Source organism: Salminus brasiliensis, chromosome 5 (assembly GCF_030463535.1).
Source record: "Salminus brasiliensis chromosome 5, fSalBra1.hap2, whole genome shotgun sequence".
Lineage (NCBI taxonomy): Eukaryota > Metazoa > Chordata > Actinopteri > Characiformes > Bryconidae > Salminus > Salminus brasiliensis.
Genome location: NC_132882.1, coordinates 40,506,994 through 40,651,172, shown reverse-complemented (window position 1 = coordinate 40,651,172; position 144,179 = coordinate 40,506,994). Strand labels below are relative to the sequence as shown.

At 42.1% G+C, this 144,179-nt stretch overlaps 5 protein-coding genes across 5 annotated transcripts; 2 read left to right on the top strand and 3 right to left on the bottom strand.

Moving 5' to 3' along the window:
- Positions 1–14,784: 14,784 nt before the first annotated feature.
- Positions 14,785–26,753, bottom strand: negaly6 (neuromast-expressed gpi-anchored lymphocyte antigen 6). Its single transcript, XM_072680719.1, has 6 exons — positions 26,747–26,753; positions 25,262–25,375; positions 25,025–25,171; positions 23,759–23,869; positions 23,462–23,652; positions 14,785–14,928 (listed from the first exon to the last, which is right to left on the bottom strand). The coding sequence occupies exons 1-6, from the start codon at positions 26,751–26,753 to the stop codon at positions 14,785–14,787; spliced, it is 714 nt and encodes a 237-aa protein (XP_072536820.1).
- A 2,412-nt stretch (positions 26,754–29,165) lies between these two features.
- Positions 29,166–36,385, top strand: smg9 (SMG9 nonsense mediated mRNA decay factor). Its single transcript, XM_072680407.1, has 13 exons — positions 29,166–29,667; positions 29,941–30,015; positions 30,709–30,934; positions 31,202–31,299; positions 31,897–32,009; positions 32,107–32,218; positions 32,432–32,527; positions 33,184–33,269; positions 33,859–33,965; positions 34,108–34,215; positions 35,063–35,188; positions 35,328–35,472; positions 35,855–36,385. The coding sequence occupies exons 1-13, from the start codon at positions 29,524–29,526 to the stop codon at positions 35,931–35,933; spliced, it is 1,515 nt and encodes a 504-aa protein (XP_072536508.1). The 5' UTR covers positions 29,166–29,523; the 3' UTR covers positions 35,934–36,385.
- A 6,595-nt stretch (positions 36,386–42,980) lies between these two features.
- LOC140555718 (uncharacterized) lies at positions 42,981–50,827 on the top strand. The gene is made up of 3 exons (XM_072679022.1): positions 42,981–43,622; positions 43,730–43,843; positions 46,983–50,827. Exons 2-3 carry the CDS (start codon positions 43,754–43,756, stop codon positions 50,652–50,654), a joined length of 3,762 nt encoding a protein of 1,253 aa, XP_072535123.1. The 5' UTR covers positions 42,981–43,622; positions 43,730–43,753; the 3' UTR covers positions 50,655–50,827.
- Positions 50,828–54,269: 3,442 nt separating this feature from the next.
- kcnn4 (potassium intermediate/small conductance calcium-activated channel, subfamily N, member 4) lies at positions 54,270–107,735 on the bottom strand. Its single transcript, XM_072680400.1, has 9 exons — positions 107,104–107,735; positions 89,534–89,629; positions 85,624–86,078; positions 80,669–80,804; positions 69,949–70,059; positions 63,543–63,664; positions 58,950–59,019; positions 57,907–58,073; positions 54,270–56,928 (listed from the first exon to the last, which is right to left on the bottom strand). The coding sequence occupies exons 1-9, from the start codon at positions 107,395–107,397 to the stop codon at positions 56,925–56,927; spliced, it is 1,455 nt and encodes a 484-aa protein (XP_072536501.1). The 5' UTR covers positions 107,398–107,735; the 3' UTR covers positions 54,270–56,924.
- A 2,512-nt stretch (positions 107,736–110,247) lies between these two features.
- LOC140555717 (maternal B9.15 protein) lies at positions 110,248–122,976 on the bottom strand. The gene is made up of 5 exons (XM_072679021.1): positions 122,829–122,976; positions 115,097–115,275; positions 114,866–115,003; positions 113,645–113,951; positions 110,248–112,807 (listed from the first exon to the last, which is right to left on the bottom strand). Exons 2-5 carry the CDS (start codon positions 115,267–115,269, stop codon positions 112,613–112,615), a joined length of 813 nt encoding a protein of 270 aa, XP_072535122.1. The 5' UTR covers positions 115,270–115,275; positions 122,829–122,976; the 3' UTR covers positions 110,248–112,612.
- Between the last annotated feature and the right edge of the window lie 21,203 nt (positions 122,977–144,179).

Below are 144,179 nucleotides of genomic sequence, written 5' to 3'. Positions count from 1 at the left end.
CACATCCTCACCCTCTTCCTCCTCCTTTTCCTCGCCCTCATCCTCTTCCTCGTCCTACAACACTGTCTCCCGCGTGTGTGAGAGACCCAGGTAATTTAGGAGATGACATTAAGCCACATTAAATTTAATCATATCTGCAGTGATATGATTACTATAATATTTATTTATTTATTTATTAGTTCCTCTGGATCAGATAATGACACGCCACCATCTCAGAGCAACACCAGGCCAAGGACAGCTCCAGGTCTGATTCAGCAGAGTTTATGGGTGGTGATACTGTTTATTCCCTCAGTGTGTGTAGATTCCAGACTATTGACTCCATTGTATTGTGTTCTATACAGGAGCTGCTGGTGACTTGCGTCTGTCCTCCGTCCCTCTGGAGAGGTGAGTACATTTACACAGGCTCCATCTAGTGGCTGAGAAAAGTACAGTCTAATATCTGCCCATTTAAACACAGTCATTAAAGCTTCTGCCTGCTGTAAACCAGAGGTGTGCTTCATCTTCCCAATCCCATCACTGGAGTCCTACCTGCACTCCTCCTCCTCCTTAGTTTTCCCAACAACAGAGTGGAGACCCTTTATTAAATGTTACTAGATTTATAAAGCTGGTGTAACTTAGTGCAGTCTGAAGTAGTGGGTTTAATATGACTAGCAGACCCAATCACTGTTAGCAAGCCTAGTCCAGCCCAAATAACCAGTAAACATGAGTTTACAACAGAACCTGCCTAGATGTTCTCCATTTAACATCCACATTCATCCCTCCCTTCATCTCTCAGACCACTGACCGTTCAGGTCCAGTCCGACCCTCACGTTCAGAGGCAGGGTGCGTTTGGTCGGCTGCTGTCCGTCTTCAGGAGAAGCTCGGTTCAACAGCTCGGGTAAAGACTCTCTCTTTTTTTCCCTTTTATTCTGCTGTCAGTATTTATTTCTCTCTCTTTCTCCTTTGAACTTGTGGGTGAAGAACTGGAGATAATGAAGGACTGTCCTCTGTGAAGGTTTATAGAGGTTCATAATGAAAGTGAGGAACATCAGTTATTATGTGAACCTAATCCTCTTTTTCTCTGGTGTCCTCAAGGTTTCCCAACATTGGAAACACCTGCTTTATGAACGCTACCCTGCAGTGCCTGCTGAGTCTTCCCTGCTTCTCCACCCCCATCATAGATCAGGCCAGCTGGACAGACACCTCCAGCTCTCAGATGCTCAGGTACCTCCCAGAGACTTCACCCGTGTCTGGATGAGCTGTTTAATCTGCTGAACTCCATGATAGTCTTTTACCTCTTAGAAATGATTTGATTTCCATTAGGATTAGATGTGTTTACTGAGGGTCAGTCCAGTGCTGTAATTCTCAGAGATCTGATCAACGTCCTGTCGCTCCATGTAGGTGTTTAGCAGAGCTGCAGCAGGCCAGGCTCAGCAGCAGCGGCACCAGCATGCAGAAGAGGCACCTTCTGAGAGCTGTGAAGCGATGCCTCTCTACTGCATGCCCTGATTTTGGGTATTACGCTCAACAGGTAAAGCAACAAGTGAAGCTGGATCCTTCTGAGAACAGTTGTCGACTTTACCCACAGTTCAGTGTTTTATACAGAGTGAGGAGGAACTGAAATAGATATCATGAGCAAAGCCCAGTCTAACACCTCCTCTTGTGCTGTCCTCCACAGGATGCCCACGAGTTCCTGATGCTCTGTCTGCTCCAGCTGAAGGAGGAGGGAGAGGCTCTCAGGGCATCCAGCCTTCCCTACATTTGCCCTGTGGCAAATTTTGAGTTCCAGCTGAGATCTGTGCGCACCTGCACCAGGTAACAGTGCTCCTCCTTCTCCAACACATGGTATTTGTGAATCGGCAGGTGTTGTTCTGTTGTAAAGCTCCTGTTCTTTGTTTTGTGAAAGCTGTGGACTGCAGAGATCCAGAGTGGAGGAGTTCAACCACCTCTCCATTAACCTGAGCTCTACTCTGATGCACAGCCTGCACAGCTACTTCCAGGTCTGTTTGTGCACAAATATAATCTGTCCCAATACTTTTGTCCATATATTGTATTATGAAAGTTAGCGAGTTCGCTTTGACACATAGATTCTTTATTTTCTATATTCATATATAGCTGTCTGTTTTTATAAATCCCATCAGAATAAGCCTTTTATTTTCTTCATGTCTCAAAATCCTCAGTTTAAATCAAGCTCAGCATTTAGAAACTGTGTAGAATAATAAAGGAGAATAATGATGTTTATTGATATGGAAAAGTTTATTCTAGCTCAATTTTTACTGTTTGTCTCAATTCCAGCAAACAGAGTTGGAGCTCTCCTGCCAGTGTGGAAAAGGCTGTCAGGCATGTGAAGTGCAGGAGTTCTCCATCCTCCCACGGTGAGTTTATCTGTTACACACTACCAGAAACAATGAGTTCCAAACCAATGTGTTAACCGTGCTCCCTCCAAAACACCTCCACCCCTAAAATCCCTCTCCTCCTCTGAGCAGGGTCCTGATTCTACACGTGAAGAGGTTCAGCATGCTGGGAGATGGCAGAAAGCTGAAGGATGTGATGGACATCCCTGCCCAGCTGGACCTCTCTCACTTTCCAGGAGTGGCTTCTCTTGGACAGTCTGGGTGAGCTTGCACCATCATTCCAAACAGATCAACCGTTGTCTCTGTCCTCCATCCCTCAGTTTAAACCATAACTAGGTTTTTCTGTCTTCAGTGGATCAGCGTCCTCCCAGTCTTTTGGGCATCTTGGGACTGAGAAGCCGGAGGCTAATCCTCTGGACCTCTCCAGCTTCAGGCCAGGTCAAGTTTTATTGACTTCTTCTTCTTGTGAGTGATTTTACACTGTAATTACATCATGAACGTGTTCAAGTACCTGCCATAATGACTCACTTCCTTCAATCTGTTAGCTGTAGAGAGTGGAGAAGGACAGGGCAAGAGAGGACAGCTCAGGAGTTCTTTGGTGAGGAGAGAGAGATAGAGAGAGTATAAATCAGGAAGACAGACAGTCAGGCCTAGAGAGACTGAGATCAGAAATACAGAGATGGAGGGGGAACGTTCTCTAGTGCAGTTTCATTTAATCTCAGTAAAAAACAAATGTGTTTGATTGCAGGAGCGTCCACCAACAGGCCTCTACAGACTCCATGGTGTCGTCTCCCATTTGGGCAGCAGTGTGAACAGTGGTGAGGAACTGTACTAAACTGTGACGCACACACACACACACACACACACGTTTGTAGAATCCACTGAATAACACACTGCTGTCCTGACAGGCCACTACATCAGTGATGTTACTGAGGGGGCAGGAGATAGCTGGCTCTCGTTCAATGATTTGAAAGTGTCCTGTCAGACAGAGGCAGCTGTACTGAGTTCCAGGGCAACAACAGCGTACCTGCTCTTCTATGTGCACAGGTAGAACTTCACCTTCCAGCTCAAACACGTTCACTGAAGCTTGGTAAAAATACTGGACTAAATGAACTCCAGTTATATCTCTCTTCTTGTTCTTCTCAGTGGCACTGGAGAGCGGAGCTGTCACTAATGCTGAAAAGGCTGGAACATCCCCCCCAAGCACAACAACCTTGGGGTGTGGAACCAACAAAAGCAGGTTCCATGAAATTTCATCTTAAACACAGTCAGGACTGGGGACAAAAAACATTCCTGGGGACAACAAGACAGGGCTGGGGGACACAAGTCCTGGACAATGGCAACAGGGCCTCAAAAGCAGGCACCAATGGCATGGGGGCTGTAGTGGCAAAAGATGGGCTGCTAGAGCAGCTAAAGAAGATGTCACAAGGAGTGCTGGTACAGGAGCTGGACAGTTTGGACCATCAGCATGATTCTTGGTCTTGATCAGCTGGGACCACTGGAGAGGGGGGTTGACAGCGTTGATCTTCGGAGCATTACTTGCAGGGACCGTTGGCACAGGCCCTTAAGCAGCAAGGTCAGGGTATGGAATCTACTGGGAAGGAGACTGGGCTGGCACTGGGACTGGAGTGGCTGTCAAGAGGATAGGATTGGCTGCCACAGCTTTAGCTGATAAATCACTAGAGGTACTTACAGGTACTGGGTGGCACTCAATCAGGGGGCACTGGATCTGTGGCATCTCTGTGAGCAAGTGATGCTGGGACAACTGGTACGGGACCTTGAGCAGCTAGAACTGTTTTTTCTTAAGTAGTGCAGGGAACATTGGCACAGGGGCTTAAGTGGCTAGGACAGCATCTGCGACTATGGGGACTGGAGGTACTGGAACAGCTGGCACAGGGACTGGGCTAGCACTGCTGGCACAAGGAATGGAGGCTTACAGGATGAATTGTAAGCTGGGTGGCACTCAATCGGGGGCTCTGGACGGGTAATGTCTCCGTGTGCAAGTGATGCTGGGGCCACTGGTACGGGACCTTAAGCAGCAGGGGATTTTTTGGCCAAGACGGCATCACTCTCCATCTCTTTCACATTTTCTCACACTAAGTCTATCTCTGTATAAGCAGTGTGTCTGTCAGCCACCACGAGCACTCTCATTCATTCTGCACTTGCAGCAGCATTTTCTCCCCTTAGGCTGACTAGAGGAGATAGAGCTTTGATAGAGCCTCGTTCTCCTTGATGTGGCATTTTTCTTGCGTAGGACATTTAGTGGCTGGTCCTACACAGGAGCATGAGCACACACTAGATCTAGTATGAAATGATCTTCCTGTTTTTTACATTGAGGTTTGTGATGCAGTTTTTCTGACCACATGCCTGTTTTATCTGAGATTTCTCTTCCATATATTACTAAACCCTGTGCTCTGGGTCGTCTCCATAGTATTTTAACCTTTCCACTGCTGTACGGTTTTCTACTGCTTTTAAAATAGGAGACTAACTTAGGGTCCCTCCCTTGTTTTAATATGTTTAATATGGAGGTATGACATGAATTGTGGGAGAAGGACGATGCTCTGAACTCCTCCTCCTGGTCTTAAAGCCCTTATATAACCTCGCTTCTCAGTCCAACACTTGTGAGACGTGAGCTTCTTTTTTTTTTCAAACGGCTCCCTACTTCTGCCTGTTCTCCATGCAAGCTCTGCTGCTCGCTCCTGGATGCTTCTCTGTGGAAGACTGACTTCTAACCCTACACGCCTTCTCTTCTTCTACTGCTGCCCTCCTTGGATCACCCTCTTCATCTGTTGTCCATCGCTCTTCCTCACATGGACTCCTGCTCGCTCTGCGTTGTCTGTTTTTGAAGCAGGGTATGTTTCTCCAGTCTGGTCGATGGCTGCCCTGTTGCTGCCTGTCTTGGTCTACCAGACCACTCTTCTGCTGATCTCTGCATCTCTGGATTTTCTCCTTTAAAGCATCAGGATTGTTCTGGTTTGTTCTGCTTCTTGAAAGTCGTTGGATGTAAATAATCTCCTGCCATTTCCCCGCCTGGTTGGTGGGCAGTTTTCCTGTCAACGCAGTCAACGTAATGTCGTTTCCTCCTATGTCTCGAGCAGCATGGGGCATTCTGTCAGGGGTCTCCTGCTTTTTTGCTCCCTGCGCTCCTCTGCCTCACTTCCTCCCCTCATTTCTAAGGAACTCTGCTCTCCTCAGTTTAGCTCCTCTGCTGACACAGCTACTGTAGCAGCTGACACAGCCGTAGCAGGAGGTACCTTGAGCACTAGACAGTGCTGAATCAGGGTGTCCACGTTCACTGGTGCTCTCCTGTGCACTGGTCAGTGCAGAATCAGAGGGAGTTGGATCACTGGCGTCTCCAGTACTAAGTGGTGCTGGATTGCACCGTGGCAATGTCTAATGTGTCTAATGGTTAATGGCCAACTAAGCTGCCACAGTGGCAGGATCCTCAGCATCCAACGCACACACCTCCACCCCATCTCCTCCCGCACCTCTCTCATGTAAGGTTCCCCAAGGTTCCACTTTTGGGCCAATTTTATTTTCTCTGTATACACTCCTCTTAGGAAATGCTGTATTTCCTTTCATTGCTCTGCAGATGATACCCAAATCTACTTGCCCTTAAATTAGAGAGATACAAACTCCATTTATACAAAATCATTGCTAGACTGTCTTGAGGTCTTCAAGCCTGGATGGCCCTACATTCTTTAAACTTCAGTGAAAATGAAACTGAAGTTCAGATTTTTGGACACAGCAGTGTTTCTGATGCCCCTTATAGGGACTCATCTTCAGAAGCCCTTCTTTATATAAGACCTGAGAAGAACTGAGGCAGTTACTCAAGGTCAAGCCCTTTTTATCTTTTGCTGAATTTGAAAGGGTTATACATGCTTTTATCTCGTCTAGACTTGACTACTGTAATACCCTTTGTGTTGGTGTTGTTCAGGGCTCCTTCTCTCAGTTGCTTTTCATCCAGCTTGTCTTTTAACAAGAAAAACAAGTGGGAACATACTGGCCCATACTGGTTTCCCTTCACTGGCTTCCTTTAGGTTTTAGAACTGATGTGAAGATTTTGCTGTTTGTTCAGAAGTCTATGAATAGGCTGACTCCTCTCTGTCTCTCTGAACTTACAATCATATGCTCCTTCAAGGTCACTCAGATCCACTGACCAGCTCCTTCTGGAGGTCATTAAATCTAGGTTAAAGCACAGGGGAGATTGTGCTTTTGCTGCCACAGCCCCTAAATGATGGAAAGAGTAGCTGCTGAATGTTTGGCTGACTCCCACACTGCCTGTTCTTAAATCCTGTCTTAAATCTCATCTTTATTCTTTGGCTTTTAATTCTGTTTAAGAGCTGCTATTATTGTTGATCTATCTAAATTGTCATGTTATTTCTACTGGGCTTTTATATATCTTCCCTCTTGGCCTTTGCTATATTCACTGGACAGCACTGTGGTCAATATTTGTTGTTTTTAAATAAATTTGACATTGACATCAATAAAGAGACTAATAATAATGATAATCTTGACTATAAGGAGAGACTACTGTCTTTTTTATATTTTCTTTAAAGGGGGCACATAACCTAAGTACAGCTGTACAGCTGGATGTGGGCAGATTCATGCTTACTGACATTTTGGTCTGACTATAACAGCCTAATTAAAAGGAGAGAACCAGAAGGTAACACAGACACAGGTGCACCCTGAAAATGTCTGCATCTAACTGCTCCAGCATCCACAAACCGGAGTGATCGCAGGTAAGCAGCGAGATGACAGCTCCAGCATCTCAGTGTACTACACTTCCCTGTGTCTGCAAACCCCTGGACCTGCAACCTTTATCTAAGAAACATTAATTACCAAAAGCTAAACTAAACAGATGAGTTTTCAGCTTAGATGTTTCTGAGTCCCGATCATTATCTGGAAGGTTATTCCAGAGTTGGGGGGGTTTATAAGAAAAGGCTCTTCCCCCTGCTGAGGTTTTCTGAATTTTGGGAACAAGTAAGAGTCCAGCACCCTGAGAATACTACGTAGTCTTGATGGTTCATAATATGTAATAAGATCCCGCAGGTACTCAGGAGCGAGGCCATGTAGGGCTTTATATGTTAACAGAAGAATTTTGTAATCAATACGGGATTTAACTGGGAGCCAATGAAGTGCTGATAGTGTCGTCTCGGTTCGTCTTCCTCCGGAGATGGACTTGTTATTCAAAAAGGAGAGTCTGTAGCCACCGTCTTTAGTTGTAACAATAATATATTTTATTGCAATCGAAAGAACAGTGTGGAGAGAGTCTGCCAATTCTGGGTGCCCTTCGGTCTCTCTCTCCCCGACTTAGGAATACCTTGAGTTTTTATACCTTATTTCACGCCACATTCTGTTGGAATGTTGCCATATATGGAATGTTTACATTTCATCCATAGGGAACAGCCATTAGCTCCCCCATTACCTAAGTGGTCCATGGCCACATCTGGACAGCGTTTAAATCACTGACACGTCTGCCCAAAGGGATGTCCAAATCTAAACAGCATCTTATGTCTGTTCAATTTGTGTAGATTTGGTCAAGAAACGGGGCCCCCTTTCTTTTCTACATCTGCAAAGCCAATGAATATACCACAATAGAAATAGGAACCCAATGCCTTTCCACTGCACCACCACAGCTGTGAGAGGTGGCAGTATTAAAACTGTTTAAAAGCTATATGGAAAAAGGGCAGGAAAACTAACAAAGGAAACATCAGGAGTGGTGTGTACTCAAACAAAGGACAAGCTAAGCCTTTTCCAACTCATACTAAAACTTTTTTTTAGTTTTCCTTTTTACCACCGATTACAACAAACTCTCTTCTCAGCTGTTGACATCTTAAACTCTTTCTTTTCAACTTCAGCTTCAGCTTTTCTTCACTCTTCACATCTTAGAACCACTGTTACCATTCACCCCTCTACAAATGTGTGATGAGGAATTGTGTTTGGCTGGGTGTATTTGTACTGTGCCACACAGGTGGGCCTGATCAGCATTGATTATCGCTTGGACTTCTGGGACTTCTGGGGCTTGGAGTTCTTTGCTCCAGCTCCACCAGCTTTCCTACTGTGCTGGCCAGGCCCCCTGCTGGTGGCTGATGGTACACGCCGCCTGCTTACACTTAGTAGATCCCAAAATTCTGAAAACCTCAGCAGGGGGAAGAGCCTTTTCTTATAAAGCCCTCCAACTCTGGACTAACCATCCAGATAATGTTCAGGACTCTTTAAATCTATGTATGTTTAAATCTGTTTAGTTTAGCTTTTGGTAATGAATACTTCCCCGTAGATAAAGGTTGTAGGTCCAGGGGTTCACAGACACAAAGAATTGTAGTAGACTGAGATGCTGGAGCTGTCGTTTAGCTGCTGTTTTCACCCAGATTTGTGGACGGTGGAACAGATGGACGCTAGCATTTCAGAGTGCTCCCGTGTCTGTGTTACCTTCTGGCTCTCTCCTTTTAACTAGGTTGTTATAGTCAGACCTGCCGGAGTCGTCAGACACACTCTGATACTGCTCAGCATTCTCTGCTCTCTATAAATCCATTCAGAATTGGGCTCCATTACTATATAAAGTTATACTACAACATGATTAATATATTATGATTAGGAAAATGTATTCCACCAGTACAGTATGTGTACACCAGTACACCAGTGTAGGTGGTTTGGTAACTGTGATCAATCATTTATAAATAGTTCTGACCAGAGGAGAATAGGTCCCCCTTGTAAGTCATGGCTCCTCCTAAGGTTTCTTCCTCCAGCTCTGAGGGAGTTTTTCCTTGTGACTGTCGCCGTTGGTTTGCTCACTGAGGGTCTTAAATTTTTCATGTCTTTATATGTTATTAATTTTTTTTCTGTCTTTTACTAATTACTGATTATGTAAAGCTGCTTTGTGACAACAACAGTTGTAAAAAGCTATACAAATAAATTTGACTTGACGTGCTAACTGCAGCACTACCGGCAGGGCAAAGGAAAAGCTGGCAGGTAAGGCAGGTAAACTCGCTGACCTTCAGGTAGTCTTGTCAGAACTCAAGTGGAGACCTCAGCACAGGTAGGAGGAACTAACAGAAGGTAAATATCCTTTCTTTCTTTTACTTTCTTTTTGAGAAAGAGAGAGGTAGTCAAATAACTCATAGAAACAGAGGAGAAACAAAGACCCCAGAGGATCCTGGTTCCCTATAAGGCCGAGTCCAAAGACACTGGGGGGAAAGAAAAGTAATAAAAGGACTCCTTCAAGAAGAAATACTGGTTACCAGCAAGGTCTTGTTTTCTAAGGGGCAAAGCACAAGACTATGATAAGTGAGCTGTGTGAAGCCCCTAAAAAGTGCAGTGCCCAGCTGACATCCATTAGGTTGATTGTTGCTGGGACTTGAACATGGTTTCCCTCTGGATGGCAGAAAGATGGCATTGCACGCGACTCCTTACACGTCAACATTACATATAAAACTCAGAAGACTCTTGAAGGTTCACTGGTGATTTTGGATAATGAATGAAATAACTATATTTGGTTTATAGACATCATTACCCCTGGATCCCATCACCATTACTGTAAATTTAAATGATAAATGATGTAATTTTAGTAATAACTGATCTACCTGATGATTCTGACTTGCTGTTACTTTAATATTCTGCAGTTCATATTTGGTACTTTGTACTTGCTGCTGGCGGCATGTTACTGGCAGTAAGTGTCAGAAAGCAGAGCTGAAGGATTATTCGTGCTGGACGTTACAGACAATACCACACACTTCCACTACATCCTTATATAAAACTCTAATAAAAAATTGTGAATGAAGTTTATTTATTGTATATTTAATATACATGTATTTAGTGCTCTACTGGCACTCGAGTAGTCTTTGTTGACGTCACTGAAAGGGAGGAAACTGGCATTAACTCAGCAGGGTCTGAAAAATGCACACGTGTTCAGTAATGTTGAGCTTGGTTTAGTTAGCGTAAGAAGTAAAGGACCTGAAAGACGCACTACATCAGTGCATCATGAGGAGTATATTCTGTGATGCTGTATGACAACAGCTAAGGGTGCACTTCAGGGTTTCTGGCCCCCGGTGAGCAAGCCAAAGACGACAGTGGCAAGGAAATACTCCCTCAGAGCTTTGCGAGGAACCAAGACTCACAGGGGGGATCCATCCTCCTCTGATCAGAACTATTCATACATAATTGATTAAAGTCACCATACCACCAGGACTGCTCAGGTGGGCTGAAATAATCATAATATAATATTAATAAACTAATACAATCATAGTAGAGATGGTAAAAGTAATGAGAGTAATGGTAATTAGTGGTAGTGGAGATCATTAGAGTCCATGTAAATTTCAGCATAGACGAAACTGGAGGAGTAGGGTGGCCAGCTGGTCTAACACGGGTGGCGGAGAAGCTCCAAAGGACTCCATAGAACAAAGGACTGAATTTCAGAAACATCCTGACTGTGAAATCTTACTGGTTCAGTCGCCGTGGCAACTTTAGTTCATCCAGTATCCTACATTATCTCCAGATAAGAAATTAGGCTTTCGGAAGAATTTGTCCGAGCCTCTCTGTTAAGCTTACAAAGGGTTACAAGGGTTCTCCTGTGGCGCTAGAGTCTAAAGCCAGGCTCACACCAGACTTCTGCTGGTGACCTTTTACAGGAGAAATGATGACCATTGTACTTGGACTTGCGGTGCTGAGCGTTTTGGCTTTAGTGTCTTTAGGATTGAATGAATATCAGTGTTACTGAATTTTGACACACAAATTCAGACAGAGCCAGACCCTCATTTCAAGCGTATCTCACACCGCCATCACTGAGCTTGCAGTGCAGAAGCAGAGCAGATATTCTCCAGTCTCCAGATATACTCCAGAATTCTCTCCAGTCGTAAGTGTAATCCCATCTTATGATATAAGAGAATAAGGATTTAAAGACAGATTTCTGGGGGGAAATAAAAATGAGCCAATGCTAGAACAGGGAAACAGGATTTAGAGGTTTAGAGGAGGAAATTGAGATGGAATATATGGGGATGGCCGGAGCTACACATCATACTCCAACTGCCAGTAGAGGTGTTAGACCTATGGTTGCTTCACTTTTCAGAGACATTGCACTGTCCATGTTTTCTACAGTCACTTGTCATAACCAAGTTTGCTAGCATGCTATTAGCTTAAATATGCCCACCACGACCAGGCAATTACTCTGAATGATCTGCTGTTTTAAAGTCAAATATAAATGTTGGTTGTCCAGCTTAGCTGTTCACCAGCATAATGTTTTTATTCAGTTTGATGGTTCAGCTGGTCTACCAACACGACCAACTTGATCAAGCTGGTTGACCAATTTGTTCAAGCTAGTCATACTGGTGGATCATTATGGTCATGCTGGTCATGTTGGACTAGCTGGGTAACTAGTTTGGTCAGTCTGTTAATGCAGGTAGACCAGCCAAACCACCAAACTCTAATGAAATAATACCCTTTGCTGGTAGAGTTAAACTTATCAACCAGCTTAATCAACTTGACAATCTTGAGCTGGCCAGGCTGTTTTGTTCAGCAGGGTATTTGACTTGCAGATTCTGCTCCATTCAGCACACCTCACAGACGTACAGAAGAAGGTCTGGAACAGCTGACATGATACAGACCTCATCTGTAGGTCTTTCAGGTGGTGCTCTGATATAGGACTTTATTTCAGATACAGTCAAATTTTGTTTCGTAATAGATAAAGATGAGGTAAAGATGTTGTGTTACAAAATGACAGGAATAGTTTTTTAGTACTATGGCTTTGCACTGGGATTGGCTTTGCACAGTGTCCCCTTCAGCTTTAGTTTTGGGGGACAATGACCCAATGACCCTCTGAAGCATTGAAAAACAGGGTGAAAGGAAACTAACAAAGTAAGCAGAGAAACTATCTGTCTGTAATTATAGAACTACAAAGTACTTCTTTGTAATAAATGGGGCAGATATAATGGACAGGGAGTGTAGAAACATGGAACTGTACGTCATAGCTAGAGACACATATATAGCTAGAGACGTTAACCAGAGCTCTATGTAAAGGGTTCTGATGTTAGCCTAGAGGTTGACTCCTCCTGAACAACATTCTTATATCCATGCTTATGTAGCTACCTACAAGCTACCTACGTGTAAACTGACAGAGCTTGAGCAGTTTTACACAGAGGACTGGAGTAAAATTGCAGTGTCCAGATGTGCAAGCCTGATTGAGACCTACCCACACAGATGCAGTGCTGTGATTGAGGCCGAGGGCGCATTTAATTAATATTGAGTTGAAGGTGGTGAATTTATTGATCTATTTTCCATTCTATAATTTATTTAATTGGCATTACTTTGTAGAAATCTGTTTTCAATTTGAAATGAAAGAGTTTTGTTTAATTTCTTGTGAAAAAAACAAAACAAAAACTTATTTTGACTGTGATTTCATTCATGAAAGCAATAAAAGAGGAAAACATCCATAGGGGTGAATACTTTAACATGCACTGTTAAATCCAGGGTTTGGAGTGAGAAAGGAAGCCCTCCAGTGTGTATTTCAGTGTAGGTGATGCTCCTCCAGCTGCAGGTTCACTCTGCTGCAGGGGGCTCTATTATGAAGTCAGAACCTGATGATGCTATAATGGCATTCCAGAAAGAGCTCAGATCAGGTTCAGCTTTCAGAGAGAGTTCACCTGAAAATGGGTTGTTTCAGCTGGTGTAAGAAGGTATTTGTGCTTATTCCTCTTTTTGGGGGGTGGAAGGTATATTTGGGGGACTGTAGAGAGGTGGTGGTCTCAGCTGTGTGGTAATATTTAAATTATTTCTTCAACTTCAACAATATGAGCAGTCAGTTTAAAGAGCTTAATCACAGCATGAACTTTTCCACAGAAAAAGAAGCGCAAAGAAGTTGGGAGTGATCTGGATGAGGAGAGAAAAGAGAGCAAGGAGAAGAAAAAGGAGAGGAGATGGTGGCAGCGTGGCTTCTTGAGGAGGTTCTCCTTTTTATCGTCCTCCTCTGCATCCTCCTCTTCATCCTCCTCCTCTTCTTCTACCTCCTCCTCGTCCTCCTCTTCCACCCCCAGCATCCCCACCCTCCGTCTGGGTCCTGGGAGGTTCGCCTTGCCTCGGAGATGCTACTCATCCCCCTTGATCAGCTTCTCCTTCCCTCCTCCACTATTCCGCTCCTCAAGTGCTCCTTCAATTGTCTCTCACCTTGCTCCCACATCCTCACCCTCTTCCTCCTCCTTTTCCTCGCCCTCATCCTCTTTTTCGTCCTACAACACTGTCTCCTGCGTGTGTGAGAGACCCAGGTAATTTAGAAGATGACTTTAAGCCACATTAAATTTAATCATATCTGCAGTGATATGATTACTATAATATTTATTTATTTATTTATTTATTTATTTATTAGTTCCTCTGGATCAGAGAAGGACACGCCACCATCTCAAAGCAGCACCAGGCCAGGAGCTGCTGGTGACTTGCCTCTGTCCTCCATCCCTTTGGAGAGGTGAGTACAGTGATACTTGCTCCATCTAGTGGCTGAGAAAAGTACACTCTAATATCTGCCCATTTAAACACAGTCATTATAGCTTCTGCCTGCTGTAAACCAGAGGTGTGCTTCATCTTCCCAATCCCATCACTGGAGTCCTACCTGCACTCCTCCTCCTCCTTAGTTTTCCCAATAACAGAGTGGAGACCCTTTATTAAATGTTCTGGGTACTAGATTTATAAAGCTGCTGTAATTTAGTGCAGTCTGAAGTAGTGGGTTTAATATGACTAGCAGACCCAATCACTGTTAGCAAGCCTAGTCCAGCCCAAATAACCAGTAAACATGAGTTTACAACAGAACCTACCTAGATGTTCTCCATTTAACATCCACATTCACCTTCATCTCCCAGACCACTGACCGTTCAGGTCCAGTCCGACCCTCACGTTCAGAGGCAGGGTGCGTTTGGTCGGCTGCTGTCCGTCTTCAGGAGAAGCTCGGTTCAACAGCTCGGGTAAAGACTCTCTCTTTTCTCCCTTTTATTCAGCTGTCAGTATTTATTTCTCTCTCTTTCTCCTTTGAACTTGTGGGTGAAGAACTGGAGAGAATGAAGGACTGTCCTCTGTGAAGGTTTATAGAGGTTCATAATGAAAGTGAGGAACATCAGTTATTATGTGAACCTAATCCTCTTCTTCTCTGGTGTCTTCAAGGTTTCCCAACATTGGAAACACCTGCTTCATGAATGCTACCCTGCAGTGCCTGCTGAGTCTTCCCTGCTTCTCCACCCCCATCATAGATCAGCAGGTCAGCTGGACGGACACCTCCAGCTCTCAGATGCTCAGGTACCTCCCAGGGACTTCACCTGTGTCTGGATGAGCTGTTCAATCTGCTGAACTCCATTATAGTCTTTTACCTCTTAGAAATGATTTGATTTCCATTAGGATTAGATGTGTTTACTGAGTGTCAGTCCAGTGCTGTAATTCTCAGAGATCTGATCAACGTCCTGTCGCTCCATGTAGGTGTTTAGCAGAGCTGCAGCAGGCCAGGCTCAGCAGCAGCAGCACCAGCATGCAGAAGAGGCACCTTCTGAGAGCTGTGAAGCGTTGCCTCTCTACTCGCTGCCCTGATTTTGGGTATTACGCTCAACAGGTACAGCAACAAGTGAAGCTTTATCCTTCTGAGAAAAGAACCAAAGGCTGCAGTTGTCGACTTTACCCACATTTCAGTGTTTTATACAGAGTTAGGAGGAACTGAAATAGATATCATGAGCAAAGCTCAGTCTAACACCTCCTCTTGTGCTGTCCTCCACAGGATGCCCACGAGTTCCTGATGCTCTGTCTGCTCCAGCTGAAGGAGGAGGGAGAGGCTCTCAGGGCATCCAGCCTTCCCTACATTTGCCCTGTGGCGAATTTTGAGTTTCAGCTGAGATCTGTGCGCACCTGCACCAGGTAACAGTGCTCCTCCTTCTCCAACACATGGTATTTGTGAATCAGCAGGTGTTGTTCTGTTGTAACGCTGCTGTTCTCCGTTTTGTGAAAGCTGTGGACTGCAGAGATCCAGAGTGGAGGATTTCAACCACCTCTCCATTAACCTGAGCTCTACTCTGACGCACAGCCTGCACAGCTACTTCCAGGTCTGTTTGTACACAAATATAATCTATCCCCAAACTTTTGTCCATATATTGTATTATGAAAGTTAGCGAGTTTGCTTTGACACATAGATTCTTTATTTTCTATATTCATATATAGCTGTCTGTTTTTATAAATCCCATCAGAATAAGCCTTTTATTCTCTTCATGACTCAAAATCCTCAGTTTAAATCAAGCTCAGCATTTAGAAACTGTGTAGAATAATAAAGGAGAATAATGATGTTTAATGATATGGAAAAGTTTATTCTAGCTCTATTTTTACTGTTTGCGTCAATTCCAGCAAACAGAGTTGGAGCTCTCCTGCCAGTGTGGAAAAGGCCGTCAGGCATGTGAAGTGCAGGAGTTCTCCATCCTCCCACGGTGAGTTTATCTGTTACACACTACCAGAAACAATGAGTTCCAAACCAGTGTGTTAACCGTGCTCCCTCCAAAACACCTCCACCCCTAAAATCACTCTCCTCCTCTGAGCAGCGTCCTGATTCTACACGTGAAGAGATTTAGCATGCTGGGAGATGGAAAAAAGCTAAAGGATGTGATGGACATCCCTGCCCAGCTGGACCTCTCTCACTTTCCAGGAGTGTCTTCTCTTGGACAGTCTAATCCTCTGGACCTCTCCAGCTTCAGGCCAGGTAGAGTTTTATTGACTCTTCTTCTTATGAGTGATTTTACACTGTAATCACATCATGAACGTGTTCAAGTACCTGCCATAATGACTCACTTCCTTCAATCTGTTAGCTGTAGAGAGTGGAGAAGGACAGGGCGAGAGAGGACAGCTCAGGAGTTCTTTGGTGAGGAGAGAGAGAGATAGAGAGAGTATGAATCAGGAAGACAGACAGTCAGGCCTAGAAAGACTGAGATCAGAAATACAGAGATGGAGGGGGAACGTTCTCTAGTGCAGTTTCATTTAATCTCAGTAAAAAACAAATGTGTTTGATTGCAGGAGAGTCCACCAACAGGCCTCTACAGACTCCATGGTGTTGTCTCCCATTTGGGCAGCAGCGTGAACAGTGGTGAGGAACTGGACTGAACTGTGACACTTGTGCACACACATGCTGTATAATCTATTGAATGACTAATAACACACTGCTGTCCTGACAGGCCACTACATCAGTGATGTTACTGAGGGGGCAGGAGATAGCTGGCTCTCGTTCAACGATTTGAAAGTGTCCCATGAGACAGGGGCGGCTATACTTAAACGCAGGGCAACAACAGCGTACCTGCTTTTTTATGTGCACAGGTAGAGCTTCTCATTCTAGCACTTCAAACACTTTCACTGAAGCTCAGAAGACACACTGGACTGAATAAACTTCAGCTATATCTTATTTCATGTTTTTTTCCAGTAATGCTGGAGAGACAACCCTTCACAAATATGAAGAGGCTGGAGAGTCCCTCCTTAACTAACCACCTCCAGCCAAACACAACGGGACACGAGACTGGGCTGGGGGCAACAAAGAAACAGGCAGGCACTGAGACATAATGAATCAAAATTGACCAAAGTAACAGAGCGAAAAAACAGACCATATAACCACAAGTGAAATCAAGACTGAGGACACAATAAGGACCAGACTTAACAACAGACAGGTCATCATAAATGAAACAAGACTGAGGAACAGACAAGAGACAGAACAGAGGACTACCCACCCTAGAAGTAGGCAGCTTAAGGGCCTACACAGCAAGGGGCTGGGAGGGCACCGGATAAGGGGTCTGCAAGACTTTAGGTGATGGCAGAGGGCAAGCATTGGGTGATGGCACCGTGGCCTCAGGGGGACGTCATGCTTGGTCGGGTTTCAGGTTGGGCAGTCATGGGGGGCAGAGACATCAGTGGGATAAGGAGGCTGAGAAGCCACTGGATACCAGGTCTACAGGACTTTAGCTGATGGCACCAGGGTCTCCACACAAGAACCACTAGCACAGCAGCTGCAACCATTGGTACAGGGCATGAGCGGCTGGGAACACTACTTTGCAGACAGCAGCAGCATGCTTGGTCGGGTTTCAGGTTGGGCAGTCACAGGGTGTGAGCAGACCAGCATAGACGTCTGCAGGGTATGGAGGAACGGCAAGGGCAAGCTGAGCTGCTAGCAGGCTCACACAAGAAGTAGGCAACTTGATGGCCTACACAGGAGCAAAGGGCTGGGAGGCCACTGGATACCGGGTCTCCAGGACTTTAGCCGATGGCACCAGGGTCTCCACAACAAGAACCACTAGCACAGCAGCTGCAGCAGCTGCAACCGATGGTACAGGGCATGAACGGCTGGGAACACTGTTTTGCAGACAGCAGCAGCATGCTTGGTCGGGTTTCAGGTTGGGCAGTCACAGGGTGTGAGCAGACCAGCATAGACGTCTGCAGGGTATGGAGGATCGGCCGGGGTCAAGCTGAGCTGCTAGCGGGCTCACGCAAGAAGTAGGCAACTTGATGGCCTACACAGGAGGATCGGCAGGGGTACGGAGGGTACGGAGGATCGGCAAGGGCAAGCTGAGCTGCTAGTGGGCTCACACAAGAAGTAGGCAACTTGATGGCCTACACAGGAGCAAAGGGCTGGGAGGCCACTGGATACTGGGTCTACAGGACTTTAGCCGATGGCACCAGGGTCTCCACAGCAAGAACCACTAGCACAGCAGCTGCAGCAGCTGCAACCATTGGTACAGGGCATGAGCGGCTGGGAACACTGCTTTGCAGACAGCAGCAGCATGCTTGGTCGGGTTTCAGGTTGGGCAGTCACAGGGTGTGAGCAGACCAGCATAGACGTCTGCAGGGTACTGTGGATCGGCAGGGGCAAGCTGAGCTGCTAGTGGGCTCACACAAGAAGTAGGCAACTTGATGGCCTACAGAGGAGTAAAGGGCTGGAAGGCCACTGGATAACGGGTCTGCAGGACTTTAGATGATGGCACCAGGGCCACACCAGCAAAGACAACGAGCACAGCAGCTGCAGCAGCTGCAACCGATAGTACAGGGCATGAGCGGCTGGGAACACTGCTTTGCAGACAGCAGCAGCATGCTTAGTTGGGTTTCAGGTTGGGCAGTCACAGGGTGTGAGCAGACCAGCATAGATGTCTGCAGGGTATGGAGGAACGGCAGGGGCAAGCTGAGCTGCTAGCGGGCTCACACAAGAAGTAGGCAACTTGATGGCCTACACAGGAGCAAAGGGCTGGGAGGCCACTGGATACTGGGTCTACAGGACTTTAGCCGATGGCACCAGGGTCTCCACAGCAAGAACCACTAGCACAGCAGCTGCAGCAGCTGCAACCGATGGTACAGGGCATGAACGGCTGGGAACACTGCTTTGCAGACAGCAGCAGCATGCTTGGTCGGGTTTCAGGTTGGGCAGTCACAGGGTGTGAGCAGACCAGCATAGATGTCTGCAGGGTATGGAGGATCGGCCGGGGTCAAGCTGAGCTGCTAGCGGGCTCACGCAAGAAGTAGGCAACTTGATGGCCTACACAGGAGGATCAGCAGGAGTATGGAGGGTACGGAGGATCGGTAAGGGCAAGCTGAGCTGCTAGTGGGCTCACACAAGAAGTAGGCAACTTGATGGCCTACACAGGAACAAAGGGCTGGGAGGCCACTGGATACTGGGTCTACAGGACTTTAGCCGATGGCACCAGGGTCTCCACAGCAAGAACCACTAGCACAGCAGCTGCAGCAGCTGCAACCATTGGTACAGGGCATGAGCGGCTGGGAACACTGCTTTGCAGACAGCAGCAGCATGCTTGGTCGGGTTTTTAGGTTGGGCAGTCACAGGGTGTGAGCAGACCAGCATAGACGTCTGCAGGGTACTAAGGATCGGCAGGGGCAAGCTGAGCTGCTAGTGAGGCCATACAAGAAGTAGGCAACTTGATGGCCTACACAGGAGTTAAGGGCTGGAAGGCCACTGGATACTGGGTCTGCAGGACTTTAGATGATGGCACCAGGGCCACACCAGCAAAGACAATTAGCACAGCAGCTGGAGCAGCTGCAACCATTGGTACAGGGAATGAGTGGCTGGGAACACTGCTTTGCAGACAGCAGCAGCATGCTTGGTCGGGTTTTTAGGTTGGGCAGTCACAGGGTGTGAGCAGACCAGCATAGATGTCTGCAGGGTACGGAGGATTGGCAGGGGCAAGCTGAGCTGCTAGTGAGGCCATACAAGAAGTAGGCAACTTGATGGCCTACACAGGAGCAAAGGGCTGGAAGGCCACTGGATACTGGGTCTTGCAGGACTTTAGGTGATTGCACCAGGGTCTCCACGGCAAGAACCACTAATACAGCAGCTGCAGCAGCTGCAACCATTGGTACAGGGCATGAGCGGCTGGGAACACTGCTTTGCAGACAGCAGCAGCATGCTTGGTCGGGTTTCAGGTTGGGCAGTCACAGGGTGTGAGCAGACCAGCAGAGACGTCTGCAGGGTACGGAGGATCGGCAAGGGCAAGCTGAGCTGCTAGCGGGCTCACACAAGAAGTAGGCAACTTGATGGCCTACACAGGAGCAAAGGGCTGGGAGGCCACTGGATACTGGGTCTGCAGGACTTTAGCCGACTGCACCAGGGTCTCCACAGCAAGAACCACTAGCGCAGCAGCTGCAACCTTTGGTACAGGACATGAGCGGCTAGGAACACTGTAGACAGCAGCAGCATGCTTTGGCTTTCATGTTGGGCAGTAATGGGGGGGCAGACAAGCAGAAATGTCAGCTGGATAAGGAGTATCAGTGAGGACAAACGGAGCTGCTAGCAGGCCCTCACAAGAAGTAGGCAACCTGATGGCCTACACAGGAGCAAGGGACTGGAAGGCCATCGTATAGTGGGTCTGCAGGACTTATAGTGGGTATAGTCGTATAGTGGGTATATCGTATAGTGGGTCTGCAGAGCTGCTAGCAGGCCCACACAGGAAGTAGGCAACCTAATGGCCCACACAGGAGGAAGGGACTGGGAGACCATAGTGGGTCTGCAGAACTTTAGGCGATGGGACTGGACGAGCACTGGGTGATGGCAGCAGGGCCTCAGTAGCATGAACCACTGGCACAGCAACTGCTGAGAAGCTGTGACCACTGTCACAGGAGTGGGAGTGGATAGGATTATGGGGGATGTCAGTATCAGTATGTTATGGGGATGTCACATCAGTTGTTTTAGGCTGGGCGGTCATTGAGTGTGAGCAGACGAGCAGTCGTCAGTAGGGTTAGACAACCTGATGATAGCCTGCAAAGGAGCAAGGGGCTGGGGGGGGGTTCCACTGGAGAAGAGGCCTGTAGAACTTTGGGTGACAGCACCGGGTACCTTGGCAATCTCCTCAGCAGCAAGAACCACTGGATGGCAGCTAGAGGGGCCGTGACCACTAGAGCACTGAGCAGCGCTAAATCAGTGCAGTCTTTTGGTGTGGGCAGACCATTGCAAGTGTATCTGTGAGGACACGTTGAACTGCTGGCGGCCTCATCTTCAAACTGCTGTGTCTCCAGGAGCGGGTGGTGCCTGATTGCACCATTGCCACATCTGCTAAATAAACAGACATCTTGAAAAAGATCATTTTGCTTTTTTGTTTAGTTTTTCAAACATAAAGTTTGGAGGAATCGGTGGAATTCACTGTTAAGAAAAGCCAATAGGGACAAAAACGATCAAAGGCAGAGTTACAGCTAGGTTTTAAATGCTAGCATTGTTCTGTTAGTCAGGAATATCATTAACAAGCTTGCTGCTCCAGTAAAGCCAGAAACTCATATTTTTTTAAAAACATCAGTATTCAGTGTCAGAAACTACAATAGCAAGTCTATGCAAGTTTATTTAACAATTTAAAGTGGTGTGTGATCATTAAAACATGCATTTAGGACAATGCTAGTTAATGGTTGAGCCTAATCTTGTATTAACTGTTAGCTATGTTAGCATCTGGAAGTCAAGTGGGATACAACAGCCAAGGTCTTTAAGAGATCATTAGACTAGTGATTGTTTCCAGCTATGCAGCAAGTGAAGATTTAGCACAAAGCTACCCCCAAGAAAGCTACAGAAGAACAGAGTAAACTGCCCTGTGGGGGTCATATCACTTTCTCTTGCTCTAGAAACACTACACCTTGTCCAATATGGGCCATTTGGGATTGGGACAGGTGTAACCAACCTTTTTTCTGTCCAGTACATTCCTCTGAAGCCCAAGGCATGAGGTATTTGCAGGACAATGGGGCAAAAGAGCATCCTGAAACTGTATCTTAGTCTGGAAACTGAAATTCCCGTTCTGAAAAGGAAATCTCAGTTAACATATTTACACTGTTACACACTGGTTTCGGGAGAGGAATCCTAGTAAACCTGAGAACTCATAGCCTATATTTGGCATGTCATGTTTTCTCTAAAACCCACTGTTATATAATATAAATAAAAATATAATATATATACAAATAATAATGCATAATTCATTACTTAATTCTTGCATAAATTAACCACCCTGCTTTTGTTACTGAGACGAATGATGACCACCTTTCTCACCTTTCTCACTATACTAATACTGGGTGGAGGTGGAGACCCCCATGGATTCCACAAACCAGAAACATGTTGGATGTTGTATCTAAAAGGATGATGGAAACATTCCATTCTGACCCTACTATGGTGAGTCTGTGCACACTGCAGCCCCTCAACCAGTCTGACCATTCTCCGTTGAGTCTGACCTCTCTCATCAACAAGGCATTTCTGTTAAGGCATCCCTTTTTTCTCTATTACACCATTCTGAAAAAACTCTAGAGACGGTTGTGCTGAAAATCTCAGGAGATCAGCAGTCTGTCTGGCATCAGCAATCTTGCCATGCTCAAAATCAGTGCCCTCATTCTGATGGTTAATGTGAACATTACCTGAAGCCACACAATTGGCTTTTTAGATAATACCATGAAAAGCAGTGAGTGTATGTAAATGAGCTCTGTTTGATGGGCTGCACTACATCGTTCAATAGCAGACCAACACCAGTGGATTTCAGCATGAATAGGAAGGGCTAAACAGCTGAAGGCCGAATAGACAGATGTATGTCAATGTGTTTTGTGTATGTGCCCTCACAAAATCAATAAGTTTAAAACAGGTGGTTATGATACAGATCTTTAAGGACTGCTTATGTATCGTTTAGTTCATATTTATTTGATACATACAATACAGTGCATGCTGCCATAAACAGTGGGCTTTCTGGACTACGATACAATTATCCCAAACCAAAGAAAACATTGAGATCTTGTTTTGCATACATTGTATATCCTAGTAGTTCACTGGACTTTCTGCCCATCAACTATCCATTTTACCCACTAACTATTTACAGTTATTGGATATTGTAGAATGGGGTTAATGCATCGCCTCTTGGTTATTCATCTTTTTCTATTACAATAATATTGATTATATATGTTTAATCAATGTTTAAAACCACTGAACTGTTACAAATGTACCCTGGGTTGCCAGTTTATGAGGTCTAGCAGTGTGTTGTACCTCCTTTGGCCAGAATGGCCAAATCCAGAGCATGGATTTGAGATTTGAGAAAAAGATGATGGTGTTATGCAGTGCTGAGTGTTGACAACTCACTGTCATGTTCCTGGAACCATGAGCTGTGCCACATGGTGCATTTGCATGCAGGGTGCCATGAAGAGATCCACTTAAAGGTTCTTCAATGAGGTCCTTCAATGGTGTCCAATTAGGGTTAACAATTGTCGTAGCCATTTTGAGCCAAAGTTCGAAATGTGATGCTTTCTGGGGTAACATCATGTACAGCAGTGTATCTGAACTCCTTGACCTTCACCATTTCAACTATTCCCTGCTCCCATTAACTATCAAGACCTTCATCAGCTGAATTTTATGAGATACAGAGATACCAGCAATGCCAAGTTAGGCTATGATGCCCATACGTATGACCATTGTGGTGCAAAAATCGAGGGTATACCAAATAAACTGGCAGCACAGGTAGTATGTATTACTGAAAGAACACACAAGTCCACTGCCTTCTGTGAGGAAGTTTCACATCCAAAGAATTCCAACTCCCCAAACATTTGTAAGTGGCTCTGGAGCTTCAGAACTTCGTACAATGATACAATGGTAACATTGGAAAGCAGCAAAGGTTCAGATTTCAGTGGAGGGCAATGGATCCAAGCAGAAGCCCCAGAAGAAGGAGGTTCTGTGTAAAGCTCTTGGCACCATTACACAAGTTTTCCTTACAACAGGTCAAGCCAACCACCGTATTTGTTTGGACCAGCTGAGCAGACAAATCACCCATGCAGAAACTCTTAGTGGCACATCCTTTCATCATCAAGCTCTGTCCGTCCACACCAACTGCAAGCAGCAAAAGAGCAGAACTTCAAAAAGAGAGCCTTTATACCTACTGATCCCATTCTTGGAATGGTTTTGCCTTCTAACACAATTTGGATAATTCTCCTACCTGCCGACTTGATGCAGTGGTCTTCATCATCAACACAGTCCAGGGTTGACGAGCAGTCCTCTCCATTGCAAGTGTAGCACTGAAAGCCGTTTGGCGTGTTGCTCATTACATCTATGAAATCAATGATCTTGCTGTTGAACTGCTCCAAGCAGGACGTTACAATAAACATGAAACCAATCAGCCATAACATTAAAAACACTGGCCTATTATTGTGCAGGTCTCACTCAGAGGCATGGACTCCACAAGACGTAGCCAGTATCAACTTTTTCAACAGTTTCAACATTCAGTAGTTCTTCTGTGGGATTGGGCTCAGGGACAACTCTGGCATCAACTCTGCCAAAATACTCATTTAATAAATGTTTAGGGCCCCAGTCAGTCTCTGGCCCTTAGAATCAGAACTTTCCCTCCATACGGTGCCCCTGATAGCTTTTGCACCTTCTCCTAACAACATCCCATAAGACCTGCCTGATGTTTGGGGGAAGCCATCACCCAGTCGTCCAGCCATCACAGTTTGTCCCTTGTCAAAGTGTCACATATCCTTACACTTGGCCATTCTCCCAGTTTTCCTCATACCAACACATCTACTTCAGGAACTGACTGCTCACTTACTGCCTAATATGTAGATCCCACCCCTTGACAGGGGCCATTGTAACCACATAATCTATATTATTAATTTCACCTGTCAGTGGTTTTATTTATTATACTTTCATTTGTGCCCTTAACTTACTAAGATATGGAAATGACATAACTAATCTGTCATAATTAACCTGTGGCTACTAATTAGTAAGGCAGGAGACGACGAATAATGAGCAATTGCATTCCCACGCCTTAGTAAACTGTGGGCATGTATTTTTTAACTTGGTTGTCACCAGCGGGGCTCCATATCAATTCCTTGCCCTCAGCAGGTAATTATACACTGGCAGTCACAAAGAAATTGCTCACATGAACATGTATTTGTCCTGCTTGTTAATTTCCTTTTGGCTGCCAGTCTACTTTATACCATGGCACGCGAAAGTTTGAGCACCCCTGGGCAAAAGATCTGTTACTGTACTAGCTAAGCACAAATAAGATGACCTGATTTCCAAGAGGCCTAAAGTTAAAGATTATATTTTTCTTTAATATTTTAAACAAGGTCACTTTTTTAATTCACTTTTCTTACCGTTTCTAAGATTTGGGCACCCTGCCTGGTCAGTGCTATGCAGTAACACCTACTTTGGCAAGTATCACAGCTTGTAATCACTGGCATTGTATTTAAGGAGTGTGTACCTGGCTTCCTCTGGGAGTTGCAGAGGTCTGTGCTGCAGCACTGATTGCTAATTACCGTCTTGGTGATCCCAAAGTTCACGGATGCCGTCACACACTGCTGAGCAAAAGAGCAGTTCTTCATCACCATATTGACCAGCACGGTGCTGCCTACAGGCAACAAATATGGGAGAAAAAAAGGGTTACCACATCATTCAGTAGACGAAGAGTATTTCTAAGGAGCACACTGTCCAGCCCTACCCATATAGGCTGTGGTTTTCATGTTGCCACATTGACCAGCTGGACACTCCACTTTTTGTTCGGTACACTGAACTGAGGTCTCCGGAATACATTGGTAGCAGGTCAGGGAAAGCACTGAAATCAAAAAATGCCCCCCAAAAACACAGTTAATGCAACAGTTTTACAGGGGAAAGTGAGGAAAGTTAGCTGGTAATACCATTATCTCATCTCTTATGGATTTTTTTATGAGTTTTTTTCCCCCCTAAATTTAGACTTATTTTCACATGTGCATCATTTCTCAATTTACACTAAATACTAAATATTTAAAACTTATTTTTTCATAGTTTTGACTATGAGACTCTAAATTGTAACTTTTGCTTAAATAATAATATACTCATTTTGAACTTTAATGAATAGTTTTATTAAATATTATTTAATAATTTTATAATGTTTAAATAATATTGAAGTATTAATATTTATAAAAATAGAAATATTACCATGAAGAGTAATTTTCTTTATATCATAATTTGAGGAAAAATATAACAACACTTTCAATATGCCTGTGTCGTAGTTTCCTCCAAAACATCTACTCACATCACCTTAGATAGGACCCTTGTAAGATTACAGTAGGCTGTAACAATGGGGCCCATTCAGGAAGCCCGACTGGGTCCCAGTAACAACACATGTACAAACCCACTCAGAGCCCATGCCCACCTGGAACCCAACTAATCCATGCTCCACCCATGTGAGCCTCACATGTTGGCTGGGCAGTATTTCTTTCAGATTTGCTTCTCCCCTACTGTCCTGCCCACTCGCTAAGGTCTTCTGCTACTGGTCTCCTGAAGGTTCCACCCTATACCTTTGTGGGCAGGTATTTCAGTATTATGGCTACCACGTTATGAAATGCTCTTTGACTCGGCTCCTCCTTTCCTTCTAGTCTAGCTGAGAACCTTCCTTTCCTCACAATACCTTCGTCTTCCTCCCTGTCCCCCTGCCCATGTTTTGTGCTTTATGTTTTATCTCCCTGCTGGTTGCAGATGGTCTAAGATGGTATGGTTGATTAATGTGTTTACAAAGCTGAATATCTTGGTGAGCTGGCAAACAAGCTGGTGTATACATGTGAGTATGTTGGGACTAGCTGGTCTGCCAGCATCAACAGCTTGATCAAGGTGTTTGTTGGTCACAGTCATATACTGACGGACTAGTTTGCGCAAGATGGTCAAAGTGGTGGACCAGCTAGACCATCAAACTTAAATGAAAACCTTATGCAGCTTTTTTAAATCAGTGTTTTATTCTTTTTGTTTCAATTTAATTCATTTGTCTATTTATTTATTTACCCTCTGATATCTAACTTTTTATTTTGGTGTGTTTGTACAATTATGTTGTATTTGACCTCTAGAAAGTATCCTTGGATATGAGAAAGACGCTGTACAAATTAAACTTATCAGACATTTTAATTATTTATCAATTTAATATTTATTATTTATTAATTTTAGGCGTTTTTACCTGACATTATGAGAAATCAAGTTAATTGTTTGGAATTTTGGAACCTTTTTATGTCTACATTGTGAGAAAATGATAAATCATTATTTCAACATTGTAATATATGCATTTTGTTTGTTTTATAGACATATATAACATTATTATAAACTATTTTATATATTACAAATTCCAAGGCAATAAGTCTTGTTTTAATAATAAAAACTTTTTGACCTACTTCTCTTCTTCTGTACAATTCCCAATTTAATACTACTTTAATACTACTACTATACCTTGAAACTACTTAATTTATATAGCCCTTCTTATACAAATGCCATATAAAATAAAACTAAATAACACTGCCTAGTTCTTATTTAATATAAATATAGAAATAATGTAATATATACATTTATTTTCTATATTAAAATTCATATGCTAGGTCATTTTTTTTCTATACAATTCCCAGTTTTCTTTTGTAATTTAATAATACTAGCAGTGCTACTACTGGCTTAACAAATAATATAGCCCCCTTTATACAACTGCTCTTAATGGTGTATAAAAAAAACTAAACTAAATAACTAACTAATTAAAGTTCTTATTTAATAAACCAAAATTAATTCAATTCCATTAAAAAACAATGACTCACAAAAAGCAGCAAATACTTAAACTATTAATAAAATGAAATGTACAATTACTTAGAATTATATATATATATATAATGTTATATATAATAATTATATAACAAGAATAGTGCTGATAAAACACAATTGTGATCATTATTACTGTTACTACTGTTGCCAAGATCATTTTCTTAATTACTTTAACACTGGTTATAATACCTTATTGGAAAAAAAAAGAACTATAAATACCTTTGCAGAAAAGTGCACTAATGAGGATGAGGAGGGTTGCCTGGATCATCTTGATTTCAGCTCAGAATGAGGAGAGCTGGGAGGGTAAAGAGAGTGAAGGTGATGAAAATGATACAGAGAAATATACACCTAAAACAGGTGACGCCAGCACTGGCTTGTTTGGTTATGTTAGCCAGTGGCTTTGTCCTCCCACCCCTCTTGATGTCACACTCCTCTATATGCTGCTCTATAGGGTAAATTGAAGAAGACGCTGCCACCTCCCCCTTTCCTTAGGAACAATGTATATTGTTACTGCTCGATTTTACCACACCAAAAAGAGCAGGTGTGAAAACGCCCCAGATTATACCATGTTCCAAACTGCCCGGTTTATTAACTACCAGGAAGATGTAGCAGACTCTGGAGTGGTGGTGCACTGTTCTACTGTGCAGAGATTTCCTCCATAAATATGACAGTGATATGAACAGTCTATCTGGTACCATCAATCAAAGTTTAGCTGAACTAGGGATAGCTGTATGATTCTGTATGATTCTCTGGCAGCTGCGACCACTTTTATTTTTGTCATGATTTTGTTTTTACATTTTACATCATTTCCCACCTGGTCAGAAGTAAAATACAGTCAATCCAGTGACGTGTGTTGTAACATCAGAATATCTGATCTCGTAGGGTTTGATTTCTAAAGGCAGGGGAATTAGAGAATTGGCTCTTTTTGGAATCGACACTCCTATTGCACTGTCCCCTATCATGTGAGTGATAACTCTGGCCTACTGTGTAGTGTTTTTTTTTTTTTTTTAAGTTATAGTTGGTTTATCAAACAAATACGGTTTAATGAATCATATATGAACCAAATCATTCTTGTTTAATTGTGTTTTGGGTTATTGATCTAAAAAGCTAAATAAATATATATTCAACATACCAATTCCACCATCAGCAAAACTCTAGCCCTAGAGCACCATGCTGTAGCCACCATACTTAACAGTTAGTACAGTGTCCTTGGGGCTGAATGCCTCATTTTCAAATCAAATCAAATCAAAATCAAATCAAATCAAATTTTATTTGTCACATACATAGTCATACACAGTATAACTTGCAGTGAAATGCTTTTTTGACAGTCTGCTCACATCAAGCTATACAATAAAAAATCTACATTTAAACTTAACTAAACCTTAACTTAATGTAAAGTAAAGTGCAAAAGTGCAAAATAAAAATAAAATAAAAATGAAGAAAATAAAAATAGAATAAGTTACATTTAAGTTAAGAATAGAATATAAAAATGAAAATATAGAAATATAAGCAAAGAAAAGTACAGAATACAAATATACAAATATATATACAGAGATGAAATAGTCTAGAAGCATGGTATCGACTTTTGAGTATTTGAGGTTTTAAACCTCAAATAATGTCTCTGGTCATTGTGGCCAAACAGCTCAATCTTGGTCAGAGCTGTAAAACTTTACTCTTTTTCTTTACTTTTTTTTTTTTTATCAAATGAATCACATACGACCTAAATGCTTCTCGTTTAACTGTGACTGGTTGTGGGAACCAAAAATCCTCCTTCGTGTTCTGCCCGGATCAGGGACATGTAGCTAGGCAACGTTAGCACGGCGGAGCTAGCTAAGTGTGCTAATCAACATTATCGACACTTGGCGTTGTTTAACGTGTTTTTACAACGTTTCTGTTTTGTTTTTACATCGTTTCAGAGTGTGTCAGAATGCAGACCGCGATTCATGACTTGTCGGTAGTCGTGGTTTGATATTGGTCTGTAATCGTGACTCGAACAGAGCATCGAAGTGAATAGCTAGCTATAGCTAGTTAGCTAGATAGCTAACTCGTAGCTAAGCTAGTGCTAGCTACAAGTGTTTAAATCTGCAATTGGGTTTTGGTATTCCGAGTCCTAGACAGTTTATAACAACAGCTAGAACAGTTTATTAGGCAGGTATGTCAGAGTCTGGACACAGTCAGCCCGGGATGTACGGACAGGGCCGGAGAAGAAGGCGGAGGAGGGACAGAGAGCCCGGGCCGCCTGGTCAGAACCTCTCTGGTCCGAGCCGAGACAGGGATTTTGGTCCCCGGGAGCGGAGGGTGAGCCTGTCCACTCTAACTACCTGTCGTTCGACCTGTCACCATTAAAGCTGACCACCATATATTCAGCTAGCTAGGTTCACAAGTGGTGTTGGGACACTGCTGCCTTATCATTTCTGCAGTTATTGCAACTATTGTTTGAAATGCTCTATAATTTCTGGAACAGCTATCTAGCTAGCTACCCTTCTCACAGAATATGAAGGATATAATAATAATATAATATAATAATGATATTAACTGGACATCATTGACATTTCTGTCTCCTGTTTTCAGGATGGAAGTGAAGAACCCCCTGGACCACTCCTACAGAAAACCCCTATCATTCTAGCCAAGCCTCCTGGAGACAGGGTGAGCCTGCATAAGTGGTGTTCATGCTTTAAAAATTAGGCAGGGATGCAAAGCAGAAGGCCCTGATGGGTTGCTGGTGGCTTTTGGTATTAATCAACAAGCTTCTTGCAGAATTATGACTATTTTTGACTTGGAATGATTACTGTGTACTATTGCACAACCACCTTCGATGTGTGTTTGGGATCGTTGTTCTGTCAACCATCTGATGCTGATGGTTTAAGGTTATGATGAAGATTTCTGATAATTCATAATTCCATAATTCAATGTGCAATGTGCAATGTACCAGTGCCACTGGAAGCAAAACAGCCTCAGACTATGATGTTACCGCCACCATACTGGTACAGTTGGTACAGTGTTCTTAGGGGTTGAATCTTAGCTTCACCAAATAACTCAGTCTTTGTTCCAGCTGTCCATAAAACATTCCTTCTGAAGGTTTTTCACTTCACTGCTCAGCTGCAAACCTCAGCCAACCCAACCCAGCTTAAAGGCATCGATTTTGGAAAAATGATAAGCAGGACTAGGTGATCTTAGTTTGACAGTGGCCATCTGGTCATGAATCAACACGTTTTCCACATGTTCTCCAATGTATGACCTTTACATTGAGTGTTGTGGGGGACACCTTGCAGGCATTGTTTGGGTCCACTTGGAAGGGTGACTCAAAATCAATTAATGAAATGTCTTCTGCTTTTTCAGTCGAAGCCAAATGCACCGGTTGGTGGCACCCCTTTGGAAAAGCCTATCATGCTTATGAAACCCAGAGAGGAAGGAGGGAAATCTGCTGCTGCCTCTGATGCTGCACCTCCAGCATCTGGCCCTGGAGTTGCAAAGCTGGAGAGGGAAGGCCAGCGTCCAACTCAGCCTGTGTACCAAATCCAGAACCGTGGCATGGGCTCGGCTGCATCTGCTGGGGCAGTTGACCGTGAGTCGTTGTCAGTTAATGACCTTTTGTATCTGCTGCAAACAGACAGTCCACTCATCATTGGAACCACGATGGCTGCCTTAATCTTCCATTGTTACAAGTCAGAGAACCTCTTTTCAATATTATCTAGAACCCTGTTTTGCTTTTGTAGGTATTTGCGTCCTTTACTGAGGAACTTCTGCACATTTTCCATGGCTTTTTTTTGTGTGTCAAACCACATTTAATGCATTTTTTAAATGCAAATATCGTTATACCTTATGTCTGCAGCTGTGATTGGCCAGACTAAGCTTCTGCCTCCCGAGAAGATGAAGCACAGTATCAAGCTGGTGGATGAACAAATGAACTGGTGTGACAGTGCTATGGAGGTAAGTGCTATGCTATGGAATGCTTTGCTATGCTGTGCAGATTCTGTGTGAGCCATCATGGTGCCTCACTGCAATCAGTCTGTAGCACAGGTCATCAAATTGCTCATTAGCCTTGAATGTTCAATTCGGAGGTAAAGTAACAGGGTGGTAAATAAGCTTGTAAAATCATGTCTGAGCATTTTTAACCCCATCCAAGATCCCATACTAAGAACAACTTAGTCAATACATGCTTTCAATGGCACCCAAAAAGTACACCATAAGAAACCTCTGTGGCCTGATTTTAACAGGGGTAACTGCTGTGGAATTATTTACTTCATCTGCTAAATTCAGGGCAGGTCTTAAACTTATTAATAAAATGGCCAGAAGTATTTAAATTCTACTAAGGCTGGGCGATACAACCTCGAATCAACATCACGTTTGATTGAACATTTGGCCTTGATAACAGTGTGAAATTCGTAGGTAAACGTGCATGTGTAAAAGGGGATTCTGCCACATATAGTTGCTTGGCTATTCCTATTATTAAGTATTATTATTTTGTTCTGTGACTAGCTCATATAGTGTCATTGCAAGGTGTATGTTTTTATCTCTTTATTTCAGTACCTGCGTGACCAGACGGACATGCTGGTTGTAGGAGTCATTGGGCTGCAGGGGACAGGAAAGTCCACAATCATGTCTTTCCTCTCAGCTAACACACCTGAAGAGGACCAGAGGTATCCCTTATATTTATATCTGTAAATGAAACCCATGTAGCAGACTTAGTTAGCTGGACCTTTTGTCTTCTGCAATCATTCCATTTGCATTGCGCAGGTCATATGTGTTCAGAGCCCAAACACAGGAGATCAAGGAGCGAGGAGGGAACCAGAGCAGTGGGATTGACTTCTACATCACACAGGAGAGAGTCATCTTCTTGGACACGCAGGTTAGACTTGGGTTGGGTTTGCAGAGTCCATCCGTGAATTTCGCCGCATCCAGATTGTATCACACATCCTCATGAATGATATTTACATGCAGTCAGTCTTAGAAGCTGGACCAAACCAAGATGTTTATTCAAAGCCTTAAAATACAGTAGTCCTGTTCTGTCAATATTCCTGTTATTAAAAATGGTATGCTTTGCTGCTGTGTTTGTTGTCAGCCCATTCTGAGCCCATCCATCTTGGATCATCTCATCAACAATGACCGCAAGCTGCCCCCTGAATATAACCTTCCTCACACATATGTCGAGATGCAGGTGAGTGTGTAATAGTTAAAGTCATTTTGCAAAGGGAGTGCCTGAAATTCTTTATACTCGCCAGTATTTTTTTACAACTTTGAGCCTTCATTGTCACACTGCCACTGTTCATCCCCCAAAGCAGTTACAGTTAAATTGCTTATATTTTTACAGATAATTACAGATCCAGATACAGGTCTTTGTGTTTGTATAAGTAATACAGCCAAACCGTTTAAGAAGTGGTGCTAATAAATGCTGGGGTAAAATTCCTTTATTTTTACTAGCAGTTCCTATAATGAGACATTCTGCACTGATTGATTTAGTTTACTAGAGACATTTTTCTTAAATTACTGTTTTATAGTGTGTTTAATATCTTATGTCTGTATACTGATGTCAAATAACTGATTTATAGTGGGTGAATGTGCTGTAATTTGCATGTAGCATGTGTGTATTAGCATTAGCGTTAGCTAATAATGTAAATGGTGCGCTGGACAATGTGTTAAAACAAAGAACTGGATTGAGATTAAAATAGCCAATACCTGATCCATTAAAACATGCTTGGGTCAGGACATCCTTAAAATGAATATTTGATTGATATGACATTTTATTAATTCCTCTTTGAGCCATGTTGATTTTAACTTGCATTGTCTTCTTTTGTTTCCTTTTGTTTCCTTTAGTCCCTGCAGATAGCTGCCTTTCTCTTCACGGTGTGCCATGTTGTAATCGTGGTTCAAGACTGGTTCACAGATATTAACTTGTACAGGTTGGACCATGTTCTAAAAAACTTTAAAAACTGTTATAATACTCAAATGCTACAGTAAAAATGTTTGAACCAGGGTTGCAGCGGTATATTGGTTTTTAGGTATACCATGACATGAAAATCCTATTATTGTATTTTATAATGGTTATTATATCATGTACCAGTGTAATGTACAAATCAACAAAGACACACACCAGACTCTCCTCCTGATTTCGTTTCGTTAAGGGTCATTGTATGATTGTATGATGATGATGATAATAAGTAAAACTGTAAAATACCATATACTGTTATACCATAAAGCCATGATCTTTTATGAGGTGGTTATCATACCATAGTTTCAGCCCTCTTTTACAGTTTGTAGGTACTTTTGAAATGACCCACACTACTATTTAAATGTCAAAAGTCTAAGTTTTTTTAATAATATTAAAACCAGTTGGTTGCATAACTTCATAAACTATACAAAAGTTATATATTTTTTTTATAAAAAAAATAAAATAATAAAAGTTTTGAAATATGTGAGAGTTGTCACTTCACAGTTTTCCAATAATTAAGAAGCTAGAAAGCTAAACTGTGGCTTTATTGTGTTTGTCAGGTTTCTTCAAACTGCTGAGATGCTGAAGCCCTCAACTCCATCTGCTAGTCACGACAGCACTGGATCCTCAGGGCCAGATGATGGATCTGAGTACTATCCTCACATCAGTAAGCTTATCACCCGCTCCTCCTAGTTCTGCTGACCTCATTCTGGACTCTCCTTGCATCTCAAACCTGTAGTTAACAATGTGAATCAACTTTCAGATAAAGAAATGTGCTAATATTTTTAATATTTAATTTTTTTATTTAGTCTTTTTGCAGAACAAAGCAAGGAGGGAGGAGTTCTGTCCTCGAAACCTGAAGAATATGCACATGGTGGTGGAGAAGCTGATGGTTCATTCTCACCTGAAATATAAAGGTTGGCCCAAGCAACACTTATCTAGTATAAAAACTATCCAAAATAATAAGTACAGTGATTTCGGTGTTTAAAGCTTTTGCATACTTTGCTTTATTTAAAGCCATTCAACAGGATTTTGCTGTCTTTGCAATGAAAGTGTTGTTTAGTAGTGTAGATGTACTGACCAAATTCACAATATGCTCAGACGTGTATATGAGACATGTATGATGACATAATTTATTAAAGTATTGTTATAATGTCCATCTTTACCACTACTGGTTTGAGCCACTGTCATCAGTGTCTGAGAACACTTTAACCTGTATTTTCTAAATATGACAAAAATAACAAAAATAGCTAATAATAATAAACAGGGTTTCACTGGGTTTCACAACAGAGCTGTGATTTCATTTCAGAAAGTTTTTGTTTAACAATCTGGAAAGTGTTTAATATCCTCCAAGAAGGGCACTGATACATGCACGCAAAGACTAGCCACCAAAATTTTATTTATTTATTTTTATTATTTATATATAGTTTTTTAAACAATATGAGGTGATATCTTCCTGGGAAGACTAAAATGATTAGACAACCACTAAATTCAGTGGAAAACGCTTAATCGGTCAATAAATACACAAAGGAGCCCCCATGAAAGACCTTTAAATGTCATCCAGTCCACATAGGGTTTTATATTAGATTTTTGAAATGTATATGTATATTAAACTGATTCAGAGTAGACCACCTCTAGAGGAAAGGCTAAATTACGGCAGGACTAAAAAAGGCCTACACACTGAAAAGACGAATATCATGCATATATCTCGAATTGTGCAGCAACCCTGACTAAATACATTGGTGTCATGTTATGCTTTTCCAGGCACATTGTCCATGCTGGACTGTAATATATTCCCTGGACTAGAGCGAGACTATCTTGGAACGGAAGTTAACCTCTTCCTTTTGCCATTGCTGGAGAACGATGGTGACGAAGCCTTGACACGAGCAGGTCAGTGAAGAATCACTGAAGCCTTTTTGGTAGAAAGATATTCACTATAAATATATGCATAATGTGTGTGTGTGTATATTTGGGTTTTATACCATGCAATAAAATTAAAACAAGTAACTGTTCCTGTCCTTTACTACAGGGTCTGGATCTACACCGCTTTTCTCTCTGCTGCCTGGCTATAGAGGCCACCCCAGCTTCTCTGCACTTGTGTCCAAACTCCGCAGCCAAGTCCTAGCCATGTCCCGCAACCAGCTGTCGCACACCATCCTCACAGAAAAAAACTGGTATGGTAAATCCAGGGCAACAAAACCATCCACTTTTGTGGATTCACCAGCAGGTGTCTGTTCCTCATCCATATAACATATTAATATAACTCATTTTGGGTTCTTGTCCATGCATTTTTTTCTTTCTTTATTTATTTATTTTTGCATCATACCAGAAATCATTGAAAGAACAAAGAGGACTGTTTATCTGATCTGATTGCAATTTGCATCATCAATGAATCATTTTAGTGATTCATTTGAGCAATTTGAATAATAAATTGTCTTGTTATGAAATTAAATCTGTTATGAACCAGTGTCCAGCAGTTTGATGATGATATGACTGTGATGGTGTGCTGAATGCTCCAGTTGTACTTCTTCATTTGTATGTTCTGTGTTTGCACAGGTTTCACTATGCTGCCAGAATTTGGGATGGTGTGAAGAAATCCTCTGCCTTGTCCGAATATAGCCGCTTACTGTCATAAATCCAGACATGCCTAAAACCAAGAAATGGAAAAGGTCTCTCCTTTCTATGCTCCGAGGCTCGACCAGAGAGCACCGCATGCACCACGAGAGCGGGGCACTGTTGACTAACATGTTCGACCAGAATGGGGCCAGCTGTCGTGATTAGAGCAGTGGATGCATTAAAAGGACGACAGTGGTGGGTTGCACTTGCTGCTGAGTTGTTGTATTTTGAAATGGGAAATACAGCAAATGTGTGTTTGCTCACCGCGTTGAATCTTGCACCAACCAACTGAACCAGGTGGTAAAATCATCTCCACTGTTTACAAATGAGCTGCAATTGATGGCTCAGGGAGCAACATTAGGACTGTAGAGCAAGATCAGAATGATTGCACAGTGTAAAGATCCTTCAGACAACTGTATTTTTTTCTTTGTAATATTTATTTGACATTAAAAAACAGCAGTTCTTCTGTCATGTTTGATTCATATTCTTATTTTTAATCTTTATTTTTCATCATTGTGCACATATTGAAGTTCTCAGTCCAAAAGAACTATCAGTATATAGTTCTGATAACAGAAATATCTGAAGGCTTACATGTGAACAATTGTTGTGTATATTGTACTGTCAATTAAATTCAGATCCACACCTAGTTGGTGTGCCACCAAGTGGTTGAAAATTCAGTTCTGCTGCACCTATAACTCCGCCTCAGTTGATGAGGAAGTTAATGAGGATTTGAACCACTATTACTTAGCAGGAGATATTAAAGGGACTTGGTTTTTCCTGGGGGTGGCAGTGGCTCAAAGCCTCACATCAAGAAGCGTACCATGCTCTGATTCAGTCCTGGATGAGCACTACAGATGTTGATCTGGAATTTGGGGGAGACCCATCTAAATCATTATTTTTTTAAGCCCTTCAATCAATCCCTGCTTAGCAAATGTTACCTTAAAGCTTTTCCTTGTCTTTAGCAGTGGTGGTACTTTCTATGAATAATTATAAAACGTAAAGCTCCATATATGGTTAGAATGGGTCTGTGGGATGCTTGATAGCCAGATGGACTAAAGGATGTTAATTACTACCCATTTCCAAAGCCAAACACAAAAGCTTGGATTTGTCTGTGAGGTAACTCTGGACACTGAACCCACTTCTAATTAAGAGACACACACAAAATATAATTAAAATATTTCCATGTTGTAGAAACTGCAGCTTCATCCACCTTAAGAAATGCTTTATGGTGTGTCTCTTTCTGTAGACATTAAAGAGAAGAAGATGAGAAACTGAATGTGAGACAAGGCGGCGTTGTATAGGTTACTGAAACATATAAGTCAGGGGATGGACACAAAAAAAATTCAAAGTCACTGCAGTTGAGTTTAATTGATCAGTAAGAAATGTATGGCACATGTGCAAATCCGACTAGAGCAGGCAATCCTTACATACTGAGTGACCGGGCAAGAAGGAGACCAGTGAGGGAAGGCCACGAAGACACCCATGACTGCCAACCAGCGCCTAGTCTGATGGCCGGCCTCATCAGACCAAAGAACCTTCTTCCAGTTGACCTTGAAGTCTCTGAACTGTAGAGGTTCAATTCTCCTTGCTGCGCTCCCATAAACCTCTGACTAGTAAAGAACCCAGACAGCAGTTCTCGTATGTAGAATCTCTCCCCTCTCAGTTCCTGAAATCTACTGATTTACAGGGGACTAATACACTACTATGCTTTAATACACGTGATAATTGGATTGGTGTGCTTATAATATTCAAACCGATTCTTTAAACTCATAAACGGTAGTTCAAAAATCCGATTCGGAAATGAATCGATTCATTTAAAGTGCAGTGTTTCTGCACACTGCTTCGAAGACTGTATATGCTCTTTATAAAACAACTTTTTTTACTTTTAGGTGTTTTTATACCCCCAACATGGTTTTCTAATATTCCTGGAGGCTTGTCTGGCCTTTTAACTGTAAGACACACAGTGATGCAGCAGGTACTGCGTGTGCTGCACAGCTCCAGCGGCCTGAGGTGGGAGATTCTATCCTTATTCTGTTTGCTCCCAAAAACACACATAGGTGTAAGTGTGTGAGTGAATTTGTATGTGATTGACTGGTGCCCTGCCTAGGAAGTATCCCTGGCTAATGATTCCAGTTAGTGACCTTGGTATGGAAGACATAGGGGAGAAGATGGAGTGATGGAATTATTAGACATATCATTCAGTAACTAACCTGAAACTAACAGCTATGTAGCTTGTGCCTCTAGTATTTTGCTGTTGTGTTTTGGATGAATTGGGAAGATTTAGGGCATTTACATCACATTAATGATATTTGGCTGATGCTCTGATCCAGAGTGACTTGCATTTAAGTCATGTTACACTGGTAGGGGAGTGTAGTGCGGTGTTCTTGCCCCTATGTGTCTGAGTGAATGGGTGGAAGTGGTACCCTGTGATGTACTAGAATCACCCCAACCTTGATCCGTAAGTCGCAGTCGCAGATTTTGTAAATCCAACCCCAGAATTTTGCAAAGTAGGGAAAGGAGAGGGAAAAAAGTGACGTTGGCTAAGAGAGGAGCCGATAGCTGAGGGTCCAGACTTTACACAGCTCAGCTTTTGACTATCTTTTGGCATTAAGGATGCTCTGTGATATAGGACCATGTCGGTAACCTTTACTGACCTTACTTAAAATGAGAGTTAACCTTATAGGGCAGGTGTTTAAACTTGATGGATCTTTCAAACTGATATTTGATGTTCTTGCACTCCAGAAGAGCCGAATGTCTAGATGACTCCAAAATGACTGCGTTTTATCTGTTGTCTGTATTAGCAGCCATATAGAAATACGTAGTATTTCCTTGTGACGTTAATCTTCTTAGTTCATCTCTGGTTATTGACAATTTGACAGCCATTACTGATATTTATTAATCTGTCTGTTTGTCTGTTGATCAGATATGATCGAGTTGGTGAACTACTGTCTGTTTAGCGTGTTTACGTATTTGATGCTGAAGTGTATCTTGCGCATCAACGTTGCTTAGATTTTGACACACATTAGTATCATTGCTAGGTTGAAAGTGGTCCATTGTCCAAAATGTTTTTCCAGGTATGTTTTGTTGTTGTTGTTGTTGTTGTTTGTTTGTTTTTAGCAAGAAAACTTGCTAGAAGATGTTGGCTGTAAGGCTGTAATTTAGAGGGTATGTTTAGTTATCATTTAGTTTAGGTATGTTTTGCTAGAGGTTTAATTTGTCACCTGATCATATGTTCAAAAACTACCGTTCCTGGTTGATTGATTTGTAATTTTGGGATTTTCTTGTTTTAGGGAAGCCCTCCATGGATTGTTTCAGAGCTTTGCAGTCTTCAAAAGGGTTCCAGTGAGGAGGAGGAGGGTCTCTTCTCTGGACAAGGGCGTGATGGAGGCTATAGAGACTGTGTGTGTGGCAAAATCTTCACTTTCCTCAACAACCTAATTCAGCTTTTTAACCTGCACGAGGACGAAGTGCGCTGCCACTTGTGTCAAGTGACTTTCTCCCGTGCGATCTCCCTGGCCTTGCACCTGGAAAATGCCCATCCCAACTACCGTCTCTTCTGTGATAGCTGCAAAGTTATGTTTTGGAATACGTGGCATATGAACCAACACATGGGCCAACATTTTGTGGGGAAAGTTGAGCCACCCGATGAGGCTGTCAAGCTACCTCAATCAGAAACAGCTAAACAGCTGTCTCAGCTAAGGTGGAGCCAGTGCAGCTGGAGCTTAGAAGTGTCAAAGTGGAGGACGATAGTGAGGACATCTTCTGGGAGCGTGCACCTATTGAGGAGGATCTAGAAGAGGTTAAAGATGAGATCAAGGAGGAAAGTGACTCCACACAAGACAATTCATTATGCTCCCCTATGGAGGAGCCGAGCACAGAAAGAGATACAGCCTCTGATGTTTCCAGAGACTACAACAGTGCCACCCCAGAGAAAGGTTCCTTAAGATTACTTTGGTCCAGGACCGTCAAAAAGAGACCTATTTGAACACTAATGAGAAGTCAAAGTTACAATTAATCCTGTAAAAGCCAGTGCAGGTCCAGAATCCAGCTCATCTAATTCTGTAAAAGCCAGTGCCATGCCAGCAAAGACCACAGATCATAATTACTGTTGCATTAAAACCCTCAGTGTCTCAAATCGAACCTGCCTATAACACACGCAGTTCCTCCAGGGAAAAAAGCGAGATTGTTGATCTCAATGGTGAACCAAACACTAAAGACTCAGAGTCTGAGGGTGACCAGAAAGAGAAGGTTGAAGTTGTGGTGCTTCATACCGAGTTGGAGGCAGTGCAGCTGGAACTCCAAAGTCAAAGTGGAGGACAACGCTGAGGACAGCTTATGGGAGCGTGCTCCAGTTGAGGAGGATATAGAGGTAAAAGACGAGGACAACTTCAACACATCAAGGAGGAAAGTGATTCTTCACTAGACGACTTATTCTATTCCCCTATGGAGGATCTGAGCTCAGAATCTGATACAGCCTCTGACGTGCCCAGAGACTACAACAGTGACACTCCAGAGGAAGGTTCCATAAGAAGACTTTGGTCTAGGACCGTCCAAAAGAGACAGATTTGTACAAACACTAATGTTAAGTCAGCTTTTTAATGATGGAATCATCTCCACAGTTTCCAAATGAGCTGGAATTGATGCCTCAGGGAGCAACCTTCAGGGAGTTCAGGGAGTTCCTTCAATGTTGTATTTTCTTGTTTTCTTTGTAAGAATAGATGTTTGGGATTAAAAAAAAACATCAGTTATTCTGTTATGATTGATTCATATGCCTTGTTTTCATTTTTCTCTGATTTTGAAGTTCTCAGTCCAAAATAACCTTTTAGCAGGCTTACATTCAGTCAATTTAATTCAGTTTCTGTAGAATAAAGACACACATTTTCACATACATCATCCCTACTTTCCAACAAAAGTCTTTATGCCTAGAAATCACACTTTTGTTGTTCCAGACAAGGCTGGTGTGCCCCCAAGTGGTCGAAAATAACTTGTGTGTCTAGAACTCTGCCAGGGGCGTTTCTGGACTACTTGCTGAATTTGAAGGGGTGCAGGTATGTGGAGGGGACAGTGTTCGGTAACTACACAGTGGGGATGCTGCTGGGTAATGCATGTATAAGGAGAGGACAATGTTAGGTCACTAAAAATAGCTTCTAGCTGATAGATGCACTCTCTGATTGATTGACACACTCCCACCATGGACAGTCCAAGGGGCGTTTCTGGACTACTTGCTGAATTTGAAGGGGTGCAGCTGTACCCTTCTGGTTGCCTGTTAATGTTGAAAATTAGTCATGATTAACAATAATAATAAAAAAGGAATAATAGGTTTAAGTATTTAAGAGTAATATTACTTATTATTGTTATCATTATTATTGTCACTATCGTGAATTATTTAATTTGTGGTCTAAAACATGTAAAGCATGTCATTTAGATTTCTGTTATATTGGCCATATCATGACACTCATTTTGCAGGCTTGTGTCATTAATGCCTTCTATTACTAGTTAGCATAAATAATGCCTATGCTAACAGAACTGTGGTCTGATATGTAACTAACTCCACCTAAATTGATGAACTAGTGAGGGGTTGTACCACTACAGTCTGGTGGTAGGCCGCGACCCTCCGAATGTTGACACCCTGGTTTGTGGCCCCAGTGACAGAAAGCAAAAAACCTTTTCGCACATACAAGGAGATTAACTTGGTGTGAGCAACTCAAGTATGACATGTAACAGAAAAAGCAAACACTATAAGAGAAAAATACACTAAACAATAAATAGAATAAAGAATAATAAGTTGTAATAGAGTAATAGAGAGCTGTAAAACCCCCAAAACGTACCGATATAATTATATACACATTTACAGATATTTACGCACTACTGCATTAATTTTTTTTTTAATGTTGAGCGGATGGGACACCAGTAGATATTAAGGGTAGATATACAAGTGCAACCACATCACATCAAGACATCATACCATGCCCTGGCTCACTCCTGGATGGGCACTGCAGCTGTTGATGTGAGCTATAGGGTCCCTTCCTGTCATCCGCATAAGTAAGACCCCACAGATTAGAGAGCACAGGAGTGGGGACAGTAGAATGGATGACAACATGTATCATTCTAAAGCATATATAGCATTTTTGGCCCTTCAATCACTGCTCAGCAAGTGTTCACCTTAAAGCTTTTTCTTGTCTTTAGCAGTGGTGGTGCTTTCTGTGGATAAATATAGAAAGTAAAGCTCCAGATCTGGTTAGAATGGGCCTGGGGGACACTTGATAGCCGGACAGACAGAAGGAGTTCATTTCTACCCATTTCTAAAGCAAAATGAATAAATTGTAGAAACTGCAGCAATAAAGAGCAGCAGATGGGAAATGATTTGTTATTATTATTTATCATCAATTATTTGTTAGACATTGCAGTGTTGGGTGACGTTGGATGGGATGTAGACGGGGTAGTATGGGGTAAGGATGGTGTTAAGTAATGCATGTGTTGGGGCATCATGCAGTGTTAGTAATGTGGACATAGGGACTGGGCAGTTTCAATGACAACCTGGGTATGAGGAATGGACCACGTTCCAAAATGCAGGTATTGTGAAGAGACGATGTTAGGTAATGTAGGTATGAGCAGAGGACAATGTTAGGGAGTGCAGGTATGTGGAGGGGACAGTGTTCGGTAACTACACAGTGGGGATGCTGCTGGGTAATGCATGTATAAGGAGGGGACAATGTTAGGTCACTAGGTGCACTCTCTGATTTACTGACACACTCCCACCATGGACAGTCAGTGTCCCACTAGCAAAGTGTTAATGACGTCACGGATGACGTTACTGCTCACCAGCCAATCAGCACTCAGAAGCGTCCTGCTGTTCAAAATCAGTTTGCTTTGGAAAAAAATGATCATTATTATTATTATTAATAATAATTAATTAATTAATTAATTAATCATTAATAAGTCACAGCGGGAAATCGAGAAATCCACATGCGGAGGCGGGGCTTACTGAGGAGGCGGGGCGGGTAGCAGCGGTATGCGTTGTTGTCACACCAAGCGCCATGGTTCCTCCTCATGGCTCTGACGACACTCTGAGGAACTTAGAGGTCTATGGTGGCAAGAAAGAAGCTCCACCCCCAGAAGATGTACTAGCAAACTTCATAGCTCCTAAATGTTAATCCTAAAATGGAGTGGGAACACTTTATTATTGCTACTCCTGACAATCGCTTGTAATAGAAGTCGGTTTACGCTGAATATGTGTCCGGACGGAACTGACGACAGACCTGTTGTGAAAACAAGACTGAATTAACAGACGGACTCACGCGTGCGCAATAGTTACTGGCGAAATAGCTCGCATGCGCAGGAAACGAGAGGGAATGGTCTCTTGAAAAAAAAAGAACATTTATGGCAAAAATAGGAAAAGGACATAAACTGTGTGTGGAACTGGAGATAACTGCGCTGACAGGCGCTTTAATGGCCGAGGTTCGACAGTGTTTCACTGAATGTATCATCAGGTAGCTGGGAAACAGTGAGACAACATTTTGGTTCCGTGTGCTGATAAACTTTAAAACATGTGGTGGACGACCCCCTCACCCCCCCCTCTTAAACCCCCACATTTCTGACTGAAGAAGAGCACCTTAATACGAGACCCTAAAACGACTTCGCACAAACTTCCGAGTTTGTTTTGTTTGGCTAAACAGACGAGAGAGAGAGAGAGAGAGAGAGACATGCTGTAAGTGCCCACTTTCCCCTCTTCGCTTGTTTTCCAGTCACGTGCGTTTTCCTGCTTCACGCGGAGTCTCTCCTCCTCATTTCAACTCTGTATATCGGGTGTTTCAGCTGCAGTGTGTGAGCGAGGTTGCCATGGAAATGGCCTGTGAGAAGACCGCACACGAGCTCGGGACTGAGCAGGACCTGCAGCAAGACGTCAACATCATGACACAGCAGGCTGAAGTGAGTGGTCTTTAGTCAGGAGGGGAAAAAGTCCTACATGGTGTGTAAACGTGTAAAGAACTTTATAAACATCTGCTCTACCTTGTGCTTTCACTCTCTGAGCACGTCTTGAGGTCCACCTGTCTTGTAGATGGTCTCAGGATGTGGATTACAGGCTAGAAGGGTGACACCCAGGGGTGTCATGCATTTCTTTCCCCAACAGGGGCTGGCTTGGAGCAAACACATGATGCCTGGTCACCCTTTGCCAAATTGCAGTTCATTAATGATTCAAAATATGATGTAACATATTTACTAATCTGCTGAACTTTGCTGCGGCAAGACCAGGTTTTGTGATTTTCGTGTATGATGAATATTTATTGCAACATTTGAAATGTTCCCCTCCCTCCCATTCAATGCTTTAAATATTCTAAAGGCTGCAGGCTTATTGTTTTGTGTATTATTATTATTATTATTATTATTATTATTATAAGAGAGGCATAGTGGTGCAGCGGGAGGTCTGAGGTGGTAGAGCTTAGATCGGCCCCCATAAATACAGCCAGACCCTACCCGTCCCATAAACTCATGAGACATTATGAGCCCGATTTGAACAAGACATTTCTTTAGTAAGTAATACTGACCTTTTTAACTACAATTCCTTGTTGTTTGAATGAGCGAAATCTTCGTAATGATGTTAATGGACAGTGCGACACAGAAGAAAGCGAACAATGATCCGCGGGCCTAAACATCGGCCAAATAGGCTGCCAGAAAGATGTCTGAATGACTGTCCTCTACTCTAATATTATTGAACAAGGTTTAAGAACATGAAATACTTTCTGAACAAGCAAACATTTTTATTTTAAGCATATAGCCTAAGTGCAAACATGCAAAAAAACCCCAGCAAAAACATAATTACATGCAAAATAAACCAAGACAAAATTGGATATTCTTTAAATAATAAAAGCCTATTATAGCCTATCAAACTAAATGTAGTCTTATCAAAACAAAATTAAATAGGCTATAGGCTACAGGCCACTTGTGCAGATTTTTCTTCGCTCACAGTGTGATTTGTAACTTTTTTGTAATATTGTAATTATTACGCCATAGCTGTATATTCAACGTAAAAAATTGCATTAAAAATGTAGGCCTACATCTAGAGCTGAGCAATATGACGATTTTTTATCGCATCATGATACATTTTGTTATGGTGATAACAATATGCTATAATTTTTTATAATCAATTTTATAATAAATATTGAGGATACTGTTGGTGCTTAATAAACACTGATCAGCTGCAGGTTTCCTTACAAACAGTTTAATTAGTCTGGTTTAAGATGAAGAGCAGCAGATGTTGAATAGAAATCACTGTACTCAGTACGGGAGAGTATCTCAATAGTAGTTTATAAGAATCTGTCACTAGTTATGTTTTTTAGTGTGTGATTACATGTGTTATGGTAAAAATACTATATCACAATATTTAAAGCCTTTTTTCGCGAAACACAATATTTATCACATCGCCCAGCCCTACCTACATCACAGACTATTTTATTGATCCCGACCCGACGGGACCAGAGCAAATGGTGGGTTCATAATCTTGGGCTTGGGCTCGGGCAGAGAATCTAAACTCTAGTCTAAGGTTGTAGGTTTGATCCTCGCTTGTGAGTTTGGTGTGTTCTCCCTGTGTCTGTGTGAACTTTTTTTCAGGTACCTCCGTTTGCTCCCGAAAAACACACATGGTAGGTTAATTGGCCCTAGTAGGTGAAATCTGCACCTAGGTGTAAGTGTTTGAGCGAATGTATCCAGAGGGTATTCCTGGCCAATTATTCCAAGTAGGCCAGAATCACATTGACCTTGACCAGGAAGCTGCAGATAAGATGATGGCTGGAATTATAAGGCATATAATGCCGTAACTTCCCTGAAATGAATGTGTTGCTTGTGTCGCTTGTGTTTTGCAGTCGTGTTTGTGATTAATTGGGAGCAATTGCGAAAATTACATTGCGTTACTGGCATCACAGAATGTAGCTTTAGGAGTCTTGCCGAAGGACTCTTGGATTTAGTATGGTGTTATGGCCCCAGGTGTCTGAGTGAATTTGTGTAAGTGGTACCCTGCAGTGTTATGGTGCGTCAGTGTTTTTAGCCCGAGACGAAATGTCTTTCAGAAAATGCCTGAATTTGGCTAACTCTAGGCCATCTGTTGCCATTAGGGATGCTCTGTGGAATAGGATCACGGTGATATCGGCAGATACTTATTAAAATTAGAGTTAACCTTATGGCCCAGATGTTTAAATTTGACTGATCTTTCAAACTGATATTTGATGTTTTTGCACTCAAGAAGAGCCAAATGTCTAGATGACTGCAGTGTATCGGTTGTCCTGCATTAGTAACCATATAGCAATACATTTTTTGATGTTTTTTTTTTTTTTGGTGCTGTTCTGGGTGTTCACAGCTATTACTGATGTTTTCATTTCATTCTCTGTCTGTTTTTTCTGTTGATCAGATATGATCTGAGTTTGTGAACCGCTGTCAGTTCAGCAGTAACACCGATGTGTTTACATGTTTGATGCGGATATAAGTGTATCTTGCACATCAGCATTGCTGGGGTTTTGACACACATCAGTATCATTGCTAGGTTGCGATTGGTATATTTTCCACAATATCTTTCCAGGGGTGTATTCAACTATATAAAATTAGTGGTTAGATAAATAGAAGCTTAATAGATCTATGCAGAAGTGAAGACTGTCCAGTAGAAATCTCACTTACAAACTCCTATTGGACTGGCTATCTGGCTAACTGAAAAATATCTCTTAAATATCCAGATGAATTGTTCTGTGGTCAAAAACTGAAACATTCTAAAGGGCTAAAGGACATCTAGGACATAACCATTACAACAGTTGGGCTATAATCTGTGGTTAAAAGATAACAAGGTGGACCTACAGTTAACATAGACCTTATATGGCACTGAGCAGATAGTTTATGATGCAGACAGTTGAGCCATTCTGATCTAAAATAGAGGTAAACTGGGCCTCCCACAGAGGACAGTGGAATGTTAATTGCTTAACTGTACTGTGCAGGAAGTTTTCCAGTTAATTTATCACCTGACACATTGCTCAAGAACTGCGGTTGATTGATTCTGATTTGTTTCTTTGTGAATTTCTTGTTTTAGGGAAGCCTTCCGTGGATCGTTCCCAAGCATTACAGTCTTCATGAGGATTCCAGTGAGGAGGACGATCTTGTCCCAGGACAGGGGCTCAATGGAGGCTATGGAGACTGCGTGTGCTGCGTGTGTGGAGAAACCTTCACTTTTCTCAACAACCTAATTCAGCATTTTAACGTGCACAAGGACGAAGTGCGCTGCCACTTGTGTCAAGTGACTTTCTCCCGTGCGATCTCCCTGGCCTTGCACCTGGAAAATGCCCATCCCAACTACCGTCTCTTCTGTGATAGCTGCAAAGTTATGTTTTGGAATACGTGGCATATGAACCAACACATGGGCCAACATTTTGTGGGGAAAGTTGAGCCACCTGATGAGGCTTTCAAGCTACCTCAATCAGAAACACAGAAGCCTCTGTGGCTGGACGTGGAGGAGATCATCATCAAGACTGAGGAGGTGGAGGTAAAGTGTGTGAAGGATGAGGAGGAAGAGGTTCCACTGAGAGACATGCAGGAGACAAGAGAGAGCAGCATCACAAGGACCACAAAGGAGGATCATCTCGGCGATCACAATTACTGTAGCACAGAAAGCCCCAGAGATTCCAGTGCCTCAAATCAAGCACCTGCATACAACACACGCAGTTCCACCAGGGAACAAAAACAGAATGTGAAAACTATCAATAGTGAACCTGCACATGTGTATAATACTAGACCAAACACTAAAGACTCTGAGGGTGACTGGAAACTGCTTAGCTGCTTGCCTCAGACAGGAGTAGAGGCTGATACGTATGGAGTCGTACTGCAGGCAACATGCAAAGCAGCAAGTACAACTCAAATACTGGGGGAGAAGCACCATGAAACAGAAGACCAAGAAACCGCTCACAAGCCTTCACTGTCTGTCTCAGCTAAGGTGGAGCCAGTGCAGCTGGAACTTAGTGTCAAAGTGGAGGATGATTGTGAAGACAACTTATGGGAGTGTGCGCCCATTGAGGAGGACATAGAAGAGGTAGAAAATGAGGAAAACCTTGACATTAAGGAGGAAAGTGACTCCACACTAGACAATTCATTGTACTCCCCTATGGAGGAGCCGAGCTCAGAAACAGATACAGCCTCTGATGTTTCCAGAGACTACAACAGTGCCACCCCAGAGGAAGGTTCCATAAGATTACTTCAGTCCAGGACCGTCAAAAAGAGGCAGATTTATAGGAACACTAACGGCAAGTCAGTTAATCCTGTAAAGCCCAGTCCAACTCCAGCAAAGTCTGCTTACAAAGAGAGCAGCAACACAAGCTCCACAGTACAGGATAATTGCACTGATCATAATTACTGTAGCATTAAAACCCTCAGTGTCTCAAATCAAGAACCTGCCTATAACACACGCAGTTCCTCCAGGGAACAAAGCGAGAATGTTGATCTCAATGGTGAACCAAACACTAGAGACACAGAGTCTGAGGGTGACCAGAAAGAGAAGGTTGAAGTTGTGGTGCTTCGCTCTTTGCCTCAAAGTGGAAGAGTGACTGATTCGTGCAGGGTCGTACTGCAGGCAGCTTACGAAACGGTAATTAAAACACAGGTACCCGGAGGTAAGCCTCATGAACCAGAAGAACAAGACACCACTCACAAATCCTCACTGTCTCCCTCTGTCTCAGCTAAGGTGGAGCCAGAGCAGCTGGAGCTTGATGTCAAAGTGGAGGACGATAGTGAGGACAACTTATGGGAGCGTGCACCTATTGAGGAGGATCTAGAAGAGGTTAAAGATGAGATCAAGGAGGAAAGTGACTCCACACAAGATAATTCATTATGCTCCCCTATGGAGGAGCCGAGCACAGAAAGAGATACAGGGTTTAATGGCAACAGTGCCACCCCAGAGGAAGGTTCCGTAAGATTACTTCGGTCCAGGACCGTCCGAAAGAGACAGATTTGTATAAACACTAACAAGAAGTCAGTTAATTCTGTAAAGATTGGTGCACGTCCTGAATCCAGCTCACCTAATGAGAAACCACTCAGTCCTGTAGAAGTAACTGTACATCCCAAACCCAGCTCATCTAATAAGGGGTCTCTCAATTCTGTAAAACCCAATGTAGCTCCTGAATCCAGCCCATCTAAAGACCTTCAAATTTGTAGTTCCTGTGGTCTTAGCAAAGTTCCAAGAATGGGAAAGCCAACGGAGCGCTGCAGGTGCATGCCAAAGTCCACCTGCTACATATGTGGTGCAGTGTGTGGGAGCGACCAGTTGCTGCTGAAACATCAGGCTGAGACGCACCCCTTAACCAAATACATCTGCTCGTCGTGCCTCCAGGTGTTTCCCAACCATAGCAGTTTTGTAGTGCATTCTTGTTGCAAAACCAAGGTGCCCGTTGTAACTCCAGCAAAGACTGCAAGCAATGTCCAAAACCCAGCTACAATGATTCTGAAATTTGTACCATCACCTGCTGTTGGGGGTTCTTCAAAGCAACCGATCAACAATGGCGGCAGCCTGACTGTTCCCTCCTCCCTGAACATGCTTTTCAGCAACAATGTCATTAGTATTGTTGACGCATCTCAGGAACTTGGCGGTGTGGCCAATTCCACGTTACCTGTGAGTGTCCCTGTTACACCAAATGGCGACCAGAAGGTGGCTTGTATAACCTTAAACGGAGGGCAGGACACAGTGACACCGGTGTTTATGGCTACTCGGGCAAACACAGGACAGATGCAGGTAGTAATCCCATCCTCCTCTCCAGCCAACACAAAACCAACAGAAATGGTTTTCCAAGGCGGCGTCCTGCCTCAGCATCACCAGGTTCTTGACGCCAGTCCTCTCGTCTCTACTTCTACATCCTTGCCCATGTCTCTGTCCAGCACCTCGGCCCCAGTGTGTAATCAGTCCAAAGTCACTCTTCGTATCCCCACTTATCCCTCAACTTCCAATAAAGTTAGTGTATCGTTCTCACCTACACCCGTCCAGTTTCCCAAATCCACTCTCGTTTCAGCCAGTAGTATGAAGACACTACCTTCCACGAGCCAGAGTTTCCCAGGCAATGTCAGACCAGTTATAATCCCTGTACCTGCTCCTGCTCCTATCTCTAGTTCAGCAGCCACCCTAACCCATAGTACAACCGCTGTTCAATCCAGCATTAGCCATCTGGATTCCTGCATTTCCTCTTTCCCAGACCAGGTTCCCCCTCCTTCCCAGGACCCCCTGAGGATAGTCACCATGTTCGTAAATCAAAGCCAGGAGCTGGCCCTTCAGAAGCGCCTGCGGCAGAGCTGGCGCTCCAAGACTGTATTCCCATGCCGGCACTGCGGCGCCATTGCCAGGCAGCCCGCGCTAGGTGTCCGGCACAGATATCAGCATCGCGGCCCACGTCTGCACAGATGCCAGTGCGGCAGGACCTTCCAGCAACGGCTGCATTTACTGCGCCATCAGGTGCAGCACGCTGAGGCCATGCGGTACGTGTGCGCCGCTTGTGGACAGACGTTCCAGGGGACCCATCAGTTGGCCTGCCACAAGCAGAGGGTGCTCTTCAGGGTCATGCCATCGAACACCAAAAAGCTTGTGCGACGTGACTGCAGGAACGTGTTTCACTGCAACTGTGGGCAGGGTTTCACCAGATCGTCGGCTTTGCTGTGGCATATGCTTAAAAATTCCAAATCCTGCAAACGCTTCAAAAAAGCTTCTCTATCTTCAGACTTAGCCACGTAGCTAACATGGGACAGAGCTTGTGTGGGGGTCGGTGGACGGGAAAAGTAGGTTAGCTTAGCGAAAGGTTACAAGAGGTTCTCAACTGGATTTTTTTGTCATCATATTGGTGGTGGGTCTAGTTGCTGTATTACTCCTAACATTAAAAGCAGTTTTTTAAACTTGAATGTTTTGTATTTGGGCAAGTACTTCTGTTTCTAAGACTGTCCGCAGAGTCTCAACATACCTGGCTAATTATTTGGACAAACACAGTCCTAGTACAGGCTAATGTCCAAGTCTCTGCATATGTAATGTCTAGCCTGTGGTTTTAGGATTGGAGATAATGCATGGCATCTGCTAGCTGTTTGGCACATTGATGAGATATGTGGTAAATCTGGATTTAATCAAGAGATCTTGCTTAGTCAGCGCGCCCAAAAAGCAAAAAAAGCTTCTAGTGCAGCCTTCCAAATCATGGGACATTTCTATATTGATAACTAATCATTTTGATCTCCCCTCTCCAGTCTTTGCACAGGTTCAGAAACTGATTGACGTCCAATATTGGTCAATATTTCTGCTGGTGCTTCAGCATTGAGGGCTTCAGATATAGACATATCTAGTTCTTACTCATAAAAACCTTTTTTAATACAAAAGCAAGGATAACACCTGTTTTCCTCAGAAAATGCTAAGATATTTAGCAGGGTACTGTACATATTTACCCACTTGAGGGCGATATTCCCAAACGAGAACAGTTGGCTTCTACCATAAAGAACACCATGACCATCGAAGAATCCTTTTTGTACTGAGGTGCCTTTGCGAATCACAGCCCTGTTTGGTCATTTTTTTTGGGCCACTTGTCTGCATTAGCTGTTTAGAGAACAAAACTCAACTTTAGGTGGTTCTTTAGTAAAGGCAGTGGCTATTTGTAGAACCCTGAACATTTAGAAACATGGATAAACCTGTTGTATATGATTCTTTAAAGAATCTTTTTAAAAGTGATTCTATATAACACCAAATGGGGGTCTGCTGCTCCTAGGAGTCAAAAAAACCTGTCTGGCACTCAGTAGAACCCTTTTCTATGGGTTTTAGGGGTTATTCCTAAAACACAGCTAAACAGAAGGGTCTCCAGGTCTTCACATAGCCTAATACAGTGATTCCCAGCTCTGGTCCTTCAAGAGTTGGAAGTGTGTCTGTAGGAGCAGGGCAGCAGTTAAAGAAGCAGGCCAGGGGTTACTCCAGGACCAGGGTTGGGAACCTGTGATGCAATGCAAAGGCTCTATACCAATTTAAGGATATCTAGAATATTGACATTATATAGATGTTCTTTAGACTGTTGACTCTCACTGTTCATTCTCGCTCTCAGTCTCGTTTACAAAGAATAGTTCTTTAAGGAACCATCCAACCATCTGTCTTACCGGAAATATGATGCCCTCATTCAAAAATTGGTCCCCAGAATATCTTGTCCACCCCTGGTTTGGAATGGACTCACTATTACTTCGACTTCCCATATAAGACTGTGTAGTTCTATAATTCCAGACTGATTCCATCTGTTTCTCTGCATACTTTGTAATCAGTCTCCTTTCACCCTGTTCTTTAATGGTCAGGACCCCACAGGACTGACCACCACAGAGCAGGTAGTATTTGGATGGTGGGTCATTCTCAGCACTGACACATGTATGACATGTTGGTGGTAGTGTGTTAGTGTGTGTGTGTGTGTGTGTGTGTTGCGCTGCTGGCACAATTAATACCCAATTAATACCTGCTGTGTGGTGGTTGTGTGGGGTCCTGACCATTGAAGTATGCAGAGGAATAAATGCACCACAGTCTGGACTTACAGAACTACACAAGTGCTCCTATATGGCCAGTGGAGCTGACATAAAGGGCCGAGTTTATTCCATAATATTCTCATATGACTTTGTATATTATTTTTCAATTAGCTATTTTTTTTAACAGTACACTTAAAGGAATTGTAGGAGTTTTAGTTGAGCAGGGTATTTGGGTGAACTTGGGTGTGTGGATTTGCAAAGTAAACGTGTGAAAGGTTGCTTGAGGTTTTGACTGAGCTTTCAAAGTGTGAAGAGAGCTTTTACCGTCTGGGAGGTTTGTTTACGGAATTGAATAAAAGCTGTAATATCTGTACAAGCTGTTGCTCAGCCAAGGTGCCATTAGTTAAGGTTTCAGTTCAGGGTTGCGTTTTTAGTGTATCTGTTGTTGCCAGACGTACTTTCTGTGGTGGAGTATGTCATAGTGTAAAAGCGTAGACGTCGGAAACGTGTAGACGAAGGAAATGAGAGTGTGTTGCCACTTTTTTGCTCTCATAGAAAGTGAGAGAGGTCCAGATGAGGCTGCGGGTCCTCAAGAAGCTCTATTAGTAGATTATGGGGACTTCAGAGAAGCTGATGGTACGAAATGTACGACATGCATGAAAGTAAAGAGGAAAACATCCCTGCTGAAAAAGCCAACTCTAGACCAGCTTATTCTGGTAGCTGGTCTTTGATATTAAGCTAGCGCTTGACCAGCAAAGTGTGTGCTGCTTTTGATTTTGGTCATGCTTTTGATTTTGGTCACTTTACCTGTTACACCTGCAAGAGTACACTGGTCGACCAGCTTGGACATGCTCGTCATTTTGGTCGACTAGTGTAGTCTTGCAGGTGTTACAGGTTAAGTTGGTCATTTATCTTGGCCATGCTGGTTGATCACCATGATCGAGCTCAGTCAAGCTGGTTGTCTAGTGACCAACTTGACCTGTAATGCCTACAAGACTACGATGGTCGACCAAAATTATGAGCATGTCCAAGCTGGTCGACCAGTGTACTCTTGCAGGTGTAACAGGTAAAGTTGGTCACTTATCTTGGCCATGCTGGTTGACCACCATGATCGAGCTCGGTTGAACTGGTTGTAAACTTGTCTAGTTTGATTAGGTTAAATCAGCGTACACTCCCCTGTCTACTCATGGCGGCTGCCGTAAAGCCATTCGCACTCACTGACGTCATCAAACCTTGACAAAAAATGATGTCTGCGATCCTCAGACAACTGAAAGTTCTGTGTTGAGGTAACGGGGACTTTTTTCAGTACTCTTCTGTGTAGAATTAGTACAGTTTAATTAAATGGTGGTTTCCTGGCGTGGACCTGACCTGACCTGACGTTTAGGCACACTGAGACTTACCCGTCCATCTCCTCGTCTCTGGTCACTTGTTTGTCATGAATTTGGACAGAATTGCTTTTCACGAACTGCCACCATGAAGCCGACACGCTCATGAGGAAAGAGCCAGGTCCTTGTTACCACACCAGCTAACATCACTTAAGAGTGATGAAGGGAGAGAGCATGGCCAGTTGTGCTCATATTGACTCGGGCTGCTGATGACAAAGGCCTGATTGCTGGTTTAACTGATGTGCACTGAGTAGTTTACTCAGATGATGGTCATTAATGATTATAGCAGCTGCACACCCAGCCTGTCAGTCAATCCAAGAAAAGGGGGTCCAATGATTCAGTATTTTTATGTCAGAACTGAATTTGAAAGGATTTGAATGAAGAAAAAGACAGATGACTGTCTGGTTATTGCATAATCCACCTATATGACTACAGCTGGGAGGTCGGAGTAGTGTGGTGCATGACAAAAGGAGGTATGTGAGGTCAAAGCGCAGAATTTCAGCTGTACATTTATTTACACCCAAGTCTGGTAAACTGTGTCAATCTCAGTAATGGGGCTTAAAAGTAATTGGGCAAACTAACATTCATACATTAAATTGTCAATTTAAATAAACAGTCAATCACTGCTAATATCCCTGCTCTAAAACACTTGCTAAACCTGGAGATTAACAGATGAGATGAATCAGGTGTGCTTGAGCAGGAAAACCACAAAACTGTGCAGAAAGCTGGCACTTTAGACTGGAAATGAATCCGCCCCTGCCATAGACCCATAAACATCACTAGGTGCTTTTAACTGCAGCGGTCTTCAGTTCCTGCGTGTTCTGGACATGCTTTATGTTTAGCTTCGTCTTTAGTAAGTGAAATATATGCTTGGTTGAGGTCGGGTGTTGCTTTTGGTTATTATTGTTCTTAAACGCCAGGAGTGGACAACAGGGGCCGGAGTCCAGCACAAATATGCCTACTAAATTTGCAGGAATCCAGCCTGCCAGGACCCGAAATTGCCCATCCCTGCTGTCCGGTGAGTTTTGAAGCATTTGGCTGAATGTGAGCAGATGGTATCACAGCCCTATACGGTTTAGTCAGAATTCATTCAGCTGCTACTGCCCCCAATGCTGTAACAGTACCTACACCATGTTTGCCAGATGAGATGTTAGTTCCCTCCTTTCTCCATACTCGCTTTCCATTATTCTTGGACAAAATGATGTTTGTATCAGCTGTCAATTTAATGATGTTGTGGAACTCTGTAAACTTAATTAGATTTTTTTTTGGAGAGTGACAGTAGACTTGGAAGATTACCAGTAGTTCACAACTTAGTAGTGTAAACTCTTTTTACAGAGAGTTGATGCATCCTCTTTAATGGTTTAGGACTAAAGAGGATTAAAGAGTTCCATAGTCCGCCACAGAGTTCCACAGGGTTCAGTGCTGGAGCCACTCCTGTTCAATATGTACCTCCTTCCATCTCCTTATGGTATCCGTTTTCACTGTTGCGCTGATGATATACAGCATTATGTGACTCCCATCTACTTTGCCTCTGTCTACTCAGGTTAAGGGCCTTGGTGTTACTTTGGGTAATACTCTCTTAGTTAATCATACAAATAAAGCCTGTAGGATTGCTTTGTGTCACCTTTGAAACATCTCTAGATGACGGCCTGTTTTGTCACAACATTCGTCTGATGTTTTAGTCCATACATTGGTTACATCACGTGTTGACTATCCACTCCGATCGCATTCCTAACAAAGGTCTAATCTCTTTCCTGCCCATCTTACAGGCCTTCTTCAGATCCATACACTATCACATCGATCTCTCAGACCCTTTGCGGTCTTCATTGGCAGGTTTTTTTTCTTTAAGCACGAACAACCATTAATCTTTGGACAGTCTTTTCCTATGCTGCACCCTCACCCTGGCACACGTCCCCCTCATTTATTATTCACTTGAATTGCTTTTAATTTGGGAAATATTAAATGTTCTGATTTGTTTATTGTATGTGTTTTTAACTTTGGGATGTAAGGCGACCTTGAGTGTCAGGAAAGGTGCCAGTAAACAAAATCTGATATTATTAATATTCATGTTTGGGTTTGACACAGCTATGCCTACCTCCTGGAGAATTAGATTTTGATCTGTTCTGTTGAGAATTGAGAGTTAGAGTTATTTTCTTTATTTAAGAAAATCATCTCTTATCCATCACAGTTTAGAGTAAATCGGCCGAACGATCGCCAACTGTCCCATTACTTTCAAGCCCCTAAAAAGGTTGGGCTATATGTGAAACTGGTTGTAATTTCTACACTAAATACCCCTTCAAATTGAACCTGAATGTCTGCACTATACTCACTATACTCTAAATTAAACTCATGTTTAATTTCAACACCAAAATGCTGAGGGTTTCCAAATATTTATGGCCAGGACTTTACGTCATGTTACAGTTACACTTAATGTTTTACACTTTTATCCAGTAAAGTATTGTGTTCGTCTCTGAGATAGCTCTGTGTTGACCGTACAGAAAAAAAAAGCATGTGAAAAGTGAAAGTGTTGACACCCTGGCCAGTGAGGACACTTCTCCTATGCTAAGAAAGTGACAACAAAGATGAACCCGACCCCAGTTTCGTTAAGCGTGTTTTAGCAACCGAGAACAACTGTAACATATACATATCAGCCTGACTGGACTGTATCACTACTTAAATGGACGAGAAATTCCATCGGTATCAACATGGAACAACATGGAAACTTACGATTGTCCTTCAAAGCAATACTGCAAAACTGCATCCTAAACACAGTGCCACTGTCCTCATTAAGCCCAGAGGATTTCATACCTTTAAAGCAAACGACATTGAAGCACTTCTCCGTTTTCCTTGTTTTGTTTTTTTTCAGTGTCGCAAATAAACATAAATATCGTCATAAATACAACATCTGATTTGTCCTCATCCCGTACCCCGGTGCAGCACAGGGATGTTTGTTAATCTTTCTTTTTCGCAGAAAGTCATTGCAGCTCTTGAGGTCCGTGGAAAAAGAAAGGTGCGCGGATCATGGAGGTCTTCCATTTAGGCCGCGCTGTAAGTGGCTTGTGCAGTTGTGATCGGACAGCCGCCTGAGGACAGGGAGAGGGCGACGGCCTCCGCCGTGGCGTCTCGGGAGAGAAGCCCGTCCCAGGTCACCTGTTTGGAAAAAGAGAGTCGAGTAAGACGCGACCTCACCAATTACCTTTCCCCTTCTGCTTACATCAAACCTAAATAGAATGGTGCGCAGTAAACAGTTTATCTCTGTGGGGAATCTGAACCCGACTGTCATGGCTGCCACACTGACCACTACAGCACTGTAAGACTAAGGCATATGCGCATATGCATAAGGTGCTGTGCAATACAGGGGAAATTGTTTTGTACTGTATGTAGAACATCCACTGTAAAAGGGAACCAATCACTACAGACTCCCAACTCCTTATTTACCTTCTGAGAGCGTCCGCACTGCTGCCGGCCGGGCAGCAACGTCTGTTAATGGTGCCTTCAGGACACTCAGACCACCGTGGTTAAAGCAACGACTCTGAACGGGGTTGGGATTAAAATACGCCTAGATCGGCCTTGGTCCCGGTCCACTGGACCAATGAGTAATACTCAAGACAACTCTTTACACTTTATCAAAGGACAATGGAAACTGGAGCTGAATACAATAGAGAATGATTGAGTGTGGGAAAATATATGTTCCACATGTGTTCATCTGAAATTCGTTATGTTGGTCTATGTTAATTCTGGCCACATCTGCTGCTTGTGGCCCACCATAAAATGCTGTTACATGTTATAGCCGACGGTGATGTCAGTATTGCAGAGACTAGTGCTATAAAATCCATTATAAACCATTAACAAATGACTTCTTGTGCAGACACTTTGAGTTGTGCCCTCACGGAGGGCTGGAATTGGGCCCAGAACCACGGGAGCGAGGAATGCCCTCTCAATTGCAATGCTGAAATCCTGAGCCTATGGAATATAGCTACTAAGGGTGTGACAATAGAGCATACTGTATTGCATTGCTGAAGTAGGACAAAAAAAAAAAATCTATAATTCTTAAATTTTAGGACCGCTAGTCATTTTTTTCCCTCCTTTCCTAACACACCGCGCTGCCAGAAATTTCTCAAAGGGTACCTATGGTCGAGGCGGCGGCGATGCAGGGCCTGGCTCAGCAGCTGGGAGGTGCTTTGGAAAGACTGGCCCAGCTCGTCCAGTTTCTGCTCCATGGAGATGATCCGCTGCTCCAGCTCGCGGTAAGAATTGTTCCAGTTGGCGCTCAGGTCACACATGATCATCTGCATCTGTTGGTGCAGAGACAGATATAGACCCCCAAAACTATTATTATTATTGCTCATGCTTTTTCTTGCCTGGTTGTTGGTAAATGTTTTTTTTTTTTTTCTTGCCAAAAAGAGTGAAACTAATGTTCCACTCTGACACCGTCATTTCCATGCACTCAACAAAGGCCATTAACTGGATGCAAATGCCACCATAATACTAGTGCAGTGTAGCCAGATTAAGGAGTTTTGCTGTATTGTGACTACTAAGTCAGCTTGTGGCTGGGGAGTTAGCCTGTGGTTAGAACATTACATAAGAACATCCACAAGCAGATCTTTGTTTTTAAATATTGTAATTTTCTAATGTTAAATGCACTAATAAATAAAAAAAGGAAACTAGGGATGCACTGATAATAATTAAATCAAACTGATCAAATTATTAAAATGCATTTTTACAGTCCCAGTCACTAGAGGATGTAGATGTCATGGCTAGGGCTTTCAAGTAGGCCCAAGTCGTAGGTTAAACTGAAAGGAGGTTATATGGTCATATAGGCTATTTACTGGTCAGCGATAGGCAGAAGACCAGTTTGAGTGTCCATTGGTCAGTTTCACACAAAACCATCAATTACAGATGAGAGGCTGATGACGGACACCAGAATCCACCAGTTAGACGCGGTGAGAGGCAGAGACCAGTATATAGATTTCATAGCCTCGTAACTCCAGATGTGGCTCGGGTTTGATAGTCCTACAACTCAACTAAATGTCTGTTCGATGTCGATCATTTTTTGGAAAAAGAGTAATTACCTGTATATTGTAATGAATCTGACATTGCCATAATAATTGAAATATTCATAATGGGACATACTCAGTCACTCTTTATTTCTGCTCAGTGTATATATCTACCTTAGAGAGGTCCACCATCTCACTGGTATAGTCCCTCAGTTTCCTCTGCTTCAGCCGCAGGTGACGAAATCTGGGCAAAATAGGGGTCATTTAGCACCGTACCCAACAGACAATGAACAGCAAATTTACTCATGTTTTAAAAGACCTGTGACATTTGTCATGATCCATTTCTTGCTTAGTCAGTTTCTTGCAGCTTCAGGCTTACTTCAATTTTTTGTCTTGCAACAGAGGCTCACTTTCTACTGGGATGCATACTTTTCAGGGCAACTTATGCTGCTCACCTAACCTACCCTGGAGAAGGTTAGGCTTGTCCTGGTTGTTCTAACAGTCTGTCACCATCAAAAGGGTGTCCCTGACTGGTCAGATGTTTGCCCTGATTGTTCCCTGAGCAGTTTATGACCTAAAATCCCACACTGAACTCGCCCCAGATTAGGTTTGGCATGCAGCATGTCATGGTCAACGTCTGCTTGCCAACTTCAACCCACCCAACGGACATGTGTCACACACAGAATGTCAATATGCAAATGCTGGCATGAAATCTATGCAAAATCCCTGTTTTATGTTTTAGGCAGCCCAAAAAAAGGACATTCATAACATTTCTGGGTCACAATGATTTCCAGGAACAATCTGCTGCTGCTGCTGCCAAAGCCAGATCAGGTTTTAAACATCTAAACATATTATTAGAACCATTTCGATGATCAAGAACGATTGTGCTTGTAGAAACTCCAGATGCAGGTAAACATAAATACAGTAAAAAGTAACAAGAATTTTCCATCTTCCATCCCCATGTAAAACTAATCTCGTCTGAATAGAGCTTAAGCAAGACATCCCCGCTTAGTGAGACAGGCCTCAGCTGCCCTTTACATTGTATTTTGTACAGGACTAAATCAAAAGGTCCAAAATGACTCCTGTCTTGTTTTCTTTCTTATACAAGGTTACTGTTGCTTTAGATGCCACAGAAGAACCGCTTTTGGTTCCCTAAAGAACCCTGTTTGTTGAATATACATGTAAGTGTAAAGAATCCTTTCAATTGGTTTCAATCAGTTCATCAAGTTCTTTAGGCTGTGATCTCAGCCCGGGGATTGACTCAGTCCTGGAAGCACACACACACAAACAGACCACAATGCAAAGCCACCAAGAGTGCCTATATTTACACACCGTGCACCAAACAAAACCCAGACATAGACCATATACAGCCCACTGGCTCAAAGAGGCTCACAGTAGCCAGAGAGTCCTTGGGCTTTCTTAGCCCCAGCATCTCCTTCCCAGTTCGTTGCAGTGCCCAGTACATCACAGAAGGCCATTCAGAAGGTGAAGGCTCTTCAGATACAGCCCAGAAATGCAGCCTTGGGGCAATTTGGAGGACATAACTGAAGGATCCTTCCTGGCCATCATTTCTTTGTGGCACAGTTCTCTGTGCACAATGCGGGGCAAAAGAGAAAAAGGCTGCTCCAAGAAAATGGAGAAAAATAATTTTTAAAATTAATTTCCATGAAGGAATAAAAAAACAACAACACACATTTCACAAGTTGGACCATTTCAGGCGAGGTCACCACACAGTGCACTCTGTGTGACCAATAGGCCACTATGAAGGAGTTCATAGGACAGTCCTGGCTGGGCTTTTAAAGACACTGGGAGCTCTCACCTGATAACAGGCAGGTGCAACTGATTAGGGAGGAACGCCCAGCCCCATTTAAAAGCCCAGCTTTTGAGCTTGGCTGATGGGTGGGAAACATGGCAGGTTTGCCATTTGTGCTACTACAAAGCCCTTAAGAGTTCCTTCACCCTCACACACAAACAAAAAGTGGTTCTTCTGTGGCACCACGCGACGAACCCATTTTAGCACCTTGATTTTTAAGAGTGAATGAAGTTTTCTTGTGACCGTTCTAAAACCGGCACCCAGCATTGCAGACGCTCCAAGTTCCATGATGCTCAGATATATAAATACTGTTCCTGCAGGGCTTTTGAAAGGAGCTGGTAAGGTTAGGTATTACAGTCGATCTATTGCTCAGCGTTGATGGACGTGGTGGCTTTGAGGCCGGCCTAACTTTAGACGAAAATTTGCTGCTTCAAAAAAGCAGAACGGAAACCAATATTGCAGGGGAAGCGGCGGCAGTTACTGCTGAAGCTTGCAGAAATGGACAGTGTCTGTGTGTCACTGTGTGAAACAGGAGCTTACAGCTGAAGGAATTTTTTTTTTAGAAGGAATACAACATGAAAGTGAAGGAGAATCGGCCACCAGAATGGGATCTGGGGCTCTCAGGCTCGGAAATCTGGGATCTGCACCACTAAATAATAGCCAGAAACTTTGAATTCTTCAAAACTGGAGTGTTTAATTGCCCTTCTGACCAATAAAAATAAATAAATTAAATAACACTTTGTTACCATCCAAGTGATTTCCACTTTATTCACTTAAAACAATTAAAAATGAAACAGCTGGTTGTGCTCTTTTATTTAAAATAAATGAAGACTACATAAAGCAGTCATTATCAAGCGATACAGGGGGCCTAGATCTCTTAGATATGAAGTAAATGTGTGCTTATAAGTGCTTATTTGTGTTATATAGTGGATTAGGTGTGTGATAATATCTATATGACTAGATATTGAAGCATCCCAGTCAAAATGTCTAAAAAATGTCTTTAAAGAAATTAGCTCTTTATACTGTAATAACCCAGTTACCGTCAATACAGGAAGAGCGTAGAGAATAGTATGAAATATTAAACAGAGAAGTAGACTGACCTCTATTTTTACCAGGTATTTTGGACTTGGGGATTTAAACACTGGGACTTTAAGGGTCTGTCTTCCTGTGGTGATGCTGTTATATTGACATTTAATCAAGTAATGGAGAGATTTTACTGTCTCACTTATTGAAAAGCAATTGTTTCCATGCCATCCTAACATCTTACTTTTGTATTGGTACTGAGGGACTGATACTGATATGGGAGAGGGAGCTGGGGATAGAATTTACAGAAAAGATCTGGGAAAACATATGGGATAATGCAAAGAACATTGCAAGAGCTTTACAACATCTAAATTCAAATATAAGATGTCCCCTTTATGTTCTAAATGCAAAAAAAGGATATTGGAAGTAATATTCATTGTTTTTGGTTATGCCCCAAATTGCAGAAATACTGGAAAGCTATCTTACAGGAATTAGAGAAAATACTAAGGGAAAATTGACTGGATCCACTCCTTCTTGTCATGGGTCTCCCCAGTAATTACATTAGGCTCCTACAATTTCAGCCTGGCATAGAATAATCCTGGAATACGTTCCTTTGGACTGCTAGTCTGTTACATGAGAAGACAGATGCCTTTTATAAAATATGGAAGCCTTTCTTGGAGTTTGCTGATGTAAATATATCTGCCATATTAATCTAGAACCACACAATACTGTCTTAATGCATTATTTATTTGATAGCTAGAAATTCCACTTCTCGCATAATGTTGCTTTAAAGCCACAAATAAATCACATGTACTTTGTTTATGCATTAAAAGTACTGTGAGTTAATGGAGGCTGGTGTCCCAGCTGTCTTTCCAGAATATTTTTAGTGGTCTCACTAACTGTAAAACAGGAAGGCCAAAATCCCTCCACCCTCATGGATGCCTTTGGACACACGCTCATTCTGTTGCAGCTTGAACACACATACACACACGCCATGAATCACTGTGAAGGCCAGACGCCTGCACAAATGCTGTTAAACGCTCACACAGAACTTCACACATTTGAACTTCCTGTGCTTAGAGTGTGGGAGTGAGGCCGGCCAACTGCACACCTCCTCTCCCAATCATCTCCTTATCTGCAGGAAGGTGCTAGTGCAGGCTGTAAACAACAGGTCATGGACAACAACAATCGACAGAGAGAAGGCCAAACCAGTGGGCTTGCAAGTATATGCTGGTGGGACATTCTCAGCACTGCAGTGATACTGACATGGTGGTGTGGTAGTAGTGTGTGTTGATTTGGTACGAGTGGATCTCAGACAGCAGTGCTGCTGGAGTTTTTAAACACTGTGTCTACTCACTGTCCCCTCTATGAGCCACCTCCACCTATCTGGTCCACCTTGCAGATGTAAAGCCAGAGAAGCTCATCTGTGCTGCACAGTTTGTGATCTTCTTGTGTCATCTTCTAGTCCTTTTTCAGTGTTCACAGGATGCTGCCCACATTTTGGGCAGCTGTTGGCTGGACATTTCTGGTTGCTGGACTGTTCTCAGTTGGAGTGTTTAAAAACACCAGCAACACTGCTGTGTCTGATCCACTCGTACCAGCGCAACATACACTACTAACACACCACCACCATGTCAGTGTCACTGCACTGCAGAGAATGACCTGCCACCCAAATACCTATCTGCTCTGTGGTGGACTACCCAATCAGTGGACTGTGTATATACAGTATGTTACAGTACACTATTTGAGCACCTGTGCACATCACATCCAACAATAACGATAGGCGTCCCAGATATACTTTTGGGAGAACGTAAACAGATAGTAAAGCTAATGCCGATATGACCTCCTGCTTGTATTGAACGCATAATGACTATAGCTGATATGACACATGGATTGCACACATTTCACCCAGGTGGAGGCTGGTTACTTACACACGGATGGCTTCCAGCAGACATCTCTGGTGGTGCCGATGCTCACCATTGTTGTTCTTGGCCTGGGTGGTCCGATGTAGCAGCCAGCATTCTCTCAGCACGTTAGCAGCAGCGTTACGGATCTGTGGCACAGAGATCATTCAGGCACTTCAGTACAGTTAGCTTTCAAAAGAGATAACGGGCCAAATTTCTACAACATACCAGCAGATAAAACACAGTAATATGCTGATTCATACATGAGGATTTACCGGCCTGTTCTGTTTGAGTGACGTGTGATGCTACTACACTTTCCCATTCATAACACAACGCGCAAAAAAATCCCACTTGGATGAACCTGACCAGTACATTTCTTGGTAAGAAGCAGATAGGGAGATCTTGTCTGTGATACATCCACAAATAAAATAATTAGTGGTACCAGTCACTGTGTTTGCCATGTAACCAACCCACTTAGAGGAAAGCACTGGGTCCCCAACTCCGCCACACCAGCTAACAGACGCCAGTGCCAGCCACTGCACCAGCTTAAGAGTGATCAGGGGAGAAAGCGCCATCTACCTGCCCAGAGAGAGCACGGTCAACTGCGCTCTTGCGGATTGCAGCTACTGATGGCAAAGTGGCATGGCTTGGGATTTCAACTCGTGATCCCCACCCAGCATGGTCATCATTTCAGCTTTGCTCAATCCAGCTTCCAGAACCTCAATTTCTCTTATACAAATAGTATCATATGCTTAGTTAGAGGGCGTCGTAATAATTGGAAGAAGATAATTTAGCTTGAGCAACAGAGTTACAGACACAACACAAAAAGATTGGAGTGTTGTATACTGTTAAAAGTATAAGATCCTTGAGGAACTTTTGGAGGAACCTCAATTTGAAACTTATAAGCTTTAAGGAACCCTAAAGAAACCTTTTCAATTCTTGAAGGCTCCCCACAGTCAGTTTTAAATTGAAGAACCTCCAAAAGGTCCTCAAGGATCTTGTACTTTTAACAGTGGACACCATACAGAGCTAACTATCTGGCTTTCAAAGAAAAGGACATGCGTCTATGGTTGAAGGCCCTATATTAAAAACATCCACCCAAGCGTCTGTATGTCTGCTTTTACCATTTTGTGGAGGGGAACCCAACACCTGCACATCTTTACCCAGAGAAATGACTAGTTTATGAAGCACCGGTGAAGCAGATGTACCGGGTGCTTGATAGACTCTTAGCTTAGCTCTTAGGCTAATGACTAAAGTACCCAACGCGTTCGCGAGTTTCCCAGATGTATGGATGTTTGAATAGGTGAATACATTCAGAGACAGGAATATACAGTGTGTCCAAAGAGTAAAAATGGTCCAGTGTTGTTGTGTTTACCTACTTAACTGCTAGAGGATTAGTCTTGAATCCTGACTAATGCTTTATGGTTTTTGGTTTTTATGAGGCTGCATTTCTCAAAACGTACGATTTGCTGTATCTGTTAAAAAATATAAACATTACTTCTGTGACCTCGTGTGAATGAGAAGTGTGAATAATGTTGAAGGGTATATGGCTCACAGGCTTTCCTGGCATTCCTTTATTTATATCGTTTCTGGTGTCTTTGATTCTATTCTTGTCTCCGTCATCCTGCTGACAGCACCGTTCTAACCCAGGTCCGCTGTGATGATGTAACACCCTCCCTGGCATTGCTGTGTGAGGGTGGTTATTATTAGAGTGTCCGTAAAGGGGTTGTGTCCAGATGTTTTCCTTTAAATCAGTCAGAGTGGGTCACTGAGAATAACTGCTTGCCCCTTAACCTTAATGATCCATCCTTAGTTTACCTACCTACCTATATACCTAGCAGGCATATAACGCGGTCATGCTGACATCAGCATTTCAGTGTTGTTCTGACATTAGGTTGTCAACTTGTCTCCGGTGTTGGTATGCCAACATAAATACAACGCTGCTAGTGGCGTCCTACGCGCCCAAAGAGATCCTATGGACCTAGACGGAGGACCGTTTTCAAAGGATTCTTTACAGTAGAATCATGTTGTAGCTCGAGTTTTAGGATGATATCATTACCAAGTACTGCACTGCCAAATGCATTTATTGAGTTATTTAAGTTGTGTGATATATAAATAGTAAGTATGTGACTTTGTTTGGGGTGAAAATAAGATTTTTGAAGCCTATTTACCAACCTGTGATTTTTACACGCATTTATTCATGAAAAAACAACTTTATTATTATTCCCAAGTTATTCCAGACAGTGTTGCTGCATTCTCTGTGTCCTCTTGGCTAAGAGATTGTAGTACGGTCTGGTAGAGTTAGCTTTCTGCCTAGCACATGGCTAGCATCCAGCTTGTGCCACTGGCTTCCCTTCCCTGTGATGCTTGCCTCTTCCAAGCAGTGATTCACTAATTACGCTAACATTAGCTTTTAGCCTTTCATCCACATTAAGTAGCTGTTGTATTAAGTCACTTGTGGACTGGGTGTGTGTAAATTATGTGGGGCTTAAACGTCAGATTGTAGTGTAATATTTTTAGGGTTTTGGAATTGGTCCATTTTGCCTTTACAGGTGGACACAACAGTGTTTGAGGTTTGTGGGAGCAGCCATGGCCTTTGGACCAGAAGGTCGGTGGTTCAATCTCTAGGACTGGCATGCATGGTTAAGGTGGCCTTGGGCAAGGCTGTCCACTCCTGGGTGCCGGGAGGGATGTGTGCCCTAATCACTAGTGTGAGTGTGGGTGCTCACTGCTACAGATGGGTTAAATACAGAGGCTGACTTCCATTGTACTGCATGTCATTTCATCTAGGATACCTTTAAAGAGTTAAGCTCCACCAGGCATGTACAGGCCAGGCTCGTATGGCAGCAGACGTGAGGATGCGCCCTGTAACAGGATGTGGCAAAAGCACAGTGCTTGCTCTCAGGCCTACAGTGACATCCGAGGACGTTGGCAGTGGGAAACTGTCTTATGCAACCCCCCTTCAAAACCTGTGTGCAGGGAACACCTGACCACCAACAACAGATGCCCACTCAAAGCACAAACCCCCTCCCCACAACACACACTTCCCCCCTTTTTTATCTCTCCGTTTTCATCTATGGAAACTCTTCTAGCATCTTCCGCCGAGCGCGTTTATTTTCGGGCTTCTCCTTCCCCCTGATAAGCAAACAGATGGATCCTGTTAGAGGGGTTTAACTGGCTGCCAAACGCTCCCATCCTTTTAGCATCCACACACGCCACCCCACCCCCCAAAAAAAACCCTACAGTCCGCTGTTCTAACACACACTCCCGGGACGCGCACATCAGCGTGCATGCTGTTTCCTGTCCGTGCCCAAGCAAAAGCATTCTTGGACTGACACAAGTCCTTTTCCTGACAGGGACCTGATTGTTTCCTCCCTTTGACGCCTTTTGGAGACCATTAAGACATCGGCGGCCTTTTTTTCCCTCCGCCTGCCCACCCCTCTGCCCTTTTTTTCCCACACTATGCTGCCCTTTGGAATGCCTTATTTAAGGAAAAAATAACATTATAAAAAGCCCCAGAAACCATAACACACGCGGCGTGCAGCGTGGAAAATAACGCCACCTCCACCCGTGCTGCTTCGTCTCTTTGGGCCAGCGTGTGTTTTTTTGAGAATGCTTGCTAACATTTTGGTTTGTAGTTCCTACTTAAGATTTTTTTAATCATATCTAATATATCATCATATATCAGCCACACAAATACCCTTTATCTCCAAAATGATCTCAACTTTCAATGGAAGTCTATGTAAAAACATGTATTTCATTCTAGTCATTTTGGAGCATTTCTACTGGTCCAATCATCATGAGTTTTTGACACAATGTAAAGAACTATTCAATTTAAACAGTCTCAAAAAGTAAAAAACACCAAAAATGGACATGGAAAAGGTTTTTGTGTGATGATGATGACGACATACACAGCTTAATTAGCCACACATAGGCACTTAGAAATGCTTATAATGGACAGAAAGTGAAGACGACCGTAGTGCGAGTCCCAAAAAGAGCCCATAACCATCATTACTTTGCCTGATTTAACATATTGGAACAAAATACAATAAAATATAGCACACTGTTGCTCATTTTACACTTTGACATATTTTGAATCTGGCAATTGTCTCTTTATATTGTGTGGATAAACCATGAGGAATGGATGAATAGAAATGCAGCAAAATTACTTGGATTAAAATATTTTACATTGTCTTTCTTTTTTATTATTATAGCCATTGTTTGCATGTTTTCGTGGTGACACTTCATGTCTCATGTCTTTACTGGATCAGACTGATGTAAAATGGTTTAACATACAACAATGAACAAGTATGCCATGCTCAGCAGAGCTGAAATTCCACCTTAAGGTGGATTGAAAAATTCCAGTAAGCAGCTGGAGATCAACTCCAGCTTTGTAGATGCAGACGTGTTTGTTTATATAAATCACCAGGCTCTGAATTTGAAGGTAGAAATGTGATACTGAGGTTATGATAGAAAATGGTAACATTTCCAGAAGCATGGCCGACAAAGCAGATCATTTCCATGCTGTTTCAGCGAGTAACGAGCGAAAGACATCACAGGATTATATGCTGAGCATGGAGCTTCAATTAGCACTTGGAGCTGAAACTAGCACAATGTTTAAAATCGCTCGTGGAGCTTACATCAGCCAGCGTGTGGCTGGTATGACTGGCAGACTTACGTTGATTAGCACAAGTGACGCAAAAAAGACCAACATCACCGTTTTCTCTGACAGCTGATAGTAAATTAAAATAATTAGCAGACGGGGGCTTTAAGAAGGTAAAATTTGCAGTTTAGGGAAGACGACTGTGTGACAGTGACGATATACAAGCATGTTACGGCAAGTTATGGCCATTTTTTCCTCTTGATATGATAAACTGAGAGACTGAACAGAAACTGATCTCTATTTATTTATTACAAACGATATCATTTCACCAGGGGTGTCCAAACTTTTGCACACAGCTTTACAGCTGCCCCAAACTCATAACAGTAAATATGTCCAATTCAGTGTCCTTGCTTAAAGCCACCCAAACATAACATGTTAATGAGCTGATCCATATCTACTCTTGACCAGATTAGATTTGTTTTTTTTTTTTGTTTTTTTTTAGATTTTTACAAGATTTAACAGAAACCAGATTATCTGCCAATCTCTGCTTTTTACTGTATCAGTGTATATTTTAGCCTGACCTTATGAGAATACTTCTTGAAATATTACCTTAAAAAGGCCAATAGCAGCCATTCTGACTCTTTTATATTAAAAGCTGACAATACCTGGGGTACAAAACTGGCCAACAGCTGCAGATTTACAGCTCCATCAGAGTAAAACAGCATGATCAGAATAAGCTACACGAGACCAGAGAGGATAGGGTGAGGTCAATGCGCAGCAACTTGTCTAATTAGTGAGAGAAAAGGGGGAAAATTGTGTGAAAGCAAAGCGTCGGTTGTCCCACATTTTGTTTGTAGTTATTAGAAATAAATAACTAAAATGACCAACGATCCAAATTCTTTTTTTCTAACAGGGTGACGGCATGTGACGACAAATATTACTAGTAGTATTGTTTGGAAATTGTTATGGTGACACAGGCCTCTGGGTTACTCATACCACAGACGCCTGCAATATGCAAATATTCTGGTTAAATTAATGTAGGTCAATCTTTAACTGCAACACGTTAATGATTGACCAGTGCTATTTCAGTATACTCAAATATGTAATGTAATCACAATATGTGGCAACAGTGGGGACCTTCTAAAGTTTCAGAGAAGGCCTTATGATTTTTTTGGGAAGTACAAAATTGTGATTGTAATTTTTAGTTACTAGTATTAGAACACTAGACTCTGCAGGCACTGCAGTAATGCACTCCTGGACACTACTGACACTTTACTTTACTTTACTTTAATACCAATATATGTACATATTTACTCAGAATTGTCTTCTATCTGCTTCATTCCTTATTCTTTATAACTGCACTGCCTTTCATCTCTGCTTTCAAATGGCAATTTTTTTACATTTGATTCTATTTATTGTTGTTGTTGTTATTATTGTATTGTATTACTGTGCTGTATTGTGCAATTGTTTGTATTGTGCAAAATGTTCAATAAATGGATTCAATGGATCAATAAAGTATCTGTCTGTGTATCTATCTATCTATCTATCTATCTAATGCTCTTATTTCATTGTTTTGATTGGACACAAAAGCTACCAATGGAAAACTATCCAATCAGCATTTTTTCCCTGTAAAAGGTTAAAAGCTTCTTCTCAATCACAAGCATGATACAAGTGTGGTTCTTCTACGGCATCCCTCTCAAAGAACCCTTTGTGGCACCTTTATTTTTAACAGTATACTTTAATATGGTGCATACTTCACACCAGCAGTCAAGGTTCTCCATGGTGTGGCAAGTGCTTCGGGATTAATATATGCCATCTTATGCTCCTCACCTCTTTGGAAATCTGGATATCCATCATGAAGAAGTGCACATGCTTCTCTCCTTTGTTCAGAGCCAGCTTCTTCGTCACAACTGCAACCAACATAGCAGTGCACGCCACGCCCTGCCAAACACACACAAATAGGTCACCATCTCTCCCACCAGACTTAGACTCAGGCCAACCAACATCGGCTTAAACAATGACGGTTCACAACATGCAAGTGTCTATAAACAGTTCCGGCAAGTGTGATAAGATCATGATTATGACTGTCCTGTTTACTTACTGAAGCAGGAGCATGTACATCTGGAACAGTAGTAAGGGAAGGAAGAAATGTCCTTCAAAGCAATGAGATTTGAAATACATTGACAAAAGTATTGGAACACCTGCTCATTCATGGTTTCTTCCGAAGTCAAGGGTATAAAAAAACCTTGCTTTTGTTGGAGTAACTCTCTCTAGTCTCTACTGTCCAGGCAAGGCTTTCTAATAGAGTGTGGAGCACTGCTGGGAGGATTTGATTGCATTCAGCGACAAGAGGGGTCTCGAGAGGTCAGGATGTTGGATGATCGCTACCCCACCTCCACAACTCCTCCCTAACTCCACAACTCAACCCAAACATCTTGGATGAAGCACCATCCATAACTCCAAAGAACACAGTTCCACTGCTCCACAGCTCAATGCGGAGGGGATTTCTACCCTTCTAGCCCACGCCTGGCATTAGGCATGGTGCCATGTTTATCTGCTCCAGACAGTCTGATTCTGTTTGCAGTACTTCTCTACAGGGACTAGACAAGCTGTATGTGTGTGTGTGTGTGTGTTTTTGCACATCTATGTCAGCAACGAGTGCATCTTAAAGTATCTGAATGCATTCGTTAAAAGGGGTGTCTACAAACATTTGGACAAATAGTGTAAGTCATGTTGGGACAACATCTACTGGACAGGTTATGATCATATGTAAAGGGAGGCTGGTGGAAAATGGTGTATTTCTAGGTATGCTCCTCAAATAGCAGATAGTTCTGGCCCAGTTTGGTTCAGTTATGGCAATGACAAGCAAACTGTGAGCCAAATCTGGTCCAGTGGTAGGGTTTGTCATTCATGGCATTTGACCTCTAGGCCACATGTGGTCCACATGCAACCTACCATATGAGATGATCCTACCACATTTCTATTTTGGCCCAAAACTGGCCAAACTGTAGCCAGCTGTGGCTGTATTCTGGCAACCAGATTCAAACGAAATCATCATTGTTATTCCACAGTGGTAAGTGGGCCGGACGACAGAAGTAAGCATGGACCAGAACACACTCAGGGTGGGGTCACCATTTGATATTCTCACAACATACATAAGTTATGGAAACAGACAAGCCATGAAAGGTCACGAAATGACATCATGCACACTCTTTTCATAATCTTTACCTGTTCTCCTCGATGGCTTGCGTTAGTGAAAGAAGGGGAAAGAAGCATTGAGTTAGTGTTAGTGAATCAGAATTAGCAGGCAGTTCTTTTGAAGAATGGAATTAAAGGAGTAGTTAATTAAAACTGTCAAACATAGCTTGAAAAGCAGCAGCATTAAGTCTCATGTACATTTGTCCATTTTGGTATAACAAGCCTTTTTTGTGCTATACAGAACCACCTTAATCCCATGGCCTGCAAGCAGGATGGACGTGTTCTTACAAACCTCCCAGTAGTCCCTGTTAAGGGGTACAGTAGGGCTACAAGATATAAACAAAACTGACATTGGGGCCCCGAGTGGGTTATTGGATTAAGGCGCTGTCCCCATGATCAGAGGATCGCTGGTTAGAACCCTGGTCATGCTGCTACCCATCAGCAGCCGAGGCCCAGAGAGAGCACAATTGGCCTTGCTCTCTCCAGGGTGGGTAGATGGCGGTTTCTCCCCACATTGCCTTGCTGCAGTGCTGGCATGTTGAAGCCGGGTATGCAGCGCTTTCATCCAGGCGCGTTGGTTGCCCGGAGGGGCGTATGTTGGTCTGGCCTCACCAGTGTTGAGGGCATGTGTTGGGGTGGTGTGCATACGGGTTGGGTAATTGGCAGTCCAAATTGGGGAGAAAATGGGTGGAAAAATCGAATAATAAAAAAAACCCACTAACATTGCTATTTTTTTTTCTATGATTTATAGTGCAATTTAAAAAAATACAGGGGTTTTCACCAGACCTCACCAGAATTCAGTGATCCCATATGTGATGCTATCAATAATGCACTCTGTGTATCCGTTATTGTAGTACATTAAGCAACACTGGGCAGATATAATTAGCCTCTGGTAGGCATGTCATGGAAAAACCATCTCCAAACCACTAATCCATTCTCCATTGCAACGGTCAATGAATATCATGAAGATCAGATTGATCTTGAAATCTTGTGACAAGTTTAACCCGTACAGTTTGGTGCATTCCAAAACTGTAACACAGGGGGTAACTGCTGCTTTAGTATTTCATTCATTGTATAGTGTCTTACTAAACGAGAATCTCTTTAGGCTCCCTTTTCACATTGTTATCTGCAAGTTGGGTGAATAATCAGGGTTGGATGAGTAAGGACTGCAAACTGCTGTTGTGCTATGCTAAGTTTTCATGTATAATTAGCCTAGCATCAAATCAATCTCAAGCCTCCAAATCCACACAGTTTACTATGTCAATATTCGCCAGGCCTAAACAAAAGCTGGCAGAGCTATAGTCATGAAAACTCTTTTAGAATGGTCCCGTGCCTCATACAGTAGTTTCCTAAACACCCTGCTCTGCCGCTCACAGGTTAAGAGGTGCCGGCCAGCGTGGATTCCTCCGAATTAGAAACCAGCCCAGGAGGAAGCACATCCTTCCTGGGATCTGTCCACGCCCCACCGAGAGGATATGAGTTGTGTGAACACCTCCCCAAAACAGATGGCACATGCGAGAAAGAAAATAGATCGCACATGCTCTTGTTCTTTGACACTGACCGGCAACAGGGGTGTTGCAGAGCCTATTTCGATTTTGGGTCTTAGGTCTGTTTCACTTAGACCAGTGGTTCCCAACACTGGTCCAGGAGGATCCCTTGCTCTGCACATTTTAGTGGTTTCCAGCTCTAACACACCACTTTCAACTGGATCAGGTGTGCTGGGAACAGGGTAAACACTCAAATGTTCAGGGCGGGGGGCCCTTCAGGACCAGGGCTGGAACCCAGTCTGGCTGGTGTCTGACTAAGTGAGTGAGACATGAGCAACACAGCGGTGTGACTGCTACACGTCAATACTGCTGTTCATTCAGTGTATGGCCCGTTCTAGAATTGCAAGTACATCGACATATGGAAAGATCAGTGAACTCCAATGGTTGTACTGTTCAAACCATTTAAACCATTAACAAAGTTGACAGTAACAGTGGTGACACCATTTTGTGCCTTAGCCAACCTCATTTTGTGCTTCCTGATGGTTGGTTAGTGGATGGTTAGTTCTGGATCACAGCAGTCACTCTAACTTCTCCCAAAAGGTATCTTATGAAGCTCCACAGAATCTCAATCTAGATATCAAATGGCACGTCTAAAAATCTGAATTTTATGCATTTACGAAAAACTGAATGGAGGAAATACTTAAGATACTGTTGATTTCTAAATTCTGGAAAAGTACTAGTACAAGGTTTTGAGAAAGAGAGTCAAAAGTTTGAATTATTATTAAAATCTTAACAACTAATAATAAAATGAAAAGTCATAATACAGGCCTATTGCTTTCAGAAAGGGGGAAAAAAGGGGGACAAAATGACCTGAGGAATACAGACCTATTATCAGGAGATCGCTAGTCCAATGCCACATCCATTCGTTTTTAAGCTTATAACTAAAGGTAAAGGTAAAGGTGCACGTATTTGTCACTGTACAGTGAAATGTGTCCTCCGCATTTAACCCATCTGGTAGTGAACACACACTCACACACACACACATGTGTTAGGGGCAGTGAGTACACCCACACCCAGAGCGGTGGGCAGCCAACTCCAGCGCCCGGGGAGCAAAGAGGGTAAAGGGCCTAACTAGCATAACTAGCCCTGCTCTCTCTGGGTAGCTCTCCCGCTCATCACTCAATTAGTAACTATATTAGCATTTAGACAAAATTGGAGGGAAGGTTTTTTAAATGATTGATTTATTGTTGTAAATATGAAACCACTGACAGATGAAGTGAATAACATTGATTGGAGGCAGGTAGTGGCTGGTGTGGCGCAACAGTTAACACCACTACCTGCCAGTGAGCTACCTCCCCACATGGAAGACTGGGGTTCGATTCCTGGTCTGGGTGACTATGCTGCGCTACACCAATAAGAGTCCTTGGGCAAGACTCCTAACACGACATTAGCCCACTTATTTAATATGAGTAACCTTGTAAGTCGCTTTGGATAAGAGCATCAGCTAAATGCTGTAAAAAAAAATCTAAAATTCGTCAAAATCAGAGATACTTTGACAAGATTTTCAGGCGACTAGTTTAGAGCAGGTCTTAAGAGGTGTTCCCAGTATGCAGTGGTCAGTATCTACCAAAAGTGCTCCAAGGAAGGACCCCCGGTGAGCCGGTGACAGGGTCATGGCCACCCAAGGCTTACTGATAGATCCATAGAGACTTCACCTCACAACTTAAAGGAGCTAGTGTGCCAGATCCCACAAGTGTTGTGGAGTACATGCCTCGATGGATCAGAGCTATTTTGGCAGCACTAGCTTACCTAGCTTATGGTCAAAAGCCGATCGGTACCAAGAACCCTCGAGCTTCAAGTATGGCTCGGCTTGACCCGGCATCCTTTAAGATCCACGGAAGACAAACGTCCAGACTTTTTTCTGTCCTGGCTCTGAAGTGGTGGAACGAACTTCCCCTGGGTGTCTGAACGGCAGAGTCGCTCGCTGTCTTCAAACAGACTGAAGACCCTCCTCTTCCAAGAGTCCTTAGGCAGAGTGTAGATGCATGTGGAGGACTGTGTCTCCACACTGACTTCTGTATTTAGTAGTATCTCAGCTTAGACGTATCTTCTGGATCCTAGCTGATACCCACTAGCTAAGGGTTTTTTCTGAGTAAACAGTGAAGCACTGGAAAAGAGCATCTGCTAAATGCCTTAAATGTAAATGTATCACTGAACAGGTTTGAGCTTCTCTCATCAGCTGCCTGACAAAAAAAAAACCCACAGCACTGCTTGAATCTTAGTGGCAGCCCTACATTATCTTGTAGAATATAATCACAACATGGAGCAATTATACCTGTAACGTGTGAGGAGGCAAGGAGGCAGGATGCGAGAGTTGATTTTATTAGATTCTGAGTCAACAGGGTCAATGAGTTCAGCAGTGGAAGTCAGCAGAGGGGAGAGATCCAATTCATGAGGATACAGGAAAATGAAAACCAAACGACTAGGGCAAACAAAACACCTGGAAACCTAGAAACTGAGAGAATCTACTAAATAAACTAAGAACATACAAGAAGACCCTAGAGCTGAGACAAGACCATCAGAACAAACACTGGTAACCACAATGAAAGCAAAATGCCCAACAGGGGGATTCGTTCTTATGCACAACAGGAGGGTGTGCTCTTAAAGCAATGGGCTATTCAAGAGCTCTTTTGGTAAAAGCAGTGCTTTTATACAGAACCTTTTATACAGACAAACATCTGGACGCTACATTGTTTGTCTGGTTAAATGGTTCCTTAAAACGCTTTGTACAAAGCCCCTAATAAGTTCCCACTATTGTCCCACTAGTCTAAGAACCCTCTTTCTGTGCTATATAGAACCGTGTTGTTTGCTGGGAGCGTGGGGAGGAAACTGAAGCTGCTTTTGACTTGGCTTGGAAGTGGGAAGCCGGAGCTCGGAATAACGTCATTTTCAACCTTTGCACATGCGAGCTACAAAGTGGGAAAACATGACCGCCCCCATTGGAAGCCTCTGTTGTGTTTGTGCTGCTGGTGTTGTTTTTGACTATTACTACAACTGCTACTATAATCTGGGTTAAAAGCAGAGAAGTGCTACTTTACTACTGTTAGCAGTGTGAGCAGCCATGTAGATCTGACATCATACGCCGACTTTGGATCTGAAAACACTATCCCGACTTTCCGAGATGGAATACCCGGTTAAGAGGCAGGGCTTTTCTAGGGCTTTTCTATGTTGGAGGTTGGAAATTGTCCAGGGTATAAGCGAACGGAGTGAAATGCAGAAAAAGGCAAAGAAACCAGGACTTGCATTTACATTTAAGGCATTTAGCAGACGCTCTTATCCAGACGCAGACGCTCTTATCCAAGTGCTTTACTATTTACTCAAGAAAAACCTCAGCTAGTTTGAATAGGCTAAAAGTTTAGGCACTACTAAATCAATAAGTCAATACGGTGACCACTCTACTATTCGCCCAAGTATTCTTGGGCCTCCTGAAGAGGACAGTGTTCAGTCTGCCTTTGAAGACAGACTCTCAGAGGAAGCTTGTTCCACCACTTTGGTACCAGTACAGAAAAAAGCCTGGACGCTTGTCTTCCGTGGATTTTGAGGGATGGCGGGTCGAGCCGAGCCGTACTTGAAGCTTGAAAGGCTCTTGGTGCAGATCGGCTTTTGACCATTGCCATCAAGTATGGACTTCAGCATACAGCAACAGAGGAGAGGTTTGTTTTTGTGTTTCGGATTCAGACGCCATATTCTGAGGGCAGCCAACCATGTCGGAAACCGACAGGAGTAGCTGAAAGATCTAGTCAGTGGTCGTGGATAAGAAGGGCAGTGTGTGACTGAAGGTGTAGTATGATGGGAGATACAGGCTGCTTGGTGCGTATGCTTTTGGTATAGTGGTACTGAGCTTGTGAGGAAAATCCTGTGAAATCCAATGAAGTGAGCTTGGAGAGGAGTGGGACTGGGATGCCAGACTTTACTGTTGGGCATTTTGCAGGTGTTGTGGGGTTAATTCCGCAAAACACTCACGAAGGGAGGTGTATGGGTGAAGGTAGGGTTATGTACAACCTTAACTGTTAGGTTGTAGGTGTAGGATCTTGTCATCTTCCTTGTCCCAATAGAAGTGTTGCTAATCATAAACGGATCATAAACGACCACAGCAACATGAGAAGGGAGACGACTACCTGATAGAGCTTGCGATATTATGTTACTACAGACTATGTAAATAAAGACTTGGAGACAAGCAGGCTTAAATGTTTGGGGGCTGGAACGGGCCTGAGGTAAATGTGGCAGGGCGTATGTAGGATGATGGCTGAAGCTGAACAGTGTGATTTTGTTACAGGTGAGAGGGCTATCCCACATGTCTATAACTAGCCCAGTGTATTGTTCCAACTGGATTAGGAAACTTTTTTTTTTTTCCTTTGGTTTTCCAAGACTCGGTAGGCAGGTTGGCACACCCTCCGGATTCTCCGGTGCCAAATGCTATAAACCACCTAAAAATGGCAATGCTGGAAAGTGGTGGAGAAAAAAAAGCGGAAAGCTTATAAAAACAGTACGAGGGAGAGTGAGAGGAGTGAAAGATTATTTTCCACTGTGTCAGTGTCAGGGAGGTGTCTGCGCCTGGCTCAGGTCCGCACTCCTGTCGTTTATCGGCTATGATCACAAACCTCAAGAGCAACAGGGCTGGTAGTTCAGTGCATGCACACACACACTTAACTGTACAGACTAAAGGCAAATGTATGGCAAGCCATTTTAGCCACCAGTATTATGAGCTGTTTTTTTTTTTATTTTTACAAATAATACAAGATTCTGACATATTGTCATATTGTCAGGATGACTTATCCTAACTGTAATTTTGATTACCACTGATTTACATGGAATCGTATTCTCTCTATATCTATACAAACTGTAAGATGCCAGATACTTACACTGTAATTCTGACTAGTATATGACTGGCCAACAGTCCATATACATATTAGGAAATGTGCAGTTTCAGATCTCTGAAACATAGTTTTAGATATCTACAATTTGTTGACTGGTTTTGACCAGTAAGGTATATTATTATTATTATAATTATTTTATAATACTACAAATGTTACTAGTAGGAATTAGTGTAGATTTATACTAGAAATAATACCTTTAATTGGACTTTTAAAATGTACAATATTTAAAAAAAAAATGAAATTAATTATGAATATAAGGGGAAATAAATGTTGTCTTAAAAACATTTGATCAAAATGCTAGGGTGACCACATTTCTGTTTTTAAAAAAGAGAACCCTGGGAAGGCATGGGTAGTTAGGACGTCTTGCCTAGAGGGTTTCAAGTAGGCAAAAGTTGTACGTTGAACTGAAAGGAGGTGATCTGGTCATATAGGCTATTAAGGCTATTCATTGGTCTTGCTAAATGAGCAAATGTGTATAAATGTGCATTAACATATTCAACACATTAGCTGCATAGTTTGAGAGTTATTTCCACGTTCACCTTTCCACACACACACACACTGCAACTTAGGCCTACTTGAAACTCCCCAGCCACAAATACAGAAATCATTCACCCTCCCATTTGGAACAAATGTTTTTAGGATGATGATCAGCATGCATTCAACCAGGTGTGCCCAAACTCTTTGACTGGTACTGCTAGTCGGCTTGTTAACAAAACTTTCCTGAGTTGAATGTCACTAACATTTGGTGTTCAGTTAGGGAACCACTGAGTGAACGGTACAACTCTCTCTTTGGCTGAACTCTGAAAGCCCCCATAGATGTGGACATTATATTTGGAGTAAGAAGCCATTTGACTCTGTCTCTCGCCCAACTAAACACTCCTTCATATCAGTATCAGTATCTTCCATTGTAAGACTTCTATGCTCTCTCTCAGTCTCTCTCACTTTCTTTATCTTGTGCATTATCTGTATCCTCCTCCCTTTCTGTTCTCTTTCTTATGAATTTACTTTTTGTTGTTACTTTCAGAATAACTCTGAAATGAGTTCAATAACAGATAAAAACAGCCCATCGATCTACTGTGTTAAATCTGACATTTTTAAGAGCAAGAAATTGGAGCGAATGACTTTTGAACTGGGTGGCAGCAAGTCACCCTTTGACTTTGTGATTGGAGATCTCTAAAACCCCCGTTTTCCCTGGAAAACTGTACGGAATTCTATATGGGTGTAACCAAAGTCTAGTAAAAGTATCCAGGCAAAACAACACTGATACATTCTCATCCAAATCTCATTCCCTCCATATTATTAGTTCATTAGTACTGATAATCTCACGGAACTAAGCCATATGTTTGCAGTTATAAGCATGTTTTCAGCCACAACTGTTGAACACTGCACTTATTACTCTACATTGCTAATGTTTATAAGCCAACAGTATTAATATCTATGTAATACCAAGGTAAAAAGTCATGGTGTAAAATAAAACTTTGCGTAAAGTCCATTACCTCTGGCTTAGTGATGGTTAAACGGCTGTAGCTTACTAGGCTCACCAGTCCAGTTACCTTATACAATAGCGTGCAAAAGTTTAGGCATCTCTAGAAAAAATATCTGTTGAAGGAAAAGAACACCCCTATGTCTCAGACTTTAATTTGGTTATGCCATGGTTTGCTTACAATCATTGTTAGAAAAGGCCAGGTGATGCAAATTTCAAAACTTTATAAATACTCCGACTCCTCAAACCCTGTCCCAGCAGTCATGAGCTTCTCAAAGAAGCTACCTAGCACTTTTACGTATTACATTAGCATTTTTTCTCAGCTCATAATGCAATTAAAAGATGAAGGAAAGAACAGATTCAACTAAACACCAGCAGATTCTGGGAGAACCATCTATAAAAAGCTGAAAATTAATGCACCTCTAAACAAGACACAGGCCGAATGTTTTGCCATGGCCCTTACAGTGCTCCGACCTACAAATCTATGGATCAACCTCAAAAGAGCAGTGGAGCAAGACAGGCCAAGAATCCTCACAGAACTGGAAGCCTTTTGCCAGGAAGAACAGTAAAAAATCCCCCTAAACAAGAACTGAAAGGCTCGGCTACATAAAAAGTGTTTACAAGCTGTGATGCTCGTCAAAGTGGGAGTTAAAACTTTTGCTTCAGGGTCTTGGAACTGTAAAATATTAAATTCTGGAGATCAGATCATCTATTCGCTTAGCTATTCACAGTAACAGGCATTTCGACCAGGGGTGCCCAAACTTTTGCATGCCACTGTAACTTACGATTTCCCTAATTGCAAATATATATTGATTTTGATATCAGCAGCCACTAATTCCAAAGCAATGTGAGTTGCCTTCTAAAACTCCCACAGTGCATCCAACAATAAAGGTAGTATGGAGCTTAATTTATACTGATAGAAAACACTGAAGCCCACAGATATCTCTGATTCCATTTTACAACGGTGTGGACATGCAGCACAGCAACTACTCTGGGGGCAGATTTCTAATATGTTAAATTAGAGAGGCAAATGCAAACACCCTGAATGTAAAATGATGCCATAATGGAATGCAAATGGACATCCAAAGCAGCTAGTTGTTACTATGCAGTTTACGGAGTCACTGTATGCCACTTGTTGTTCTTTAGAGCTTCTTTATAAGATAGATACATGATACAGAGTCATGTAGTGTTCTAACATTAATAATAATAATAACTGATAATGACCCTGATTTACTCAGCATACAACAAAGCACACTGAGGTCTAATTTAGGAGGATAATTTCATATATTGCTCATTTGTAGTTCAGGTGATTTGTCGTACAGCTCTAGGGAAAAAGGTGTGAAAAGTGCTTCATGGCTGTCTCAAACACACACAGACCGCTATTCATCACAGCAAACATTCACAGTGCTCAGTAGTGCAAAGGGCCATGGCCGTATCATATTTACCATGACGCCTGTAAAAAGACAGACCACTTTCCCGCAGCTGGTGTAGGGGGACACGTCTCCATAGCCCACAGTCAGGAAGGTGATGGCGATGAGCCAAAGCGCTGTTCCCATGTCTCCCGTCAGCACTTCTGCCTGCCTACAGAGGGAGACACACAGCCGAGGGGTCTGAGTTTAGCCAAGGGGTCCAAGGAGTTTAACTGGTGTACGCAATAGGGTTTCCGGGGTCCTAAATATTTTGGTAACTGTGAATAGTTAAGGAAGAAGTGAGTCCAACAGGCATAAAATCCCCAGGAGATTTAAGCTCTCTGATAAAAAGCTCTCTAAACACTTGCACTGGCATCTTATTTGGCTACAAAATGCATTTACAAGCTGTGATACTAGACATAGGGTGTGTTAACTACGTGCTGACCATGATTATTGCTTAAACCTTTGTAGAACCACTGGCCATTTCCTTTTTTTAAATATAAAAGATGGTAAAACATAAAAAAAAACAAACACCAATCAACCATGATATTAAAACCAGTTAGCTGGACACCTTCTTCACCTACTGACCACTGCATACCGGGGACATCTCACAAGAGTTCTGATCAAAGTGGCTCAGATTCTTATGCCTGCTTCCAATACATCAACTTGCTGTCTAATATGGAGATTCCACCCCTTGGCAGGTACCTTTGGAACCAGATAATCAATGCCATTCACCTGAATTCACTTCACAGTAGTGGTTTTAATACTACGGCTGATTGATGCATATATTGGAAAAATCAAGAAATACCATGTGATAATACAATCTATCAGCAATTTTCTGCTTACTGCTTTGATTTGATTTGATTAGTCGTTTTCAGAGATAATCAGAGACAGATTTCTTTCTTCATTCTCTACATCTTACTGTGTGGTTTTAGATTACAGCTAATTATTCTGGATATGTCTTGAAACTTTATTTATTTGTATGAAATGTTAAATGCTTTCAAATCTTTGTGGCTTTCTAGTGTTACTTGAAAACTGTTAAGTTGTACAGTATAGGCATTTACATTACATTTATATTTACAACAGATTATTTTATTTACGTCCACAAAAACAACTCAGCAAAGGCTACCTTGGGAAAATATGGCTCCATAGGCAAAAAAAAAAAAGACAAAGTTAATGCTAGACCGACTGGAGAAGGGTGAATGGTGGACTAGCACTGCTGTTGTTATCCGATGTGGAGCTACAGAAATGGCTTAAAAGGTAATGTTGTGAGACCGAAGCAAGTGTTCCTGCGGTTCTCCAGCATCTGGACTGGCTGAAAAGGTTAAGGGAGTAGGGAGAATGACAATCTGAAGCAATTGCTGCTGCGGTTATCCACACCGGAGGGCTACATCATGCCATGTAAGCTTCTGGAGAAGGCTAAGAGCTAACTGAATCCACTGTGGCTGTTACCTGGGACACTAAAGCCTCTGAAGTAACGAGAAAAAGATCAAATCTAAGGCCAGGCCCACCAAGCACTGCAGTTGCAGTTATCTGGCACACAGAAGAGCTGGAAAGGCTAAAAGCTAAGGCTTGTCTGACTGGAATAAGCAACGCTGTGGTTATTTGACACGCGAAAGCCTCTCGAGTGGCTGAAAAGGCTAAAAGCTAACTGTGGCGAAAAGTACATATCCAGTGAGCATGGTGCTCCATGCATTAGTGTCATATGTAAAGAACACAGCAGAGCAGCAGCTGTTCCTGCGAGGAGAATCCTGCAAAGACTGTAGCAAAAACAGCTCGTCCGTAATTGCATAGAGAGGGACGTTATAGTAGGGTTGCAGTGCATTAACCCCTCATTACAAAAACAAACATACATTTGAGAGTACAGAAGTGAAGAAACCACAGGCGCTGATGTACAGAGATGTGGAAAAAAAAGTGATCTAGATAGATAAGCATTCTCCACGAGCATGTGAGGGCAAGTCTGACTGATCACCTTTACCCTATAATGACCTGATGAGTATGAAACTAATGTCAATCATATGTTGTAGCCTTTGCATGATGTCAGATGTCAGCCTGTGAAATGTCAGTGCTGTGAAACAGTATTTATTCCTTCCCAATGTCTTCTATTATTGCATATTTGTCACATTTAAATGTGACTGTCCGACTAATCTTAAGTTAGTGAAGTTATTGTAGAGAACTATCATTGTGCCATCCTTGGCAGTGACAACTGCAATCAAATGTTTTTGAAGAGCCTTTCACATCGCTGTGGAGGAATTCTGGCCCACTCTTGCAGAAATCCTTTCATAACCGCTGCAAAGTATACCATGGTGGGCCAAGCTTTAGCTTTTAGCCTTTCCAGTTGCTCCAGAGGCTCCCATGTGTTGGACAACCACTGTGTCACTTACTTCAATCAGCCTAGTGTTAGCTTTAAGCTTTTTTTAAGCCACTCCAGAGGCTTCCGTGCACCAGTTAACCACACCAGTGCTTACTACCACAGCGTCGCTTACTCCAGACGGACACCTGTCCGTATGATAACAGCATGGTACAATCTCTTCAGAACGTGGCATAATGTGCTGCTTTTTGAGACCTTTTATGATGCTTACCATTGCTAGCCATAATAATTTTAGATATTTAGATATTTAGACTGCCTGGGTTTGGCTATTGAAATGCAACCCATTTGATAATTGAATTTGGTTAACTGTCTTGATTTAGTAGTTAAGGGGGCAACTACTTTTTCAGATGGGTGATGTAGGTTTTTAATAAGTGATCTGATGAACTGAGCTTCCTGCTTTTACAAAACAAAATTCCATATGGTTCTCATTTTTCATTGCATGTCAAGCAGAGGTAATCATCAGTAATATCAGCTAAACATAATTTATTTTACTCCAATCTTGGATACACAAAGTGAATTATTAGTATCATGACATGCTGGATCATTTACTTCTAGAGAAATCTGGTAAAGATTCCTATATTTTTTAATATCGCAGAAAAAAGATACATATTGCAATGTCAATTGTTTCCAGTATTGTGCAGCCCTAATCTAAACCATTTTAAACGTGTGATAAATATGCAGAAATACAAGTGCTTTTTCACAGCACTGTATATGGACTGGAAGTCTTTATCAAAACACAATGGAGTGAATATCTTTTGGAAATGTCTCTGGTGTTTCCAGAGAATTTTGGAAACCTATGCCACTGGTGGCTCATAGTGGCCTTAGACTTTTATGTTGGTTTTTCCCTTTTTACATCAACAACATTTTTACCATCTCACATTTTGTCCAGGTTATTGAGTTCATTTGAGGCAATAAACTAGAAAATTACTTTTCTCTGCAATGTATACAACAAATCATACTGGCTACTCTTTACGAGTAACTTCACAGTCCTATTTAACCTCTTGAACTCTAGGGCTAATTGTTGAGTTTTCATTTTTAAGACCCATCACTTAGTAACCACTAATTATTCAGTAACTGCTAAAATTATTCAGTAACTGCTATAAAACTAATATGTAACTTATCTTATTTGAGGGTGAGGAATGAAGAATAGGGCCACACCCAAGCCTTTAAAGGGGTAATGTTGGCTTTTTACCATCAGCTAAAACCTACCACTACTACGAACCTGACGTACCTTTCTCTCCGGCTCTCCAAAAAGAGGTTTCCCCTAAACAAACTGAGGCATATGGTACTTAATTTCACTTTCCATGGCCAGTTGGCAGGATTTAAAGGAATTTTTGTTAGACTTCCTGAAATGGACCTCTTTATAACAAATCTGTTGCTAAGTATCTTTTCCAAATTAGGGCCTCAAATTGACCATCAACAGTGATGGTAAAATGAATCTGCGCCCAGTGCTTCATGTGCTTCTAAGTGTACACACGAACAAATGTGTGTATAGCTTGTGAAGCAATGAACAAACCTAAAAGACAGAGTTTTGCAGACCTTTTTTTCATAAAACAAATTATATATATATATATATATATATATATATATATATATATATATATATATTATATTCTATAATATATATAAATCTAATTATATATATATATGGCTTCCACTGACAGTTAAGAAGTTTCTGGACACCCCATCTAATGAATGAATTCAGCTATTTAAGCTCTTAAAAAGTCTATGGACTGCCTGCAGGCCGAAAGTTTTATTACAAACTTCCACAAGTTCGTACAGAAGTCCCTGTAGTTACTGAATAATATGCCTTGGTGTGTAATAAGCTTTTCTGTGTTATGGGGTTAAGTTGTACCCATTGCTGACACACAGATGTTCAAAGACACACACAGCTTGTCTAGGCCCTGCAGAGAAGGACAGCTAATACAATAGGACTCTCTGGAGCAGATAAACATGAAGCTATTAGCACCATGCCTAATGCCAGGCATGGGCTAAAGGGGTATAAAGCCCCCCAGCGTCGAGCTATGGAGCCGTGGAACTGTGTTCTCTGGAATGATGGTTGGTGCTCCATCCAGTGCTTTTTGGAATGAGTTGGGGAGGTGATCATCCAACATCCTGACCGCGCTAAAGCTCTTGTTGCTTCAAAATCTAGTCAAAAGCCTCCTCTGGACAGCAGAAGCAGTTATTCCAGCAAAAGCAGTATAAACTTAAATACAGTGCCTTCCTTAATGTTTGGGAGAATTAAAGCAGTCATGTAGTACTTTGTTGCATATCTCTTGCATGCAGTGACTGCTTGAAGTTGAGTGTCTTCTCTAGTGATGCTTTGCCATGCTTTATAATGCAGTCATCCTCAGCTCTTGCTTGTTTCAAGGGCCTTGGTTTCACTTCAGTGTATGGAACGCATGCTCCATTGGATTTAAATCAAATGACTGGCTTGGCCAATCAAGAACCCCAGGGTTCCCTGTGTTACCGCCTTCAGCGGTTAAATCACCAATGAAGATGAACACGTCAGTAGCTGTGACCGCAATACTTGCACAAGCCATGACATCCCCACCACCATGTTTCACAGATGAGGTGGTACGCTTTACCCTATTACTCTGTAAAAGTGTGTGCAGCATACCTTTCGCACAGCCTTAGCATCCAGGCGGCAGACAGCCAGAAGAACAAGATGAAGACCAGGAGGGTACGGGCTGGATACTTGTTCATGAGCACCTTGAGCACAAAGCGGAAGGTGAAGTTAATGTTGTTGAGAGAGCCAATGCTCCTGTAGGAGGCGCTGAGGAGGACCTTGCTGTGCAGGAGGATGGCTCTGTGCACCAGGTACAGGCGCAGGAACATCAGCCCCGACAGCAGAAGCTCCACCTCCAGCCACGTCTCCCTCTGGCTCTGGCACAGGCAGATGGGTGTGACGGAGGAATTCCACGTGAGGCTCGGCGTCGGCACCCCCACGTCGGGCCCCAGGTATGAGGCCACTGGGTGGATGGCGCAGACGAGCAGTTCCAGAGAGATGCCGAGCACCCGGTTGGTTGTCATGGCGATGCGCCAGTCCACCTGGTTGTGGTCTATGATGAACAGCTTGGAGAGGAGAAAGACAGAGAATAGCGAGGTAAATTGATGTTTTGTTTTCTTTACCCTAAATGTAGCTGGTCAGCAAAAACACGTTTGGCGTCCAAAATAAAAAGCTAAGAGGCCAATGTGGCTTTCGGTCACCAGTTTTCGTGTGACACCTTTGCTGAATTTAACAGCCTGGTAAAACTATGATGTTTATCCTTATGTTTTTCCTGCTTTGACATAACTCAATTTTGGAGCAGGACCATGCCCCACTGGCACTCCTACTGGCCTTCAAGCCCCTTATACACCCCCGCTTCTCAGTTCAACTCTCAGTGTCAAACAAACGTCACACCCACCTCCACCCCGTCTCCTCCCTTTCTTCCATCACTCCCCACACCAACGGGGGGTCTGGCATGAGAAAGCCGTCTCAGACTACTCTATTCTAAAAACACTCAGGAGTCCACCCTCCTGTTCCATCTCAGGGCGTGGTCAGCACCAGCAAACAGTGTTTAATATTGATTCATTTTGTTAATTAGTTTTTATGAGTTAATGGTTAAGTGGTGTGAGAAGCAGAATTCCGAATCTGATTGGACGGCTTTGACAGAGGTGAATTCTTTTTTTTTTTACCACTAGTCTCTTAAAACCAGTAAATGACTGGAAACAGCTGCTATGAGAAGCAGTTACAATTAAACAGGAGAAGAGGATCATTTTATCATGGGATCATGGGGGCATAATTTTATATATTTTTATTTATATAACAGACACCAAAAGGGGAAAGGAAATGCAGAAACAGAAATATTTAAAACTAAGGTTTTTTTGGGGCCTGACTGAAAAGACAGAAACATGCAATTAGTATTAATCACATGTTCAGGATTTCAGAGCTGAAAATGCAACATATTACACACTGCCAATCAATGAGATGAATATGAAACTGCCAAATTTAGTATTAATCATGTTGTTACGTTAGTTAGGTTTTGCAGTTCTAGCATAAACCATTATTTAAGCTCAGTTGTTGTAAATATCTGTTACACTTTATATAAACACTTTATTATTTATTCTTTTTCTATTTTTATTTTATTTGCAGTATTTGTACTTGTACTCAAGTATTAGACGTATGTACTTCCTCCACCTCTGCTTCTCACGTGGCAAAAGACAAAGCATCTCCCATGGTTGAGGACCAAGCCATGTCAAGTGGCCAAACTCAAGTGCTTGAGTATGAAGCACAGTCCATAGATGCTTGTTCTTTTGTGGCTGACCTGCCCCACTGGCTGCACCATAAACTACTGACAACTGATCAGACTGTCGTCTCCAAGTCTCCAGTGGTGCTGTCTCTCCTGCCTCTCACATCCATATCTGTCTGTATCTGTTCTTACCTCTGTGTTCACCCTATTTGTTAAGCTTACACTTGTTCTCTCTAGACATGTTCTGGACTTTGGATCCAGTCACAACCCCATTTAGGGGTTAAGGTCCTGCCCCTACATTTGGCTCCTGGTTCTGTTCCCTGTATGGCTCTCCAACTAGTCCCTGTTACAATCACTGTTCTGGTCCTTATCCTCACCTAGGTCTCAGTGCCCATCACGTTTCTGTCTCGGTCTCTGTCCCTGTCCATTCTAGGAACTCCTACGACATCTATGGGTCTTCCTCAGTTGAGCCTGCTCCTGTGTCTTGGGAACTGCAGACTGGGGGATTTTGTTATGACATTCTCAGCCTGCCCAACCTCCTGACCTCTTCCTATTCCCTCCTAGTTTCTTGTCGTCATATGGGTCTAGTTTGCAGCACCACCCTGTTATTATGTTTCATGTGTCAATGGACACCCTGATGGTCTTGGCATTGGCCTTTTTTTTACATTTTACATAGTCTCTAGACTTCTAAGGGCTAATATGGTTTGCTTTCCTTCTATCAGCATTATGAAGAGTTGCCATGGGTGTTACATGAACCCCATGGAAACAGAGTGAGGAGTGATGAGCAGGTGTTGAAGATGGGAGGGTAAGTGGGTGGATAGGTGGATCGGGGGAGGAGGGAGGGTACGGGACAAGCTGAGAGTTGGGGTGGGATCGAGTAAAAGCAGATGATATCTTGGCAGGACTGGCCGCAGGCAACATGTGCTTAGGTACTCAAGATGAGCTTGAGGCACAGGGCCAAATGCCAAAGTCTCTCAAGTACGGTGTTCAGATAACAGACAGGACACCATTTCAATGTTGCACTGCACTAAGATAGTCATACAACTGGTGTGCTTCTCTTTCTTGCTACAACTTGTAGCACTGTTTATTTTTGTTTTTTTTCTCAGTAGCTTTAGATATTACCGTCACTTCCACTTTTTCCCTCCTGGTGAGAGATCTCTCGCTGGGAAAAAATGACCGAATGGCTGAATTGTGAGTGGAAGATACAGAGAAGATTAGCAGTATGAACTCTTGCCTCTGCAAATTGGTAGGCTGGTTTGTAGCAGTTCTGCTTTTGGGCAAACACTAAAGGCATGCTGCTAACTGTACAGAGGCCATCCGCAGCGTCAGGAGGTGAGATAAGCCGTCCGTAGCGGTTATCTCTGTGCTGCACTTGCAGATCGTTCAGCTCTGATAGACTTCCTGAAATCAAGCCGGTCCTGGTTAAAAGGTCTCTGTACAAACCATCCAGTTCCTTTACTTGGCCGCTATCCACGCTCTCCTGAATGGAGACTGACCCGGTCATCATGGATTAGCACGGGTGTTAAAATGCATTGATCTGAACTAAACTGAGTCAACTGTTCAATAACTTTCTCACTGATTCTCTGCAAAAATAATAAAAATAAGCTCTTTCATTGTCAAATCATGAAGAAATCTTCGAGAGATTTCCTAAAAGAACTGAAATCTAAACCAAGATTGTTCTTCATCTACACCACTAGTGTAGAAGAGAGAGGCAGAACTGGACTTGGAGAGCCTGGAGTGTTATATTACACACTTCTCCCCTGAACCTCATTTGTATGTCCACTGACTAGGCAATACACAGCTGACAAAAATAAATTGACCATATTACTACTGGCCCTCTGAGACCTATCACCTGCTAGCATGACCAGCTATTCATGTAAACATGATATTCATAAGCAATAAACATCAGGCCCCCGATCTTCTATATGGCAGCATCACTATACAGCTTCTGAAAATGTGTTAATCCTCATGTAGACTCCTCTTTCATCTGAGCAAGCCAAAGGCACATTTTAGGAGTCTCTAAATGGTCCCATGTGCTCCATTTTTTTCAGTTATTGGAAATAAGATTATAAATTAAATTACCTTCAATCCTTTAATCTCTTTATTTAAAATATTATTCTTTTAATTTAATAATAGTTTAAATCCAATCATGTAATAATCTTATGATCGTTGTGCATGTAGACACGCTTACTGAGGCAAAAAAGCAGCGTGGGTCAACATTTGAATATATAATGTACAACTGAACAACTTTCCTCCGTGAGAATCCGCTGGAAGGTCAGGTTTGATGGGAGCACTTACCCGGATGTCTTTATAGTGGAAGGCGATGATGAGGATGAGGAGACAACCGGTGGAGAAGCTTATGAGGCCGTTTATGGAGATGGCGTAGATGGAGCCCTGGGTACAGAGGAAGACGTCATCACTGTGAGGCTAGACTTTACATCTTGTGTAAAGCCTTTCCAGAAGAATACAGACAATTGCAGACTCTTACAGATGGGGCAAACTCTTGATTCTGGAAGAAACATTCAGTGTGAAAGTGTCTACGAACTATTGGTCATATAGTGCATTAAAAAGCAACAGGTCTGAAAAGATCCCAGCAAATAAGTTTAATTCCCAGGTAATGGTGCTTATGAGGCAGAGGCCTAGCTGGAAAAAACACCATTGTCCCAGGCTCTGCCCACTCTCGACCTCTCACATTTGCAGCTTCCCCTGGACTGATTAGCATACAATTACATATGTTTGTCTCCGTTTGCCCTTTGCGAAGTCTCCATGTTTTTCCACTGAGCTCTGAGCTGTGTCATTCATGTTTGAAGGTCTCTTAGCTCTTAGCTGTGACCCAGGTTGTTACTGGATATATGGATCATGGATTTGCTTATGCTGCTGTCGCCTGCCCTGTCTGCTGTTTTTACAACGGGTGTTGGATAGTCCCTAATAAAGCCACTTAGCAAACACAACCTGCCTCAACCCCTTCATTACGGCCATATCTCAGTTCTATGAAAGAGTTTGATACCCTATAACTAAACTAAGTCCAGATGCGCAGGTGATGCAAAATCAAACCTTGTCCCGCCAACATGCAGCCGTCTAAGAGTGCTAGATTCACCCAAGCAGCTCCCTATAATTCATGACCACAAAGCAGGAGAAGGCTATAAGACGGCAAAGCAAAGAAATGGCTGTTAATGTTAATAAGAACAGTGGAGGTCAAGTTGAGATCTAGAAGACCAAGGACACTTTCTAAGAGAACTGCTCATATGATCACTAGGAAAGCAAATCAACCCCCCCCCCCTCCTATTTTTTAGCAGATTCTGAAGTGGTGGTGCACTTTTCTACTGTGCAGGGATACCTGCACAATTATCACCTTCAAAGAAGAGTCATCAGAAGAAAGACTTTCCTGCGTCCTAATCACAACATTCAAAGCAAATATTATTTTTAAAGGAACATGTAAACAAGCCTGTTCGTATTTATGGAAAACAATTCCTGTGGACTCATGAAGTTACAACACAACTTCTTGGCCGCATTAAGAAAAGGTACGACTTCATGGAAAGAACACCTCTCCAACTGTTAAGCATAGGCATGGCTCGATCATGCGTTGGGCTTGTGTTGCAGCCAGTGGCACAGGGAACATTTACTGGTAGAGGACAGAATGGATTCAGTTAAACATCAGCAAATGTTGGAAGCAAACATCACACTATCTGAAAAAACGCTAAAGACGAAAAGAGGATGTCTTCTACAGCAGGGTAATGATCCTAAACACACTTCAAAATCAACATGGACGACTATGATCCTAAACACACTTCAAAATCAACATGGACGACTATGAGAGTTGAAAGTTTTGCCATGGCCCTCACAGTCCCCCAACCTTAATATCATTGAAACTCTGGATAGATTAAAAAACAAACAGTGCGGCATGGCGACCTTTTGTAAGGAAAAATGGGCGAAATCCCCCAAACAAGAACAGTAATGTCATTTACTTCTTAAAAACTCTTATATCATGCAATGAAAGGCATAAGCTGTTAAAAAAATAATTAAACACTGCAAAACATACATACTATGCAATGCACATGTATGCTATTATTGTCCCTATTGCCCCCGTCAAATAATGTGTTGCCCAAAGTTATAGCAAAACACATTCTGGTACATTAAAATCAGTCATTACATTTTAATGCCGGGAGAGGTGGATGACAAATGAACTTCCAGCACTTGCTAAAATGTAATGCACAATTAAGTTTATTGATCCATGCTGTTATGTTACTAATCACCCTAATGGCTTTTTTTTTGCATGCTCTGTCCTTGTTCCTTGTTGGCTTGTCATTAACTTGTATGATGGAGTGCTCAGTGCAGACGCGTTTGAGCAGCCATTGAAAACCAGTGGAAGGAAAATTCTAAGAAATGACGAGCAGGCCTAGGGCTCTGGTTTCTCAAACAGCGTCATAGCGTAAAAGATTATCATAAGGATGGCAGAGCTTGCAGAGTAAATATCACACTGAACACCGTTAAGATGATCCAAACACTGCGGTGCTTCTGGAAAAATGGGCCTGATTTGAATTCCTGGTACACGGACAGTGTATTACAACCAGAGGTGGGGAACATTGCCTGTGTGAGTAAAAGCTAGCATGACTGGTAAAAGTGCCCAAGCAGAACTGATTACAGAACTGAAACAGAACTTCTTAGAACGTCCTGCATCTTGCAGCAAGGGCACTGACGTCTGTTAGGCTCTGTTCCTCGCTTTTTGCAATCCTTTCACTCCAAGATAAAATGCTAAAAGCTCGAAAGTGGCGGTGAGAGCAGCAGCAAAGCAGAACAGACAGACGACAGGGGCGGCAAACCGGGACCACACTATGGCAAAAGCCAACACCTGTCGAGTGGCCCCTACCATCTCTTCTGTTCATCAACTGTTCCCTCAAAAACAAACTGGACCACCTCAGCTAAACCAAACAGGAGTGAAACACACATCGGAAGAGAAAGCGTCGGCTTATTCTTTTTACTGGTAAGACACAAGAAGGTCAAACCCAGGGAAGAGAGTGGGGGCAAGGCTAAAAGTTAACTGGCTATTTCTCAGCTTGCTAAAAGCATGTTAGGAGGACACTTCTAACTTATGACATATTATGAACCATCAAGAGTCCTTAGATCTCAGGGTGCTGGCTTCTTACTCGTTCCCAAAATTCAGAAAACCTCAGCAGGGGGAAGAGCCTTTTCTTATAAAGCCCCCCAACTCTGGAATAACCATTCAGATAATGTTCAGGACTCAGACACAGTCTCACTCTTTAAATCTAGGCTGAAAACTTATATGTTTAGTTTAGCTTTTGGTGATTAATGTTTCCCCTTAGATAAAGGTTGGGGTTCAGGGGTTCGCGGACACAGGGAATTGTAGTACACTGAGATGCTGGAGCTGTCATCTCGCTGCTTACACGCGATCACTCAGGTTTGTGGACGGTGGATCAGATGGGCGCTAGCGTTTCAGGGTGCTCCCGTGTCTGTGTTACCTTCTGGCTCTCTCCTTTTAACTAGGCTGTTATAGTCAGACCCGCCGGAGTGGCTTGCTCACTGGGGGTCTTTGATCCTTCATTTTTACGTTATTTCTTTTTTTTCTGTCTTTTACTAATTACAAATTATGTAAAGCTGCTTTGTGATGACAACAGTTGTAAAAAGCTATACAAATAAATTTGACTTGACTTGACACAATGAGAGAACAGCAACACTTTCTGGTACAACTCGGGAAAACTGGCAAAACTCTGGTACAATATGCAGTCTTTGTGAGCTAATGCTAGTGCCGTAAACCAGCCAATGAAAGCAAAGCTGTTATTAACAGAGTGGTAAAAAGGCTTGTTATTCTGAGGTCAAATAACAGGGTGGTAGATAGGCTTACTAAATGACATCTGGGCATTTTGCTCTGTACTTACTATTTATATGTTAAACAACTTAAAATACTTTAAATACAACTTAAAAAAGTGTAGTAATTACTGCCCTGCTATTCTATTATGTAATTACATGGGTAATTATAGTAGTTACAGTTGGGTGACCTAGAAGAGGAAGATATTAGTGACTTTGAAAGAGGATTTATTATTGGGACACATCATGAAGGTGCCTCAATTGCAAAGATTGATCCTAGTGGCTGGTTTTTGAATAGAAATAGTGATTATGACTTATGGGGCTATGATTATTCTTTATGAATACAGTAGATTTCTCTCAATCCTCACTTGTTTGTTAGCAACATTAGCCTAGCATCTCCGGTTGAGAACTACAGCTGCACATTGCAGCTATCAAACACTTCTTGACTGATGGAATGCATTAGAGGTCAGTGAAAATCATGTCCATTAGATTTTTCGCCAAAATATATCTTCAAATGAAAGAATTTCCTACTTATTTCCACTTGTGTCCATACTTTTTCCCATACCTCCACAGGCAGAATTGACGCTCATGTCACATGTTACACATCAGATATTGAACAGCTTGGCCTAATAACATCAAACGGCATGACTGAAGGCTCTTTAATGGGAATGTGTTGGCTAATGTTTAACTGGACCACAAACTTTGCTGGTGTACACGATCAATGCTTTAACAGCAATCACGTCATTATAGGTGTAGACTGAGATATGTGTATTGTGATATTCTCATCTACAAAATAGCAACTTTTTAGGAACTGTATAGAAAAACAGTGAAAATAAAATCTTCCAAAAGTTTCCAAAAGGTGACTAAATATGCCCTAAAAAGTGACAAACTGTGAACCTCAAACACTGTTGTTTCTTCATTTAAAAAAGAAGAAACCCAAAATAACTCAAACAGAGCTATACAATCAGCTGATTTCAAAACTAAACTGATATAACAGTCTAGACTTACTATATTTACACTCACAACAATTACATCAATCCACCAATGAAAGTCTTTGTATGAGCGTATTCTATCAATCCGTTGAAATAATTCTTTTTTATAGTTTTCCATACTGAGCTAGGCTAGACTATGCTATGCTTTCTACATGGCTACTGTGATCCATCGCGGTGTTGTAAACTGAGGTAACATAACAGGGTTGTAAATAGGCTTGTAAAACTGTGTCCGGGCACTTTTCACCTCAACCAAAGTCACACGTATAGTATTTAAACATTAAAAACTCATCACTCAACTTAAATACTTCAATAACTTAATATATGCATGTATATGCGCCTATAAAATATAAAGAAATGGGACATCTACCAACAATGCAAAACCTGACAGACCACTAGAACTGCTTCCAACTTTGATTTATTTTACTAGTAATATGAGATCTACATATACAGACTTCCTCAGTAGTTACATTATGAGGACCACATCCTTAATGTAATGAGTTTTCATATTAATTTACATGGCACTTCATTCTCCCTTTTCTATAATCACATTTGTTTTTAGTAAAAACTCTAGTTCCAGATGTACAATGACGTTTTTTAATAGGAAAAAATGTATTTCCATATATCTACAATGTAATACTGACTAGTATAAAGTCTGTAAGTCCACATATCCATACATTAAGTCTGACTAGTAAAAATGTTAAGATATTTCTAATGTAGTTTTGACTACACTGCAGCTCTCTATAATATAATTTTAGATATCTACAGTTTTTGACTAGAAATAGTATTCTTGATATCTAAACCTAGAGCTTTTACAAGTCAGAATTACAGTGTAGATATCTGGAATTACAATTTCTACTTGTACGTGTACTTGTATATAACTATAACTGGAGTTTTTACTAGCAAAGATTCTAGATAAGAGAGAGTGAAAATTCATGTAAATCAATGGTAACGTACAATTATACTGACATTCTGGACATATGACTAGTCAGACTGGCCTTGACATCTGTAGATCAGATAGTTATTAGGAAACATTACATAGTGTGATGGTTGACTGAGTTTTGACTGACTTTTTACTGGTAAAAAACTAGGATCAACCAGTATTGCTGGTAGCTTAGCCTAAAACAGTTTTCCATAAAAAAGTCGGAAAGTATAAAAATTTAAATTAAAAATTCTTTGAAATAAAAATTCTTTGAAATAAAAACTTTTTTGATCCTGCATCAGCAAGGTAAATACTCACAGTCGAAACTGATGCAATTCTAGATCAGAGAGAGTGAAAATTCCTGTAAATTAACGGTAACATACAGTATGACTAGTTAAAATTATACTGACATTCTGGAAACATGACAAGTCAGACTTTTAGGTTTAGCTGATCTCTAAAATAAGAGACTCTACTCGTAATAACTGCATTACGAGATCGTGAATTGTACTTGAAATACTGGTAAAACACTAGTACTCATATCGCTGATGTGAAGTTAACCCAAAATGGCTTGCCATAAAAAATAACTGCCTAATATTATAATGTCCAAAAGTGAAAAAAAAAAAAAATTAAGACATTTTTCGTGACAGTGATGATTTGGATATGTTCCAAAGGTTGTTGCTCTCCGTTCATATAAAAAACTGCTTTTTGATCCTGCATCAGCAAACGTAAATGATCACAGTCGAAACTGATGCTTAGACAAGATTGTAAACGTGACCGTGGACATATCTGACTGATAAAATTTTAACACAGATAAAGACCTACACGCTACCACCTAACCACAGCTGTTAACACATGGTGATTAAACACAGAAGTGCTTGGGCCAGCGCATGTGCATGTGCCTCGCCAATCCACTATGTGCTACAACCAGCAATGGAATATAAACAAAATAATAATAATAATAATAATAATAATAATAATGTAATGATTATTTAAACACGTATTCAACTCAACCCACAGCAGCATTACACCAACGCAGAACGCTGTAGAATGCAGAAATGTAGAAAACGAGCAAACTCGGGGCAAAAATGGCAGGAAGAAACTACTTACAACTCTCCAACCTTTTCCAATCAGAAACTGATCAACAGGAAACAGATCTTTATTTATTTAATTTTTTTAATGACATTAAGTTACACTGTACTGTTTGTGGACATCCCTTCTAATGAAGGCATTCCGGCACACTCTTGGGACACAGCTTGTCTAGTCTCTGTAGAGCGGTTCTGCCAATAGAACAGGACTCTGGAGCAGATAAACATGAACCTACAGGCACCATGCTGCCTTATGCCAGGCGTGGACTAAAGGGATATAAAGCCCCTCCAGCATTGAGCTGTAGGACCAGTGGAACTGTGTTCTCTGGAACAGTGGTGGCGCTCCATCCAATACTTTTGGGATGAGTTAGGGTGGAGATCTTCCAACATCCTGGCCTTAAAATTGCTCTCGTCACAGAATGCAAAATCCAGATCCTCCAGGCAATGCTCCACCATCTAGTGGAAAGCCTTCTCTGGACAGCAGAGACAGTTACTCCAACAAAAGAGCACCCTTGGGGGGGCTTAAATACACTTGATTACAAAATAAACCATGAGTCAGCAGGTTCAAGGCATACTTTTGTCCATAGAAAAACAACAAAATCGAATAATTAGACCACTAAATAGGTTTCAAATAGGCTATTCTGCCAATTTAACACATTTTCTGCATAATAAATGGTTGAGATGTTAAGCCACAGTGAATGGGTGTTGTACCACAACCAGACGTCTAAACCCTTAATGTCTCTTACAGCTTCCTCAGAAAGCTCACTCCAAAGGTATTACACAGTGTTGATGAATATACTGGTTAATGTCTAGAACACAAGATACATTTATTTAACTTAGATTTACCAATATTTTACAACCAGCATCTATGGATGGGATTCTCTGGTGGGATTCTCCTTTAACAGCCTCAGTCAGTGAATGGAAACTGATGATTGGGTGTACTGCCCCTCGCCAGACATTGGGAAACCTTTTTTAAATATAAGAGCAATCAAGCAGTTCAGAACAAACCTGTCCATTCTAAACGTATCTGCAGATGCAACTGCAGTATCACCATCAGTGATTAGTGAATGACTCATGCTTCAACTCAAGGCCACACCAAGGCCTGCTAAATTTAAACCTCACTTACTCATTCAGCATCAGCAGTTTTCCATGCACTGGAAGTGCTACAGTGTGTAGGTAAAGTGATCGCCATTACAACCTACCGGTGCACCAGCGATGATGTAAATGGAAGTTTTAATGGATTCATTTAGCAGCTAACAGTTTAAGGGGTTGGACAACAGATGTAAAGGACAATTAGGAAAATCCTGAAGATGCAGGCGTTCAGTGCTGGTGTGAGCGCATTGGCAACCTGTATTGTTTTGGGTTGTTTTCCACAATTTCACCCTCCGTATCTGTGTCTGGTTTTATTCGCCCCATTTAAGCTTTGCGTTAGCTTCATCACTTGCACTGTATTGCGTTGCACTGACTCGGACTCTGGCACTGTCTAGGCTTACGTAAGGTATCACGTTGCTTTCTCTAATACTGCTTCTGGAATACTAATACATAACCTCTACCACCATTAAATCAGCAGCCTACACCTTCCATCAGCTTCATCCTTGCTAAATTGTTCAATCCCTATTGTCATATCTTTACTTAACTACCTATAGAGTACCTATATATGCACGTAAACCATGGGAAATGTGGTAGATAGCTAAATAAGTACTATGCTAACCTAATGCTTCAGCCCTGAGCTTTGGGAGTAAGGATCTGAGCCACTTTGACAAGGGCCAGACTGAGATGGCTAGACAAGTGGAGTGTCAGGAGGTCTTGTGGGGTGTTCTTGGATCCCACCTATAATAGGTGGTTTTAATGTTATGGCTGATTGGTCATCATTACTACTACATTTCACCCCCATTATGGGTCCACTGGTATTGCCTTTTTGTTGTCTTTTACAGCAGGCGTGGGCAGTAGTAGTAGTAGTAGTAGTAGTAATCCAGCAACTGGTAGGTCACAGGTTTAAATCCCAGTACTGACTGGTTGTGCTACTGGGTAGGGTAGGGTTGGGTGACGCTGTGCTAGTCCTAGGCTGGACAGACTGTAAAAAGACCCAATTTCCCTTGTAAACAGATCAATAACATCCCACCCAACATGCTCACATGGGGCTGACATGGGTGGAACATGGGCTAGGTGGGTTCCAAGTGGGCATGGGCTCTAAGTGGGTTTGTACATGCATTCCAGTTGGGATTCCCAAATATATGGGTCCCATTTAGGCCCTGTATAAAGTGTACAACCCAGATGGGGGCACATGTTTAACCCTTCCTGGTCCCATCACTGACCCTGGTGGGCATCCATATGTCCCCACCAATGTGGAACCTGAGGACAAAACTTTCTGGTTCAGTTGGGCAGCCCATTCAGGCCCCACATGGACATGCTAGTTGGGATATTACTTCTACCCCATTCATAACAGGACCCACGCTAACCCGATGTTTTTAGGTTTTCCACACAGCAGTGACACCTTGGTAGTGAATATCCAGCCAAGATCAGCTCTGTGGTCAGAAACTGACCGCTGATGAAGAAGATGTAGAAGGTGTTCGATCAAGCTACATGTCTGAGGGCTGTTTAACCTACTTCAATCTTTATAGCGACAAAGAGCACACAAAAAAAAAGTCAGCTGTGTGCCCGTGTACCACTGAAGGTCATCCCGTGAAAGCCATTATTCAAACAAGCTCTAATTATACATTAAATGATGTGGAAAGATGCAATATGACCGTAGGCAGCCTAAGGAACGTGAAGAGGTGGTGGTGGGGGGGTGAAATGTGGAAAAACATCCATAAATAGTCAAATTTCCTGCATAAACAGGTTTCCAGGAGAATTTTGCCCGCTTCAATTACCGTGGTATGCGGTGGAGAGGACAACACCTGAAAACCAGCGTTACGCTGCTCGTGTACCACTGAAGGTCAACCTTCAAATCCATTATTCAAACAAGCGCTAATTATACATTAAATGATGTGGAAAGACGCAATATGACCGCAGGCAGTCTCACACAAAAGGGGAGGCTAAATGTGGAAAAACCTCTATAACTTTTTTTCTTGGTGGTGGCGGTTGTTCATTTTCCTGCATAATCTGGTTTCCTGGAGAAAGTTCCGCTTAATTATGCCGTTCCTCCTGGAGGGAATAATGGAGATAAACCAAACCAGTGTTTCTCTAAGCAACATCTCAATAACTTTACTGACCAACATCATTTTATTTGTCTTCTGCTGATTTCCATTTATTGTAATGCTATACACCCATCACCCATTACATTATCTCTTGAGCAGCCAAAACAGCTCTGACCCGTCCAGGCATGGACTCCACAAGACATCTGAAGGGGTCCTGTGGTATCTGGCACCATGACTAAAGTCAACAGCAGATCTTTTAAGTCCTGCAAGTTGTGAGGTGGGGCCTCTATGAGCCTTGGGCCTCCCTGACCCTGTCTCTGGTTCACCGATTGTCCTTCCTTGGAGCACTTAGGTAGGTACTGACCACTGCATACCAGGAACAACCTCAATACCTGCCTGATGTCTTGGAGATCCTCTGACCCAGTTGTCCAGACATCACAGTTGGGTCACAGTTATCAAAGTGTCAAGAGTTTTCTGCACATTTTAGAACACTGTTTTAAATAATCGGCTGCGCTTGAGCCTCCTGGATTACCTGGGTTATCTGAGTTATTTCTGCCGCAATTCTAATTGATGGAAACTTATTAAAAGAGATTATATGATTTTGAAATGAACAGTCAGTCATTATTAAGTAAGTAGTTAAGTAGTACTAGTCAGGAAATAGCAGTTTTTTTTATTACATTTATTACAATTATTATTAACACTTACATTAATATTTCTTTATGGTATATTGTATTATTTCCAATATACTAAATTCCATAAAAACAATAATTGTGCGTTAAAATGTTGCACTTATTGTCACATAAAAAATCCATACATACATAATTTGAGCCCCAACTTTAGCATGTGTAGCATATGTAGGTGTAAATAATTTATAAGCATTTCTATTGGTACATTTATCAAGACATTCTGCCAGCATTTATCAACCGCTGACAGATTCACATTGTGTAACATAAACACATAAAAACTAAAAAATATACGATTTTTTTGAAAAAATAAATGTAACTAAATGTGAAAAATAGTAAACCTTTTCAAACAATAAACTTATAATAATATGTAAAAACAAATCCTGTTAACTTATTAAGCACATTGTTTTTACAATTTGGCAGCATGGTTACTATTACATTGTAATTATGTTCAAGGTAAGACACAATGTTTCTTTTTTTTCCTTTTTAAAGTTATGTGTTATGTTTTATATTGACCCACGTTACTTTACATAGGCTTTCAATCAATTGAACTGCTTGTGGAATTGAATAAATACATGCAATGAAACTTTTTTTTAAACATTAAAAATTTTTAACATTTTACTGTATATTACATTTACTTGCTGTTCCACAAGTAAAAAGACATTTGTTACTGAAGTAATGTAACTTTTACGGAGTGTGTTAGCACAGTGTTTTTTGTTTTTTTTTGACGGTGCAAAAAGCTACTCAGTCTATTTTAAACCATTTATCTTGGCAAACCAACTGTTATATTCTAATAATAAATACATTAGCTACATTACGTAGTGTTTTGTCTAAGCAAAAGAAGACTTACTGCCCAATTAAACAGCTTTTAACTGTTGCATAGTGCTGTGCATATGATTACGGGAAACTTCAGAAAGCCTCGCTGAAACGCTAAATCAAGATAAGTTATAGGAGAGTTCCTGCAGATGCTGATTAGCTGCCAATCACTGGGATCTTGGAAAAACATATCTGCCGAGCATATGTGCATGTTGTGCAGCTAGAAAGCCGAGACCAAACAGAACAGCTGAATACCGGTGTTTTTCAAAACAGAAGCGTAAACTAGGAAACAACTAACAAATTGGTCAGTTCTAACTTGTAAAATTGAGAATGAGGGTTTGATTCCAAAATGCTGTAAATTCCATTTTCATTTCGGCCGCTGGCATTTCAACAGTGCCAAATAAGTTCCTGGCAGTGTGCTTTATTACACACACAATAAATGTCAGTGTGATCTGATTTATTTGATTTATAATTTTTTGACATTATTAGGATCTTATTACATTGGAATTAAACTGCTGAAGTGTAGATTGAGCAACACTGCAAGTTCCCATAACTAACAGTTGACCTTTATGTTACTTTAAAGAGAAAAAGGGATGTATCTTCTAAAAAAAGATGTTGACGTTTTGTACGATATTGGCTTAGCACTAATAAGCGAGACATAAACAAACACAGGCTAAAATGTAACACATTGTTTTATGTAGTTAAAAGACCCCCGAATGAAGAATGTAGTTAAATAATGGGAGTTCGGTACATGGTAATGTTGTCCTGTGAACGTCAAACGCTGTTGTATCCTCTTTTAAAAGCAAAACCATAAACCCTAGTAAAACAGCTGTAACACATGGTTGATGTCAAACCCCCAAACTGTTCAGTAACAGTCATGACTGTTATATTTATGCCCACAAAATCCACATGCATCCATGCAAGGCCCGATGCAGTTATCTGGTGCACTGCAGGCTTTGAGAAGAATAAAAGCTAACACCAGGCTGACTGGCTACAATCTGTTCAGCTAGCTAATCGCAAACCATGCTGACTGGACACTGAGAGGACCCAGAGAGGACAGAAATGCTATCCAGTAAGACTTGGTAATAATTACAAAAATATGTTTTGTTAACGTTACAGTTCTAGGTAATGCTAAGCTACGTTAGGCTAGGCTAGCCTTTGCTATGCGGCTACTGTGGGTCGTTGGAGTCACACGAGCCAGCCAATGGAAGCAGAGCTCATCATCGGAGGCAAAATAACAGGGTTGTAAATAGGCTCAGGTTGGGCCCTCTCTTACACCCTGGGCAAGGTTGCTAGCTTACGTTGCTATCTTACACCCCACCAAGTTGTTTAAATAGCAACGGTGCTTGTGAATACGTCTGCACTGTGGGCGATGGGCATGGTGGTCTCATAATGAGGTGTGTTCAGGTCAATTTCTGGCGTATTGTTATCTTGTAAATACTCTATTTAGGCTGGAAAGCCTGTCTGTCTTAGAAAGCACAGATCTGTATTAAATCAACAGGGCTTGTACCAATTTGCTAGATTTTTTGCGACCGTTGCAAACATCCCCTTTGTCTTCTACAATGAATATATGCCTATGGGGTAAGTTGTCACATTTGCACACAACTGCTTACAAGCTGGACACGTCAGATCGGTATTCCCACCATTTTCCATGTCAGAAAAATAGCCCCTTTGTATTTGGTTGCCACAAATCTTTATTGCTGGAACTTGCCTCCAGCATTTGCATGGAGTGATGGATGAACCCAAAGCTCTTTGCAAGCAGTGCTTTAAATAGTTTCATCCCAAAGCAGATAATTATCTCATTCAGGGCTTTCCTTTCATTGGGAGTTTCGTAAACCTGCCACACTTACACTCAAAATAATTCCACTTCTTGACCTTCAAGGTTTCCTACCCCTGGTTTGCCCGTTGTTTCAACCTCTCAGGACGTTATAATTATCACAAACGTTCAAAGTATTTTAAAATGTAGTTTATCTCTTTGCTTCCTCCTAACTTATAATTCAATAGGGAAACTATGTGCCCAGCTTAAACACTGTGCTCAGGTGCACAGTCCAGTAGTCTTATGACAAATGGAGGGAACAGAGGAGTCTGTCGTCTTGTTTTTCATCGGTCCTTTCATTTGTACTCGGTCCTGGATTCTTTGTTTCTGCATAAGTACTTCATTAAGATGTAAACAACACAGAATTGTTTATAGTGGTGGTGAGAGGAAGCAGGATCAACACCACTGTGAAGAAATCGGTTGGTGAGCTATTTTCTAATGCACTGTTAGACATCAGCCCAGCTTACATCTCAATCATTTTACCAATTTAATTATACAGATATTTTGTAACATCCCTTCCAGGATAGCAGACGATTCTGGGCCAAACACAATCCAGTTGAGGCACTTATGGCAACTGCAAATAGTAATATGGCTTAAAACATGCCCAGAGGTAGAAAAAGGGTGCAGAGTTTCATGAAAAGACCACCTTTCCAACTGTTAAGCACAGGGTCGAAAGATCATGCTTTGGACTTGTGTTGCAGCCAGTGGCACAGAAAAGATTTCAGATGCACTGTCAGTTGCACTGATTACATTTTTTTTCTGCATAATTGCTTCACTAAAGCCCCTGGGAACCTAAATCTGACTTCTGCTTCTAATTAAGCTAATCAATCTCCTTAGGGCCCTCAGTGTAAATGTCCAAATGTATGTCTTATAAATATTTCCCCAACACGTAAAAAATTTCTGCTGTATTTTACCAGTATTCTTGTCCTCTCCATGTGGAATGAGTGACCCTAAAAGTTATGTCAGTCATGAGGTTAACATAGAGAGCTAAAGCTAAAGCCAAACCTGGCGAGCTCAAGCCAAAGTGCCCCGCAATGGCACGTGTGCCCCATCGCCTCTCTCCTGATCCGTGGCCTGCCCCCCCGTGCCCCGTCGTCCCTTTGCTGATTAACTGCCTGCCCCCCATCCGTACCCAGCCCCACTGGCCCAGCGCATAGCGCTTAGCTTGTATCTACATGTAGGTTGGTAACTGTTACAGATATGAAAACCTCAGTAAACACTGAAGGTGTGAGAATCACAACCGCAGTTCAAAGATTTAAAAAATAAAAAGGGCAGCCTCTCCGTCTCAAGACTGTGTGTGTTGCCATGGTAACAAACCAATTTATATTAGATTTTAGAATATTATGACCCCGCCCAGACTGTTCTCTGAGAAGTCTGAGGAGTGTGTTTTGGCCATTTTTGAGGAGTGTTTGATCGTCAAACCACTCTGAAGGGCACTCTTAGCTTACACCTCAACCATTGAATTAGAGAGAAATTCGGTAACATCCCTTCCTAGTTCATAGATACATTTGAGCCAAATGTCACGTCAGTTCAGGCACTTACAGGTGGATTCTCTGCTACGTGAAATGTTAAATGAATGTTAAAACGCTGTACCGAATTTAATGAAAAGATCACCTTTCCAACTGTTAGGGAATAATCACTGGCTTGATCATGCTTTACACTTGTGATGCAGCCAGTGGCGTGGGGAACATTTCACTGGTAGAGGAAAGAATGGAAAGCGGTAGGAAAAGAGGATGGCTTCTACAGCAGCACCTCAAATGTTTTGCCATGACCCTCACAGCTCCCTGACACAAGGCAGCTTTACACAATCAGTAATTAGTAAAAGACAAGAAATCAACAACATAAGAAGACATGGAAACCTAAGACCCCCAGTGAGCAGAGCTGGAGGAAGAAACCTTGAGAGGAACCAAGACTCACAAGGGGGACCCGACCCATCCTCCTCGGATCAGAACTATTTATAAATTATTGATAAAGGTGACCAAACCATCTATACTGTTGAACTGCTCTGATCATAATCATAATATATTGATCATGGTGTAGTAGAACTTAACTTAAAGTCATGGCAGTGATGGTCAGAGTAATGAGAGTAATGATAGTTAATAGTGGTGATATTAATAGTGGCAGAGAGTTAATTTAGAGTCCATTTAGGTTGTAACATGGTCATTAGACAGGTAGCAGTGGTAGGAGGGTGTGCTGCTGCTCTGGCATGGGTGGTGGGGGGGTCTGTGAGTTGGCCTCAGAAGGGCAGTACATGCAGAACGGCACGAGAATCTCACAGAACTAGAAGACTTTTGTAAGGACATACAGTCCAAGCCACCATATTACCCCCTATTTTAGGCCTTGTGATACTGGTTATTCGGATTTTCAGCTTATTTACCTACTGCCTGTGCTGGTATGGGTGAGTTTTCAAATCAATCAGGCCTGTTCTGCACAATGCTCCTCTCTATTTAATGAGACACAGAGAGAAGGCAAACACTAGGCCGAGGTTGTGAGTCTGTGAGTCTTTGTTGCCTTTACTCATCTACAGTCCTGACCAAACAAACACAAGGACGAAGGTTTACAGCCTGTACACCGCAGAGGAGTACCGTGCGGCCGTCAGGATATCTGATTTCCTGAGTTAGCCACTGTTTGCTGGGCTGCCACCCGTCGCCAGCAGATCAGTCTGTGCGCACAAGGTTGAGTTGCACGGAATGCTGAGGGTTGCAGCGCCTGGTGGCTGTATCATTGGTCTGATCCAGGCAAGGTCAGACGACTTTGGCTAGACCTTTTGGCTGAGTGCGGACGGAGCCGGACAGTTTTGTAAACAAATCACAAATCAAATCACCCGAACACCTCAGGATAAACAAGACATTGCGGTAAACCTTGAAAAAAAAAAACAAAAAAACAACTTTCTTTCCCAAGAGGTTCTGGCTCTTCTTGGCTTTGACAACGCAGCTTAAGTTACAGTACTGGACGCCTCCACTGGCACTATCAATCAACTTCTCAGCTTCCTTGCTGAGAGACTCTGATCTGAGGGGTGCTCTAAAGCAGGGCTACTTTAAAACCCTTGTATTTGAGAGTTTTGGTTGTTTTCGAATTTCTGTCAGAGCACAATACAGTCGTTGAGATGAAGTGTTATACAGGGTGGTTTGATGTGCAATGCCAACTTACGGCTTACAGACGTCTTATAGATTTCTTCACAGTGGTACTGATGGGAACCATGGGTTGCAGTAATGAGTACAGTAGTGAAGTGTATGCCCTTCGTTTCTTAAGATCCCACTATACTGCGAAGTCACTAATTACCTGCTTCTATATGAAAGGGAGAAAACTGGCCAATATGTGAAGGAATATATGATATGATGTAGGGCTGCAACAAGCGACTATTTGGACGGTCAAATAATCTATTTGGTGGATTATGAATCGCACAATTACTAGAAAGAGCTCTTAGGTAGCTATCCACTTTTAAATTTAGCTTGAAGTTGTTTATGCATTTGCTAACTACCTTATTTCAACTTTCAACGTTTTAACCAACTTTCCTGATAATATTAAAGATGACTAAACTCCAACACCTCTTTCTGTCAACGAAAGTAAATCACGTAATCATTTTTCGGATGATTTTCAGGAATTTCAAGTTACAGCTTCGTTTGTATTTAGTGATATTCATTTTTAAGTTTTAAACGTGACCTAAGCCACGATATCGTCAACCCTCCTTCGCCCTGAGGCATAAACCAGCAAGCTGATTGGCTCATTTTGCAGACTGTGTTCGTAACCAGGCGCTATGTTGATATTACGAAAACTCTTTGCGAGAACTGTCTGAGTGCTTGTGAGGATTTCAACCACAGAGGCGGGCCGCATATGGTGCCCCACGACACTCCGATATTTTTGCGTTGTGTTAAATAAATGTGCTAAATAATGTTAAATAGACCTGTGGGAATGTTGGGTTAGTATAGCAAGAACCTCCAAAAACTATAACAATAAATATAATATATGGTCAAAAGTATTAGTATATACAAATAATTTATATATATTATATTAGTATATAATCATTTACATTTCTTCACTTTTATGCGTTTAGTGTATTTGGATAATGCTTCAAAAACTAAAATTATGCAACCCCAAGTGAGCAAGTGGCCAGGAAAACTCCCTTTGGGACCCGAATAAAAGGTGACCCCTCCTCCTCTGGTCAATACCACTTTTACCATCTCCATCTCTTACCTCAAAGATGACAATGGTTACACACATGCATACAGATAGTCTTATGCAAATGTTTGTGCACCCCAGGTCAAATAAAACCAAGAGAAAAAAAAGTGTGCAAAAGTAATGGCACTTTAAATGTGTTATGTATTATTTTTCAGAAATTGGAATTGTGTTCAAATGTGCAGGAAATTGCATAAACATATCTAAATAATATAAAAATAAATACAGAGTGTCTGTTTATTTACATGCAGGTTACAGCACGTGCATGCTATGCCACTTTAGTATGGTGTATTGATCTATTTACAACTCTATCTACAAAATACAAAGACGCAATATTGCAATATATCCCACAATGTGTGTGCGCGTGCGCGTGCATGTGCATGTGTGTGCGCGCGTGCGTGCGTGTGTGCTGGTCTCCTACCGGCTGGTACACCGCTGGACACAGCTCCGCGTGCGCTATCATGAGCAGGATGCCCAGCATTGCCGCGCCCAGCGCCCACGCGCACAGCCGCCGCTTGTCCTCCAGCAGGAACTTTCTGTCGCGCAGGCGGTACAGGTTACTGCCCTCGATGGGGCTCACGCGCTTGCCCGGGTGCGAGAGCGACACGGTGATCTCTGCGGGCTCGCCGTTGCGGCTCGCGAGCCCGTCGCAGTTCGCCGCCAGCCCGTCCGTTTTGGGCTCGGGCGGCCGCGGCTGGCGCGCGCTCAGCTCCATGCTGCCCTGCCTCCGGCTGACCCGACGCGGGAGCGAGACATAGCACGCGAGGCGCGCGCGTCCACTGTTGGCGTGTCCTCAAAACAAACAGACAAACAAAGTAATATAAAAAAAAAAAGCTACATAAAGAAACGGGCGCGTGGGACCGCGCCGTTCATTCACGGTCCACTCCTGTGACCCCTGGTCTGCTAGCACGTGAGGTTGGCCGCAGCTGCTGTCTGCATCTCTTCTTCTCCAAATCCTGCTCGGCTGAACCCGCTCGAGCCCCTCGCCAGCTCTCGGCTGTCTCCGCGCGCGGTGAAGTTTAGCGGACTCTCTCGTGCTGCTCCGCCTCCCCGCAACACTCGTTAAATCAGTCGCCTCAGACTGCAGGCGATTGTGAGGGGGGCGTCCCAAATCGCTCCCTATTGGAGATCTAGTGCACTGAATAGGCCATTAATCCGCCAGCCATTTTGCAGTGGAGGCTCGGGGCTGCGTCCCGAAAACAGCATACTAGACTAGCCCTAGAATAAAATAGACGAATCAGAGTTCAGTGCATGTAACGGTCTGTTTCTGCATTAAATGCATAGGAGGGTGGTAAATGGGTCAATCTCAACCCCCCAAAACCTTTTAAGGGTGCTAATTTAATCTACATTTTATTTATGACCAGAAAAATATAAAATTTCCTGGCCAAGCTGCTTATGCTGTTGACTAGAATAAGGTAGCTAACTAGTGCTACTAGCCTTGGCAATCTTGACAGGAACAAGAAAGCTAGCTAGTTCACCAGTATGACCAAGCTGGGTGACACAGTATGTCCAGCATGACCATGCAGCGGTCACTTCCTGAGAATATTCTGCTTTTGTTATTTTTGTAGTCAGTTTTCTTAGACATTCAGTGGCAGGATGTGCTCCAATAACACTGCTGCCTGCAGACTCCAGTCGCGGAAAGGACCCTAGGAAGTGAAAGTGCAGGAAACCGGCTAGACTAAAAGCTAACCCTAGCTTATCAGCTTTTTTTAGACGAGGCCATGGCAGACTGGCAGAAATGAATAGATGAATAATGAATGAATAATTCATAATATTACAGATAACTACAATGTTGTTGGTACAATGCTAAAAACTAAGTTACGGCTATGCTAACGCTGTAGGTGGGTTGATCGTGTGTGAGCTGCTGTGGTGCCTCAATGCCAATTTGAGCAGAGCCCAGCATATAGACAAAACATAGGCTTGACCCCAACCGAAATCACTTATTTACTATGTAGAAGAATGAATCGACAGTGGATATTTTATCGTTTAAGACACAAAAGGGAAACACTGTTTTTTTGCATTAAAGAAATGAAGAACAGGGGACTTACATTAGGACAGTTGACCCCTGCTATTGCTGCCACCTGGTGGCCATTTGGACGAACAGCACTTTTGGATTTTACTGGATTTACTGTGCTGCATACACAGAGTACATGTCATGTGCAATTATTAATTAATTAATCATTGATCTCTAAAATCTTAATCTTTAATGACTATAATAATAATAATAATAATAATAATAAATATAATAATTTATTTATCCTGAGCATGTCATGAGGAACTGCTGCTCCTTGGATGTTTATTCTTCATTATTATATTTATCCTAAAACACTCTAAAGACTGTTGTGCTAAAATTCCTGGAGATCAGACGTTCTAGAAATACTCAAACCAACCAACCCGTCTGACACCAGCAGTCATGCCATGCTCGGGGAGTGAATCGTGGCCATACAGGGATGTACATGGTCAACAACACTACTAAAATAGACTGTGGCATTAAAGCGATGACCGATTGAAATTCATTTCCTCAAAAGTCCTCTAATTCATGCTGTTGCCACAGGATTCGGACCCTGCCACCTGTGCGACTCATCAGAAATCAAGGTTCATCGGACCGGACAGCACTTTTTCCAGTCTTCAACAGTCCTGTGTTGGTGAGTCTGAGCGCCCACTGCAGCTTCAGCTTTGTGTTCTTGACTGATAGAAGTGGAACCAACCCGTCTGGCCATTCTCTGTTGACCGCCCTCATCAACAAGGCGTTGCCGTCTGCAGAACTGCTGCTTCCTGGATGCGTTTTTCCATTGTTGCACCATTCTGAAAAAACCCTAGAAGATCAGCAGTTCTAGGAATACTCAGAGTTTCTCTGCAATGAACCATTTCACATCTAACCAGTCTGGAGTGACCGTGTTTACCTGTCTCTGAGGTCGGAGATTCGCAGCCTTCGACCACTAGAGATTACTTACTGTTAGAGGTGCTGGAGTTTTGCAGCAAAGTCTGAGATACAGGCTGCTTGGTGCGTATGCTGTTGGTAAAGTGGTACTGAGCTTGTGAGTAAAATCCTGTGAAATCCCATAAAGCGAGCTTGGAGGGGAGTGGGTCTGGGACGCCACTTGAGAATTCTGGAGGTGTCGTGGGCTTACTTCAGCAATGGGCTGATAAAGGGAGGTGCCAACCTGATGGAAATGGCCTGGACTCTAGATATAGGTAACCTTATTATTCAGGTGTCTCTTGTATCTTGTCATCGTTCATGTATTCCTTCCCTTCAAACAGCTACATGTTACAGTTACACTGTTGAGCAATTGAGTGTAAAGAAAAATGAGAGATGATCACGGACGTGGGCTTTATTTAGCGAAATACTGACAGAGGGAGGTGCGCACCTAAAGGAGCCTGCGGCGTAGTGTGGGATTAGCTATGGGGGATAGGAATGGGCTGGGCCTTATGTGGAACCCCAGTGGTTAGGTGCAGGATCTTGTAGTCATCCTCCTGAAAGCAAAAGGCCTCCTTTCTAGGCTTTAGGACTTGTACATGTATGTGTTTTCGTATTTTAATAAATAAAAGTGACAAATTGAAGAACTTTTGAGTTTAGCATTTAGTATTGTTTTATTAAAAATATATATACATACATGATTGACCACAATGCAAACAGAGGGATATACAATAGAACATGAAAATAACTCCATATAAACTGTGTATGACACCAAGAAAATTATTTACAAGGCTTGCATCACTTGACGCTACTTATGCAAAGTGTAGAGTGACCACAAATAAATAGGAATTTCTTAAAAGCAAACAGGAAATAAATGTCAGTAAAAGCAGAAAACAGTCAACAGCTCCAGTGTGTAAAGCTATTGTACATACATGTGTAAAGTGCAGCATCCGATTGGGATGATTTCTGATTGTAAAAAAGACACAATCTAGACAATTTAGATTTGATTCCAGTGCTTTACGTACAAAGCTAAGCGATTTTACACTACAGAGCAGTTATTAGCGGCTGCGATAAATAAGCGGACATGGCAGAGAACACGGTGGTTGCTGCAGCATTTAGCATCATCTACTGGCTTGGAAACGAACAAGCATCATGAAGGAGCATCGGAATGACTCACGAACAGATGGGACTGTTTTTCATAGTCAAGTCAAATCAATATCCTGAGAAATGGATTATGTCACAGTGAACAACCAAGGTCACAGTATTTGAAGTAAAGGCTACCCACCACTTGTTTGGTTCAAAGTGTGAAACACATTTTGTATAAAGCACTGAAGCCACAGATGACACTACAGACTGACGAACCTGAGTCAGGAAGCTGAGATGACCGTTCGACATTTGATTTGGAGAATCTTTCCCCCTCTCCATTCTGTTCCCATTGCCCTAATCCAGGTGATGTTTTTTAATCTTCCAGTACGATTTTCTGATTACCATAGGATATAAAAGGTATAAGGGGTAGGGTGGTCTTGGAACACAGTTCCTGCACAGTTTTGGATTTTTCCTGCTCAAAAACACCATTTAACTGCAACTGTAATAAAACCAAGAGACAAACATGGCTATAGCTACCTGAATCTTTTAAATATTTGCATTTTTCTTTTTTTTTTTTTAGAAGCTTTGCCTTTTCTATAGAAAATGTTGGTCTCTTAGTGGCTCGGTGGTCTGCGCTGCCACTGTGGCCCAGGGATCGCAAGTTCGCAGCAGTGATTATTGCCTGAGTACACATTGTGCTTGGACTGTTCGTATCAGACAGGAAAAACGTCTGAGGTGGTTAACAGCGCATTTCAGTTCATTCGCGCCATCACTGGTATACACTGTTAATACATTAATGCATATTCTATGGGATATATTTTGAACGGCAGTAACTTCTTATGGTTTGTTATGATACGAAAAAACCCTTGTTTTTAAGGGTGCTTTAGAGAAGGAGTAGGCAGGTACTTAGGCTTTCTAAAGCATGGTTGATAATGCTAGTCTCTAAAATGAAATGAGTGAAAACGTAATAGAATTTGGAGAAAAATAAGACGCAATGCATGAAGTGTTTCTTGAGCTTAGGGAAGGGCAATATAATGAGATTTTACTGAAATTCTAATAAATTTAGTTATCATGACAAAAGCAAGTGTATCATGCTTAACGAACACAAACCAACTATACATTTCATTGGATACAGTGTAATTAGTGCTTTTTTTGTTATCTCTGCCTACTGATGCATTTTGTCTGCATGTCAAAATACTGAGATAAATATTGTGTTTTGTAAAAATTGTCTGTAAATATCATAATATTTTAACCATATCGCCCTCCTCTACTTGTGCTTTCTATAGAAAGCTTGCAGCCTAGCTGAGTGCAGTGTCTCTTGTAATGCATTAAGAATTGTTTTCACTATGAAAAACAGCGATTCACCAACAGCGCACAGTTTTGTAGTTTGTACAGAAATAATGCACTCAAAAAGCTTAATTATAATATCCCTGAATTCAGCTTATCAGTTATTCACCAGGTTTAGATGGTGTGTCAAAGCAGGAAAATCAATAAACTGTGCTGGACCCCACCCCTTCATTTCCCCTCTTATATAGGTCATTTCATTTTTTCCATTCAAAACTTTACAATAAAGTTCACATAATGGCTTTACAATTGTGATTTATGCACCTGGTAATGTGGTCCCCGAACAGAAGATCAGAGCTAAACATAGCTAAGTATTGCTTGGTTCAGTGAAAGCATTTCAGTACATGAAAGATGACCTTTAAATAAAACAGACACACAACATTAATTAAACTACAAGCTATAACTATAGTCATCATGACCGTGTATGTCACTCAAATGTTTAAAAAATTTATATTAAAAAATGATTCAAAACGACTCCAACATTACTATTTGAAATACTACTGTCAGTTCAGTGTGAAACAAGTTTTGAAATCAGCCAAGAGAAAAAGGTCATCATACGGATTCCGTCCTCACTGGTTGTGACCTAGCCTTTGGCTGCGCCCCATGGCTGGAGGGCTGCGTGGGGGACGATGAACTGAGGGGGAGGTTTGGGGAGGACGTAGTAGCCCAGCAAAGGGGCGGGCGGAGGGGTACAAATGGTGGTGAGCACTACTGGACCCTTCTTCTTGTACTGAGGCCAAACAGGCGTCGGGTGGTAGAAGTACTGGAGCCCTGGGAGCTTTGGTTTAACAGAGAGAGAAAGAAAAATATGTGAATAAATAAATATATAATTGATTTGATTGCATTTATTTTTGGGGGTTCACACTACAGACTGATATCTGTTGTTGTTGGTGGTCTACTGGTGTGACATAACTGATTTATAGTGGGTAGTGATTTATAGTGCTGTGATTAGGGTTTTTATAGCATGTGTGTATTAGCATGAGCATTAGTCTACACTCAGTTCTAAATGCGTGCTTCAGCGCTGGTTTATAAAACAGAGAAAGGTGAGCGGTTCTCCCGCTGGTAAAACAGTGTTTCAGTGATAGTTTTATAAAGGGTCAGATATTATGGCCTGTTCTCAGGTTGCACTGTAAAATAGCTTCACACCGCAGACTCTAAATTCTTAAATGTGCCCTCTGAGAACGTCCACAGTGCTGAGAGCTGGACAATAATTTTTGTTAATTGCACCTTGAGGCCAACAGATGGCGCTCTGAACACTGTGGTGAAAACCAAGACTCAGACCTGGCTTGGGATTAAAATAGCTGATACCAGATCTATTCAAATATGCCTGGACCAGATCGGGACATCCCATACATATTGATGATCAAGTGATCTGATGGCGATTTAGATTTATTCTAGAAATATCAGCTTTAACAAAACAACTGACCAAAGACTTGTAAAGCAGCCACCAAGTTGTACCAGAGTACAAATATCAAAGGTCAAATATTGACCTTTCAGTTTCCCTGAAAATTTCCCCACGTATAGAATTTCCCAGAATGATGCATTACTGCTCCTGACTAATCCTAAAATATCTAAAAGACAGCGCCCCTGCAGCCCCCGATCTGATGATTCATACCTGAGACTTTGGAATTTTCCGGGGCTTTAAATCCCTCATCCTGGGTCGCATTGCAATCATGTAAGCCTTGTCCTCGACCTTCTTCTGCTGCCCCGGTTTCTCTTTCGCCTTCTCGATCTCGCAGTCTCTCGCCTCTTCCTCTGTGTCGCTGGACACGGCTGAGCCGCAGTCGGAGGAGCTGGCCGAGTGGTAGTCCGAGGTGTCTAGGTTTGCGGAATCCAAGCCGTCTTGGTGCAGGCCGGCCTCCTTATCTTCATCCTCCTCGCTGAAACGAGCCACTGTGAAATGCCTGCAGTTCTCGCCTGATCTGTCGGACGGAGTTGTGATCAAGGAACAATTATCAGTCATACAGTGAAACCACTTGCCTAATATTGTGTAGGTCCTACTTTGGCCAGCGCAAAACAGCTCGGCCCCATCGAACCATGGACTTCAGGATACCTCTGAAGGCATCCTTTGGTAATGGACACCAAGATTTCAGCAGCAGATCCTGTGGGATCAGTGAGCCCTGGATGCCCACAACTGTTACCTGTTCACCCATCACCCACTTTTTGGAGGTACTCACCACTGCATACCGAGAATACACCACAAGAGCTGCTATTTAGCCGGTAATATATTTTGTGGCCACTGTATTTTGATCTATATTGATCTTTGCCAGTCTTGTGGCCTCAATATGATTCAAGCTTATTTACACTGCCGGTAGAAGTGCCTCAAAATTGATATCATATGTGCTACTCAATATAACCTCTGTATGAACAGCCAGCTTTGACATCAAACCAGCTCAAGCTTATTGTCAAATCAGAGCATTTTCAAAGCAGCAGGCCTTTTGGGATGCTTCCAGTATGCAGTGATCAGTACCGACCAAAAATGCTCCAAGGAAGGACAACCAGGGCTCACTGCTGCGATTCATGGAGGTCCCTCCACACAGCTTACAGGTGCCAGATTCCAAATGAGACCTTCAGCAGTCTCGTGGAGCCCATGTCTTAACGGTACAGAGCTGTAAAGTTGCTAATAATTTGATCTCTGCTCTGAGCCTACGCTCCTAGTTGTTCAATAGTTTAGGCACTGCATTTAGAGGCTGAGCCACTCTACCAGTACTCTAACTGCTTCCTTTTGGCACATTTGAGGATTTACTTTAACCCAGTACAGCCCTACACAACCTCTCTTAAAGCCTAGACAGCAGTGTCTGCAACTCTAGGGAGCCTGTGTGAAGAGGTTATTTACCGAGCAGACACCTCCAGTGGGTCGATCCACAGCGTGATCTCGCGGGGGAAGCCCAACTCCGATGGCCTCAGTTTGCTTCCCTCACAAGCTTGTCGCACGGAATCGTCACATGGGGCACCTTCATTGATCCTGATGCATCTAGGGAAAAGGGGAAAGGGGTGTTAAGAAAGATCACCTGCAAATCTTTGGTGAGTTTCCCCTCGCTCTAGTGCTGGGCGAAGCGTAAGGTACCTGTACGCCTGTCCCTTGTTGGGGTTGTCAGGGTACCAGTGGTCCGTGTACTTCTCGCACAGAAGCTCTCCAAGTTTAGCAGCGAACAGCTTGGCTTTGGTTTCATCGACGCCCCCTCGCTCCAAGGCCAAGCGTTTCAGGAAGTTCACACCAGCGCTCACTTCTCTCTTCATCTCTTCCTGCCGGGTGTAAGAATAGCATTCAGTATTCCAGTAATCAGTTTTACTTAATTTGATTGGAAGTTGAGGTGTTGTTTAAAATACAAGAGCTCATCTTCAGTTCATTCTGATGTAGCCATTTTTGCATTTGGGGGTTGAGGAAAGAAATCTGCAGAACTTCCCCCATCACATGGGGCAAGGACTTCCTGAACATGGAGGGCAGTGGTGTTAAAGGGTGTAAAACTTGACAAGCGGACAGTTAAGACAGGCGACTCAAGAGCTGTGATACCATGTACATATCTGTACAAGAAGCAACAGAAGGATTCGTTTACTCACAACTGAGTTTATGTAGTGTAGTTTCACAGCTCTAGACCAGCTCTAGACCAGTCCAGTCAATGACTACGGTCATTTCAGAATATTATCTATTTTATAGTGGGAATAACCAAACTCAGAGGACAATAATGAGAAATTGGGTCATGGACTGTATTAGGTGCTCTGTCCCACTCGCCAGAGTCATCGTTCCCTACTGTTATGACATTCGGTAGGAGGCACTCAATGTGCAGGAAGCTACCACCCTTCGCCCGGTACCCTATTTTCATGTCATTTACTACATCAGTCAAACCACATCCTTTGCCCATTATGATTGTTTTGCACTTTGCTACAACTGACTGGTGTGCTTGCTTATTTATATGTGCTGCAAACCCGGTCATGTGTTATCTGTGACATCCTTGGTCGAGTTCATTCCAAACCAGGGGAGGCCATAATATTCAGATATGACGAACTGTATGGTAAGACCAAGGTCGTTAACTAGCATGACCAGCAACATCAGGCCGGTTGACCAGTTTAGCTCTTGACCAGCATAGGTTATCTTGTCGTTCGAGTGGCCAACCCAAATTAACCAGTATTACCAGCTTGATGACCGGCTGATAGACTAGCTACTTAAACATGCACTATGCCGATCAAGAGTTATGCTGCTTTACCAGTGTAACCAGCTAATTTACCAGCATTGGGTATGTTTTTGTCTGCTCAATGAACAGATTTCGACCATCTTGACCATGGCCTTAACCTTTAATCGTGCTACAAACCAAATAGGTCCATCCTGTCCCTTTAAATCCTCTGTATTTAAGCCATCTTTATCACAGAACACTGTGCGAGGCAGAAGAAATCTCGCTCCTGTTGATAAGCGACCTGTTCATACAATGATCAGGTTTGCCATTAACGCGTCCCTCGCTCTTACTCTCATCGCACGAGTGAGGAGTTGTGCTCCTGTTATAAACGGGAGTGCACGGACATCATTTGCATGAAGAGCAAAGAACATGCAAAGTGGCACGGAAGGGCACAGACGCAAGTCACAAGATCAGAACTAGTTTTGACAGAGCTAAGCAAGCTATCCGTTCCAGGTAGTGTGGGTTTCCACTGTAATCATGGGAAAGAACACAGATACTATGCCAGACAACATGTCCCAGAAGAACACCCTGTCCCTGTGATTTGCCCAACAGATGTAATATTAGATAAGTGAAAAGTAACTGAAGCGATGACTGACTGAGGTGCAGGAAACATTACTGTTGTCTTTTATCTTTCAGGTAAATAATTTGGGTTACCATAGGCCCCTCCATTTGTAAGCCAGGGCCTCTTAGATCTCTAACTGTTAAAATTCAGCACCCAGATGCTAATAAAAGTAATATAAAACTGTAAAGCTGTGAAGGGGTCCCTGTATCTCTGAACCGTTTAAGCTCTTCTTAAATGGCTAGAGTGCATCATTTGCCATGTACCATCACTGTTTAACAGCAATTCTGAAAAATAAGCTTTTACTAGCAAATTAAGCTTCAGGAAGATTTCTGGTTGGATTTTTGACCATTCTCCTGGACAGTTAGCACAGTCCACATATTTATGATCAGGATACGGTCAGGATTTTGGAAAGGCCACTCCAGAAGTCTAATGTTTGGCTGTTTTATCCTTTCAACAACCTTCTCTGATGTGTGTGGAGTCACCAAACACCCAATTTTGTCCAAGTTTCAACCCCCACCATGCTTAACAGTTGATACAGTGTTCTCTGAATGCCTCACGTTCACTCAACCTAACATACCTCTGGTCACTGTGGTCAAAAAACTCAACGTGTGACCCTGAAGGTGGCGATTTTGGAGCAGGTCAAACCTACTTGACGGTAGACAGTGACACTTGTGTTCCAGCAACTTCCAGTGTTGCTCTGGAGGTTCTTAGGTTTAGGTGTTTTTACAAACTCTGACTAAGTGGCTACACCTCCCAGTAACATGTACCCATGTACAACTGATTAAATTGATCATCAGGCCTTGATGAGCATGTAAACTTCCAACTACAACTGTATTGAAACTAAGAGCAGTACGGCAAGTGGACGGCAGTGTATCAGTGTATGACATCCGTCCATCTGAGAATCTTAGTATATTAGGCAGCTCACCATTGCACTAGGCCTATAGAATTTATAGAAGGCAAGCTGATGTCATAGACTTTGTTTCAGGTGTGACCATGAGTGACACACCCATCTCTGTATGAACATCCTCCATGCCTCTAGCTCATTTTCAATAGCAATTTTTTTCTTCTGTTTAACAGTGTGTACACTGCAGTTGCAACATCATGCAACACCTCAGCACCCCTCAAGCTAGAGCACTCCTATTTGACTACTACAGCTGTAATAAAAAAAACTGGGCTCAGTTGCAGCTGTTTAAAAAGATAAAAGGTAAATGTGGATGCACATAGCATAGTTCCATGTAACTTATTAAAACTGGAACATGGGATTTAATTGAATTAGGCCATGTCAGCGGAGTATAGACTATTGTTAATACTCGGAAATCACATGAATTCTTAGATACTTAAGAAAATAAGTCTCAAATCCCTTAGCATTAAATGGGACATTTCTCTCAATGTACCATTTAAAATGGATGTATGTAAACAAGCTCCGTTCTCATTGGCTACCCTGCAATGTGCCACTGTTCGAATGTAGTGAACTCAAAAACAGCTACTTTTTTCGCAGCTTCATTTCCCTATCTGAACGGTTGGAAACATGGCATACATCAGATTCTACAGATTTCACAGATTTCGCAATAAGCAACAGGAGGCACTTTAGGCCAACAAGTGGCATCACTAAAGCATCACTCTAATGCAAAGTGCTACTTTCATAAACCTAATCATCGCTATCTGTAGTAAAACCTTGCACGGCAGGTTCTCTTAACATCACAACAGCTTCAAGGTCAAACTGCCTCAAGAACACTTTGTGCTTCGTGTTATCCAACCTCACCCTCTTACGCTGCAGCAAGCATGTTTACATCAGTCTGAGGCCGTGATAATCAAGTCGCTGTCGATTATCGTGCTGTAGCTGTTAAACGTAGGCTGTGCAGTTTCAGAATTTGCAAGCAGATGATTAAGAAAGCAGTTTTTAAAGGAAGACTGTAAACCCTTATTACCCTATAGTTACCTCTACAGTATGGGGCTACATCTAGGATTTTGGCACTTCTTATTTAGCTAGTAATTTGATACAGCACAGTTGTAACGGGTATAAAACATCTAACACATGGCCATGCAATCTATATATACATAAGATCACAGTGACTTTAAACATGGCACTGTTATAAGATGCCACCTTTGCCATGTTCGTTTGTGAAACTAGGTCAGTGTCCTGCTAGATCTGCCCTGGCCAACCGTAAGTGCTATAACTGTGAAATGGAAGCCTCAGCCATAAAGCACCCATGCAAACTCTTTAAGCAGGCCAGGCCACCAGTGAACTCTAGATCAGTGGAAACATGTTCTCTGGAGAGATGAGTCACACTTCACTGTCTTGCAGTCTGATGGATGAATCAGGGTTTGGTAGAGGCCAGGAGAGACGCTAGCCATCTAATTTTCAAGGACACAAGAAAGGTATTCTTCTAAAGTCGTTAAATTTGAACAGGTGTTGCTGCACAGTACACCAGCACTTAAGAGTCTGCTAAATCTTACTGAAGGTTCTCTCACACCTTGACCACCACCATTCCTGTTAACTGCCATGTCTTAATTCTGTTATAAACTGTGGAAACAGCTGACTGAAAACATATCTTCTTATAGCCTTCGCCTGCTTTGTGGGCATCAGTTATTTTGCATGGCAGCTGCTTAGAGGAGCCCATGACTACAGATTGTTGGAATCTGAGACATTTAGTCAAAGACCAAACTGATGACTAGACAACTGGCTCAGAGCATCTCTAAAACATCAGGCAGGTATTGTGAAGTGTTCCTGGTATGCAGTCGACAGCACCTACCAAAAGTGCTTCGAAGAAGGACAACTGGTAAACTGCTGACAGGGTTGTGGGCACCACATGGGCTACACTGATGCTCATGGAGGCCCAACCTTACAACTTACAGGACATAAAGCATCTGCTGCTTACTTCCAAATTCCACTGGACACCTTAAGAAGTCTTGTGGAGTCCATGCCTAGACAGGTCGGCATAAGCCGGACCTACACAATATCAGGCAGCAGGTGGTTTTATTGTTATGACTGATTTTATTTACATATAAGTCTTGGAAACTACAAAAGTTAATTGGATTGAAGAAATTAGAATGATCAATTTCAGAGAGAACACACACACACACACACACACACACACACACACACACACACACACACACACACACACACACAGTACTTCCAGACGTACAGCTTAGAGCAAGTCTCCACCAGACAGACATTTGAGAACAGCCATCACTTAGCAGTTGCTCTAAATGATGTAATATTGCAGTAACACCCTGAAAGTGTCTGCTCGACTTAGACCTCAGTCAGAGAACAGCCTTGAATGACGCTGTAATGAGTCACACGTCTGCGTCTTAAAGATTGGTCAAAAAGTATGAGATAACAGACGAGACTTAGACATTGACGACTGTATTCTGCATTAATGGCGGTCTGTGTAAGACATTCATGTTGTGATTATGCTGAAGTATGAAGCAGCTGCTACCTCGGGATTTAGGGATCTACCATCCAGACCCAGGCCGAAATGCACTGACCTGCTTTTGTCCTGTAGGCTTCAGTCTATTACAAATAATTTACTTCCCAATGTGAAAGGTCTTCTAACGAGAAGACATTTAGGCAACAGATTGGGCCTAAAGTGGGACAGATTGAAGCTAAGTGGTAATGTTAGCTACAGACAAAGCTTTATAACACAATTAGACATGTTTAAGGGGTTTATGGACAGATGGATGGGTTTCAGTAACTTTAATCGGCAGAAGAAAAGGGGATTTATCTAGACTGAACATATGCTTACACTGCACCAACTGGGTCAACAATTTTAGGGCTAGTCCTGATTTTGAATGATCTACTCCGCTCTAATATAATTATTATACTAATAGTATGTTTTTAGGACGTTACTCCTCAACTTCTACTCGCTCATTTGGGAGGAAATCACTCAGTCCAATTTTAGTGCAACATGTGGAATTCCTTTTTTGGTGTTAAAGGGAAAAGCCAATGCAGAAGCCAATCGTTCGGATTTACAGTCATTCAGAGTGGTTTGACGTGAAATGGTGCTTTGTAGAAAACCTACCAACTCTCAAGGTGATGCTTAAATGACAAATATCAGCATTTAACTATCCAAATATCTTAAACTTTTATTTGGGAAGTGTTTAGCCTTAGAACATTTTAGGCCAAAACCTCCTCGTGAAGTTATCACAATGCAATGTCTCAGGACTGAATGACCTTGCTTACATCCTAAAATGACCAGATCACAGTTCCTCCCTCCAGGGTTGGGCAATATGGTGACGATATCACACAATACTTTTTTTTGCTGGGATATTTTCATAGTATATGGAAAGTAATACACCATCTTGTTTTTCTGAGGTGCGATACGTTCCAACACGATGCACTAGCAATGACAAGTTTACAAATTGTTATCAAACTACTGTATTATTTAACTAAATACGCGAAGCTGGAATACTTGCTAAAAAAAAAACAAAACTATTTAATACTAAAAAATTGCCTGATCACTTTTTACCTCACATATCTCACATAACTCCAGCTTTACCCTTTTATTGTAGACCAAAAGCTTTTATTTGGGAACATTTTAGGGCAAAACCTCCTCGTGAAGTTCTCACAAGGCAATGTCTCAGGACTGAATGACCTTGCTTACATCCTAAAATGACCAGATCTTGGACTACCATTTTATCAATGGCTATTAAACTGCTGCGTTCTTGAACCATTCACAAGCTGAGCTGCACTAAATACACAAAGCTGGGATAACTATGCTCAAAAAAAGCTTATTATAATGTAATTTACTAAGTTTAATACTAAATATTGCCATATCACCACTTTTTTTACCTCACATATCTCACATAACTCGAGCTTTAGTATTTTATTGTAGACCAAAAGCTTTTATTTGGGAACATTTTAGGCCAAAACCTCCTCGTGAAGTTCTCACAAGGCAATGTCTCAAGACTGAATGACCTTGCTTACATCCTAAAATGACCAGATCTTCATAGGTCATTCTCATGTAACTCAAGCTTAAGCATTTTATTCCAAGATTAGAAGAGTAATACCTACACCCAGCATCTCAGGGACGCTGAGAACTGCTGGGAACCCATCACCTGAGGGGGTTTGTAGACCTGGTACTTTATTCAGGCTGGTTTCTGGTGAAAACTTTGTACTTTTACATGAGTCAGTAGCTCATTATGGACTTTGCTAGCTACTTTACTGGGGAACAGTTTGGCCTCCCTGGTGTGTAGCTAGCCTTAACCTCCATCGCTGGTCCTCCTTTGTCTATACGGGCTTGACACAAAGACGGGAGGAAACCAGCGCGTTATCATCAAAACCTTCCATTCCACCTTAAAAGACACCTTAAACTGTTCATGGTGGAACGGAAAATTGACAAAAGCAGCTCATGAAAGAGGCCAGCTTCAGCTTCATAGGAACCCATATGTACACATGGTGCCTCAGAACAATGTAGCTAGCCTACATGTGGCCAACACACACCAGCTGTCGAGTTCCTCACTTTACCGAGCTCTACCAAGTACAGTCAGAGAGGAAATTCCCTTCAGAGAATCGTCCACATTTAGACAGAAAACGTAAGAGTTTTTTAGGAATACTGAGAAAAACGTGATGCTTGACTAATACAGTTGTCTCTTTTATTATTATTTTTTTTTTACTGTTATTAATATTATTCTACTATATATGGAGTTTTAATTTTAATAAGGAGGCTATATAGTGATAGATATAGTGAACTGGTCGGCGATACAGTTAGTCTAACTCCCTAAATGAAACCAATAGTAGCCAAACCTGAATCTTCATATATATAGAAATGACGTGGTCCGTTAAACCCTCTGGACATATATGTGAGGATACACGAGGTTAATACAGGCTTAATATCTGTATTATATATATATATATATATATATATATATATATATATATATATAAATAATAAATAAATAAATAAATAAAACCACACACTACATTTAGTGTTTTTTTTTTAATATTTTTTGTTATTTCTAACCGTGAATACCCGGCTTTTTATACAGCATTCTCGGCTATTTCTATTTAATCTACTTTTAATTTAATTTAATTTAACCCAACTTCACTCAGCTCCACTTACCTACAGCGTCCCTCCCGTTTTGATGGCTCTTTTCCCCCAAAGCTGTGTTCCCTAAACGGAGATCTTATTATCTGACGCTCTTTCCTTGTTCTCAGTCCACGTTTTGCCTTCCGTGTCGGTTTGTGTTGAGCAAAGTTGGTCATTACTTTCCCGTCAGTGATTAACATGTGACTCACTTCCTTGTTCGGGCTTCTGAACAACGTGGTGTTTTTTGGTGTTTTGCCCACCCGACTTGAGGCAAAGCCCGCCCACCTGCGTTTGGACTGCCTGGGAGTTCACAGGGACATGTCGACTGGCACTTTAGGACTGGAAATAGTGGAAATAGTATCTACTGCCAACATATGTTTTATATTATATCATTTAGAGTGATAATAGTTCACTTCAAATAGTAATAATAATAATAAATAATAATAATAAAGTAATCGCTGTAATTATTAGTTCTATTATTCAATAATAGAAACGCTCCAAAATTACTTATTATAATAAAATCTTCTCATTTTGGAAATATAGATGTCCATATATGGATTTATGTGATTAAGTACAAACACAAAGACAAAAAAATATTCAATAGATAAGTTTATCGACACTTGTCCAATCAAATCTTTTATTTCAGTGTCGTCAGTGAGTTTTAGAAGGCGGGATGGGTTCCTATTGGCCAAATCTCCGCGCAAGAGGCGGGACTTGCCGGAAAACGGGTGGGAAAGTAAATGACGAGCAGCGCTGGTTATTTCCCTGCTGCTACAGCAGGATGACGGCTCTTCCACCACTTGCAGAGTAAGCAACATACCAAATATGGGCAGCCTCAGGAAGTGCAGTAAACAGGGCCATGCTTTAACCAGTGTGACAAATGTCAGCACAAATCACAATCACTTTATTGTGGTTGGTTGGTGTGGTGCAACAGATAACACCTGCCATTGCGTTACAACAGCATGTGGGAGACCAGGGTTCGATTCCCGGTCTGGGTGACTATGCTGCACTACACCAATAAGAGTCCTTGGGCAAGACTTCTAACACTACATTGGCCCACCTGTGTAATACGAGTAACCTTGTAAGTCGCTTTGGATAAGAGCGTCTGCTAAATGCCATAGATGTATTGTAGGCCTTTATGAAATTGTATAAGGCTACAATAATAAAGCTTTCCATATCATCCAGTTCATTTCTAGAGACACCTAAAGCATCATTTTATCATAATTGTAAACAAGAGAGCTGTCCTGCATTTCTTTCCTGGTTTAGTGGATTTTTCCATACCAGGAAACCCCTCTTGATGAATGTAGTTCAGCACCATTATGAACAGGGTTCATGATCGGTGCAGATGGTTAATTGTAACAGCACACCCCCAGTAAAAGCAGATTCACTATGTTACAGGACGGTCAGGAAGCAGACCCAAGTGCAGAGAGGAAAACCTGTAAGGACAGGCCTTAAGTGACGTAATGATGGGGTTAATTAATTTAACTTCACTGTGGGTGAACAGTTGCGCCCAGCAACCCTGGCAATGGAGACCTCAACACCTCACCACTGCACCACCAGCAAGCACAGACAATTGGTGGAGTTACACCCCTTTAAACGAAGGAGACGCCAAGATGACTGGACACCAAGGAACTGGTAGATGCAGCTCTTTAAACAAAGGAACTGAGGATAACAACTCTATTACTCCTCCCCTCCCCCCTCTTTCTTCTTCTCACTCTCACTCTCACTCTCACTCTCACTCTCACTCTCACTCTCACTCTCACTCTCACTCTCGTTTACCATACCGGTCACCCCTCTACAAAGGTGTGACAGAGACATGCCGTTTGTCACAGCCTTAAATGCTGTGTCCACCAGGTGTGTCTTGTTGGCACTGATTACCCCTAGGATGTCTGGGAATTGGAGTTCCCTTGGGTAACGGTGCCTTTGCTGCCGTCGCACTCTGCTGGTAGGACGGTGGCAGACACTGACCCCTTACTCACTAGTGGAAATTTCAAAAGAACCTGTGAAACGGTAAAGAACATCACTGTGCAGTGTTAATCAGGTAAACATTCCCTCAGCTTTAAATCACTCCACTCCAACTTAAAGAAACATCTGAAGGTAAGAAAATCATCAGTGAATCCATGTAGAATTGTAGCTAGCTGATTAGCTAGTAATGATTATCTGACTGCTGGCCCTGGTGCTAAATCTGTCTTCCTGTTGCTAATCGAGTGGGCTGGTGTGTTTTTGTGTAATGGTTTTTAGTACTCACAGTAATAATCGTAATTATTTGTAAGCTAAATGTTAGAAATTAGATTTAGAACATTAAAAACCTTATAATAATTTTAAAAAGGCAGCAGCTCCGGTAGAAAAATCAGCAAACTAGCACACTTCATTCTGGATGTTTGATCATTCCCTGCTGAATGGTCCAAAATATAAATAAATAAATATATAATATAATAAATAAAATAAATAAATATAGATATAATTTTGCTACAGAATCACTGTTTTATAAATCTCTCTTTAAGAAAAAACAAAAACTAAATACAAGATGTTTAGCTTGGAAATGAAGAAAATATAGAAAAGACTGAGGCTAACTTTGCATTTATTTGAGGACATGTGTTAAGTCCTTACTCTCCTAGTGTGTTGTTAGTATTCTAGGGAGCTACAAAAAGTGGGTTAAATGGAAATTCCAAATTGGGAGTAAAAGGGAAAAAATAGGCAAACAATATTTTTTGTAAAACTTAGAAATAAAAATCCTACAAAAATGCCCTAAAAATGACGAAACCCCATATCTCCATTTTTGTGTTTTTCGCTTTATGACATAATTCAAATCTAACAGTTTGTCATTTGTATTGTATCACAAATTCTTAATTTTTGGCCCAATAGAAATGTTCCAAAATGACAGGAACAGGACTTACTTACCTTGGCTTCCACTGAAAGTTCAAAACGTTTTTTTTCTTCTCCTTTCTAAAGCTGTCATTTTAGAGATACAAGGTTTTTGCGTGACAGTGTCAAAGGCCTGAGTGTAGTCCTTCCTTTTTGATCGATCGGTGCATGTTTGCTAATGAACAGCAGATGGCACAACAGATCCTCTATTTGACCTCGGGAGCTCAATAATGAATGGTCTGTCATCTGACCCCCCTCCCACCAACACATATGTCAGATCATAGACCACATCCCAGATGCCACTGAAATAGTTGAAGGAGAGGCATTATGCCATGCGCGCCTTAAATTCCTAAAACTAAGAACCGCACCATGCGGTGCTTCTATTTTGCAGTTTATGATTCAAAGATTTAAGGTTTCCCTGTTTGACTTGATGGAGGGAGCATCATTGTAACGTGTAAATGATAAACAAACATCCGAATGTGAAGGAATACAAGAAGACTGTTGTCATTTCATATGTTAATGTAGGCCAAATCATCATTTCGGACTAAAAGTGTGGCAAAACTGTTGCCAGATGGGCTGGTTTGAGTATTTCTCTAATTTTTTAGCACCACAGACTCTGTGTGTCTACAGTAACTCATATAACCACTCAACTGTGCGACTGTGATGAGCTGATAAGCAGCATCTCAGAATGCACAACACGTCCAACCTTGTGCTGTTGTAGCCCATCTGCCTCAAGCCCACGTCAAGTTCCGCTTCCGTCAGCCAAGAACAGAAAGCTGAGGCTGCTGTGGGCACAAACTCACCAATTTTAGACAACTGAAGACTGGCAAAATGTAACCTGGTCTGATGACGCTTAATTTCTACTGAGGCACACAGATGGTAAGGTCAGAGTTTGGTGCCAGCAGCAAGAATCCATGGTCCCAACTTGCCTTGCTTCAACAGTCTAGGCTGGTGAAGGTGGCGGCCCATCTTGGGCCTGTTAATACTAATCAATCATTGCTTTTTGAGCCATCCTTTCATGGCCATCATTTATCCATGTTATAAAGGATACTGCCAGCATAATAATGCACCATGCCATGGAGAAAAAAAAGACTTGCATAGGGAGTGATATGCAGTTTTGATACTGTCGGCCCATACAGGGCTAGCCTGCTTGTGCAAGTGTTTTTGTCTCTGTGTGGACGGAAATATGTCCAATAACATATGGAGGGATATCTCAGTTTTTAAAAATACACAGATATCTATTCACAGGGTCTCAAACTCCTGACCAGAGAGGACTGCCATGTTGATGGGATTTGAACTTAATGAGTTCCTGTCTCTTAACAAGCAGGCAGTTAGACAGTCGCTCCACTTGAGAGCTGAAACCGTGTACATATCCGTTACCAAGAAAAAAGAGAAAGGTGAATTCTGTGATTTTATGTAGTGGAATTTCACAACTCTAGAGTGACTCTACAATTGCTCATCAAATTTGAGGAGATTGTAGGTAGCCTCCCAGTCTGGGGAGGTCATGTGATAGGTGGAGCCCTAACTTGTAGATGGGAATTAATGGGGAGCCATAGACCTCACATCCTACACAATATTGATGCAGTTTCAGCATAATCACATACGAGAATTGTATGTGAGTTAATATTGTAATGTTCTACTTCAAACATTAGTTTTATTAGTAAAATAATAATATTATCAAAGGGCAGTCTTCCTGGTCTAATGTTGCTGGTTCTACCTCATATTTCTATTATTTGCTTATTGGTTCCCTCTTTTTATCGACCAAAACAGGCCACTTCGGGATTCTTGTATCAATAAAGCCTGCGCGTGTTAGCGCCACATGCAACCCACTTCGCCTTTAAAAACATATTGATTTCCTGGGTTTGCAGCAAGCTTAATGCGATCGATAGTCATGCCCTTTCAAGATCAGCACCAGGATAAGCGTACCATCCTCTTGCATGCTTACCTCTAGTCTCACATACACACACACATACATACACACGCCCTCTGTCTGTCTGACATTCTCTCATTCGCTTTCTGTCTCTGTCACACTTGCATTCATTTGTACAGAGTTACAGTGCATTCAGTACATATATATATATAGTACAGTACACATTTATACTGTATATATATATATATATATATATACATACATACACACACTACACTCATACTGGTTAGAGCATCCTTTTGCTCTCATAACTGCTACAGCTCTTCATGGCATGGCTTCTACAAGATTCAGATCCACATTGACGTGATTGCATCATGCAATTGCTTCCGATTTCTCAGGAGCACTTTCATTTCTACCACATCCTTAATGTGTTATATTTAATTCAGATCCAGTGACCGGGCCTTTGAAGAACACTGAACTCATTGCCATGTTTATGAAAGCAGTTGGAGATGACCTGCTACCTACAGCTATTAGAAGATGGCCAAGAAAGGATGCACATGGTCAGCAAAAGCTCTCAAATAGGCTGTGGCATTCAAGCAAAGACTGATTAGTACTAGCGGGCCCAAAGTGTGCCAAGACAACCTTCCCCACACCACAAGGCAAGTTGGGTCCATGAATTCATGCTGTTGGTGGTTGGTGTGGCGCAACAGATAACACCACTACCTGCCAATGAGTTACCACACCATGTGGGAGACTGGAGTTCGATTCCCGGTCTGGGTGACTATGCTGTGCAACACATGAGTCTTTGGGCAAGACTCCTAACACTACATTGGTCCACCTCTGTAAGTCGCTCTGGATAAGAGCATCAGCTAAATGCCATAAAAGTAAATGTAAATAAATGTTGGTAATCTGTGAACCTCAGCAGAAATGGAGGTTCATCAGAGCAGGCTACGTTTCTCCAGTCTTCTACTGTTCAGTTTTAGTGAGCCTGTGGTGAGCAGGAACTGCAGCCTCAGCTTTCTGTCCTTGTCTGACAACAATTTGAACCTGCCGTGGTCTTCTGCTGTTGTGGCCCGTCCACCTCAAGGTCGGAGGATGTTCTGCTTTCTGAGATGCTTTTCTGCTTATCACAGTTGCCCAGAGTCTGTCTTTGACATCTCTCACCCGCACCCCAGGTAATGGTTGTCCTTGGGCTGGACAGCAGTTTGTCTGCATTAGGATAGAAGGGAGCCTAATGCGATTGTTCTTGCACAGTGTGTAATATGGTTATGTATGTAAAGGCCAGTTTGTTGCTTTCACGTAAGGTGAAAGAGATTGTTGCACATTTCCTTTGACCCCCCCCCCCCCCCCCAACAATCCCTTTTGTTTGTAACCCCTTCCCCACACATACACCGCCACTGCCTCTAATGCGGATCAATAGCCTGTTTGTATTTCCAGTGCGCTGGAGCATCTGCATCTTCGCTGGCGTGGGTAGCGGAGATAATGCGGCTGGGCCGTGTCCTTGCCAGTTTGTTTAAGTGCAGTCAAGGAGAGCCTGAAATGGCCAAATTGATTTTGAGGTTTGAGTGCAAGGTTGCTCTTTTGGTGTGCGCTGCTCCGCTTACATGTAATTGTTTTCATCGCATAAATAAATGCATTAAACCTGTGGAACATTATACTGCAGTAAATGTGGAAATAACTGTACATCTGAACCTTAGTATACTTGTTTTTCACTTTAAAGGTGTCCCTTTTATTTTTCTTTTACACGTTCTTTACACTCTTTACAGTTAATTTATAAAGCATAAGTGAAACATGAATAATGAATAAGGAATTTCAGGAATTTTAACTAATGTCTATGAGAAAACACAAGTTCCCTCAAACTGTTCTTAGGTGACCCTTTAAGTAAATGACACATTACTACAAAAATAGTCATTATATAACTTGTAATAAGCAACAGAATCACTTTTTTATCTAAAATTATGAATTATATTAAATTTGTTACTTTAGTCATATTTCTTGACACTAATGTTTATCTTGACCTTTGGGTCATTTTGAATAGCTTGTCAATTGTGGCGTTAGCATTGCTACTGTTCTGGCTGTTGCTACTGTGGCGTTAGTCACAAGCCAAGTTCATGAGATCCTGGGCCCTTCACATCTAAAAACTATTAAATATGCAGTCCTTTACCAGGGTTCCATGAAATGGTACATGAAAAATAGTATAGGTCATTTTATGCCACAGCATCCTTATTGTTAAAATGACATTCACCATTCCAAACTACCAATGTCGGACCGGCGAAGCTAGGCTTACCTGTTTTTTCTTGTTTTTTAACCATATCAGACTTGAACTTAGGTATTTGTAGAACATGTAAAACACAATATCAATCTGTTCTGTGTTGTTACCAGCAACTGTTATGTGTTGCTGCCCCTCAAAATGATATTTCTGCTGTCTGCATGGAAAAGTTTCATGAGAATTCCAAGGATATCAGGAGAAAACCTTCTTGCATCACCCAGGTTTTAAAAGCATCAGTGACACCAACAGCAGAAATCAGAAATTCAGATGAAATCTGCTTGAGGCAGTGTATCCTAGGCAAGCATGTTTCTTGTCAACAGGAGGCTAGGTCTCATTCCAGTGGCGACGTCGCTCTACATTTTATGCATCTTCATGTTGCAGCAACTTTATTTTGATGTCAAGCTAGGCAGGATATTTGTCGGGTGCCTCAGCAAGAGACTCTCTATATAATATCCACCCAACAAAAAGAAAAAGAGTTAGTTCATATATAGAATATTGCAATCATATTATCTGTCAAACATGGAAAGTGACTAATGATTAGCATCTTGAGAAACATTGTGTTAAACAATATTATTGTTTCCGGATAGAAATTTCTATATTTCACGCCTAAATTATACCTAAAAAGTCATGAAAAAGTCATAAAAGTAGACAAGGAGAACCATATCAAACAAACAAGACAAACTGTTGAATCTCTTTGTTGCTGGGTTTCCTCAGGTCCTTTCACAACATTGGATTAAGGTCAGGATGTTTAACTTTTAACTTCTTTGGTAAAACGACTTGTGTACTTGGGGTCATTGTCTTGTTGCATGGCCCACGTTCTCTTGAGATTCAGCACACGGACAGATGTCCTGAAATTTTTCCTTTTAGAATTTTGCTGGTATAATTGGAAATTCATTGTTCCATCAATGATGGCAAGCCGTCCTGGCCCAGATGTAGCAAAACAGGCACCCAACCATGATACTACCTACACCGTGTTTCCCAGATGGGATAAGGTTTTTATGCTAGAATGCAGTGTTTTCCTTTCTCCAAATATAACTCTTTTCATTTATACCAAAAAGATCTATTTTGTTCTCATCTGTCCACAAAACATTGTTCCAATAGCCTTCTTGCATCCAACGAGTCGCAGTTCTGCAGACAGAAACCCGTTGTTGATGAGAGAGGTCAACAGAGAATGGCCAGACTGGTTCGAAAGGTTACGATATCTCAGATAACCACCCTGTACAATTGTGATGAGCGTTGAGTATATTTTGAGAGCATAAGGAGTAATACCCAGTATTAGAGTATTCCTATTAGGGTTAGAGTTACAGTGATATATCGAGGGGCCAAATCAAATGTCAAATGTAAAAAACTACCAAACCTTTTTAAAAGAGTTTATTTGTAAAGAAACAATTAATGCACATCATAAAAGCCTCTCTAAGGTCTAAAACAACTGAAAATACTCTTTTTAAGAATAGCATGCTAACATTTAAATGCATTGGGTAAATCATATATGAAATAACAAATGATTAATATGGGACGTGATTCCAAACTTATTTCAAATGATATATCTGTTGCTCATGATATGCACATGTAGTGCACGTGGTTGTCAGCTTATGAAGAGCCTATGCATGCACCAAATTCCACATGGCCTTCCTGCCCATTCTCCATTAAATTCCTCTCAGATATACTGATGCAGCAATAAAGTATCTTGACTTGAATGAAATTGGAGGTCGTTTGCATGCCAGAGTAATCCCCACAGCCTGCGAAGGCCGATTAAAAACAGCAGAAATTAAGGGAGGGAGGGGTGGACGAATGAATGGCAAAAGTAGGAGGGGGTAGTCACCCCTCCTCTCCGATACACTCCTCCCTCCTTTCCTCCCACTAAGATATTTCTTCTGAAGCCGCCGCCCCTTTTCTCTCTCTCTCCTGTCCTGCTCTCACGTTAACAAATCTCTCTTGCCCCCCTTTCTCCCGCTCACTCTCCCTCGTTCTCTTTCTCCTTTCTATCCCACTCTGGGGAAGTCTGCTTCTCATTCAGAGGCTCTGTCTCGTCACTCTCTCTCTCTATATCTCTCTCTCTTTTTTTTTCACTGTAAATTTCCTCTCCCCCCTTGCCTTCCCTCCACCCCTTATCCGTGAGGGAAGGAAGGAAGGAAGCAGAAGAGAAAAGTGTCTGGCGAGAGGGAACGATGGAAGGAGAGAGAGTGAGAGAGAGAGGGAGAGACGGAGGGCAAAGCTGGAGAAGGAGCACAGGAAGAGGACTGTCATTGGTGGGCGAGCGAGGCAGAGAAGAATGAAGTGAGAGAAAAAGAAAGAGGAAGGACGAGGAACGATGGATGGGTTTGGCCAGAATCTTTCCAGAGCTAATCTCCAGCGCTTGATGGTATTTCGCCTGTTTATTTGCTTCATTTTTTTTCAGCCCTTTCTTGTACTCCGACACTCCATTACCCTTTGCTCGTACCCCTTCACTCCTGTTCTCCTTCTTCCCCACGCTTTCTCCCATTCGTTCCATCAGAGCACGGGGCATGCGTACTCCCAAACGGCTTGAAAAAGAGACCATCCATGTGGTTCCCTTGAGTCATTTTCCCCATTTTCCCCCTCGCCTCTTCCTCCTTCTGTCTCACTTTTCCCCCCATTGCCTCAAGCTCGGAACAAGCAAAGAGACAACCTCCGCTTCTCCTCTTCACGGCGCAATCGCTTCGACAGCATCTTTTCAAAAACCTCCCAACCTAGACGTTGGCGTTCAAAGACCTGTATTTACAACTTCAGCATTCCATCAAACTAAGGGGGCCAGAACAGAATGCAAAGAAAGGGGGTTACTTCCGAAAGGGGTTTGTAGGAGTTTACTTTCAGAGCCGAGTGTTCAAGCATGTGGAGGCCGATGTGTGTTAGTATTAACAAACTAATTTAATAGGCTTTCCGTCCACATTTGCGGTACCCTTGGTCTTTTTCCGGGTCACCTCGTCGTGTCCCCTCGTTGTGCCACACGCCTCTCGACATTCTGCCATTCCCATGTTTCCCAATGGGCCTTCGGCTATAGGTACGAATCAGAGGACTTTTGTTTAAGCAGCCAAACGTGACCGTAGTCTCTAACTGCCGATGGTCAAGCAGGGGTTCCCGCCATGAAAATCTGTGCCTTTTTTTTCACCCTCCCTCCATCCCTTTATCCCTGTCCTCTCCGTCCGGCTCCTCGCTCCTGCGCTTTGCCAGCTCCAGCTGCAGTTCGCGCCTATTGTTTTGTGCTCTCCGTTCTCCCAACAGGGTTCTATTCTGTCCCCCACGGCTCCGGTTCCATGTACCCGGACAGGTGTACCCGGACAGTGGCCTCTTTTTTCAGGGTGCTATTGTTCATCTGCCCAGTTTCCACGGGACCTTGCGTGTTCTGCTAACACGCAGGCAAATTCTTGTCACTCGAAACGAACAGAAGCTTAGCATGGGCAACAGCAGCGTGGTCACAGCCTGTGGTTGATGTTGATATGTCAGAGAGGGGATTTTGCACAGCACGGTTTTAATATTGGATTAGGCTGGGTATTTGGGTACACACAGATTACCATTTGCTGCGTTTGCTCTGAACGTTGTTGATGGCAGGGGCAACCTATAAGCCTGAGGACTAAAAAATAAATGAGACTGTTGGGCTTGTTTGTTGACGAGTTGATGAGTGCGGCATGCGACACACAGGCATGTTCTGCCTGTCTTCTAAAATGCGAGTGAAGCAACTTCTCGGCTGCCTGCTTGCTAACTTGGGCCGTCTTTTGTCTGGACAAAAGGTTCTAACTAGATCCAGCCAAAGCAGGCATCTGTCCGAAGTTCCACAGTTTTAACAACGATGAAAGAAACGCCGAAGTGACGAGATTCCTATCACTCATTTCTCGATCCAGTGTTCCGCAGAATGAATTCCCTGACGAACGTGCCATATTGCTGGCAGGCAGAGCAAAGCGAGGTGGCACTGCATCCGGGGCATGCTTTCAAAGTCGCTGGCTTTATAAAACATTACTCAGCGATGCCTTTCAATTATGTAGAGCGTGGTGAAGACGTTCGGTTGTGCTTCAGAGAGGCAAGAAAAAGAAGTGAGCAGTGAGGGGAGAGAGGATGTTTGTGTTCAAGGCTATGGCAGTCATCATGGAAGGCCAATGTCATGTGACCACGCTTGATGCACTCACGCTCTCATGGTCCGTGTTAAGCAAATCCCACAGGAATGGATGTTCCAGTTGTGTCAGTGGCCCTGTGCCTTCAAATGGGCTGCTTTATTAAAGAAGCTCAATCTCGACTCCCTCTGCGGAGAGCTATAGCATAGTGTGCCTGCTTTGCCAAACTAGTACCATACCCTGCCATAAAATACAATCTGACATTGTCCAGAATATTATACTGTCTGGTAGCAGGAGATTAATATTTCAGTGGTTTAAATATTGCTGTTTGGTGTTGAAGGTGCCTGTATTTAAATAACTGTTTGAGTATTTGTGATGTTTCATCATGGTATGACACTTAGATTTCGACAATTTAGGAAAATGCCAGTTATATGTGCAAGAAAATAGTAAAATCTGTTGAATTTATATTATTTTGCTACTTGGAAAGCATATATGCTTCAATGTCAGTGTGTTGCCAAAGATCTATTGAGATTAATGAGACTCAATATCATTAACTAGGCTACATACCCTATCTGATGTTAGCTAGATGTTAACGACTCTAGCTGATGTTAGCTAGATGTTAACGACTCTAAATCATTTTTGCTAGATGTTAACTACACTTTCCAATGTAGGCTACTCCTTGTGATGTTAGCAAGATATCAACTACTCTAGCCGAAGTTAGTTATTTGTTAACTATTGTAGATTGTTAGCTCGATGTTAACTACTCTAACTGATGTTCGCTAGACGTTAACTACTCTAGCATGTTATATATTAACTATATAGCTGATTTTACCTAGGTAATAACTGGAAGATGTTAGCTAGATGTTTTCTACTCTAGCTGATGTTCGCTAGATAACTACTCTAGATTGTTAGCTAGATATTAAGATGTTAACAAGATGTTAACTATTCTCGCTGATGTTCGCTAGACGTTAACTACTCTCGCAGGTGTTAATATAAATAACTGGATGATGTTAGCTTGATGTTAACACTTCTTTCCAATGTAGTTATTCCTCATGACGTCAGCCAGATATTCAAATAACTGTTTGAGTATTTGTGATGTTTCATCATGGTAAGATACTTCGATTTCGACAATTCAGGAAAATGCCAGTTATATGTGCAAGAAAATTGTAACATTCTGTTGAATTTATATTATTTTGCTACTTGAAAAGCATATATGCTTCAATGTCAGTATGTTGCCAAAGATCTATAGAGATTAATGAGACTTAATATCATTAACTAGGCTACGTACCCTAGCTGATGTTAGCTAGATGTTAACTACTCTACATGATTTTTTGCTAGATGTTAACTACACTTTCCAATGTAGGCTACTCCTTGTGATGTTAGCAAGATATCAACTATTCTAGCCGATGTTAGTTATTTGTTAACTATTGTAGATTGTTAGCTCGATGTTAACTACTCTAACTAATGTTCGCTAGACATTAACTACTCTAGCAAATGTACTATATTAACTATTCTGGCTGACTTTACCTAGGTAATAATTGGAAGATGTTAGCTAGATGTTAACTACTTTAGATGATGTTAGCTAGATGTCAACTACTCTAGCTGATGTTCGCTGGATAACTACACTAGATTGTTAGCTAGATATTAAGTACTCTAGATGATGTTAACAAGATGTTAACTACTCTTGCTGATGTTCACTAGACGTTAAGTACTCTAGCAGGTGTTAATATAAATAACTGGATGATGTTAGCTAGACTTCTTTCCAATGTAGCTATTCCTCATGACGTTAGCAAGATATTAACTATTCTAGCTGATGTTAGCTAGATGTTAAGTACAGATGTTATATATGAACTATTTTCAGTGATTTTACCTAGGTTATAACAGGATGATTTTAGCTAGATGTTATCTACTCTTTTTAATGTAAGCTACTCCTTGTGATGTTACCAAGATATCAACTACTCTAGATGATGTTAACTAGATGTCATCTACTCTAGTAGATGTTATATATTAACTATTTCAGCTGATTTTACCTAGGTAATAACTGGATGATGTTAGCTAGATATAAATATTAACTACTGTAGATTGTTAGCTAGATATTAACTACTTTAGCTGATGTTAGGTAGATATTAACTATTCTAGCTGATATTAGCTAGATGTTAACTACTCTAGCTGATGTTAGCTAGATGTTAGCTAGATATTAACTACTCTTGCTGATTTGAGCTAGATATTAAATATTCTAGCTGATGTTAGCTAGATGTTAACCACTGTAGATTATGTTAGCTAGATATTAACTACTCTTGCTGATTTGAGCTAGATATTAAATATTCTAGCTGATGTTAGCTAGATGTTGACTACTCTAGCTGATGTTCGCTAGATGTTAACCACTGTATGATGATAACATGTTGGTGTAGTGTGCCGTGAGATGAAAATGCCTTGCGTGAAGGATTTACACTGTAGTTTTAGCTCATTATCTCATCTAAAAAAAACCAACAAATTTGACATTAAAACCTTTTGAACAATACAGATTTTTTTTTTTTTTTTAGCTGAAGTCCTTTTTTGTGTTTCGTGTTTTTTCTTCCTTGCAGTTAACCGAGCATCCATTCATAAACTCCATTTATTAGAAGTAGCTACCTTCTTCCACCCACAGGGTACTTTATGAGCTCCACTGACCTTATGGATCCACCATTTAGGTGTACAGTTACACATTGTGGCCCATCTGTTGCCAGCTACCCTCTAGCCCATTCATCACTGGTCAGTGTCTGGCCACAGTGCCGCTGCTGACCAGATATTATTGAGAATAGTGGTGGACTATTCTCAAAGTGACATTTTAGTGTGTGCAGGTAGGATCGCTGGGGTTTCTATAAATCACTGCTGGCTTAAATGTGGTCCACTGCCCAAAAAGGGGCGCTGTGGTCAGAACGGTTGACGACTAACAAAGGACTAGTGGATTTTTTGCTCCCATGCAAATTGTAATTCAGACTGTATACATTAGACTGTAAACATTACCCACCATTGGACGTCATTGTACAATTCTGTTCACAGGAAGCATTCAGGTCCAAATAAGAACAAACTGGACATCATATGTACCACCAATTGTACCATGAACTACCAAATGAGAAGCAAAACTCAGCAGGTTAAGCTCAGATATTTCTTCAGAAAGGCGATCTGATGTGGTCAATGAAATTTAAGCAAACTTTGTAATGCAAACTTTTTTCATTTATTGATTAAATCTAAACTTTGTTGGATTGGATTGAGTACATACATTTGTTCTGCTTTGCCCTTTTGCTGTTATTGTTGCAAGCTGTGTAACTCTTATCTTGCTAACTAACTGAAGTTAGAATACGGCAGACTGAGAGCCAGTTTCCCAGTGCTATCTTAGACCTGAGCCTGGTGTACAGGCCCAGTTTCCCTAGCTAGCTTCTCAGAGAGCTAGCTTCTCAGAATAAGCCTATGTAAATTTGATTGCTAGTGGTAAAACTGGATTGTATCCTTGGCTAGACTCAACCCATGTCCAAAAGACTAGCCCTGAGTTTTTTTTACGATATAATTTATTTATTTGTCAGATTCAGAAATACAACATTTAGATAGAAATATAGATAGATTAGACATTAGATAGATATTATTGATCCAGAAGAAAGTTTAGTAGCCAGTAGCAGTTATGCAATACAGCACAGTAATACAATACAATAATAATAACAATAATAACAATAAATAGAATAAATGTAAAAAAAAAAAAAAAAAGAATAATAAAAAAGTACAAACACTGTAACTAAGGTGGTCTTCATTATCTTTAGTTATGGAACATAACTATACCATATTTTGTCACATTTATTCCACATTTATTAAAGTTGCATTGACTCCAAAGACATGTGGACAGAAGTATTGGGACACCTACACATTACATCTACAGGAGCTTTTATGATATCCTATTCTTAATCCAAATTGTACCTATAACATCTTTGATCTTATGCGGGGGGATTTCCACAAGATTTTGGAGTGTGACTATGGGAAGTTTTGCCCATTGTTCGTCCAGAAAAGCATTTGTGAGGCCAGACACTGATAGAATTGTATCTTTAGTACCTTTTGGGGGGGAAATGTGGTCGTAATGTACCCTTTCTTCCTACTGTGTAAGGTTTTGGTAAGCACTTTGGTCAGTTCCAGCTATCACCTTTAAATTAAGAGCTTAGTGCTCTCCTGTGAGTACACCATAACACATAAACAGAGCTTTATGTCCAGTAGGTCTGAAAAGATACTGTGATATACATGTTTGGCAGCAAATGGATAGTCAGTTATGGAAGCTGATGGAAGCAGGGGAAATGGGCAATGTAAGAATCTTTCCAAGAGCCAAATTTTGATGGCTAGACAACTGGGTCAGAGCATCTCTAACACATCCGGCAGCTTTTTTTGTATTTATTTATTTATAAATAAATGTTATGTATTTACCACTGGGAGGGTGAAGACCAACACATGCCTCTTTCGACATGTTTAAAACCAGCAAGCGACTCTTTTTCTGAACTGCCAGCGGCCAGCAGACACAAGTGCCAGCCAGCATTGCACTGGAGTGATGTCAGGAGAAAGTGCCCTCTGCCCACCCTGGAGAGCAAGACCAATTGTGCTCTCCCTGGCTTCCAGCTGCCGATGTCTAGTAGCATGACCAGGATTCTAACTAGTAATCCTCTGGTCATAGTTACAGCAACTTATTTCGCTGGCCCACTCTAGCGTGTTCCCAGTATGCAGTGGTCATTACCTACCAACAGTGGTACCAGGAAGGACAACCGGTAAACTGGCAACAACAGGGTCACGGGCACCCAGAGCTCATTGATTCATACCCTTTGTAGGTGTTTGTTGGGAGTATAAGGGGCAGATGGTTGGCATTCTCTGGTCGCGAGCTGCTCAACAAAGATAAGCTGGTTGGTCAAAAAGATGTGGCACCAGGTTAACAGGTTTGTGGGGTTACGTAAAACCTACATAAGCCTTTCATGACAGCTGAAATAAACCTACATAAGCATCTATAAAGGCTTATCCCAATAAGTGTCAGTAGTCCAAAGGCAATGTCTGTAAATGATGAGGTCATTTCACATCAGGGCGTATTACAACGATTGATGCTTGTTAATAGAAGTATAGAGGTTTACACCAAGGCTTATATAGGTTCACAAAGCCTTATGAAGCTGGCCTTTAGTCAAGTGTTACTGGAATTAGGCTTAAAAAACTGTTATTGCATATGGAGGGATAATCCAAATGGGACATGTGAATGGCAGGGTATTAAAGGAAACACGTATGTGTGTGTGCCCATGTACACTGGTAAGGTGGGGGTTAACGTCTGCAATGCCATGGAATGTGTTTCGGGTCAGCGTGGAGAATTCCTCAGCCCGTCATTAATAGGTCACAGCTCTGCCTCGGCAAACGCTTCGGTCGTCTTTGCTCCCGCTCTCCTTTGTCTGCTTCTTCACCCCTTCAGGTTTTCACCCTATACGTCGCCCCCTTCTTCGTTTCTGTCTTTTCTTCCATCCCTCCTCTTATACTTGTGATCCCCTCTCACACACTCTCTCTCTCTCTTTCTCTCCCCTGCCCAGACATCTAAAGGCTTGAGGTGCTGGGGGTTGGGTGTGAAAGGGAAGAGCCTGAGTATATGTGTGTGTGTGTCTGCGTGTGTTATATAAATGCAGGTCCATGCACGGCTCATCCTAGTCACACGCCGCCTCTTTATGTATGATTTATGCTGCTGTGGTACTTTAAATTTAGGGTCGCTCTTGTCAACAGAGCCTGCCTATTTTGGTGGTTTTGATATAGTAATCCGGCCCGCCAGGGTGCCAAGGACTTTACACTGCGAGAGGCTTAAGAGCCAGCAGCCACACGTCTCAGCTAGCCTGCATGCGCAAGATTATTTTAACAGTCAGCGTCGCTCTCTTGCTGAAAGGAAGAAATTCCCTAACTCAGGCCATTCGCGAACGAGACTGACCGATGACTCTGATATACCTCCATGTTCTACTGTACTTCAGTGCTGCAGTGAATAGCCAGCAAAGTCGACTTTATCGACTAATGTCAACATGAATTGAGACATGGTTGAGACATCATTTACTAGAAACAGACCAAAATGCAGTATATATATAACATTCAGGCCTCAGAGGATGTGTAGTCAGTTGTAAAGAGCCATTAGGTGTCATCATTATTGACAAGTTTGTGGATGTGACAGATTGCAGTATACTACAGGAAACACTGGGGGCGATATGGGAGAGCAACTGAATGTTTGAATGTTTTTTGTACTGAATTGATTTTTACAGAGCTCAGAAAACTAGCAACTGACACAATAGCAAGAGTCCATCAATCAAATATTATTTGATGAGCTTAATGAAGTATAGAAACAATCGTTAGTACAATAATATTTGAGATGACTGCTAACTGAATAACCACTAGATTAGTCGATTAATCAAGTAAGAGTCAAAAGGTTTAATGGATTATATGTTGCAGACATAATTCTTGAGAATTGTGGTAATTGAATAATTGTTAGATTAGTTGATTAGTCAGTTAATCGAATAATAGTCATTGAGTTCAACAAATTATAAAAGTAATTGTTTCTTGCAGGCATAAACCTTGAGGCGAGTGCATTAGTTGATTAATCGAATAATAGCCAGTGAATTATAGGAAAAATCCTTTGTTGCAGATATAAATCTTGAGACGAGTACAAAACAAATAATCATGAAAATGATTGATTAATCAAAAAACGTCTGAATAATCAATTTTTGCAGCTGTAATTCTTGAGAAGAGTGTTAACTTAAATAATCATTGGATAAGTTGATTAATTGAACTTGAATAATCATCAGATTAGTCGTGTAATTGAATAGAAGTCAACAGCATTAAGGGATTATAGATTTAATCTTTTGTTGTTGCCCTAATTCATGAAGAATGTTAACTGAATAATCGTTAGATTACTCAATTAATCGAACTGTAGGCAATAGGTTTATTGATTTATAAGAATAATAATTTGTTGTAGCAATAATTATTAATCGAATAATAGGCAATAGTTTTCATGAATTATAGAATTAATCACTAGTTGCAGACTTAGTTCGTGACAAGAATGTTAACTGACTAATCATTAGATTACTCTGTTCTTTAGATAACAGTCAATAGGTTTAATCAGCTAAGTGAATAATCATTTACTGCAGCCCTAATTCTTGAGAAGAGTATAATTGGATTACTCGATTATGTTAATCATAGTCAACAGTTTTAGTCAGTCATAGTCAACAGTTTGTTGCAGATGTAAATCTTGAGATGAGTGCTAACCGAATAATCATTTCATTTGTTGATTAAGCGAATAATCGTGATTAGGTTTACCAGATTTTAGCAATGATCATTTGTTGCAGCTATAAATCTTGAGATGAGTGCAATCTGAATAACTGTCAGATTAATCGATTAATGGAACCACAGTCAACTGGTTTAACAGACTATAGAAATAATTTGTTGCAGCAAAAAATCTTGAGAAGCACGCTTATTAAATAATTGTCAGATTAATCGATTAATCGATTAATCAAATTATAGTCAGTTGGTTTAATGGATTATAGATATAATAACAAACACACACACACACAGATCCACAACACACAGGTAGATATGCAAACAAGCCAAACTCCATACAAACTTGGTATCATGGCTGTCCCTTTGATTCATTGTCTAATCTACACACAGGCTTCTGGTTATTTGCAGATGGATATGCCACCCCCCACTTCTGGTTTCAGGGCCTAAGGGTTCAGTTACACATGTCAGATCCACTAGGCCTTGCAGTCTGTATTCCATGTGCTGTCTCTGTTGTCACACGAGCCTGTCTCTGCTCATGAACGCACCTCATCTTTTCTTCGTCTCAGTTTCACTTGCCTCAGTCCCATTCGTGCTAGACCCCTGCCCATGTCATCCATCCTAGCGGTCAGCAAACTGGAGAGATTTTCCCACAAAGTGGGAATAATAAATAATAACAATAACAATAATAATAATAATTGGCTTGGGGACCACAGTTTGTTCTCAGGTTTCTGGCCAACCAGTGACTTTCACTAAATGAGTTTAGCTCAAAATTGATTTAATAAAGAAAGAAAACAAATGCATTGCTCTTAAATCTCAATCTCATCTTTCATGTAAGGCAATAATAGAAAAGCCTAATATTTCAATTGGCAGAATATTTGTCATTGTGAATGATGGATTTGACTAATGTGAGAAAAAAATATATTTCTGCCTAATGAATGCTTTCACAAAAGCCTGAGAGCTGCTGCCTGTAAAACGATCAAAAAATAAGCTCTTGATAAGTTTCTGTCTGTGACAGTGTTTGCAACCAGGGTCAAAGCTGTTAGCAAGCCAGGCATTCTTCCAGGAGCCTTGTCAGTGGAAGTGCTTTGCTGGATACACATTTGATTTTGTCAAAGAGATCACACACCCTTAAAAATGAAGAAGTTATTGGAGCATTGCCATTGAAGAATTGATTGCTTCTTGAAGAACCCTTAAAAAGTTTAAGGAACATTGTGAAGTACAGAAAAGTAAAGGTTTCTAGAACTTATCATGCAAACCTAGCACCATTTAAGAACCTACCCAGCTAACATGTCCATGTGGGGCTTGTATGGGTGGCCCAACTGGAAACCAGAAAGTTTTGTCTTGATGCCCACCAGGCTCAAACATGGGCCCTATCTGGGTTGTACATTGCATACGAGGCCGAGATTGGACTGATGTGAGATTAAGGTGGGCTGTAACGAAGGATACCCACCCAGCTCATGTTCCACCCATGTGAGCATGTTGGCTGGGGGTAGTTTTAAGAGAATAGTTCACGGGATCATGGTGTTTGCTGGTAGAGAGGTATAACCTTGATGGACCCATCACTAGGGCTACTTCACTAGCAGCTCCAATGGGCAAACATGGTGTGATGTCCAGCGGAGAGACATTGTGAATTTCCCCACTGCGGGACTAATAAAGGACTATCTTATCTTATTTTCTGTGTCAGTGAGCTTGCTTAATTCCAACATTACTCAAACCAAGAAAATTTCCCTAGAACTGCTGAACACACACAGTTTTTCTGCATTTTAGTAAGTAGTCATCAAGCTGTTTGGAGAGAAAATGACAAAATATGAGCAGAGGTGGAGAGTGAGTCAGGGAAGCGGGAAGAACCGAGGAGTTGCAAGAATTACAGTGGTAAATAGTCACAGTTTCAAATCCCTTCGAAAACAATCAGAAACCCTTGGGTTTTATTAACCAAGGTTCACTATGAAAGATGGAGACTTTCAGCCTTGGGCTAACCAGCCTAACCAGCCTGGCTAACCCGGCCCGGCCTACTCAAACCACGGTATTAGATGAGGCAGGTAGTTTGCGCACCAACAATGCTAACGGCCTTGTCCAACTAGTGTTACCTAGAACAGCAAATCAGTCAATGTGACCCTCTTATCAAGCAGGAATACAGCAACATCCTCATCCCTGGTCATGCCTTTTAATGTTTGGAGGTCTCTACAAACCCTCCACCGATGTTAGTTAAAAGTATCTAGAGTACGGCTTGTGTCTTCGCTCTCGCTTGATCTAAGAGCCGTTGGATCAGCTTTTGTTTGACTGTTTCTTTGACAATGCATGCAGTTCAACATGTGCCTAGCAAGTGCTAGATACACAGTCTCTGGATTAGTCAACCCGAGCCACTTTTTTGTGACAGGGCTGAGCACGAACACCGGCAAGAGAGCTAGCGAACAGTATATAGCACCTTTAACCCTAAATGATTATTTGCCTGGTTAAAAGGTTCTTCACATTGGTGTTCTGTAGATGGTTCCATACTGAACCTTTCAAAAAACTGTTGCTATATTTCACCAAAAAGGATTCCAGTACTGTTAGAGGTCAAAGAATGTTTCAGAACTTTACAGAACCCTTGCGTCAGTCTCCACTGTTCATAAGGTGCTTCAAATGGCTCATTGAGCAAAAGTGAGGCCCACTTTTGGTTCTATAAAGAACCGTGTTTGTAATAGAGATGTATAATCACGCAAATAAGCTTTAAAAAAAAAGCTTTTTTTTTAAAAAAGCTCTTAAGGTTTAAAGGTTTTCCACACTCACACATCTCTATTACAAATATGGTTCTTTGTGGAACCGAAGGTGCATCTTCTGAGGCTTTGCTCAAAGAGTGCTGACTTGAACTCAGTAAAAGTGGTTATCTTGGTCTGTGCTACTCTAAAAAGAGGTTTCCAGGCTTTACCTCTTCCTCACTCTGCCATCCCTCATACTATATAAGATATACCATGAGATACCCTGAGGATGTCCAAGCAGAAGTCTCCCAGTAGCCTCAACAGTCTGTCCAATTCTGCTCTCAG

What these genes read in the sequence shown, in the direction of transcription:
- negaly6 (XM_072680719.1), bottom strand. An exon ending in CAACTCCCAGAGGAAGCCAG is followed by an intron (nt 23,870 to 25,024) that starts GTACACACTCCT and finishes TTGATTTCATAG; the next exon opens with ATGTAATGAGCAACACGCCA. An exon ending in GGCTTCTGCTTGGATCCATT is followed by an intron (nt 14,929 to 23,461) that starts GCCCTCCACTGA and finishes AGAAGGATAAAG; the next exon opens with CTTCACTTGTTGCTGTACCT.
- smg9 (XM_072680407.1), top strand. Translation starts at nt 29,524, where the DNA reads ATGTCAGAGTCTGGACACAGTCAGCCCGGGATGTACGGACAGGGCCGG. An exon ending in TTCTCACCTGAAATATAAAG is followed by an intron (nt 34,216 to 35,062) that starts GTTGGCCCAAGC and finishes ATGCTTTTCCAG; the next exon opens with GCACATTGTCCATGCTGGAC. An exon ending in CGAAGCCTTGACACGAGCAG is followed by an intron (nt 35,189 to 35,327) that starts GTCAGTGAAGAA and finishes CCTTTACTACAG; the next exon opens with GGTCTGGATCTACACCGCTT.
- LOC140555718 (XM_072679022.1), top strand. Translation starts at nt 43,754, where the DNA reads ATGGAAATGGCCTGTGAGAAGACCGCACACGAGCTCGGGACTGAGCAG. An exon ending in TCATGACACAGCAGGCTGAA is followed by an intron (nt 43,844 to 46,982) that starts GTGAGTGGTCTT and finishes TTCTTGTTTTAG; the next exon opens with GGAAGCCTTCCGTGGATCGT.
- kcnn4 (XM_072680400.1), bottom strand. Translation starts at nt 107,397, where the DNA reads ATGGAGCTGAGCGCGCGCCAGCCGCGGCCGCCCGAGCCCAAAACGGAC. An exon ending in ATATCCAGATTTCCAAAGAG is followed by an intron (nt 63,665 to 69,948) that starts GTGAGGAGCATA and finishes TCTGTGCCACAG; the next exon opens with ATCCGTAACGCTGCTGCTAA. An exon ending in CTGCTGGAAGCCATCCGTGT is followed by an intron (nt 59,020 to 63,542) that starts GTAAGTAACCAG and finishes TATTTTGCCCAG; the next exon opens with ATTTCGTCACCTGCGGCTGA.
- LOC140555717 (XM_072679021.1), bottom strand. Translation starts at nt 115,269, where the DNA reads ATGAAGAGAGAAGTGAGCGCTGGTGTGAACTTCCTGAAACGCTTGGCC. An exon ending in CCACTGGAGGTGTCTGCTCG is followed by an intron (nt 113,952 to 114,865) that starts GTAAATAACCTC and finishes TCCGTCCGACAG; the next exon opens with ATCAGGCGAGAACTGCAGGC. An exon ending in GGAAAATTCCAAAGTCTCAG is followed by an intron (nt 112,808 to 113,644) that starts GTATGAATCATC and finishes GTTAAACCAAAG; the next exon opens with CTCCCAGGGCTCCAGTACTT.